At 47.2% G+C, this 140,579-nt stretch overlaps 6 protein-coding genes and 1 pseudogene across 20 annotated transcripts in view; 3 read left to right on the top strand and 4 right to left on the bottom strand.

The window, feature by feature from the left end:
• The window catches only part of SNX12 (sorting nexin 12), a 54,283-nt gene extending 18,135 nt beyond the window's left edge, over positions 1-36,148 (bottom strand). For 4 of the 5 annotated variants that reach the window (XR_012091953.1, XM_073013590.1, XM_073013591.1 and 1 more), the window contains exons 1-4: positions 35,848-36,148; positions 30,030-30,125; positions 28,983-29,107; positions 28,170-28,260 (exon numbers count right to left, since the gene is read on the bottom strand). Coding sequence is in view for 4 of the 5 variants with exons in the window: in XM_073013590.1 (XP_072869691.1) it covers positions 28,170-28,260; positions 28,983-29,107; positions 30,030-30,125; positions 35,848-36,012 (477 nt within the window). In the remaining variant the exon portion in view is untranslated. Of the gene's footprint in view, positions 1-2,904; positions 3,022-28,169; positions 28,261-28,982; positions 29,108-30,029; positions 30,126-35,847 lie in introns of those variants that run through there. The other variant, XM_037988903.2, reaches the window with a different exon arrangement.
• Positions 7,782-12,841, bottom strand: LOC103232143 (suppressor of cytokine signaling 5-like; annotated as a pseudogene).
• Positions 36,149-63,806: 27,658 nt separating the features above from the next.
• Positions 63,807-71,486, top strand: FOXO4 (forkhead box O4). Its single transcript, XM_007992006.3, has 3 exons — positions 63,807-64,937; positions 68,643-69,699; positions 70,036-71,486. The coding sequence occupies exons 1-3, from the start codon at positions 64,485-64,487 to the stop codon at positions 70,041-70,043; spliced, it is 1,518 nt and encodes a 505-aa protein (XP_007990197.1). The 5' UTR covers positions 63,807-64,484; the 3' UTR covers positions 70,044-71,486.
• On the bottom strand, positions 71,477-75,245 carry CXHXorf65 (chromosome X CXorf65 homolog). Its single transcript, XM_007992005.3, has 6 exons — positions 74,488-75,245; positions 74,296-74,382; positions 73,956-74,093; positions 72,720-72,788; positions 72,249-72,355; positions 71,477-72,064 (listed from the first exon to the last, which is right to left on the bottom strand). The coding sequence occupies exons 1-6, from the start codon at positions 74,510-74,512 to the stop codon at positions 71,939-71,941; spliced, it is 552 nt and encodes a 183-aa protein (XP_007990196.1). The 5' UTR covers positions 74,513-75,245; the 3' UTR covers positions 71,477-71,938.
• Positions 75,246-75,362: 117 nt separating this feature from the next.
• Positions 75,363-86,160, bottom strand: IL2RG (interleukin 2 receptor subunit gamma). 3 transcript variants are annotated; one of them, XM_007992017.3, is made up of 9 exons: positions 86,058-86,160; positions 79,373-79,506; positions 78,850-79,003; positions 78,457-78,641; positions 78,109-78,248; positions 77,187-77,349; positions 76,558-76,654; positions 76,236-76,305; positions 75,363-75,880 (listed from the first exon to the last, which is right to left on the bottom strand). In XM_007992017.3, the coding sequence occupies exons 2-9, from the start codon at positions 79,485-79,487 to the stop codon at positions 75,695-75,697; spliced, it is 1,110 nt and encodes a 369-aa protein (XP_007990208.1). In that variant the 5' UTR covers positions 79,488-79,506; positions 86,058-86,160; the 3' UTR covers positions 75,363-75,694. The 3 variants fall into 3 exon arrangements, with proteins under 3 accessions (XP_007990208.1, XP_072869690.1, XP_037844832.1); XM_073013589.1 differs by lacking the exon at positions 86,058-86,160 and adding an exon at positions 81,925-82,040; XM_037988904.2 differs by lacking the exon at positions 86,058-86,160 and adding an exon at positions 81,331-81,871.
• A 14-nt stretch (positions 86,161-86,174) lies between these two features.
• MED12 (mediator complex subunit 12) lies at positions 86,175-109,642 on the top strand. 6 transcript variants are annotated; one of them, XM_073013586.1, is made up of 46 exons: positions 86,219-86,433; positions 86,953-87,057; positions 87,265-87,456; positions 87,593-87,749; positions 88,564-88,745; positions 88,920-89,030; positions 89,155-89,409; positions 89,792-89,938; positions 90,100-90,199; positions 90,330-90,466; positions 90,682-90,813; positions 91,181-91,307; positions 91,720-91,949; positions 92,322-92,402; positions 92,534-92,704; positions 92,910-93,054; positions 93,222-93,272; positions 93,592-93,710; positions 93,897-94,040; positions 94,487-94,650; positions 94,854-94,985; positions 95,411-95,638; positions 95,814-95,958; positions 96,115-96,235; positions 96,630-96,731; positions 96,832-96,945; positions 97,197-97,372; positions 97,552-97,731; positions 99,070-99,141; positions 99,590-99,723; positions 99,890-100,051; positions 100,394-100,505; positions 100,672-100,761; positions 101,596-101,705; positions 101,952-102,087; positions 102,331-102,492; positions 103,535-103,909; positions 104,133-104,283; positions 104,441-104,637; positions 104,810-104,887; positions 104,978-105,032; positions 105,108-105,195; positions 107,808-108,030; positions 108,410-108,553; positions 109,075-109,156; positions 109,367-109,642. In XM_073013586.1, the coding sequence occupies exons 1-46, from the start codon at positions 86,335-86,337 to the stop codon at positions 109,408-109,410; spliced, it is 6,462 nt and encodes a 2,153-aa protein (XP_072869687.1). In that variant the 5' UTR covers positions 86,219-86,334; the 3' UTR covers positions 109,411-109,642. The 6 variants fall into 6 exon arrangements, with proteins under 6 accessions (XP_072869684.1, XP_072869687.1, XP_072869686.1 ...); XM_073013585.1 differs by having other exon boundaries at positions 104,441-104,646; XM_073013583.1 differs by having other exon boundaries at positions 86,175-86,433; positions 104,978-105,195.
• Positions 109,643-109,965: 323 nt separating this feature from the next.
• NLGN3 (neuroligin 3) lies at positions 109,966-138,314 on the top strand. Of its 4 annotated transcripts, none has more exons than XM_007992018.3 (8): positions 109,966-112,182; positions 114,741-115,397; positions 116,036-116,095; positions 120,687-120,746; positions 122,427-122,576; positions 131,380-131,565; positions 134,273-135,062; positions 136,372-138,314. In XM_007992018.3, exons 2-8 carry the CDS (start codon positions 114,941-114,943, stop codon positions 137,213-137,215), a joined length of 2,547 nt encoding a protein of 848 aa, XP_007990209.1. In that variant the 5' UTR covers positions 109,966-112,182; positions 114,741-114,940; the 3' UTR covers positions 137,216-138,314. The 4 variants fall into 4 exon arrangements, with proteins under 4 accessions (XP_007990209.1, XP_007990212.1, XP_007990213.1 ...); XM_073013587.1 differs by lacking the exon at positions 109,966-112,182 and adding an exon at positions 113,232-113,748; XM_007992021.3 differs by lacking the exon at positions 116,036-116,095.
• The last annotated feature ends 2,265 nt before the right edge of the window (positions 138,315-140,579 follow it).

Genomic DNA, 140,579 nt, shown 5'->3' with positions numbered 1-140,579 from the left:
CACTGCAGCCCGGGCCACCACAGAGTGAGACTCCATCAAACACACACACACACACCCACACACACACACACAAACTGATACATAATTTTTCACCTATGAGAATTGGCACAGAATAAAAAGACATAAAACCCAGTGTTGATGAGAGTGTAAGAAAATAGACCGAGCACAGTGACTCACGCCTGTAATCCCAGCACTTTGGAAGACCGAGGCAGGTGGATCACCTGAGGTCAGGAGTTTGAGGCCAGCCTGGCCAACATGGTGTACTAAAAATACAAAAAATTAGCTAGGCTTGGTGGCAGGCACCTGTAATCCGAGCTACTCCGGAGGCTAAGGCAGCAGAATCACTTGAACCGGGGAGGCGGAGGTTGCAGTGAGCCGAGATCGTGCCATTGCACTCCAGGCTGGGCAACAAGTGTGAAACTCCATCTCAAAAAAAAAAAAAAAAGAAAGAAAGAAAGAAAGAAAAGAAAATGTACTATTGGTGGTAAGGTAAACTGATACAACATTTCTAGAAGGCATTTGATAATATTAAGCAAAATCGATCCAGGAACTTCTACATTGAAAACTACAAAACATTGCTAAGAGGAACTTTACAAGACTGAAATAAATAGACTGGGTATGGTGGCTCATGCCTGTAATCCCAGCACTTTGGGAGGTCGAGGCAGGCAGATCACTTGAACCCAGGAGTTCAAGACCAGCCTGGGTAACATAGTGAAACCCCATCTCTACCAAAAAAATGTATTCAGGCATGGTGGCACACACCTGTGGTCCCAGCTACTTGGGAGGCTGAAGTGGGAGGATCGCTTGAGCCCGGGAGGTTGAGGCTGCAGTGAGCCATGGTTATGCCACTGCACTCCAGCCTCGGTGATAGAATGAAACTCCATCTTTAAAAAACAAATAAAAACCTGAAATAAATAGATATACCATGATCATGAGTTAGAAGACACAATATTGTTAAGATGTAAATCCTCCCAGAATTCTTCTATAGATTCAATACAATAGCAGTCATAATACTACCAGGTTTTTAAAAGAGAAATGGACAAACTGATTCTAAAATGTATATGGAAATGGAAAGGATCTAAAATATCCAAAACAATCTTGGAAAACAATAGCAAAGTTGAAAGACCTATATTCCTGACATTAAGACTTACTATAAAACTACAGTACTTAATAGACAAATAGATCAATGGCACAGAATACAGAGCCCAGAAATAAACTTGCACATATAAAGTCATTTGATTTCTGACCAAGCAGTGTTGGATTGGGGAAAGGAAAGTCTTTTCAACAAATGGTGCTAGAATAACTGGATATTCATTTGGGAAATATAAACCTCAATCCCGACCCCACATCATACCCAAAAACTAACTGAAGATGGATCATGACACTAAACATATAATATAAATGCTAAAACTCTAAAGCTTCTAGAAGAAAATCCAGAAGAGAATCTTTGAGACTTAAGGATAAACAAAGGTTTCTTAGAACACAGAAAGCTGGCCGGGCGCGGTGGCTCAAGCCTGTAATCCCAGCACTTTGGGAGGCTGAGACGGGCGGATCACGAGGTCAGGAGATCGAGACCATCCTGGCTAACACACTGAAACTCCGTCTCTACTAAAAAATACAAAAAACTAGCCGGGCGAGGTGGCGGGCGCCTGTAGTCCCAGCTACTCAGGAGGCTGAGGCAGGAGAATGGCATAAACCCGGGAGGCGGAGCTTGCAGTGAGCCGAGATCGCGCCACTGCACTCCAGCCTGGGCGACAGAGCGAGACTCCGTCTCAAAAAAAAAACAAAAAAAAAAAGAAAACAAAAAACGAAAAAAAACCACAGAAAGCTATAGTCATAAAAGAAAAAAAAAAAAAGATAAATTAGAATTCACTGAATTTTTAAATCTGCTCATGAAAAACCACTATTAAGAAAACGAATAGGCAAGCACAGACTAAGAGAAAATACTTGAAAAACATATATCTGACAAAGGACTTATAAGCAGAATATATAAAGAACTCTTACAAATCAATAATTTAAAAATGGATTTAATCCAACTTTAAAATGAACAAAAGATTTGAATAGATACTTGGCAAAGATATTTGAATGGTCAATAAGCACATGAAAAAGCACTCGACATCATTAATACTCATGGAAATGCATATTAAAACGACAGTGAGCCAGGCACAGTGGCTCACACCTGTAATCTGAGCATTTTGGGAGGCCGAGGCAGCTGGATCACTTGAGCGCAAGAGTTCCAGACCAGCCTGGGCAACATAGTGAAGCCCTGTCTCTACAAAAAACAAAGCAAAAATTAGCTGGGTGTGGTGGCATGGCCTGTAGTCCCAGCTATTTGCACCACTGCACTCCAGCCTGGGTAACAGAGTAAGACCCTGTCTTTGGGGAAAAAAAAAAAAAAACACTACAATGAGATACTACTACACACCCACCAGAATGGCTAAAATGTTAAAAGACTGACCATACCAAGTGTTGGAGAGAATAAATAACTACTAGAATTCTCATATATTGCTAGTGGGAATAAAAAATGGTACAACCTGTTTAGAGAATTACTTAGAAGTCTCTTATACATTTAAATATACATCTATCCTATAGTCTAGCAATTCCAGTTCTAGGTATTTACAAAAAAAAAAAAAAAAAGGAAGCATATGTTTACAAAAAGACTTGTACCAGAATGTTTACTTCAGCTTTATTCATAGTAGCCAAAAACTGTAAATAATCCAAATGTCCATCAATAATAGAATGGATACACCGGGTACAGTGGCTCATGCCTGTAATCCCAGCACTTTGGGAGGCCAAGGCAGGTGGATCACCTGAGGCCAGGAGTTTGAGACCAGCCTAGCCAACATGGTGAAACCCCATCTCTACTAAAAAGTACAAAATTAGCTGGGTGTGGTAGCACATACCTGTAGTCCCAGCTACTCAGGAGGCTGAGACAGGAGAATCGCTTGAATCTGGGAGGTGGAGGCTGCAGTGAGCCGAGATCACACCACTGCACTCCAGCCTGGGCGAGACACAGCAAGACTGTCTCAAAGAAAAAAAAAAAAAAAGAATAGAATGGATAAACTAACATAGTCATACAATAGAATGCTACTCAGTACTGAAAAGGAACAAACTTGATACACACAATAACATGGATAAATCTCAAAAACATTATGCTGGGCAAGGCCGGGTACAGTGGCTCATGCCTGTAATCCCAGAACTTTGGGAGGCCAAGGTGGGTGGATCATTTGAAGCCAGGAGTTCAAGACCAACCTGGCCAACATGGCAAAATCTCATCTCTACTAAAAATACAAAAATGAGCTGGGCATGGTGGCACATCCCTGTAATCCCAACTACTTGGGAGGCTGAGGCACAAGAATTTCTTGAACCTGGGAAGCAGAGTACAATGAGCTGAGATTGCACCACTGCATTCCAGCCCGGGTGACATAATGAGAGTCTGTCTCAAAAATAAATAAAATAAAATAATATTACATTATCACAAAGAAATGCTATACAGCCATTTTTTTTATTTTTTAAAAAATGAGACCTCACTACGTTGTCCAGGCTTGAATGCAGTGGCTATTCACAGACATGACCATAGAGCACTACAGCCTTAAACTCCTGGACTCAAGCGATCTTCCCACCTCAGCCTCCCAAAGAGCTGAGACTACAGGCACACCACCACTGTGCCCACCTTACAAAGCCACTTAAAACAATAGTGTAATCTATATTCACTGACACAGAAAAATGTCCAAAACGTACTGTTGAGTGAAAAAAATGGATTAAGAACAGCATGAAATAAAGAAAAATAAGTTAAACAAGATATTTTTCACCCATCATATTGATAAGGATGAAAAATGATTGATAAATGATAAAGATTGAAAAACGACCTAATTCTGGCAAGTATATGGGGAAAACACATTTTTATATACTGTTAGTGGGAGTGTAAATTGGTCGACTCTAGAAGGCTATATGACTATACTATTAAAATTGTAAATATGCTTACCATTTCACACAGCAATCCATTTCTAAAAATTTATCCCACAGTAATACTCACAGAGACACACAAAGATTTACATACAAAGAGTGTAGCTTTACAATATAATCTATGCACAAAAAAGAATGCAGTAGTATTTGCAACAGTCAAACATCAGAACAATGCCTGTACAGTGAGTCCGGCAAAATGAAATAATGATCCATGTATACAATGGAACACCATGCACCTGTTAAAATCAATGAGTTGGCCGGGCGCAGTGGCTCACACCTGTAATCCCAGCACTTTGGGATGCCGAAGCGGGCAGATCACCTGAGGTTAGGAGTTCGAGACCAGGCTGGCCAACATGGTGAAACCCCATCTCTACTAAAAATACAAAAAATTAGCTGGGCGTGGCAGCAGGCACCTGTAATCCCAGCTACTTGGGAGACTGAGGAGGAAGAATCGCTTGAACCTTGGAGGCAGAGGTTGCAGTGACCTGAGATCATGCCACTGCACTCCAGCCTGGGCTACAGAGCAAGACTCCATCTCAAAATAAATAAAATAATAAAATAAAATAAAATAAAATAAAATGAGTTGGTGCTATGTGTAGTGAAACAATAAAAATGTCAAAAATGTTGAAAAGGAAGTTGCAGCACAGTATATAAAATAAAGTTTGGGCCAGGCATAGTAGCTCATGCTTGTAATCCCAGCACTTTGGGAGGCCGATGGGGGGGATCACCTGAGGTCAGGAGTTGGAGACCAGCCTGGCCAACATGGTAAAACCCCGTCTCTACTAAAAATACAAAAATTAGCCGGGTGTGGTGGCACACACCTGTAGTCCCAGCTACACAAGAGGCTAAGGCAGAAGAATAGCTTAAACCCGGGAGGCGGAGGTTGCAGTGAGCCAAGATCATGCCACTACCCTCCAGCCTGGATGACAGAGCGAGACTCTGTCAAAAAAAAAGAAAAAAGAAAAAGAAAAAAGTTGTGGACAGAGAATGAGATATTGGAATTTTATATTTTCAGATATAGAGTAATTCTGGGAAATGACAAAACCCAGAATGAGGCTAATAAATTTTCTTGCAGAAGTAGAGTGGAGAAGAGCACTAGAAATGGTCAAGGAGCTGTGAAGGTAGAGTGTTGCTCAGCCAGTTCATCCACAGGAGCATTGTGACGGGCTGGGTGGTAGACAGCAGATGCTCGAGTCTCCATAGAATATTAGGAAATATCCAAGGCGGCAATAAATGACTACATTGAGAAGGAATAAAAGGTAATATTGCAAAAGGCATGAGCCTTAAAAGAGAGGCCTTGAATGTGAGGGTTGAAAGCAAAGGTCTAAAAGCAGTGATGCCGGGCGCGGTGGCTCAAGCCTGTAATCCCAGCACTTTGGGAGGCCGAGACGGGCGGATCACGAGGTCAGGAGATCGAGACCATCCTGGCGAACATGGTGAAACCTCGTCTCTACTAAAAATACAAAAAATTAGCCGGGCGAGGTGGCGGGCGCCTGTAGTCCCAGCTACTCGGGAGGCTGAGCCAGGAGAATGGTGTAAACCCGGGAGGCGGAGCTTGCAGTGAGCTGAGATCCGGCCACTGCACTCCAGCCTGGGAGACAGAGCGAGACTCCGTCTCAAAAAAATAAAATAAAATAAAATAAAATAAAAGCAGTGATAAGGAGTAGGAATGATGATGACTTCTGGGAAACAAAAATTACAATGATTAATAACTCTCCAGTATCAGTGAGGTATAAGAAAACAGGCATTTATGCATGCTTGGTAAGAAGGTACATTAGAAAAACTTTCTGGATAAAAATTTGGCAGTATTTATCAATTTTTTTAATGTTTGTGTCATTTGACTCAGCAGTTCCAAATCCACAAATCTATCCTACAAATACATTCACATGTACCCAAACATGCATGTATTAGCATTTCACAGTGGCATTGTTTGTAAAACTGGAAACAACCTAAATGTTCATCAGTAAGGATATTTGTTCAATCAATTATGTGAGGCTTTCACTCAAGAACCATAGCAATAAAGAGGGCATACCCTGGGAGAGAAGCCAGGTTTCAGTTAAAGCAAGCAAGTGGAGAGAGAATTCAGTGAGGAAATTTAGGGTACAGTAGAGTCTATCTGCAATGGAACCAGTTTTCCAGAAAACATAGTACAAATAATTGGCAAGAGAGGCAATAGAGGGTGGATGATTGAGGGTAAGGAAAAGTGTAGAAAAACAGAAGGAAGCCCAAAGGGGTTCAGGACAGAGTAAACAAAAAGGCAGATGACCAAAAAGACTTGCAGTATTAATTGGTTTTCAGTTAACTGGACTCTTCAGTCTAAAATGCCCTTCTTTGCCCTTGAAAATCCAGGAAACTCCTACTCATTCTTTAAATCTCAGACCAAAAACTATCTTTTCCATGAAGCCTTCCCTGATGGCCTGTGGTCGAATTATGAACAAGTGCCATAGCAGTCCTATTATAGGATTTATTACTTCTGATTAGGAGTATTTAATGTGAAGCTTATGGATAGGCATCAGGGAACATGTCCACGTTTAAAATTGATGCAAAATTCTGTGTACATGTGTGCATTTTTCTAAGGGGGAAAGTCCAAAGACTTTTTTTTTTTTTTTTTTTTTTTTGCAATTTCATGCTGGTAATTTTTCTTTTTTAAAATGTGAGCCACTAATAATTTAAGAAAAATATTTAAACCAAAAGTTGCATAATATTATACACAAATTGAAACACAAGTGACTTTTACCACAGTGTATACATGCTTACATAAACTCAAATAGTTACACATTTAAAATAATTTCCATTTAACATATGAAAGTTCTGAAATACATAAAAGCATTAATATTTTCTATAAATCTACAGAAATATAGAAATATAGAATATCAATTTGCTACAACCATATAAAAACATCAAGTGCTTTCTTGGAGTTTCCAGTTTCCTCCCTAAAACACAACCTGGTCATAACAACCTGATTGCATATAAAACTTTAAAAGTAGGCTTGGGCCAAGTGTGGTGGCTCACGCCTGTAATCCCAGCACTTTGGGAGGCCAAGGTGGGCGGATCACCTAAGGTCAGGAGTTCGAGACCAACCTGGCCAACATGGTAAAACCCTATCTCTACTAAAAATACAAAAATTAGCTGGGCATGGTGGTGCCCACCTGTAATCTCAGCTACTCCAAAGACTGAGGCAGGAGAATTGCTTAAAACCAGGAGGCAGAGGTTGCAGTGAGCTGAGATCGTGCCACTGCACTCCCAGCCTGGGCAACAGAGTGAGAGTCCATCTCAAAAAAAAAAAAAAAGTAGGTTTGAATGAAGTTCTCAAACACTTTGATATATGTTCTTCAGGGACTTCAATTATAAGCAACAGAAATTATAAGTGACTTCAATCCCCATCTTGCTTTAAAATGGACAAGTCTTTGGTTAAAGTTCTATATTTGTGGCATTTGTTTTCAATTAAGATGGCCCCCAAACCAATAAGTGATACTGATATATATTTTTTTCTTTTCTTTTCTATTTTTTTTTTTTTTTTTTTTTTTTGAGACAGAGTCTCGTTCTGTCATCCAGGCTGGAGTGCAGTGGCGCAATCTCAGCTCACTGCAAGCTCCGCCTCCCGGGTTCATGCCATTCTCCTGCCTCAGCCTCCCAAGTAGCTGGGACTACAGGCGCCCGCCACCACGCCCGGCTAACTTTTTGTATTTTTAGTAGAGATGGGGTTTCACCATGTTAGCCAGGATGGTTTCGATCTCCTGACCTCGTGATCCGCCCATCTTGGCCTCCCAAAGTGCTGGGATTACAGGCGTGAGCCACCGCGCCTGGCCGGTACTGATATATTAATAGTTCACGAGACTTGATTTCATCTGCTTCTGATGTGTGGAAGGTTACAGATACTAATTTACTATAATATGTCATTGATAATTTCGATCTTTTACCCGTAAGCAGAGAAATCAATAGATTTATTATTTCTGTCAGTTTTCTGTTATAATCTAAACTGTACAATGATTTTCAGTAACTATACATACTGCTCCATAGTATATGTGACTATGATTGATAAGATGTAGAGCATTAAACTTAGAGTTAACTTATTCTGATAAGTCAATATGAGACTGTACAGTAATTCTACATTAGCTATAGTAGGTTGTTAGATAATACTTATTTTTAAAAACCCTATACCATTCCATTTACAAGAGAAATTGTTGCAAATGTATAAAACAGCAGATATACAAGGAGAACACCAAACATACTTTATTAGCACAAAAAAGCAGCCATAACAAGGCACAGCAAGCAGAAACATACATTAGCAGTCAAAGAGTTAGTGTGGCATACAAATAAAGCTTTTCTTTTTTTGTGGCCTTGGCAATTGCCATAGGGATGTAAAATAATGTTCTGTAGCAGCAGGTAAGGAAACTATGGAGCACTCACCAGTGGTATAGAGCGCATTAACAAAAAGACACAAGAATGGATTCAGCTACTTTAGGGCAAAATGTCTAGGACAGAACGGTACATTCAATTCAGTTACTAAGAAGCAAACGCTAGAACTTGATATAACTTCCAAAAGAGCTCACTCAAGTAGTATAACATTCACGTAGTATTCAAGTAGTATTACACTCAAGTAGTATTCTAAGTGACAAAGAGGTGTTAAGTAGTTATTTACAGATATAATGGTTGTACAGTACCTTTCAAATCTGCAATTTATGCTTCAGATTTTCCATTGAGAGTAAATTACACTGAAATTCTGTAAATTATACTTAAGCAATTTAGCTATGAGTGTTTACAGAAAAGAGATAAATACTGCCATCCAAATTAGTAATTACAGTTTAACAATAATCTAACATCAGCAACCATTGTAGTTACTATTATCTGATTTGTTTGGGCATCTTCTAGTCTTATTTTCTTCATGATTCACAAAACCATTATGGGCACAGGAGAAGATCCAACTTTTATGAAACAACAATTAGACTACACATTAACTTTTTTTTTTTTTGACACCAAGTTTCGCTCTTGTTGCCCAGGCTGGAGTGCAGTGGCGCAATCTCGGCTCACTGCAACCTCCGCCTCCCAGGTTCAAGCGATTCTCCTGTCTCAGCCACCCGAGTAGCTGGGATTACAGGTGCCCACCACCACACCCGGCTAATTTTCTGTATTTTTAGTAAAAACGGGGTTTCACCATGTTGGCCAGGCTGGTCTCAAACTCCTGACCTCAGGTGATCTGCCCGCTTTGGCCTCCCAAAGTGCTTGGATTACAGGCATGAGCCACCATGCCCAGTCACATCAACTTTTTAAAAAATCATATGCAAGACTATATTGCAGCAGCTGTTTTAAGTTAAAGCACTCATTTAAAAACTAATACCTGGCTGGGTGCAGTGGCTCATGCCTGTAATCCCAGCACTTTGGGAGGCTGAGGCAGGCAGATCACGAGCTCAGGAGATCGAGATTATCCTGGCTAACATGGTAAAACCCTGTCTCTACTAAAAACACAAAAAATTAGCCAGGCATGGTGGCAAGCGCCTGTAGTCCCAGCTACTCAGGAGGCTGAGGCAGGAGAATCACTTGAACCTGGGAGGCAGAGGTTGCAGTGAGCTGAGATCGCACCACTGCACTCCAGTCTGGGCGACAGAGCGAGACTCCATCTCGGAAAAAAAAAAAAAAGAAAAACTAATACCTAGGGCCTTTAAATAAAATTCTACTACTAATTTTATAAGTCCAAACTTTTAAGAATTACTATTTAGAAAACCTGGTTTACTTAACAGTATCTTTTGCAGAAGAGAAAAGAGTCTGACTGTAAATTACATCAACACTTAGGTGAATTGCACTATGCCCTTGTGGCCAGAAAATTACATTTTTTTTTTCTAAAAGAAAGGCATTATTTTATTTGTATTGGACTTCTAAAGCTTGATTTATAGTAATTATGAACATCACTACTTTTGGAAGGTTATAGAAAAACTCCTAGAAAAAATAATTTCAAACATTAGTCACACTGTTGAAATACTCATCTGATATTAATAATTTGTTCTTCAGTAAGAAATAGAATTCTTCACAGCAAATGCCCCAGAGTTGCCTCACTCAATTACTACAGCCATTAAAAACCAAACTGTTCACTAAATAGGCAAACTTGTTTTGTAGTCTTACTCAACACCTGTAGTTTGTTTTTGTTTTTGTTTCTGTTTTGACAGAGTCTTACTCCGTCTCCCAGACTGAAGTGCAGTGGAGCAATCTCGGCTCACTGCAACCTCCACCTCCCAGGTTCCAGCACTTCTCCCACCTCAGCCTCCCCAGTAGCTAGGATTACAGGCGCCCGCCACCACACCCGGGTAATTTTTTGTATTTTCAGTAGAGATGGGGTTTCACCACGTTGGCCAGGCTGGTCTCGAACTCCTAAGCTCAAGTGATCCACCTGCCTCAGCCTCCCAAAATGCTGGGATTACAGGCGTGAGCCACTGTGCCCGGCCTGAACACCTGTACTTCTATCCTCTGTTGTTCCACTAGGAACCATGTTTATCTGGGTAAGTAACAGAAGGTTGCATCTGACAGATACTAACACTAACCTTACATACTGTATGAAAAAACCTAGCACCGTTATAGGTGTATATCTGATGCACATGAAAGCAGACCAGGTTCACACCCTTTGGGGACAGGAGAGTTTACTTTGCCTTGACCGGTTCTCGTTCTAACCAGCGAACCCAAAATTTGTGTTTATAATAATACTCTTTTTAAAAATCCTGTAACATTGATGGTAAAGGAGGCCCATTAATTCCATCATAGTGCACCTGCAGATTACTGTACAACAGATATACTACAGCTAAAAAGGAAAGTCCTATCTAGTAATATAGTAAGCAACGGTTCAAAAAACATGCAATAACTGGGATCTTTATAATGTTCTTTTTTATTATACTTTAAGTGCTGGGACACATGTATAGAAGAACGTCCAGGTTTATTACATAGGTATACATGTGCCATGGTGGTTTGCTGCACCCATCAACCCATCATCTACATTAGGTATTTCTCCTAATGCTATCCCTCCCCTCGCTCCCCACCCCCCAACAGGCTCCAGTGTGTGATGTTCCCCCACACCCCGCTCCCCGCCATGTCCATGTGTTCTCATTGTTCAACTCCCACTTATGAGTGAGAACATGAGGTGTTTGGTTTTCTGTTCCTGTGTTAGTTTGCTGAGAATGATGGTTTCCAGCTTCATCCATGTCCCTGCAAAGGACATGAACTCATCCTTTTTTTATGGCTGCTATAATGTTCTTAAAGTCCTGTTATAGTGGAGGAGTGAAATAAACAGGGGTCATGAGCATCAAAACCAAAGTTGTGATTACTGCTCAATTCAGGCCTGCAGGGATCTGTTGTAGCCCCAGAAGTTCACAGAGAAGAGGCAGTCCCTTTGCCCAGTGTCCCTGAGCAAAAATGTGTCTTCGCGTTTCCCTTCTAGAAGGGCTTCTGTTTCATAACGATCCATCACTCTCCAATAACAAGGATTCCCTGTAATCTGAAGCAATGTATGTAATCAGTCTGTGTGTGGACTTCCCAAGCTCCCTGTCTGCTAACATGGGCATGTACCTCATGCTGCTTCTGCCCTCCATGGCTGCAAACACAGAGTGGCTGTATCCTCTTTCAGGTCACAATTAGCATGTGGAACTGCAGAACTGTCCCCACTTATTTCAGTCGTTCTAGGAGCTAACTTTCATCCCAGTTTATTTAATAGATTAACCTGTGCAGTCGCTTCAAATGCATGTATTTGTGCATCGGGAGGGGGATCAACCCCTTCTTCAATACTAAGCGGTCTTCTCTCTCTAAACTATCTTCATCTTCTATAGAAACTAAATATGGGGCTGGGTGAGGTGGCTCACACCTGTAATCCCAGTACTTTGGAAGGCCGAGGTGTGCTGATCACCTGAGGTCAGGAGTTCAAGACCAACCTGGCCAACATGGCAAAAACCCATCTCTACTAAAAAATACAAAAATTAGCTGGGCGTAGTGGTGGGCATCTGTAATCCCAGCTACTCAGGAGGCTGAGGCAGGAGAATCGCTTGAACCAGGGAGGCAGAGGTTGCAGTGAGCCAAGGTTGTAGTGAGCCAAGATTACACCACTGCACTCCAGCCTGGGCAATGGATCCGTCTCAAAAAAAGAAAAAAAAAAAAAAAAAAAAAAAACCCCAAAGACGGATCAAATGCATCAAAAAATGTTGAATGTGGGCTCACAGGAGCTGTATGCTGTTTAATCAAATGCCATTTTGGGGCTAAATCTGAGCCAGCAGGAAAAGGGCATTTCTCCAGCATTAATTCAGAAAGAGATTTTTCTTTAATTGGAAAAGAGAGGCTTTGACTGCTTGTTATAAGTTCTCATGGGAAAACACAAGCCCACAGTATCCTGCAGCCTGTCTCAGAGAGCGACTTCCCTTCCCTACGGTTCTTCTGGTTCTTCTGGAAACACTGTCCGTATCCTATACAGAGCTTAGCACCTCTCTTTCCTTTGAAGTCCACTTTGAGTTCTACCAAGCTTTTTATCAGTATCCAATGAATCCTGGGTCACTGTAACAGAAATGTTTCTCTTACCACCCCATGGAGCATGTCAAAAGTAGGAATCTCTTCGTGCAAGTCTTGTTCCTGGGGTAACACAAAAATCATTATCCTTTTTGATACTTATTTCAACAATTTGAGGGATTTCAGTGGCACAATGTTGGTTTCTCCTTGAAGAATTCTTTGAAGGACCTGGCGTGCCAGGTGTAAGGCAACATTTTCTCTTAAGGGACTACTTTGTTGCTGAGCAGCTGAGTCTCCTATATTGATGCTTTTTCTTCTTGACAAATATCTGTCAGAGTTCATATCCACATTTTCACTATGGCTTACTCCCTCACGACTGAAGACATTCTGTTACCTGTATTTGAAGTTATTCCACATTTCTCCCACTTTATCCACTGATTATAAAAATCATTCAGGGTGTGTGGGGCAGCCTCATTCAAGGCATCTGCAGCAAGGCAGGATGGGCAGAGGCCGCAGTCACTGACAGGTTAAGTCCACCTGCCTTCTGGTGCCACCTGTCCCCTCCGACTGCCCAGAAAGTGCAGCCTGGCTTCCTCCTGACAGAGCTCAGGGACCCCAGCTCCACTGCTTGCTCCCGCCAGGCCCCCACCCATTCCCCAGCCACCTCCCCTTCTTCACCCATTTTCCCTCCCCCTACAACCCCCCACTCCCAAGTCCACAAGTTTTGTTTTTCTGTTTTTGTTGTTGTTTGAGACAAGGTGTTGCTCTGTTGCCTAGGCTGAAGTGCACTCAGCCTCAACCTCCTGGGCTCAAGCAATCCTCCTACATCAGCCACTTGAGTAGCAGGGACCACAGGCACATGCTGCCACACCCAGCTAATCTTTTTAATTTTTGTAGAGATGAGGTCTCTCACTATGTTGCCCAGGCTGAAGTCCACCATTTTTAATGAAATGCTGGAACACTTATTGTGGTGTAATTTGCTCATCAAACATTTCCTGAGCACTTACTATATGTCAGGCACTGCAAATATAGAGATGAAACAAAAATGTCCCTACACTCAAAAAAGTTTACAGGCCAGGCGCAGTGGCTCAGGCCAATAATCCCAGCACTTTGGGAGGCCGAAGCAGGAGAATCACTTGAGACTGACCAGGAGTTCAAGACCAGCCTGGGCAGCACAGTGAGACCTCGTCTCTCCAAAAAAAAAAAAAAAAAAGAAAGAAAAAAAAATGTTAATAGCTGCAGTGAGGTTGAGGCTGCAATAAGGCATGGTTGCGCCACTGCACTCCAGCCTGGATGACAGCAAGACCCTGTCTCAAAAAAAAACAAAAGCTGACAGATGAGAAAGAAAGAGAAGTAAACACAGGATTACAAAATAATGTAAAACATAAAAGAAGCCTAAATAAAAGGAGAGACATATCATTAATGAAAACTTTAATAAATAGAGGGATATATTATCTTGGGAAAATTTAATAATGTAAAGATATCCACTCTCCCCAAATTAAGCTGAAATTTCAACATAATCTCAACTAAAATCTCAACAAGATTTTTTTGGAGAATATTTTGGCTGATTCTAAAAATCCTTGTAGAAGGAAAAGTGAACTAGTTAGGCAAGAAATGTCTGAAAACAACAGGGAAGACTTTATCAGGTATCAAAATTATGATAAAGCTATAGCAGTAATATAAAAAGTGTAATTTTGGCGTAAGAACAAACATCAGTGAAGCAAAATAGAAGGTCCAGAAACAGATTTGTGTGTATAAGGGAATTGGGTATATAATAAAGGTGGCATTTCAAGTCGTTGGAGAAAGTAAACAGTATTGTGATGATTACCTATTAGGTTGGTGCAAAATAAATTTGCCATTTTTAATGGCAAAAACTGTAATAACTTTGCACCAACCTAATATTTGAAAAAAAAATTAAGTTACAGCAATATCTCATACCATTCACAAAAGTAACTTCTAAACAGTTTAAAGAATTAAAACCAGCCAGTCGTAGTGGTTCATACTTGTAATCCTAGGACTTCGGGAGGCTGAGGTGAGAGGATCACTAGAGCCCAAGAGTTCAAGACCAGTCTGGACAACATGGCAAAAACCCCATCTCTTCAAAAAATACAAAAAAATTAGCCGGGCGTGGTGGCCTGCGCCTGTAGTCCCAGCTACTTACGAGGCTGAGGTGGGCGGATCACCTGGGCCCAGGAGGTCGAGGCTGTGGTGAGCCATGATCATGCCACTGCACTCTAGCCTGGACAACAAAGTGAGATTCTGTCTCAATAAATAAATAAATAAATAAATAAATAAATAAATAAATAAATAAATAATAGTAAATAGGCCAGGCATGGCGGCTCACGCCTATAATTGCAACACTTTGGGAGGCCAAGGCGAGCGGATCACCTGAGGTCAGGAGTTCGAAACCAGCCTGGCCAACATGGTGAAACCCTGTCTCTACTAAAAATACAAAAATTAGCTGGACATGGTGGCGGCGCCTGTAATCCCAGCTGCTCGGGAAGCCGAAGCAGGAGAATCACTTGAACCTGGGAGTGGGGGGTTGCAGTGAGCCAAGATCACGCCACTACACTCCAGCCTGGGTGACAGAGCGAGACTGCGTCTCAAAAAACAAAATAAATAAATAAATAAAAATAATAATAATAATAAATAGGCCAGGCGCGGTGGCTCATGCCTGTAATTGCAGCATTTTGGGAGGCCGAGGCAGGTGGATCACCTGCGGTCAGGAGTTCGAGACTAGCCTGGCCAACATGGTGAAACTCCATCTCTACTGAAAATACAAAAATTAGCTGGGCATGGTACCACAGGCCTGTAATCCCAGCTACTCGGGAAGCTGAGGCGGGAGAATCACTTGAACTGGGAGGCAGAGGTTGCGGTGAGCCGAGATCACGCCACTGCACTCCAGCCTGGGCGACAGAGTGAGACTCCGTCTCAAAAATAATAATAATAATAAATAAAAATAAATAAAAGAAGCCAGTCTCAAAAGCTTATATACTGTATGATTACATGACAGGTTCGAAAAGGCAAAACTATAGTGACAGAAAACAGGCAGTGATTACTGGGAAGTAGAGGGGAGGAGTAGGCTATAAAGGAGAACTGGGAATTTTTTGAGGTGATGAAACTATTCTATATCTTCACTGTATTGGTTGTTACATGACTTTTTTTTTTTTTGAGACGGAGTTTCACTCTTGCTGCCCAGGCTGGAGTGAAATGGCACGATCTTGGCTCACCACAACCTCCGCCTCCCGGGTTCAAGCGATTCTCCTGCCTCAGCCTCCCGAGTAGCTGGGATTACAGGCATGCACTACCACGCCCGGCTAATTTTGTATTTTCAGTAGAGACGGGGTTTCTCCATGTTGGTCAGGCTGCTCTCCAACTCCTGACCTCAGGTGATCCACCTGCCTCGGCCTCTCAAAGTGCTGGGATTACAGGCATGAGCCACCATGCCCGGCCAGTTGTTATATGACTTTATGCATTTGTCAGCACCTGCAGAAACATATACTCAAGACGAATTTTACTGTATGTAAGTTTACCTTAATTAAGAAATGAAAAAGTGTATAATCCCAGCACACATCCATGCATCTATGCGTGCATGAACATACACACACATTTAGAAATGTATGAGAACGAACACACAAGGACATTTTCAGAGGTGATGGACATGTTCATTATCTCGATTGTGGTAATAGTTTCATGGGTGTGTACATATGTCCAAATTCATCAAATTATATACTTTGAGGATGTGCAGTTTAGTGTACATCAATTATACCTCAATAAAGCTGTAAGAAAAAGGGGGGAAGAAACACATGAGAAGAAAATATAAATGAACATGCTTAAAACCTTGGAGCAAGAACACTTAAGACTAAAAAAGCAAAAGCTGGGCCAGGTGCAGTGGTTCACGCCTATAATCCCAGCACTTTGGGGGCCAAGGCGGGCAGATCACTTGAAGTCAGGAGTTAGAGACCACCCTGGGCAACATAGTGAGACCCCATCTCTACAAAAATAATTTTTTTTTTTAATTAGCCAGGTATAGTGGCATGTGCCTATGGTCCCAGCTACTGGGGAAGCTGAGGTGGGAGGATTGCTTGAGCCCAGGAGTTCAAGGTTACAGTGAGCTATGATTGCACCACTATACTACAACCTGGGCAACAGAATGAGACTTGTCTCTATGAAAAAACAACAAAAAAGTAAAAGCCATAAAGAAAAGGAATAATGTATCTGACTACATCAAAATTTAAAGTTAATAAACATGAAAAAATACTTAAATTCACTAATAATCAGAAAACTGTGAATAAAGAGGAGATATTTTTTGCCTGACAGACTAACAAAAGTTTAAGAGATTGATATCAAGTGTTGGCAGGAGTGTAGGGAAATAGGTACTCTCATATACCATCTTAGTTTTCATTTTTTTGAATATCATTTCTGGCACAAAAAAAGGACTCATATACCATTGTTAGAAGTATTTGGCCTTTTTGAAGAGCAATTTTGCAGTAATAAAATGTAAAATGTACATACCCTTTGATCCAGTAACCCAGTAATTCTACTCTTCAGTACCTACCTTAGAGAAACATTGTCCATAAAAAAGAGTTAATGGCAAACAACAATCCCAAACTGGAATCCACTTCAATCAGTGCTTCTCAAACTATCTGTAGTAACCAGGTGCAGTGGTTCACTCCTGTAATCCCAGCACTTTGGGAGGCCAAGGTGGGAGGACTGCTTGAGGCCAGGAATTCGAGACCAGCCTGGGCAACACAGCAACATCCCATCTTCAGTAAAAAACTAAAATGAAAACCATGTGTGGCAAAAGATCAGGGATTTGGTTTTTTTTTTTTTGTTTGTTTGTTTTTTGAGACAGGATCTTGCTCTTTTTCCCAGGCTGGAGTGCAGTGGTATGATGATAGCTCACTGCAGCCTTGACCTCCCAGGCTCAAATAATCCTCCTGCCTCAGCTTCCTGAGTAGGTGGGACTACAGGCACATGCCACCATGCCCAGATAATTTTTAAAATTTTTTGTAGAGATGAGACCTCACTTGGTTGCCCAGGCTGGTCTCAAGTGATCCTCCTGCCTGGGCCTCCCAAAATGCTGGGATTACAGGCATGAGCCACCACGCCTGAGCCAGTTTGGGTTTTTGTTGTTGTTGTTTTGTTTGTTTGTTTTTTTTTTTGGTAAATTTGCAATCCATCACGGACTGATATCTTTGTAAAGAAAAAACAAATTACTAGAAAAGTGATCATTCACTTAGATGTCATGGCCACATGAAACTGCTATAAAAGGTTTTAAATGCCTATCCTCGGTTCCTATACTTATCTCCTTGTGTACAGGTGATAGTTCACGACTGGCACCAGCCTATGGAATACAGTTTGAGTAGCACTGATATAAATGTCCATCAGAAGGGAAGTGAGAACTACTATATGACCCAACAATTCCACTTCAGGATATATACCCAAAAGAATTGAAGGCAGAAATGTAAACAGATATCTGTATACCTATATTCATAGTAGCATTGTTCACAATAGACAAAAGGTGGAAACAACCCAAGTGTCCTTGACAGACGAATGGACACACAAAACATGGTATGTATGTATATACACACACTTTGGAATATTACTCAACCTACAACATGAATGAACCTTGAACACATTATGCTAAGTGAAACAAGCCAGTCATGGCCTGGCACAGTGGCTCCTGCCTGTAATCCCAGAATTTTGGGAGGTCAAGGCGGGCAGATCATTTGTGTTCAGCCTGGTCAACAGGTTGAAACTCCATCTCTACTAAAAATACAAAAATCAGCCAGGTGTGGTGGAGCGTGCCTATAGTCCCAGCTACTCTGGAGGCTGAGGTGGGAGAATTGCTCGAACCCAGGAGGCAGAGGCTGCAGTGAGTAGAAATCACACCACTGCACTCCAGCATGGGCAACAGAGTGAGACTCCATCTCAAAAAAAAGAAATAAGCCGGTCACGAAAATACAAATACCATATGGTTCCACTTATATAAGGTTACCTATAATAGTCAAATTCATAGAAACAGAAAATAGAAAGGTGGTTGCTAGGGCTGGGGGAGGGGACAATGGGGAGTTATTGTTTTGAGTTTCAGTTTGGAAGATGAAAAAATTCTGGAGATGGATAGTGGTAATGGTTATATAACAATGTAAATGTACTTAATGCCACTGAAATGTTTCCTTAAAAATGGTTAAAATGGTAAATTTTGTTACATATACATTTACAATAATATATGTGTGATATACTCAACCAAAACATCCCAACAGATCAACTGTAAAGGCAGATATGAGACTCCAGATGTCTGGAGTATTATTATTATTAAGCCAGACATTAATGAGACTTGTTAAAAAAAAAAATTTACTCTTCTCAATAATATTTCTTGCTTTGGAAAAGTTATTTTGCTTTTTTTTTTCTTTTTTGAGACAGAGTCTCGCTCTTGTCACCCAGGCTGGAGTGCAATGGTGCAACCTCTGAAACCTCCACCTCCCGGGTTCAAGCGATTCTCCCACCTCAGCCTCCCGAGTAGCTGGGATTACAGGTGTATGCCACCACACCCAGCTAACTTTTGTATTTTTAGTAGAGATAGGGTTTCACCATGTTGGCCAGGCTGTTCTCGAACTCCTGACCTCAGGTGATCCGCCTGTCTCAGCCTCCCAAAGTGCTGGGATTACAGGTGTAATCCCAGTTTTAATTTCTGGGATTAAAACCACCACACCCGGCCAGTTTTAATTTCATTGAATAGAGAGAGCCATAAACCTACATAAACAAATTCTGTTAGGAATGTCAAGGGGTCCTGCAATCAAAAAGTTTGCAAACCACTGTACTAGAGAAACTGTCATGTTCAGGAATGTTCATAGGAGTACCACTTGCAAAAGCAAAATATTGAAAAAATCTAGTAGTCTATCAATAAGGAAATTGTTAAATAAACTGTTTTATAGCCATACTATGGCATAATACATCACTTTTTTAAAAAAGAAGTAAATCTGCCCGGGTGCGGTGGTTCACACCTGTAATCCCAGCACTTTGGGAGGCCAAGGCAGTTGGATCACTTGAGGTCAGGAGTTTGAGACCAGCCTGGCAAACATGATGAAACCCTATCTCTACTAAAAAATAAAATAATATAAAATAAAATAAAAAGTAAACCTAGATGTACCAAAATAAAAATGTTTCCAAAACACTGAATGAAAAAACTTGTGGTGTATGTACAGTAGGGTATAATTTTTGTTAAAATAAAAATACAACACAATGTAGTTTCTATGATAACTAGAAAAAAAGACCTGGAAGGCTGCCAGGATACACACCAAACTGTTAATAGCAGTTACTCTGGGGAAGAGGGAAAGAGGACAAGGATTGTGGGTAATGGCCAAAGTGTTAGCCCCATATATGTATAGTGTTTTGATTTTTTTTTTTTTTTTTACAAGGAGAATGTACTGGTGTAATTAATTAGAAAAATAAATAAAAGCAACAAGGTCAAACCCACTGACATTGAGGAAGGGGACTTTCTGAGTACAGGCTGTAAGGGCTAATCTACTTACTGCAGTGGTCTTAGAGCTGATGAGTCTAGGAAGGAGCCACAAGGGGTGAAATCAGGCAACAGAGGCGGCGGCTGGCTGAAATGGTGGAGGCCACCTAGACGGCGGAACTTTCTGGGTCACACACTTCCTGCTCCCTTCCTGAGACTTAATACAAAAAAGGCCTTCACAGCCGCAGAGTGCAGCCTCTCCCGCTTCCGCCGCGAATCGGGTCACAATGCTCGCAATGAAGAACTTCATCCTGAGGCCCGCAAAGTATTGTCCCATTCCCTGGTCCCTGATCCCCACTCCCCAGGCCCATGACTTCAATGGCCCCATCCCAGGAAGAGCTCCGGGCTGGCGTTTGTGGAACGAAACCGACAGCCTAAGGGAGGACCTTCCTAAGGGCTGGACAAGCGGACTACGGCCTCATTCACCGCGGCACAACCAGAGACATTCTGAGACGCCAGAAGTGTGACCGTGACCGGGGTAGAGGATACCTAGGTTGCAGGAAAGCGCAGTTACCAACTCGGGCCTCTGGAGCTCCAAGGAAACTGGCTGACAGCTCCAGGGGCGCGGGCAGGCCTCACTTTCGAAAGCAGCGCCACAGCGTTTCTATTGGTCTTCCATTCCAGCCAACCAGCAGGTTTCCCTGTGTTCCACCCCTCAACTAAGAGGCCAATCAGAAGAGGGTATGTGCTTCCCACTGTGTACGACAGGTATGTACACAGGTATGTGTACGACCAATTAAAGCTTATTTCTGACTAACACGTGGACAGCCAACCAGAAGGCCTGGTAATCCTCCTCTTATTATGGTCACCATCACGGTCTTGGTCCCCATCCTTGTTCCATCCCTGCATGGAATCAAAGGTATGGATCTGGGAGAAATAACTAGACGGGGGTCCAAGCTGGAGGGATAGTGGCTCAAGAGACCAAGTTATATTTCCCCGAGTATCAAAGCAGCTTGGCCATGAGATCAGACGAGCATGTAGTTGAGCTGTCAGTACTGCTCTGGGCTTGACCTCAAGTAATGACAATCTGAAAAAGGTACTGGTTGTGAGAGCGCCTCAGATAATGTTGCTTTGTCACTAGACTAATCGCTTCATCTTCCCCCAGAGTCAGATGGGAAGAAACTTACACTCAGGGCCTTTAATTAAGTGTGATGGTTTATTTATGGTGAAGAGTGGTCAGTATCCTCAATTAGCAACAATAGATACTGCCTCTAGAACGACCAAAAGTAAATGTGTGGGGAAACTAAAACCTGACAGTGGTATCATTACAACTAAACATACCAGAAAACGCAAATTAAAACCATGAAATACGATTTTCACCAAATAGTTTGGATAATTATCAATTGTTTAAGTTTTTACCACTTTTGCAAGTAAACTTTTTGTGAACAGAATTTCCCCACTTTGGGTGGGGAAACATTCTCATTTGCTGTCACTGGAAGCCTAAACTGCATTCTTTAAGAAAACAATTTCGCTTTAGCTATCAAAATGTAAAATGAGGCCAGGCACAGTGGCTCATGCCTGTAACACCAACACTTTGGGAGGCTGAGGCAGGAGAATTGTTTGAAGCCAGGAGTTCGAGACCAACTTGGGCAACAAAGTGAGACCACCCCCTCCCCCATCTCTACACACACACACACACACACACAGTAAAAGGCACACACTTTTTGACCCAGCAATTCCTTCTCTCAAAATCTATCCTACAGAAATATTTATACGCTGGAGCAAGGTTATATGTAGCATTATTTATAATAGTGAATGATTGGAGACAAATTTGCATCAATAGGTGAATCATTAAATTGTGATACAACCATACCATGAAATATTATGCAGTCATTTTTTAAATGAGGTAAATTTCCAGGTATTAATGCAAGAGGAAGTCCAGAATACAATGCAAAGTGAAAAAAAGTTGCAAAACGGTACATATAATATCCCATTTTGTTTAAAAAAACCTATATACAAATGTGTGGGTATTCATATATGTATATATGTGTATATTAATATATAAACACACACAGAACAACATCTGGGAAGACACGCACCAAATTAAGTTATTCTTGGAGAATGGGAGTGGTGAGAGGGACTAAGGAAAAATCTTTCACTTTTTACTTTACACATTTATGTTTTGCTTGAATTTTGTTGACTGACATTAATAATTTTTGAATTTTTATCACCACAATGAAACATTTTAACAAAATAGGCACTTTTGTAATCAGATCAATAGAGTTATAATGTATGTGTTTTAAATAAAAATAGCTCCATGGGGGCTGGGTGCTATGGCTCACACCTGTAATCAATCACAGCACTTTGGGAGGTCGAGGTGGGAAGATCACAAGGTCAGGAATTCGAGACCAGCCTGGTCAATATGGTGAAACCCCGTCTGTACTAAAAATACAAAAATTAGCTGGGCGTGGTGGCGTGCCCCTGTAGTCCCAGCTACTCTGGAGGCTGAGGCAGGAGAATCGCTTGAACCTGGGAGGCAGAGGTTGCAGTGAGCCGAGATCATATCACTGCACTCTGGCCTGGGCGACAAAGCAAGACTCCGTCTCAAAATAATTAATAAATAAATAAATAAATAAATAAATAAATAGATAAATAAATAACTCCATGGGGTGACTACTTCATTTTAAAGAAGACCTAGGATACAATTAGGACAACCGTAAACCAAATCAACTCTGAGTTTCAATGGGGGTATACTCATGACTTGATATAACAGGATGTGGGCAAACAAAATCTAATCAGGATAATCGTTCATTTCTGGAAGAAAAAACTAACTACACTACAACAAACTCCATCATATGCAGGAAAAATTGTGCTTTCACTTTTTTGGTGGCATCACCTCCAATGTTTACTCAACTCCTTGGCAAGGGTGGGAAATCATAAAAAGCTAGAGATTTAAGATATCTCAGAGATCATTTAGTCAAAATCCCTCATTTAGTCGAAATCCCTCATTGTATAGTTCAGAAAACAGGCCTAAAATGGTGAAGCAATTCAACTAAGGTCCTACAGCTAGCTATATAGCCAATTTTAGAAGTCAGGTTTCTATTTCAGGCCTGGTACTCTTTCTGTTTCTTTTCAGATCTTCCTGAGTCTTCAGTATGATGAAAGTATGAAGTATTTTTAAATTTTATGATTAGACATCCCTATATTTAAATGTTACAACCAAAATGCATAACAAAATTAAAATGTATATACCTCCATTAGTACAGATGATGAAAAGTTCACTGTATCTAGACAAAAAATATTATTGGTATAACATTCTCTTGAAAAGTAATACATAAATCAGGCCAGGTGCAGTGGCTTACGCCTGTAATCCCAACACTTTGGGAGGTCGAGATGGGCAGATCACTTGAACTCAGGAGTTTGAAACCAGCCTGGTCAACGTGGTGAAACCCCGTCTCTAACAAAAATACAAAAATTAGCCGGGTATGATGGCGCCACGCCTGTAGTCCCAGCTACTCGGGAAGCTAAGGCAGGAGGATCGCTTGAACCTGAACCTGGGAGGCAGAGATTGCAGTGAGCTGAGATCACGCCACTGCACTCCAGCCCGGGCAACAGTGTGAGACTCCACCTCAAAAAAAAAAAAAAAAAAAAAAAAAAACTAACTGTATTTTACTGTTTACCTAAGAACTACTGTTTTATCCTAATTTCTAACTGTTCTTCAACTGGCACTGCCTCTTAACCCTTTATCTTCAGTTTCTTTATAAAGTAGTTGATGACCTATATAAAAACACTTAAAACCACCATAGGAAACACCTATTTAAAGGAAGCCTGCAGTGATTTGAAGAATTCTTTTTTGATGTTGACAATTATCCCTGGTTTATCTGTTTTATAAGGAACGAGTTCTCTGTTTTTAAATGCATAGACAGAGAGACAGGGTATGGAGAGAAGAAATAAAATAGGCAACAACTGGTTTTTGTACAAACAAGGTAAAAAAAGAAGATAAGAATGAGGGGTGGTGGGTGGTCAGGAAGGGAGTGGCAGAGAACCACATGCTAAATTAGTCACCAAGACTCTATATTTCAAAAGTAAACTCAAATACTAAGATATATAAATGGAATAACAACTACCTAACCTTCAGGCTGTAATTAAAGTGTTGTCCAATTTAAGACTCTACAACCTGAGGACATGTGAGGGCCTTGGAGAGATTTCAGAATAAAAAAAAGATAAAAGAGTTAAAAATGAGCCAAGTAAGGAAAAATTAGAACTTATTATATCTAAGAAGAGAATACTAAGGGTGACTCAACAGTTTTCAAGGATATGAAGAAATATCCATTTCAGTGAGCAGCTGTTCTACATTTCCACAGAAGAAAGTAATTTTACTTAAATTATTACAGCATATATTTCAACATACAAGTAGGAATATCTTCAACATAAAAGTATCTCATGTAGGATAACTATCAAACAACTCCAGAGAAGCCTGAATGTTATCCACCTCTCCCACCTTTACTGGCTTAATTCCTTGTCTCAAAGAATGGGTCAAAGGGTAGATAAGGCATCTTTGGAATGTGAAGATTTAGACTTCTTTTGGGTCTAGCTATGTTCAAAATTTTTTGTTAGCCTCTGTCCCCCAGGTTCCAGCATAAGGTTAAGCCCTTTCTGCACTATAGATAAAGGGGATTAATTAGCAGTAAACATGCAAATACCTGTGTAAATTAGAATTCCTTATCAAAGAAAAGTATGCTTCTCCTCAGTGTTAATGGGTAACAGGGTTTGGATTTAGGGTTCTTGCCCGGCCCAGTTCATGTGCCAAAATGGCCAATTTGACATCCAAGAGAGATTTACCTGGCCTGATATTTTTAAAAAAGAAACAGACTGGACAACTAACCAGATGTCCCTGAATCTCTTACTTTGTCTCTAGCATTTTCCTGTCTTGTATAGACCTCTCTTCATTTTGTTTTGAGGCTGGAGTGCAGTGGTACAATCATGGCTCACTCCTCAACCTCCTGGGCTCAAGCAATCCTCCGGCTTCAGCTTCCCAAGTAGCTGGGACTATAGGCATGTGCCACCATACCTGGCCAGATTTTTAATTTTTTTTTTTTTTTTTGTAGAGATGAGATCTCACTCAGTTGCCCAGGCTCGTCTCCAACTCCTGGACTCAAGCAATCCTCCCAAAGTGCTGGTATTACAGGCATAGGCCACCACACCCAGCTGAACATCTCTTCAACTGAACTCTTAAGGTCTACGAAAAAAGAGAATGTAATATCATATTTTACTTGTACCACAACCACTCCACCCTATCCCCAGCCCTGCTGTTAGCATAGGACCAGACACAGAAGACTATTAGCACTTGTTAAATGAGTTGTCATCTGTCCAAATTTTTGTTAACACTTTATTTTATAGCTGCTTTTCTATTTATTCTGCAGTTCATTCTCAATACTGCTGCCTACGAAGGTTGCATCTCTCTTTACCCTTACTTTCCTTTATTTCACAGAAATACCCATTCTTCCCTATCCCCTCAGATATTTTCAGTCATCTCATTCATGAACTACCAGAAACCTCAACTTCCTCACAGCCCCCACTCTTCTGCTTAGAACCAAATACTGCTAAGTAATGTTAATTTCCTTTTTTTTTTTTTCTTTTGAAATTTTTTGTAGAGACAGTGTTTCACTCTGTTGCCCAGGCTGGTTTCAAGCTCCTGGGCTCAAGCAATCCTCCTGCCTCAGCCTCCCAAAATGCTGGGATTACAGGCATGCATAAGCCAACTACATTCAGCCTTAATTTGCTAATGTTTTAAACACATCACTTTCTATACCTTCTTTCCATGTTGAACTACATTAGAACTAGCTTTGATTTTCTAAATGACAAGACTGCTACCTCCCCTTATTCCAACCCTTGCCAAAACCCCCTCTGTGTAGGGAAACCATTTCAGAGCTCAATGGTCAGATGAATATCCACCCGCCAAAAGTTCTGAGAGTTCACCCACCTTTCTGCCTGTGTCAAACTTATTTGGGGAAAAAAAAAAAAAAAAACAGTGTCAATTGAGGTAAAAAGCCTACAGAAGAAATGTTTGTTGGTGTTGTGTGGGTGTGTCAGAGGATGAACACATTCATGTGTTTATGTACATGTATTACATATGCAGACACACACACACACACATATATAAATATATATAATAAATATATTCTGCCCAAATTAGCACAAACCCACAAGCTTAAAAACCAAATCTGCTAAATGTGACTCAAACCACAGGTACTGAGCCTACAGCTACTTCCTGCAAGCAGATGCATTACCTCTGTGACAAAGTCAGTCGTGAGTTGCAAAAAGGATAGGTAAATATCATTAAGATAAGTTAAGATTCTGCTTTTTAAAAAAATTTAAATGCAAAACATTACCTCAGGACACTGGCCACATTGTATGATTTCTGCATAATACCCAGCATATCCTAGACACTAAAAAATACTAAATTTACAACTTAAGCAGGAAAACAGAGGCTTGCTTCACAGTGGTTTAATATGAACAGAGTTGAATATGACATTGTCTGACAGAAGAATGAACAGTTTGCTGAATAAAAGCCCCGAGTCAGGATATATATACACAGCAGAAATGGGGCCTCAGACTCTCAGCACTTGTGCACAATGAAAGAAGAAATCGTTTTTAAAAAATGTCTATAACAGAGGATACAAATCAAAAAGGCAGCAACAACATTGGCGAGGTGGGAAAGGGAGCAGAGCCTCTCATTTGGGGCTGCTTAGCCCCTGGCACAGGCTCAGCAGCTGGAGAGCTGTCTCAAGGAACTTCAACATTTAGATGGGCTCCAAATCCTATGTCAAAATACAATCCTAATCTCTCTGATCAGGGTCAGTCAGAATCAGCAATCCTTTTCCCCAACGCCCTGCATAGAAAACTCCAATCTTTCCATGATAAGGAGTCTAAGCAAAGAGCCCCCACCTCTCACCTGGCACAAAGTTAACTTGCTCTCACCCCACCACTTGGGACAGACATTGGGCCCCAGCAAACAAACCACCCCCTCCCAGACAGAAACCAGGATAATTGCCAGCCTCAAGAAGCTGCTTCAGATGTTAAGATTTAGGAAATCCATACCAAGCTGCTATCCATAGTTCAACTTCTGGAGAAAATGCTGGAGTTGCATGAGAAACAAGTGCAGGCAGTTCAATAACCCTGTGACCACGCTGGGGAGGGCAGCAAAAATTCTTGCCCCTGAGCCCCATTCAACAGCTCAAAGTGCTTAGGAGAAGTCAGAGACTGTGTGGTTGGTTTGTGTGCTTCTGCCCTGTGGCAGCACTAAATGGGATGGGGGAAAGGAAAATGGAAGGAAGACAGTGTTGATGCCCTTCCCTACCGCCGGGAAGAGCCTAGAAGATAATCCACTCCCACCCTTCAGGGAGTTACCTGGCAGTGGTGAGTTGCCCCCACCCCTCAAGCCACCAAACCTGCAAAGCTAACCCATAAAGTAGCAAGGGCTTAGGGAGGGAGAACTGCTGGCCCATACTGACTCACCAGCTGATGAGCAAAAATAGGCAGCTAGAGTGGGAGCCACAAAGGGAGAAGGGCTAGGCAATAGGAGCTCCCCTATTGCCCTATGGCTTTCTTCTGTCTCTGCAGCAGCCATAATGATGGGCCCAGAAAACCCACACACCCTGCTCCATACAACAGACTGCTTGGACTCTAGGAGGATTACTGCCATGGAAAGCAACAAAGGAGAGAGAAAGCAACAAAAGAAACTGTTAAGAAAACTGGGAGCAGGCCTAGAGAAAACAAGGAAAGCTTCTGAGTCTCTACCACCTTTCCAAAAAGGAAAAAATACATGCAGTTAGGAAAGGCAGGGTTTTTCCCTGCTCAGTGTTCTTGGTTAAACCTAAGAGTAAGAAAAATCCCCTGGACTTGCAGCATCAGTATGTATCCAAGTGCCTCACCAGCACAAGCGCCCCCCTCCCCCCAGGTTAGCCTTCTGGCATGGGTAAATGCCCAAGAAATTGCCTTCCAGTCTAATCCCCCCACCCACCCACCCCAACCCCAAGCAAAGGGCATCTGCCTGTGGGTTCCCACCTCTCCTCAGAGAAGAGGATCCTAGCAGAGTGCCCACATGGTGTAGTCAGGTACCAGGGAGCACAATGCCAGACAGTCTATCAGGCCAGGAGATGGGCAGCCAACTTCAGATCAAAGACAGAGAGAGGCTTAGTGTAAAAACCAATGTCATTTCAGCAGGAAAGTAGAGGGCAGGTGGTGAGAGGGGCTCCTACTGGCGCACCTTCCCCGGGACGTAGTTCCTGTCAATTGCCTCCTCCTGCAGGAACATGTGTAGGCAGCGTTCATTCTGAGCCAGTGGGTGCCCAGCAATTCTATAAAGAAACCAGGATGGTTATCAGTAGTATTCAGAATCAGAGAGAATTAGCAGAGGGATGGGGATGTGGACAGGGGAAGAAGGGCAAGGTCAGCCTTAAGGTTCAAGCCAGTAGAGGACAGCAGTAGGGTACCACCTCAACCCTAATATTGTAGAGGGGACGGGGAATAGAGGGGCAAGACAGGGAAATCCCTAGATACAACCAACATACTGTGCTTTCTCAGGCTCTGACATACAGGATCAGAATTCTACTCAAAGGAATGGAGTTTTACTGTCCAGTCAGCCCACCACATAATTGGCATCACATCATAGTACCCATTATAAAAGGTGAGCTGGGTGCGGTGGCTCATGGCTGTAATCCCAACACTTTGGGAGGCCAAGGTGGGTGGATCACTTAAAGTCAGGAGTTCGAGACCAGTCTGGCCAATATGGTGAAACCCCATCCCTACTAAAAATATGAAAATTAGTAGGGCATGGTGGCTGGTGCTTGTAATCCCTGCTACTCAGAGGCTGAGGCAAAAGAATCGCTTGAACCCAGGAGGCAGAGGTTGCAGTGAGCCAGGATCGCACCACTGCACTCCAGCCTAGGTGACAGAGTGAGACTCTGTCTCAAATAAATAAATAAGTAAATAAATAAAAATAAAAGGTGAGGTAAACAAAACATAAAGAAAGACTACGATGGCAAAAGTAGCAAGTGGAGCCCCCAGGAACTTGGCTTACTTGTTAATAAACTGCTCGAGGCCCTGCCTCCTTTCTTCGATGAAAGACTCTTCAAAGATCCCTTCATCTCCTCGGAAAGGGAGCTGCCGCTTCAAGGCTTTCCCAGGCAGTGGTGGTACTACAATCTGCAGGCACACACAAAATTCCAGCCACATGGGAGAGAGACAGAGTGGGAATGAGATGGTAAAGCACTGTGTACCTCATTTCTTATTAGGCATAGGGTCTATCCTGTCCCACAGCCAGCAACTTGCAAGAACTAATACCATAAGAACAGTCAGGATGGCTCAGGTCAAAAATTAATCCGTTTCTGTGGGAGGACAGGTTTACCACCTCAAAAGAAGGAAATAAACTCCAAATAATCCTCACTTTCCTTAACAAGCCACTACCATTCAAGAATTTAGCTAGGATTTCCCTGACACTAGACTTTCCATTTTTAGCACCTACAGGAATTAAGTTGTACAACTTTACTACCGACTAAGTGAAGTAATAACTTTAAAAAAAACAAACAAACAAACAAAAAAAACTTGTCCTGAACTTACCACTTTCTTTCTTTTTCTTTTTTTTTTTTTTTTTTTTTTTTTTTGAGACAGAGTCTTGCTCTGTCACCCAGGCTGGAGTGCAAGGGCACGATCTCGGCTCACTGCAACCTCTGACTCCCAGGTTCAAGCAATTCCCATGCCTTAGCTTCCCAAGTAGCTGGGATTATAGGCATCCACTACCACGCCCGGCTAATTTTTTGTATTTTCTGTAGAGACGGGGTTTCACCATGTTGGCCAGGCTGGTCTTGAACTCCTGACCTCAGGTGATCCGCCCGCCTCTGCCTCCCAAAGTGTTGGGATTACAGGCGTGAGCCACAGCGCCCAGCCAGAACTTACCACTTTCAAGTTTCAAAAGGTTATCCCCCCATCTAAAATACTGAGATTTGATGGATAAGAATGTGTTCACCCTCTTCATTCCCTTCAAGACTTTATAGACTGTGGTTGTATGCCCCCTCAGCCTATGTAGATCTCCTCCTCCAAAGATGCCACACAGAGAACAAGGCCATACCTTGCTATCTCGCTCCAGCTCATTTTTCAGCCACTCAAAGTCACTGTAGCGCCGCCGTACGCAGGACTCCTTCAGCTTGAAGATAGGTAGGTTTGTCTACATAGAAGGAAAAATGAAAGAAGAAAGATGGAAAGTAATGTTCAGCCTGTGGTAGCCACCTGTCTGAGTAACTTGGACAGGTCCCAATGAAGAAATAGCTTCTATGGATCATGCTCCTATAACCTTTCAAATCACCACCAGGTAAAGACCAACCCTTACCACATCCAACCTTGTCACAGCTGATGATCAGAAGTCCCTTGCTGCTTAGAATTTATCCTACACGTAGACTTGCAGTAGTATGTAAATATGTACGTATAAGAGTTTTGACTGGGCTTGGTGGCTCATGCCTATAATCCCAGCACTTTCAGAGGTCCAGGTGGGCAGATCACTTGAGGTCAAGAGTTCAAGACCAGCCTGGCCAACATGTTGAAACCCCGTCTCTACTAAAAACACAAAAATTAGCCAGGCATGGTGGCACACACTTGTAATCTCAGCAACTTGTGAGGCTGAGGCAGAAGGATCACTTGAACCCGGGAGGCAGAGGTTGTAGTGAGCCGAGATCACACCACTGTACTCCAGCCTGGGAGGCAGAGTGAGATTCTGTCTCAAAAAAAAAAAAAAAAAAAAAAGAGTTTCATTGCATTTTATTATTTATAATAATAATAAATGTCTACGAATAGACAATAGGTTACAATGAATTATGGTATACCTGTATAGTAGAATATTAAATAACTATGAAAAGAATGTGAAAGCCAGGTGCAGTAGCTCACACCTATAATCCCAGCACTTCGGGAGGCCGAGGCAGGAGGATCACCTGAGCCCAGAAGTTTTGAGACTAGCCTGGGAAACCATAGCAAGATTCCATCTCTACAAAAAGTAAAAAAGCCAGGTGTAGTGGCAGTGCTTGCCTGTGGTCCCAGCTACTCAGGGGGATCACCTGAGCCCAGGAGGTCAAGGCTATGGTGAACTGTGATCATGCTACTGTAATCTGGCACAGAGACTCTGTCTCTCGAAATAAAAATGAAAGATCTCTATGTGCCAGTATGGAAAGATATTAAGTAGTAAAATAAAGATATAGAATAGTGTGTGTGTGTGTGTGTGCGCGCGCGCGCGCGCGTGTGTGTGTGTATATATATATAGCTTGCCTCTATTTGTGTTTTAAAAAAGGATATGTATGTATATATTTACACTGATGAATAAAGTATTTATGAAAAGATACTGGTAATGGTGATTGACTTTCGAGAGTAAGAGAAGACAACTGGAATGGGTGGAATAGTCACGTTTTTCATTGTAAAATCTGAATTTATCATGTGTACATACTACATTTTCCTTTAAAAAGTGAATTTAAATTCCCTGTAAAGAGAAAAACACATCCAAGGTATGCCTACCTCTGCTCTTCCTGTCCAAATCCTCTCCATTCTACCACTGCTTACTCAACTCTCACTTCATACAAAAAAATTTCCTGACAACACCAACTGGATTTATTGGTTTTCCTCCTCTCTGAACTCTTCTGACATTCATACTTTAGCATTGCCTGATATACTGTTGTTTTATGCATCATGTTTGCCTTGTCTAACTAACTAATCTCATTAAGATTAGAAACTATGACTACTTCTGCATCTTCTAAAATGCAGAATATGCAAGTTACTCAATAAATGCTCAATCAATTAATAGAGACTCTATGTGTCTGTTTATCCTCTCCTCACCTAGAAAATGCAGAAGAAATCGCCATTACAAAAGTTGGCTTACCAAAGCTTGCTCCCTGATATAAATCAGCTCATTCCTACATTTTAAACACTGAGATTCCCAAGGCTCTAGTGGCAACACGAATCCCCTGACAGACAGAAAGCCCTGATCTTCATTCCTGCCTACAAGTTCTAAATAGAAATGGCCAACCACATGTATTAATACTGACCATATTTACTGCCAGTCAATTCAGGTGAGAGGATGAATAAAATAAACTAGTTATCTCCTTTCTCCACAACTGCCTCTTGGCAGGAAAAGAACATCTCAAAACTCTATTAGAGCTTCACACAGACCCCACACTACATCATGCTTTGTACTCCTTGACACTGGAAATTGTTTTTTCAGGATCCAGTTCTTAAATAGGCCATCAAAAGCCAAATAACTGGCCAACTTACATTAGTTAAACTCCATCCAGGATCGTCAAGGTTCAAGGAATGTCAATAGGTTGAAATGGAGTGAGATTCATATAAAGTAATATTACTAAACCATTATTTATTTAAAAGAATAAATAAGCGCTGGATGTGATGGCTCACATCTGTAATCCCAGCACTTTGGGAGGCTGAGCGGGCGGATCACTTGAGGTCAGTTCAAGACCACCCTGGCCAACATGGTGAAATCCTGTCTCTACTAAAAATACAAAAATTAGCCAGGTGCTTGTAATCCCAACTACTCAGGAAGGTGAGGCAGGAGAATCGCTTGAACCTGGGAGGTGGAGGCTGCAGTGAGCCAAGATCATACCACTGCCCTCCAGCCTGGGTGACAGAGCAAGACTCTGTCTTAAAAAAAAAAAAAAAATGAATAAACAAGGCGAAGCACGGTGGCTCACGCCTGTAATCCCAGCACTTTGGGAGGCTGAGGCAGGCGGATCACCTGAGGCCAGGAGTTCGAGACCAGTCTGGCTAACATGGTGAAACCTTGTCTCTACTAAAAATATAAAAATTAGCCAGGCATGATGGTGTGCACCTATAATCCCAGCTACTGGGGAGACTGAGGCAGAATTACTTGAACCTAGGAGGCAGAGGTTGCAGTGAGCTGAGATCGTGCCACTGAACTCCAGCCTGAGTGACAGAGTGAGACTCCATCTCAAAAAATAAAAATAAATAAGTGGCCAGGCATGGTGGCTCATGCCTGTAATACCAGCACTTTAGGAGGTCAAGGCAGGAGGATCACTTGAGACCAGCCTGGACAACACAGGCTGTCTCTATAAAACCTTATCTCTACAAAAAAAATTTTTTTAATAAATCCAGGTGTGATGGGATATGCCTTTAGTCCCAGCTACTCAGGAGGCTAAGGTGGGAGGATCACTTGAGCCCAGAAGGTCAAGGCTGCAGTGAGCCATTATTGTGCCATTGTACTCCAGCCTGGGGAATACAGCAAGACCTAGTCTCAAAGAATTAATTAACAAGCTGGGCACGGTGGCTCACACCTGTAATCCCAGCACTTTGGGAGGCTGAGGCGGATGGATCACTTGAGGTCAGGAGTTCGAGACCAGCCTGGCCAACATGGCGAAACCCTGTCTCTACTAAAAATACAAAAATTAGCCAGCCGTGGTGGTGCATGCCTGTAATCCCAGCTACTTGGGAGGCTGAGGCAGGAGAATCACTTGAACCCAGGAGGCAGAGGTTGCAGTGAGCCGAGATCACGCCACTGCACTATAGCCTGGGCTACAAGAGCGAAACTCTATCTCAAAAAAATATATATATATTAGCCAGGTGTGGTGGCACCACGCCTGTATGCCTGTAGTCCCAGCTACTCTGGAGGCTGAGGCAGGAGAATCGCTTGAACCTGGGAGGTATAGGTTGCAGTGAGCTGAGATCATGCCACTGCACTCCAGCCTGGGTGAGAGAGCGAGACTCCATCTCGAAAAAAAAAAAAAAAAAAAAATTGTGGAAGGGACCAATTAAAAGTTTAGTGAGTAGAAAAATTTTACATGCTAAAGTTTTGCTACTAAGTGTTGTCAAGGAGACTGAAGTGTAGTAGAAAGAATATGGAGTCAGACATATTTGTGTTAAAATCCCAGCCCTGTCAGTTATAGTTATGTGTACTTGGGCAAGTTACTTAAACGGCATTCCTCCTCAGTTTCCCACGTGTAAAACGAAGTTTTGTAAGGATTAAGACAAATTAAAACCTAGTTCAGCGCCTAGCACACAGCAGGCACTAGATGAACAGTCCCTGTTGTTACTAGAATACCTGGAGTAGGGCCAGGCGTGGTGGCTCATGCCTGTAATCCCAGCCCTTTGGGAGGCTGAAGCAGGAGGATCACTTGAGGTCAGGAATTCAAGACCAGCCTGGCCAACATGGCAAAACCCCATCTCTACTAAAAATACAAAAATTAGCCGGGCATGGTGCATGTGCCTGTAATACCAGCTATTCGGGAGGCTGAGGCAGAATTGCTTGAACCCAGGAGGTGGAGGTTGCAGTGAGCCGAGATCGCACCACTGCACTGCAGCCTGGGCAACAGAACGAGACTCCATCTCTAAAAAAACAAAAGAATACCTGGAGTAAAGAGCGACTTCATTCAGAATCCCTAAGACTCTTGGCTAATGCATCGAATGTCTCCAAAACCCCACAGCAGACAGCCCTTATGCTGTACTAGTTATGCCCAAGCTCCCTCAGGTAACTAAGTTCTCCAGCACTGACAATTTCCCGCTTTTATCATATTCTAAAGGACCTAAATTCCATTCTCCCCCAAAGACATGATTTCAAATAGTTCTTATATAGACACGTGTTTCTCATGTTTTGCTATTCACTTTTCTTTCCTTAGGTTGGACTTTGCCAAGCTTGGAATCTGGAAATCATCATTTCTCAGTAAGATTTCAAAGCCCGAGTAGGAAACCACAATTTCTCATTCAATTCACTCCTTCAACAATGAAAGCACATACACTCTTCTAGTTCTTCAATGCTGTTTGAGCAGGATGCTGTCCACAGAGAATATTCTGGCCTTTTAGTCTGAGAAGAAAACATATGGAAAACTGGAAAATGATTCTCAACCTGTTTTGCCTATAACCACTTCAAGTGGGCAAAAGATCCTGTAAACCAAATACTCTATCTGGACATTCCATCCTTGCATTATGGGCTAAGCACTAGAGTAAAGTCCTCTGTCATGCAAGCTGGAAGAAGCCACTCCTGGGCGGTTCTGAAATGTCATGTATTAAAGTAACTACAGACCAGGGTCAGAATCCAGAAGGGTAATCTAGGACAGAAAGGGCAAAAAGCCATTCATATAATGGCTTTTTGAGAGTCAATAAATACTGAAAGAGAGTCAATAAATACTGAAATAAACATTCTGGATACTTCAAATCTAAAGGATCAGCATAGAATGAAAGCAGTGACTGACAAGGCACCAATCCCAGGGCAAGGCCAGGTTTCAAGGCGAGACAGAATGTAGTACCTGCGAAAACTTAAGCATAAAACATTTATCTCCTTCAAATGCTGATCCCACACAAGTCAGGAAAGCGCTCGGTCTCAAGGAGACTCCCTTTCTTATTTCTGCTCTCACAAGCCTGCTGTCTGCCTTTTCTGGAATCTACCTTCCCTTTAATTCAAGGCTTTGCTTAACTCCATTATCCCAGGAAGACCTCATTAGAAAGCAGCCGTCCTTCCTGCCCTCCCTCTTCAGACTTCCCGCAACCTAGTTTAGTTATGGAGCTCAGCGATATATCGCCTTGGCTTTCCATCCCCCAGCCCTCTTCCATCCTCCCTCCCTTCCTTCTGTCGCTACAGCCGTGATTCCTATCTCCTTGAATTCCTCACTCGAATCTTTTTCCATCCACCCCACCCTATCCAGCCATGCTTCACTTCCTCATGGGTAGTTTTCCTGCATCCCCGTCCGATGTCTCCCTCAGGAGTTTTCTGCATCCTCCGGTCACAACTGAATCAGCAGACCTCTCTCCAAGCCTATTATGCCCCTAACCCCCAAATGACCCCTAAGGCGTCTTCCCCGCCGTTAGTTGTCCCCGCGGTAGCCTCCCTCCCCCCTCCCGCCCGCGCCGCCCGGTCCTCCCTCAGCTGTCTCCCTCACCCCGTGACTCACCCGCATGCGAACCTCATAGGTGGTGAAGCGCGCGCGTCCCACGCCCACCGTCTGAGGATTAAAGATGTCGATCTCCAGGAAGTTACTTGGCGGCCCGTAAGCGTCGGTCAGGTCCTGCGGCTTCGAGTTAAGGCGCCGGGTGTCAGCTACTGCCGTGTCCGACATCTTTCCGAAGGAGAGCCTGGGACCGGGGAAGGGGGGTGGGGGATAGAGGCCTGAGGCAGGAGCGCGCACGGCCCCTCCCGCTTGCAAAATAACCAGCCAACCCACAGGCGGCGGCGGCGCGCACGCGCGCCCACGCACGCGCGCACGCGCACGCCGCTCGGGCCCGGGCCCTGCGCCCTGAATAGCGGCCGTGCTGCATGCTGCGCGCCCTGTAGAGTGGAGGCCATATTCAGACTTCCGGGTGATGTTTGTGGCCACCCGGGAACCTGCATCCCCGATACACAGTACCCAATACCCTGCTTAGCACCACTGGCTGGCTCCGCCAATCGCGGCTCCTCAACCCAAGAAATTGTCTCATACCGTGTATCAATCAACAGTGGGTACTGCCCCGCGAGCCAGGCTCCTACAGTGATAGGTCGAAGCCCTGTGACCTGAATAAGTCCTGGTTTTCCGCGAAAATAGAAGGGTGGTCTATGGAGGGTGGGGTTCCAATAATAGTACTGAGAACCTATAACGTAGCCGTCCCACCTGTGCCACTGATGCTTTCAGTTCATGCCACACACAATGGCGCACTCAGCACTACGTATGGTGCCAAGAAAGCAGCAAGCAACTAGAATGGGGTAAAGAAAGACATTTCTCTCTCACTTTTCAGGAAAATTGGGCATATCTTACTCCTTGTTGCCACACTCCAGGTGTACTCAATCTTATATTTCTCAGCAAATTGAGGGTACTTACTTCATACCTTCTATTTCTACTCCGCAGAACTCCATACTTGGCACTGCTCTGAGGTTGCCTGCAACCCATAACGGAGATAGAATAAATGTTTACATGAGAATATCTATAGAAATACTAATATTTATATGACTAATTTACATATGCTCTACATTAAAGGGTAGACAGGGTGATGATTTCAGGTCATCCTTTCTCCACCTTTCCCTTGCCCTCCTCTGCTCAAAAAATATTTCCCGTATCACTGATGCCAGAAATTCTTTCAACAGAGTATGAGGCCCTACAATTTCACAATTGCTATTTAATTCAATTTAACCAATATCCACTAAGCAACTACTTACGTGCCAAGCACCATGCTAAACACTAAAGTCCTGGAGTTAAATAAGAGAGTCCCTGCCCTCAAGGAGTTAACATTCTAGCAAGGGAGACAAGTAAACAAAACTAATATAATGTGACAAATACAAAATAAGTAAATGTTCAAAGCAGCACATAGGAAATGTATAATTGGAAAAATTAGGGGAGGCTCCCCTGGAGGAGGAAACATATGAGTTTAACAGACATGAAAAGACATAAAGGACAAATAGGAGTGGAAATAGGGAAAGGTAATTTCTGGAATAAGAAACAGCATATGCAGGCCGGGCGTGGTGGCTCACACCTGTAATCCCAGCACTTTGGGAGGCCGAGGCAGGCAGATCACTTGAGGTCAAGAGTTCGAGACCAGCCTGGCCAACATAGTGAAACTCCGTCTCTACTAAAAATACAAAAATTAGCTGGGCGGGGTGGCACACGCCTGTAATCCCAGCTACTCGGGAGGCTGAGGCAGGAGAATCGCTTGAACCTCGCTTGAATCGCAGAGATTGCAGTGAGCTGAGATCATGCCACTGCACTCCATCCTGGACAACAGAGCAAGACTCCATCAAAGAAAGAAAAGGAAAAAAAAAAAGAGAGAGAGAACTATGCAAAGTCCTTGCGATAAGAAACAGTAGGGCATTTTTAGGCATTTATTGCCAATTCAGACTGTGTGATGGAAGTGTTTAGAAAGGTAGACTGGCTAAGGATGGGCAGACAAAGGATGATCTGCTTATATTAAGCAAAGGATCTCTGACTTTATGATAGGTGATACAACGCTTTATGGTAGGTGATAGGGAGTCCCTGAAGGATCCTAAGCAGGAAAAATACATGATCAGATGTATGTGTTAGAAGAATTGTTTTGTAGACAACATGGAAGATGTATTTAAGTTGAATTGTGAAGGTATTGACAATAAGACTCAGAATCAAGTGGTGATGGTGAGAATGGAGAAGAGATAGGACAGAGATTGAAGAAATAAAATAGGACTTGTATGTGATTAGATATGGTGGTAGTATAGTGTAGGGCTTAAATGTGTGACCCATGGACTTAGGCTGCCTGGGTTTAAATCCTTGCTTTCTAGCTGTATAACCATGAGCAAATTATACAAACAGTTTTCCTCATCTGTAAAAAATGAGTTCAGTTTAGATAAATATGGGGTGTCTGTAGAACATCCAGGTGGAGATGTCCAGCGAGTAGCTGGAAATACTGGCCTGGAGCTCGAGGGCGAGGTCAGGGTTAGAGAGATAGAGAGATGAGAGTCATCAGCATACCATGTAGAAAGAAAAACATGAAGAGGCAAGGACAGAAGATTTAAAAGTTGGTGAGGGCATGCAGTTTTGGTAGGAATGTGAATCGGTACAATCTTTCTGGGAAATAGATTGGCAGTATGTGTTTTTCTTAAAAACTTTGACTTGAAGAAACTTGTAATACTGGTTGTCTCTGGAGAGCAGAACTGGAGAAAAGGAGGCACAGATGGCAGGGAGGGTTGTTTTTCATTAACTATGTTTAAGTATAGTGCCTTTGTATTTTTTTTATTTTAAATGTTATTTACCAAAATCTTTGACTCAAAAGTTTTACTTCCAATAATTTATCCTCAGAAAATAATCAGATAATCACATAAAGATACCAGTGTAAGGATCCTGTTTTTAAGAGCAAATAATTGTGCATTTTCTGCAATATTTTTGTAGTCTTTTTTTTCTAATTTGTGAATTTGCTTATATAACAAATCTTATAAAGGGGTAGTAGATTTTATATTTTACAAGGCTTTTTATCTTAGTCACTTCCATCATAAATTTCACTATCTTGTGCAAATGGCCTAATTTACAGTTCCCCTATCTATCCATTTAAAATAATGTCCTATGCTTGTTGATACAGAATGATGTCCATAAAAAAGTGAAAAAAGCTGGTAAAAAATATTGTAGTATGATATCATTTGTATTAATGTATATTTTATATATAATTAATATAAATAGTTATAATTATAAATAATATATAATATAATATAAATAATTATATATAAATATTTATATATAAATAACTATATAATTTTTAAAGTCTGGAAAGACATACAGCAAAATGTTAGCAGTGGTTACCTCTGTGTGGTGGGGTTTCAGTTGGATTTTATATTTTTATAATTTTCTAAAGGATCTGATTTTTTAACAATAAACTTACATTTCTTTTTTAACCAGAAAAAGTAAAACTATTTCCATTTGGGAAAAACATTAAAGGGCAGGCACAGAAAAGAACAGCTTGTGGGCCAGGCACGGTGGCTGGCGCCTGTAATCCCAGTACTTTGGGAGGCAGAGGCGGGCAGATTGCCTGAGTGCAGGAGTTCGCGACCAGCCTGGGCAACACGGTGAAAACTGGTCTCTACTAAAATACAAAAAAGTAGATGGGCGTGGAGGCGTGCACCTGTAGTCCCAGCTACTCGGGAGGCTGAGGCAGGAGAATTGTTTAAACCTGGGAGGCGGAGGTTGCAGTTAGCTGAGATCGAGCCACTGCCCTCCAGCCTGGGCAACAGAGCAAGACTCCATCTTGGAAAGAAAAAAAAAAAAAAAAAAAAAAGCCTGTAAAGGATATCAGGAAGGAGTGGTCAGAGAGGTAGGAAGAGAGCCAGAAGACAATAATGATCTGAAGGCAATGAATGAAAATGTTTCTAAAAGGAGCAAATAGGTGGTTAATAGTGTTTAATACAGTAGAAAGGTCAAATAAGATAAGCCCTGATAAATGTCCACTAGATTTAATAATTACTTAAATGAGAACAGTTTCAGTAGAGTCCTGGGAGTAGAATCCAGATCATAGTGAATTGAGAATTGAATCGGAGGTGAAGAAGTGGAAACATTTAATAGAGAATCTTTTGAGAAACTTGCCTAAGAAAGAAATGTAGCCAGAGAGCAATGCATAGTCAAAGAAGGATTTGTTTTTTAGGATAGGAGAGATTTAAATGTGTTTAGTGCTAGAGGGACCAATTCCATAAAAAGTGAAAAGTTAAATATATAGATGAGTGACGAGATAAGGCCCTAGGAGAATTGTGCGAGTTAAATTCACAATGAGGTGTAAATAAACGATAAATGATCTTTGAGAGAAAATTTTGATAGGGTGAAAAGAAGAGGAGAGTAGAGGGTACTGGGCTAATTAAGTCCTTTGCATTAATAAGGCAGTAACAGCTAGCTGGCTCCCATACACACACACACACACACACACACACACACACACACACAGAGCACCCTTTTTATTTTTCATGGCAGGCACAGAAGTTCAGAGCTACTAAGTGATGTTGGGTGAAGCACAGTTATCTTCTGTACCTCAGCGCGCGCGCGCGCGCGCGCGCGCACACACACACACACACACACACAGAGTGGCTGAGTCAAATCTCTTGACAAACAGGTGACATCAGAACTTGATGTGCACTTTCCTCTCTACTGCGTTTCCTTGACCACAGTGATTCTTGGCCAAAAGGAGTCAAGAATAGGGGCGGTGAGAAATGAAGATTTAGGACCTTTAAATTGTATGGAATCCCATTAGTTCATCATCCTGCCCACAGGCAGTACTGTACCTTAATCAAACAGACACCTATTCATCTTCCTGCCCGTACATTTTTCTCAAAGGACATTTCACAATCTCCGACTCAGTGTGTTATGCAACCATCCTGACAAGAACTTCTTTCGATTCTCCCTTCAGGCTGTCCCAAGGAAATGGCAAATCAAAAGACCCTGTAATTTGGGGTGTTTGTGTTCCTGAAAGCAGGAGGCTGGAACTGCAGGGAGGGAGTACGAGGGGAGGGTCTGGTTGTAAAAACAGGTAGTAGAGTGGTGAAAACAAAAGAGTAGAGCTCATATCCATACAATCTGTATTCCAGGGGATCTGGATTTAGAGCTTAACTGCCTTTCTATGGAGCACCCTACTCCTTTCCACACACACCCATCCAGCTGCCTATTACCATTAGTGACTTGTTCCCTTCTTGACGTTCATTTCACCTGAGGCCTCCCTGGGGATAGTCTACTTTAAACTAAATCCCTTCTGAAAGTTGTCAGTTGTCTCCCTATGTTGATGAAGTGCCCTTTAAATACTCAACTTGCCTACTTAAGTTGGTGATTGTATTTATTTCACAAAAGTATCTCTAAGTCGCCTAGGGGTGAGGGCAATCTGGGAAAAAGTGGCGGCAGCCTAAGTGGGCTGTTATGCATGTTAATGGGGTTGCTAAAGACCTAACCCATCAGCTGACAAGAGTCTGACCTCCAGCTTCCATAGAGGTGTTCGTTAGTTATATACTTAGTTATCTAGAAACAATAAGACCTGGAAAGACAATAATGTTGAATTAGCCAGCCTTCTTCCCTTAATAAAAGCTAACATTTATTGAACACTTACTATCTGCCAGGCACAATTTTAAGTGCTTTATATATTTCAACTCAGTTAATCCTCAAAACAATCCTATGACATAGGTGCTATTTTTACATCTGTAGTGTAATGATGAGGAATAGACGGATTAAGCAACTTGCCCCAAATCACACAGCTAATAGTGATAAAATCAGGATTTGAACCCGGTCTGGTTTTTGAGCTCAGGCTTTTAACATGCCTCTCAGAGGAGAATATTTTAGCCCTGTATGTCACCATAAAGAGAAGGGGGGGGGGGAAATATTTTAAAAAGGAAAAAGGAAGAAAAAGAACAAAAAATGTGATTATGGTGGGAGGAAAATAGAATGACTCTAACAAATGCTGATATAAGCTGCAAATTCCTGCCTAGATGTTGTTCTTCATCTGTTTAGTCTTTAGTCTAATGCTTCATGGGTTGAATTGTATCTTAACTATGACAACTTGAAGCCTATTTAATTTCTGCCCATCCTTCAAAGCCCAGTGCAGGTCCCACCTCCTCCATAAAGCCTCCATATCCACCCAGTCTACAGTAACCTGTACTTTAAAAATTGTGTTTACACTTATTGTCTATAGCGTTCATTTGGCTCTGGCTCACATTCTTAGTTGGCCTCCTGTGCATATATGTCTCATCTTACCAACCACATTGTAAACTCCCTAAGGGAGGGTCTAAGACATATTTTTCTTGCATCTTGCATCCCTATAATTTCTAGCATTGTGTTTTGTAAATAATAGGCACTCAGTAAATATTCATTGGTTGACTGGTTAAAAAAAGAGACTGCATCTTGGTTAACATCTACATCATTTAGTGAAGAACTGTGCACTCAATGTGTACTCAATAAACATTAATAATATTACAAACTCATTCAAAAAGCCTTTATGGAGTTTCTACAGTGTGCAGAGAATGGTGCTGTGGGACTATGAATGAAATAAAAGACACAGCTTCTACCTTTGAAGAGATTGGCTTGGTTCTCTTCTTCATAAAATCTTCTCTTACTACTTCAGTGCACGTTATCTCCTTTCTCTGAATTTCTGCTGCATTCGAAGTCAAGACCAGTTATCACTCAATTGGTTTGTCTCCCTCGGTTCAATTGCAAGCCCCTTGAAGGAAATGGACAGCTCTGTCCTGGGAACATAATAGAATCACAGAATTGGAAGGGACTTCACAGCTTTCCCTATCATCAAACTTCCTACCCAATGCAAGAATCCCTTTTGCAACACCCCTAATGTAGCTCTTATTTAACTCTATGCTTCCAGTATCAGGAATTAGCTGAAATAGGAAACACAGCAGGAAGAGCGGGTTCAGAGGCAAGATAATGAGTTGGATTTTGACTACTTGCAATTTAATGTGATTGTTAGACAATCAGGCAGAGACAAACAGCTGAAATTCAAGTCTCAACCTCAGGAGAGAGGTCAAGGCTGAAGAGAGAGATTTGAGAGTCTTGGGCACGGAAGTGGTAGTTGAAGCTTTAAGATCAAGTAAGACTGCCAAGGACAAGAGAAGAAAAGAGCCAAGGACAAAGTCTCTGAGAATTCCCCTACTTGGAAAGTGACAGGAAAAATCAACAAGGTGGGAGAAGACCTGGAAGGCAAAGGAAAAATTTTAAGGAGAGGCTGGTCACCAGAGTTAATGGAGGATGATGCAATGAAGTTAGAGAGGATGAGACTGAGAAAAAGTTATTTTATCTGGTGATTAAGAAGCCAGACTTGCCAGGCGCGGTGGCTCACGCCTGTAATCCCAGCACTTCGGGAGGCCAAGGCGGGCTGTTCACCTGAGGTCAGGAGTTCAAGACCAGCCTGGCCAACATGGAGAAACCCTGTTTCTGCTAAAAATTTAAAAAAAAAAAAAAAAAAAAAAAAAAAAAAAAAAAGCCAGTTGTGGTGGTGGGCGCCTATAATCCCAGCTACTCGGGCAGCTGAGGCAGGAGAATCGCTTGAATCCAGGGGGTGGAGGTTGCAGTGAGTTGAGATCACACCACTTCACTCCAGCCTGGGCAAAAGAGTGAAACTCCGTCTCAAAAAAAGAAAAAAAAAAAGAAAGAAAAGAAAAAGAAAAGAAAAGAAACCAGACTTTTGACAACCTATGACCTAGAAGAGAGCCATTTCAGTGAAATGGGGTCTATTTTTGCTTGCTCTTGTTACCCCTAACACCTAGCAGAGCGCCTGGCTTGATACATACTTGTTGAGTAAATGAATGGATTGGTGAAGTGTAGATCCTGCCACAAATATGAGGTGGTGGAAAAAGGGGAAAAAGTGGACAAATCGGCCTTTTTCTCTGAAGCAAGAGGAGAATATGGGTGATGATATACAGAAATATTAAGGTGAAAAAGAAAGAAGTTGAGGTCTATGATTTTACCCCTAAAATATGAAGTAAGCTCATCTGAGAATCTCTTACAATTTCCATTCTCAGTATGATGGAGTAAATTCTCAATAGATAACATTTGTAAACTCTGGACAAGATACACACACACGCACAGACAGATACACACACGCACGTGTGTGTGTGCACAAACACACACACACACACGCACGCACAACTTGAGGGCTCCAGAGAGTGAACAAAAGCAGGCAGATTTCAGAGGGCAATTGGAGCTTGGAATAAGAGGTCAGCATGGGGTGAGTTTCTCATTTTTGTGGCCTCAGCCTGAGGTCAGGCTGCAATCACTGGCCACATCACTGAAAGTCCATTAGGAAATCCTTATCTTTCTAGCCTGAAGAACCAAAGGACAGAGCCTGGGACAACCACAGCCTCTGGAAAGTGAGGAGATGGCTAAGAAAGGAGAGATTCTGAGAAAAGGAACCCTAAATTATCTGTATAAATTCTTCCCCAAGGCATATTCTGAACTATGCATGCATAGGGCAGTTTCCATCTAAAACTGAAAGAATGGAACTAAGATTTGAGCTGCCACTAACCACAGGCAAGGCAAAGTACAGTTTGAATCTAAACAAGTTAATTACCTGCTAAAAGAAACACATCTACCCTCTCAGAGAATATAACAGAATCCAGAATCTCCACAACATAACATACACAATGTCCAGGAGCCCCTCTAAAAGTAATACAGTTATCCATATCCATGAGTTCTGCATCTGTGGATTCAACCAACTGCAGATCAAAAATGTTCAAAAAACAAGCCAGGCGCAGGGGCTCACGCCTGTAACCCCAGCACTCTGGGAGGCCAAGGTGGGCAGATCACTTGAGGCCAGGAGTTTGAGATCAGCCTGGGAAATATGAAGAAACCCCGTCTCCACCAAAAAATACAAAAAATTAGCCAGGCAGGTGGCACGTGCCTGTAGTCCCCAGCTACTTGGAAGGCTGAGGCAGGAGAATTGCTTGAACCTGGGAGGCGGAGGTTGCAGTGAGCTGAGATCGTGCCACTGCACTCCAGCCTGGGCGATAGAGTGAGACTCCATCTCTCTCAATCAATCAATCAATCAATAAAATAAAATATATGAGAGAATATGTGTAGATTATATGCAAAAATTACACCATTTTATAAAATGGACTTGAGCATCCTCAGATTTTGGTATCCATAAGAGGGTTCCTGGAATCAATTCCCCATGGATACCAAGGGACGACTGTATGTGAAGAATTAGGAAAATGTAACCCACACTAAAGGAAAAAGACAATTAATGGAGGCTAACTCAAAGATGATATTGCTTAACGAGGAGAGAAAAATACCCTGGTAACAAATGAAAAAATTGAAAACCTCAGCAGAGAAAAACAAAATATAGAAAATAACTAAATGAGAATTCCAGAACTAAAAAATACAGTATCTGAAATGAAAATTTAAGTGTGTGGAATTAATAGCAGAATGAAATATAACAGAGGAGTCAGTGAACTTGAAGATATCATAATCAAAAGTATTCAATCTCAAGAAGAGAGAGAGTGGATTTTTAAAAAATGAACAGAGTCTCAGACAATATCAGAGGTCTAAAATATGTGTGAAGGAGGCTGGCCGTGGTGGCTCATGCCTGTAATCCCAGCACTTTGGGAGGCCAAAGCAGGCAGATCACTTGAGGCCAGGAGTTCAAGACCAGCCTGGCCAACATGGTGAAACCCCATCTCAACTAAAAATACAAAAAATTAGCCGGGCATGGTGGTGCACACCTGTAATCCCAGGTACTCAGGTGGCTGAGGCACAAGAATCACTTGAACCCAGGAGGCGGATGTTGCAGTGAACTGAGATTGTGCCACTGCACTCCAGCCTGGGCGACAGAGTGAGACTCTGTCTCAAATAAAATAAAATATGTGTGAAGGAGGAGAAAGAGAGAATAGAGCAGAAGGATTATTTGAAGAAATAATGGTTGAACACGTCCCAAACTTGGCAAAGTTATACATTTACAGATTCAAGCTCAGCAAAGCTCAAAAAGAATAAATACTTGAATCATAGTTAAAACTGCTGAGAGCGGGCCAGGCGCGGTGGCTGATGCCTGTAATCCCAGCACTTTGGGAGGCTGAGGCGGGCATATTACCTGAGGTCAGGAGTTCGAGACCAGCCTGACCAACAAGGAGAAACCCCGTCTCTACAAAAAATACTAAATTAGCTGGGCGTGGTGGTGCGTGTTTGTAATCCCAGTTACTCAGGAGGCTGAGGCAGGAGAATCGCTTGAACCTGGGAGGTGGAGGTTGCAGTGAGCCAAGATTGCACTCCAGCCTGGGCAACAAGAACAAAACTCCATCTCAAAAAAAAAAAAAAAAAAAAAAAAAAAACACTGCTGAGAGCCAAAAAATAAACAGAAAATCTTGAAAGCAGCCAGAGAAGAACAACACTGCATACAATGATTCAAACTACCATGGACTTCTCCTCAGGAACTATGGAGACTAGACGGCAGTGGGAAAACATCTTTAAACTGGCGGGAAGAAAATGACTGTCAGTCTAGTATATTATATTCTGTAAAAATATCCTTTAAGAATGAAGGCAAAATAATGGCATCTTCAGATAAAAGAGAGTCTTTCACATACTTATAAGACTTTATACTTGCTATTCCCTCTGTCTGGAACACATAGTCTCTTCCCCAGTCCCCTCTGTATCTTTAGCTTGCTAACTCCTACTCATCCTTCACATCTAAGCTTACATGTCACTTTCTCCGGGAAGCCTTCCTGATCCCCCAACTTCAAATTAGGTTTCTTCTTTTATACATGTGTATTCCCCCATATTTCCCCATCTTAGCATTCTATGTGTAATTGCTTGTTTGATTGCTTGTGAACTCCACTAAACTATATGCTCCATGAGGGGAAGCACTTGAATTTTTTCTTGCTGGTTTTGTTTTTGTTTTTGTTTTTAGATGGAGTCTCACTCTGTAGCCCAGGCTGGAGTGCAGTGGCACGATCTTGGCTCACTGCAACCTTTGCCTCCTGAATTCAAGCAATCCTCCCACCTCAGCCTCTAGAGTAGCTGGGACTATAGGTGCACACCACCATGCCCGGCTAACTTTTGTATTTTTGGTAGACATGGTGTTTCTCCATGTTGCCCAGGCTTGTCTTGAACTCCCGGACTCAAGCAATCCACCTGCCTCGACCTCCCAAAGTGCTGGAATTACAGGCATAAGCCATTGCGCCCAGCCTGGTTTTTCTTATTAGTGCATTTATAGTCCCTGGCACACAATAGATGCTCAATCAATATTTTTTGAATAAAGGAAAGAATGGCTGATTCCAAAGTATTTTTTTCTTTCTACTACACCAGGATGCCATAATAGAGAGGGAGGTCCTGACACTACTATAAAATTCACTACTCTTGGCCAGGTGTGGTGGATTATGCCTGTAATCCCAGCACTTTGGGAGGCTGAGGTGGGAGGATCATTTGAGCTCAGGAGTTCAAGACTAGCCTGGTCAATATAGTGAGACCCCCGTAGCATTTTTAAAAATTTAAAACAGGCCGGGCGCAGTGGCTCATGCCTGTAATCTCAGCACTTTGAGAGGCCGAAGTGGGCAGATCATTTGAGGTCAGGAGTTTGAGACCAGCCTTACCAACGTGGTGAAACCCTGTCTCTACTAAAAATCAAAAAAAAAAAAAAAAAAAAATTAGCCAGGTGTGGTGGCGCATGCCTATAGTCCCAGCTACTTCGGAGGCTGAGGGAGAAGAATCACTTGAACCCAGGAGGTGGAGGTTGCAGTGAGCCGAAACTGCACCTCTGCACTCCAGCCTGGGCAACAGGGTGAGACTCTGTCTCAAAAAATAATAATAAATTAAAAATAAATAAAAAAAATTCACTACTCTTAAACTTTATGGAGAAAACTACCATTCACTGAAAACCTGCTGCTTTCATTGAACTATCATTTTCCAGTGATTACATAGGCAATTACTGTTTTGGGACCATCTATATGTGCTTAACATAGATCCCTGGTAATTAATGCTTGTATAAATCCTCATTTTAATACCACTTCAAGATAAATGGGCTGGGTATGGTGGCTCACCACCTGTAATCCCAGCACTCTGGGAGGCCAAGGTAGGAGGATCCCTTGAAGCCAGAAGTTCGAGACCGGCCTGAGCAACAGAGCGAGACCCCATCTCTATTTTTTCAAAAAAGAAAAAAGATAAATGGCTAAAAATTCAGAAATGATTAACCAATGGTACATCCAACTGATAGAATATTACACAGGCATGAAAATTATATTTATGAACCTGTGTAATCATTTGAATACATGCTTATACGTTGAGGAAAAAACAAGAATACAAAATTGTATGTACAATGTGATTACAATTTTTAAAAATCCATGTAGGAAAAAATAATACTGGAAAGATATATACCAAAATATTAACTGTGGTTTTCATTGGGTGATAAGACTATAAGTACTTTGTAACTTTTTTTCTGTATTTTACCATTTTTCTTTAATAAACATGTATTGCTCCTATAGTGGGAGAGGGGTTTTTTTTGTTTTGTCTTCTTTTGTTTTGAGGTGGAGTCTCACTCTGTTGCCCAGGCTGGAGTGCAGTGGCGCGATCTCTGCTCACTGCAAGCTCCGCCTCCCAGGTTCACACCATTCTCCTGCCTTAGCCTCCCGAGTAGCTGGGACTACAGGCGCCCGCCACCATGCCCGGCTAATTTTTTTTGTATTTTTAGTAGAGATGGGGTTTCACCATGTTTGCCGGTATGGTCTCGATCTCCTGACCTTGTGATCCACCTGCCTCGGCCTCCCAAAGTGCTGGGATTACAGGCGTGAGCCACCACGCCTGACTGAGGGTCTTTCCTTTTTTTTTTTTTTTTTTTTTTTGAGACAAGAGTCTCGCTCTGTCACCCAGGCCGGAGTGCAGTGGCACGATCTTGGCTCACTGCAAGCTCCGCCTCCCGGGTTCATTCCATTCTCCTGCCTCAGCCTCCCAAGTAGCTGGGACTACAGGCGCCCACCACCACGCCCAGCTAATTTTTGTATTTTTAGTAGAGACGGGGTTTCATCGTGTTAGCCAGGATTGTCTGGATCTCCTGACCTTGTGATCCGCCCGCCTCGGCCTCCCAAAGTGCTGGGATTACAGACGTGAGCCACTGTGCCCGGCCTGGGTCTTTCTTTTTTAAAAGTTGAAGATAGAAAGTCTCAGGGTAGGAAGAAGTCTCTGAGTACACCAAAGCACAAGCACAAGTAAAGCAGGATAGTGTTTATGCCTCCTTTCTCTTAACTTATATCTTAATAGCCTGATACCATTTATAGATTAACTGAGTGCATAACCTTGTTGAAGGATGCTAAAAGACTGGCCTCAGAAAAAGAAGAAAGGGGATCAGCAGTGGAAACTGCCAGAGGCAGAAGGAGAAAGAGACTAAGCAAAGAGTTCAGAAAAAGTAAACATAAAAGAAGAGGAAATGGGAGGGGGAGGGAAAGACCAGAGGATAGGTATAGTTTTATGCATCAGGGCCCATATGAAAAAGAGGAGCTAGTAATGGATTTTTTTTTTTTTTTTTTTTTTTTTTTTTTTTTTTTTTTCTGAGACAGTCTTACTCTGTCGCCCAGGCTGGAGTGCAGTGGCCGGATCTCAGCTCACTGCAAGCTCCGCCTCCCGGGTTTAGGCCATTCTCCTGCCTCAGCCTCCCGAGTAGCTGGGACCACAGGCGCCCACCACCTCACCCGGCTAGTTTTTTTGTATTTTTCAGTAGAGACAGGGTTTCACCGTGTTAGCCAGGATGGTCTCGATCTCTTGACCTCGTGATCCGTCCATCTTGGCCTCCCAAAGTGCTGGGATTACAGGCTTGAGCCACCGCGCCTGGCCTAGTAATGGATTTTTATAACAGGCATAGCTAGCATGTTTTTCATGTTATTTTACTGTTGTCTGTATTTGTGCCTTTGAGCCTCTCGCTAGTCCTCCTTCCAGCCCACATGTACTGTCATATCTGCCTGATACTGCCAGGGAAGATCAACTGGACACTAGACCTGAACATTCTGGTGCCTGTTCTAGGAGCAAATTACATAACCACTTGCCTATCTATGTGAGCTATAGATTTAGCAGGCTATACGGGGCAGTCAGGAACCTTCTGGATGACAAAGGAGATCTGCATGGGGATTCAGAGAGCCCCACAGGCATTTATGGAAAACAAGAAAGTAGAGCACTTCTGAGTCTAAACCCCATTTATGACACATAACCCGACTAACTGAACAATGCTGGCTCTTAGCCAAGACCATTTTTGTAAGATGGTTATACTCTTCTGTTGATTTTGTGTAATACTTCTGTCATCCTTGAAGCTTTTAGTGGGCTAGTGGGATGATTGATGGGGGATTTTAGTTTATTAAATGTCAAGTGAGGGTGTTGGAATTAGAAATTAATTTCTACATGGTTTGGTTTCAGTATAGTTATTTCCCAGAAAGACAGACATTTTAGCAACCTTGTCCTTTCTGTATGATAATGAATCTCTTAACCCATCTTGAGGCCAGGAACAAGGAGACTTAACCTTAAAAGAAAGGCATGTAAGAGGGCCAAGACAAGATCTCAGCATCATCGTTTGACCTTTAGAGAGTGGACACAATTGTCTTGGAGCTTCTGATTATGTAACTTGTAATATTAAAAAAATTGTGGCTTTAATGACCATTTGCTAGATTATTGCATCATCCAATTTGATAGCCAGTAGCCACAAGTGGCCAAATTTAGGTTAAAAATTAAATCTCAGTTGCACTGCCCATATTTCAATAGCCACGTATGAAAAAAATGGCTATTTTCTTTTTTGGATTTTTTTTTTTTTCTTGAGACAGAGTCTTACTCTGTCGCCCAGGCTGGAGTGCAGTGGCACGATCTCGGCTCACTGCAACCTCCGCCTCCCGGGTTCAAGCCATACTTCTGCCTCAGCCTCCTGAGTAGCTGAGACTACACATGTGTGCCACCGCGCCCAGTTAATTTTTTGTATTTTTAGTAGAGATGGGGTTTCACCGTGTTAGCCAGGATGGTCTTGATCTCCTGACCTCGTGATCCGCCCACCTCAGCCTCCCAAAGTACTGAGATTGCAGGTGTGAGCCACCACACCCAGCCCAAAAAGTGGCTACTTTCTAGACAGTGTAGATATAGAACATTTCCACCATTGCAGAAAGTTCAACTTAACAGCACTGTGAATCTAGACTCACAGGATTGTGATCTAGGGGCCAGTCATCTCTGCACCTGTATGCAGAGATGCAAAGTGACTTATTTTGTCTTACTTCACATTGTTTCTTTGCACTGGTGTGCTGAGTGACACCAGGGAAATTGAGGCAGTTTAGCAGACTTATTAGCATTATTGCTCTTGCCACAATTTTTTTTAAAGGTAAGAATTATTTTTCTTGTGGAAGGGGGACGTGGAGTCTCCCTTTGTCACCCAGGATGGAGTGCAGTGGCATGCAATCTCAACTCACTGCAACCTCCAGGTTCAAGTGATTCTAGTACCTCAGCCTCCCGAGTAGCTGAGACTACAGGTGTGCACCACCACGCCTGGCTAATTTTTTGTATTTATATTTACATTTCTTTCTTTTTTTTTTTTTTTTAAGATGGAGTATTGCTCTGTCGCTTAAGCTGGAGTGCAGTGGCACAATCACGGCTCACTGTAACCTCTGTCTCCCAGGTTCAAGTGATTCCCCTGCCTCAGCCTCCCAAGTAGCTGGGACCACAGGGGTGCACTGCCATGCCTAGCTAATTTTTATATTTTTAGTAGAGATGGGGTTTCACCATGTTGGCCAGACTGGTCTCAAACTCCTGACCTCAGGCAATCTGCCCACCCCAGTCTCCCACAGTTCTGGGATTACAGGCGTGGCCACCGAGCCCAGACAATTTTTGTATTTTTAGTAGAGTTGGGGTTTCACCATGTTGCCCAGGTTGACCTTGAACTCCTGAGCTCAAGCAATCCACCTGCCTCAGCCTCCCAAAGTGCTGAGACTACAGGCGTGAGCCACTGCACCCAGCCAAAGATGAGAATTCTTTAGGGAATGGCTAAATCAAATGTGTCCTATTCACTAAACTGAATACAATACAGCAGTTAAAGGGAATGAACTAGATGTTTCAATAAGGATAGACCTCAAAAACATTTTTGTGCGAAAAAAGCGAGTTGCCGCCGGGCGCGGTGGCTCACGCCTGTAATCCCAGCACTTTGGGAGACCGAGGCAGGTGGATCACAAGGTCAGGAGATGAGACCATCCTGGCTAACACGGTGAAACCCCGTCTCTACTAAAAATCAAAAAAAAAAAAAAAAAAAAAAAAAGAAAAAAAGAAATTAGTCAAGTGTGGTGGCGGGCACCTGTAGTTCTAGCTACTCGGGAGGCTGAGGCAGGAGAATGGCATGAACCGGGGTGGCGGAGCTTGCAGTGAGCCAAGATTGCACAACTGCGCTCCAGCCTGGGCGACAGAGTGAGACTCCGTCTCAAAAAAAAGAAAAAAGAAAAAAGAAAAAAGCAAGTTGCCAAATGTAATCATTTATGCAAAGAAAAAAACCCACAAAACAATACTATGTATTTCCCATTCAAGAGTTTTTTTGTTTGTTTGTTTGTTTTTTAAGAGACAGGGTCTCAGCCCAGCACGGTGGTTCACACCTGCAATCCCAGCAGTTTGGGAGGCCAAGGCGGGTGGATCACTTGAGGCCAGGAGTTCAAGACCAGCCTGGCTAACATGGTGAAACCCCGTCTCTACTTAAAAAAAATACAAAATTCAGCCAGGTGTGGTGGCACACACCTGTAATCCTAGCTACTTGGGAGGCTAAGGCACGAGAATCGCTTGAACCTGGGAGGCGGAGGATCCCCTGAGCTCAGGTGCTCAAGGATGCAGTGAGCTATGATGGTACCACTATACTCCAGCCTGGGCGACAGAGTGAGAATCTATCTCAAAAAAAAAAAAAAAAAGAGAGAGAGAAAGAGAGAGAGACAGTCTCACTCTGTCACCCAGGCTGGAGTGCAGTGGTACAGTGGTACCATCATAGTTCACTGCAGCCTTGGGCACCTGAACTCAAGGGATCCTCCTGCCTCAGCCTCCCAAGTGGCTGGCACAGGCGTATGACCCTGCACCCAGCTAATTTTTATTTTTTTTGTAGAGACAAGGTCTTGAGATGTTGTACAGGCTGGTCTCATTCTCGAACTCCTGTCCTCAAGGGATCCTCCTGCCTCAGCTGCCTAAAGTGCTGGGACTACAGGTGTGAGCCACCATGCCGGCCATTTTTTTAAAGGATAGGAAGAATGCATATCAAACTCATGACAGTGGTTACTTCAGGGATGGAGTAAAGGTGTGTAGGATAAGGGTCCAAAGGTACTTTTAGTTTTTTCTTTAATGTTCTAAATTTTTAAAGGAAAATATACTTATGTATTACATGTGTAATTATAATTATTAAAACAGGATATAAATGTGTATATATATAATATGAATGTAAATATATAAAATATGGTGGTGAAAAAATAAGGGAAGTACACAAAACCCTTTGATAGTTGTGTTAGGATGATAGGATTGTGGCTAATTATTTTCTTCTTTTTCTCTATTTTAAAAAAGGTTTTTTGTTGTATGGCTATAATGTTTATATACTAAAAATCTTAAAATAGGTCCAGGCACAGTGGCTCATGACTATAATCCCAACACTTTGGGAGACTGAGGTGGGAGGATCACTTGAGCCTGGGAATTTAAGACCAGCCTGGGCAACATAGTGAGACTCCCTCTCTAAAAGAAATAAATTCTTAAAATAAAGCGAAGCTGGCTTTGTGTTGCTGACATAGTTTTATTATTGCATATTAGGTATAGTTCTTAAGAGGCAATAGGCTCTGCTACATAATTAGTGCCAGAAATAACAGCTTGATATCATTCATGTAAAAAATTTTAATTGTCCTTAGTGACAGTATCCAAAAATCAATTGGTCACTATAATGCCCCATTCTGCAGCTAATTCATACTGTAAGGCACACTGGGACCCTATAATTCCTAAAACCCAAGGTTCCATTGGAATATTTTGAGACTCTCTTCTTATGCCCAGGCCACCTGACTGGTAATGGGCTTTGAAAATTGTTCACATCAAAAATCCTTCCTCTGTGGCATAGAACTCAGATCCAAAAGCTGCTTCCTAAGAAAAATCTGACTTCACCTGCACCCTACCTCCATGAGAACATGAGGTAAACCTCTATGCAGACAACTCTGGCCAGGCTTTCCAACTTTCAAGCCAGAACGGTAACCCTGTCACCGGTCCACCTGTTTATCTGGCTTCCAAAACATATGGATCCTGCCCCAGTCAACAACAGAGCATACCAATACTTCTGACCTTCATCAGAGAATCAATGTACTCTGCCTCTGAGGTCGTGTCAGAAGCCTGCCTATGAGAAGAGATATTTATGGAATATATTGTAAGGGACATTCTATCCATCCACTCCTTTACGTGGCATTTTAAGTTGTGTCCTCAGATCAAGTTGGAGCCCCAGAAGGTTACAGGCCTGACCCATCTGAGCTCAGTTCTGCAGAAGTGCCTCAATGTTACGTCCTTGGCTTTTAGCCAGGGTAGTTACAAGAAAGTAATGTGAAAATCTCTCCTGTGTGTATTATAAAACCGTTACTGAGGACATTGTCCCTTATGTTAATCCCACATAAGAAATTTCTTATGGAATTTAGTGCCAGCAATAGACAATTATGTAGCTGTTAAAAAATATAATTATGGAAAACTAAATATGAAAACTGGTTTATGATATGTTCATTGAAAAAAGCAGAACACAAGATGGTATACAGACTCTAATTGCAACCACGTAAAATTATATGTGTCTGTGGATAAGGACTAAAAGCTGACAGGCAATGATGAAAGTTGTATGAGGGCAATGGGATTATAAGTGTTTTGTTTTTTCAAAAAATTTTGTTTGCTATAATCCTGTCTTTTCAATTGGGGGGTGGGGGAAAGAATTTAGTGACAAGAAAATCTCTGTCTCTCTTGAGGAATTGGTATGCTTCTTTCTTTCTGATAACAAAACTTGTGTAATTGATTGTGTTTCCCCCTTTCTCCACCCACTGACTACCCAAAAAGGTGAATTTAGTGTTCAGTCATCACACATGAGCTTCCTCTTCCTTTAGAGAAAGGAAGAGGAAGGCCAGGCGCGGTGGCTCAAGCCTATAATCCCAGCACTTTGGGAGGCCAAGGTGGGTGGATCATGAGGTCAGGAGTTCGAGACTCAGCTTGGCCAACATGGTGAAACCCTATCTCTACTAAAAATAAAAAAAAAATTAGCCGGGCATGTTTGCGCACGCCTGTAATCCCAGCTACTTAGGAGGCTGAGGCAGGCCAGGAGGCGGCGGTTGCGGTGAGCCGAGATCACCCCACTGTACTCCAGAGCTTGGGTGACAGAGTGAGACTCCATCTTAAAAAAAAAAAATAGAGAGAGAGAAAGGAAGAAATAAATTTCTATTTTCTATTTCTATAATCTTATGACATTTGTATTCTTTTGGTAAGGTGCTTCAAATCCTTTGTAGAAAGAGGCAAAATAGACCAGGCACGGTGGCTCACGCCTGTAATCTCAGCACTTTGGGAGGCCCAGGTGGGCGGATCACGAGGTCAGGAGATTGAGACCATCCTGGCTAATACAGTGAAACCCCATCTCTACTGAAAATACAAAAAATTAGCCGGGCGTGTTGGTGGGCGTCTGTAGTCCCAGCTACTCGGGAGGCTGAGGCAGGAGAATGCATGAACCCAGGAGGTGGAGCTTGCAGTGAGCCAAGATTGCACCACTGCACTCCAGCCTGGGCGACAGAGCAAGACTCGGTCTCAACAACAACAACAACAAAAGAGGCAAAATATAAAGCATTTCTCTCAGTTTAAAAGGTATACATGGTCATAGTAAATTGGAAAAATATAAGAAAGGAAAACAGATAACCACTGTTAACACTTTTTGGCAAATCTCCCTATCTTTTCTCAATGTACCTTACTAAACAAAATTATGAACATATAGTATATAAAGTATCATATCCTGCTCTTTTCAGGTAACTTAAAATATAAGCATGTTGACCAGGCACTGTGGCTCATGCCTGTAATCCCAGCACTTTGTGAGGCCGAGGCAGGTGGATGGCTTCAGGTTGGGAGTTTGAGACCAGCCTGGCCAACATGGCGAAAACTCATCTCTACCAAAAATACAAAAATTAGCCAGGTGTGGTGGTGCAAGCCTGTAATCCCAGCTATTCGGGAGGCTGAGGCACGAGAATCACTTGAACCTGTGAGGCAGAGGTTGCAGTGAGCCAAGATCGTGCCACTGCACTCCAGCCTGGTGACAGAGTAAGACCTGTCTCAAAAAAAAAAAAAAAAAATATATATATATATATATATATACACACACACACACACACACATATATATAGACATAGACACACACACACACACACACACACATATATATGCATGTTTTTGTGTATTGAAAACTCTGGCAAAAACCTCTGGGAAAAAAAAAACTCTTCTGTAAATAACTCTGGTAAATATCATGCCAGTAGGATTGTTTCATTTTTTTTCAGGCTGAAGTACAGTGATGTGATCTCAGCTCACTGCAACCTCCACCTCCCAGGTTCAAGCAATTCTCGTGTCTCAGCCACCTGAGTAGCTGGGACTACAGGCATGCACGATCATGCCTGGCTAATGTTTGGTACTTTTAGTAGAGACGGGGTTTCACCACGTTGGCCAGGCTGGTCTTGAACTTCTGGCCTCAAGTGATCCACCCACCTTGGCCTCCCAAAGTGTTGGGATTACCGGCATGAGGCATGAGCCACTGTACCCGGCTTTTTTTTTTTTTTTTTTTTTTTTTAAAGACAGGGTTTTACTCTGTTGCCCAGGCTGGAGTGCAGTGGCACAAACACAGCTCACTGCAGCCTCAACCTCCTGGGCTCAAGCAATTCTGCCACCTCAGCCTCCGAAGTAGCTGGGACCACAGCTGCTCACTATCATGCCCAGCTGATTAAAAAGATTTTTTTTGGTAGAAATGGAGGTCTCATCATGTTGCCCAGGCTGAGGACTTTCAAAGGTTGGAACCATAGAGCTCTACAGGAAGAGTTAAAGAGGAAACTCTAAGGTTCCTTGAAACCTGAGGGATTGGCTGGACACAGTGGCTGAAGCCTGTAATCCCAGCACTTTGGGAAGCCGAGGCAGGCAGATCACGAGGTCAGGAGTTCGAGACCAGGCTGGCCAACACGGTGAAACCCCGTCTCCACTAAAAATACAAAAATTAGTCAGGCGTGTTGGCGCGTGCCTGTAATCTCAGCTACTCAGGAGGCTGAGGCAGGAGAATTGCTTGAACCTGGGAGGCGGAGGTTGCAGTGAGCCGAGATCACACCACTGCACTTCAGCCTGGGCAACAGAACGAGACTCCATCTCAAAAACAAAAACAAACAAAACAAATAAAAAACCTGAGGGATGAAGCATTGTGGATGTTATTTATGCAGGAGGCTAGGACCAAATTCATGTGGGTGTGAAGTGTAAGCTCGGGGCGGCCTAAGATATAAAGGGCAACCTGGGGTCTTGAACCCAGATTGGAGATCACAAGAAATAGGATTTTAGAGCTAGAAGAGACTTTAGAGATCTTCTCATATATCACTCTCATTTTACAAATGAGTAAACCAAAGCCAAAAGAGTGAAACTGTCTTGTTTAGGCTCTGGAGTCGGACTGCCTGGATTTGTACCTCTGCTCTACCACTTAGTAATTCTGGACCTTAAGCATGTCTCCTTATCCTAACTCTCATTTTCCTCTGTAAAATGAAAACAGTAACACCATTGAGTTTATGCATTTGTTGTGAGACTAAATGAGATAATCCACATAAAGCACTTAGCATGGTACCTAACACACAATAAAAACCCAATAAACGTTACTTATCAGTATTAGTGTAATTAGCATCATTATTCAACTAGTTAGTGACAGAAATATGACAAGGACTCAGATCTCCTGACTCAATCTAGTGCTTTTTTCACTGCACCAGAGTTATGTCTATGGTCCAAAAAGTGGTGCCAACTCAAGTCTATGTGGGGCTGGGCATGTTGGTGGCTCATGCCTATAATCCCAGCATTTTGGGAGAGGCTGAGGCTAGTGGATCACTTGAGGTCAGGGGTTCGAGACCGGCCTGGCCAACATGGTGAAACCCCATCTCTACTAAAAATACGCGGAGGTTGCAGTGAGCCGAGATCGCGCCACTGCACTCCAGCTTGGTGACAGAGAGAGACTCCGTCTCAAAAAAAAAAAAATACAAAAATTAGCTGGGCGTGGTGGCAGGTGCCTGTAATCCCAGCTACTCAGAAGGCTGAGGCAGGAGAATTGCTTGAACCCGGGAGGTGGAGGTTGCAGTGAGCCAAGATCACACTATTGCACTCCAGCCTGAGCGACAGAGGGAAACTCCATCTCAAATTTAAAAAAAAAAAAAAAAACTATTTGGGACTAAAATCTGAGTACTTCACTCTAGGGTGCACTTTATGAGCAAGTACCAACCCTGATGTCTGGAAAATAGTAGACCCTTAAGAAATATTCATTGGCCAGGTGCAGTGGCTCACACCTGTAATCCCAGAACTGGGAGGCTGAGACAGACAGATCGCTTGAGCTCAGGAGTTTGAGACTAGCATGGGCAAAATGGTGAAAATCCATCTCTATAAAATATACAAAAATTAGCCAAGAATGGTGGCACGCACCTGCAGTCCCAGCTACTCAGGAGGCTGAGGCAGGAGAATCACTTGAACCCGGGAGGCAGAGGTTGCAATGAGCTGAGAGCGCACCACTGCACTCCAGCCTGGACAACAGACTCTGTCTCAAAAAAAAAAAAAAAAAAAAAAAAGGTCATTAACTGAAAATATTTTTATTTATTTACGTATTTATTTGAGACAGGGCCTCACTCTGTCTCCCAGGCTGGAATGCAGTGGCACCATCACGCTCACTGTAGCATCAATCTCCCAGGCTCAAGCAATTCTCCCATGTCAGCCTCCCGAGTAGCTGGGACTACAGGCATGAGCCACCACGCCCAGCTAATTTTTTATTTTTTGCAGTGATGGGGTCTCACTATGTTGCCTAGGCTGTGAAAAGATTTTTTAAAACAATAACAGACAGGGTTGGGAGGGTGGCTTCTAAAACAAGGACTAGGCTGGGCATGGCGGCTCACACCTGCAATCCCGGCACTTTCGGAGTCTAAGGTGGGTGGATCGCCTGAGCTCAGTAGTTTAAGACCAGCCTAGGCAAAATGACAAAACCCTCTCTCTACCAAAAAATACAAAAAATTAGCCAGGCGTTGTGGTACACGCCTGTGGTCCCAGCTACTTGGGAGGCTGAGATGGGAGGATTGCTTGAGTCTGGAAGGTGGAGGTTGCAGTGAGCCAAGATCGCACCACTGCACTCCAGCCTGGCAATAGAGTGAGACTCTGTCAAAAAAAAAAAAAAAAAAAAAAAGAAAGAAAGAAGACAAAAACTAGAAATCTTTCACAGAAACACATAAGAAAAGACTTAGGGAAGAGAAAAAGCAAATATATGGACGTTCTATATACGTTTGTGAAGATCGGGGATGAATAGAGGTGATACCTTCTGAGAGTCCTTGAATTTTTTTCATTATTATTTTTGTTAACTCCTGCATTTTCCATGTGTTTATTAGCAAAAATCCTATAAAAATGCTACATGTGAATTGTGTGTTTCTTCAGAGCTGGGTAGTAAGAAAGAAGTGGGGAAATGTCAACCTCAAATCAAATTCATAGAGCCAGTTTGGCAAAAGACCTGTGGTGGGGGCATGGCACCCAAGTAGAAGAGTGGACAGTGGCAGAGAAAGAGTCAAGAGAGCCAAACCCCTATGACCTTGAAGAGGAAAAAAACAAATTGTGAATGGGGGGCCATTTGAGAAAATAAACTCTGGGGTTTCAAACTGGGAGAAAAGCCTGTGTCCTCTAAATCCTGCCATTATCTGTTTGTAGCTTACAGCTACACTGGTTTCTGGGGGCCTCCTATTAATCTTGTTTCCTGCCCAATGTCTTTTTATTTTCCAAGACCATCTTGCTAATTCTGTCTCTTGACTAATGTTATTTTGCAACATTTTCACAGCTGAACAACCCTGACCTCTCTATCTGCGTGCTTTAAAGTCACGATGGTGTTTTTACCATCCCACCAATCCTTTAGCTCGTCCTCCTAAATTATCTGGTCCTATGACGTGTGGTCATTTTTATCTGTCCAGGATTTCAAGGTATACTCTCAACAGCAAAGGCTCCACAAACATCTGTTGATTGATGGTAGAGTTTATAATCTAGTTGGGGAGACAATATGCCCTCATGAAATGAAAAGTCATGTAAGCAGAAGCACAAAGTTAAAGAATACAAGCCGGGCGCGGTGGCTCACGCCTGTAATCCCAGCACTTTGGGAGGCCGAGGCAGGTGGATCACTGAGGTCAGGAGTTCAAGAGCAGCCTGGCCAACATGGTGAAACCCTGTCTCTACTAAAAATACAAAAATTAACCAGGTGTGGTGGCCCTCGCCTGTAATCCTAGCTACTAGGGAGGAAGAGGCAGAAGAATTGCTTGAACCCGAGAAGCGGAAGTTGCAGTGAGCTGAGATCGCACCATTGCACTCCAGCCTGGGTGATAGAGTGAGACTCTGTCTCAAAAAGAATAATCATAATAAAAAATAAAAATGCAAACTGAGTTCATAGAGGTTCAGGAGATGCAAATTGGAGAAGTGACCTGTCAAGTTGAGCTAGTCAGGGAAAGTTTCCAAGGGCAGGTTAGTTTTGAGCTTTGAATTGGAAATTTAAGGAGGTGATGGACATGAGTTGGTGGAGAGGTGGACCTTTTCAAACAAATGTACAAAGGGAGACAATGCAAGATACAACTCAGGCCAGGACAGGTGCCTGCCCCACCCTGCCATTTCCCTGTCTCAGTAACTCTGCATGATCTGCAACCATACCTGTTTCACTTAGAAGAGAGCTCCTTGTGACCTAGTGCCACAAGGCGCTCTCCTCTGCCAAATTCACCACTCATGCAGCACTTACCAAGTACCCTTAGCTGGGGTGAAGGAAAAGGGGGCATGTGCAGGGAATGTTTGTAGGCATTGTGAGCAACTATGTCTCATCTCTCTAGTCTGGACCTCAGATGGGAATATATGGCCTTCTGTATACACCTAGGTGACAGGTGGAGGATAAATGCATGTTGGAGCAGAAGGCAGGAATATGGAGAACCAAAATGGCTATTTTACAAGGATCAGGCTAATATCACTTTGAAGGCCCAATGTGCTGCCACCGCTGAAAAATCCTGGGTTGCATGGAGATCCTTCTGCACAGGAGGAAGACCTTGTCATCACAGAACATAATAGCAACACTGCAAGTGGCAGACAAGTCAAATTACAGTCTCTGCCCCTCAGAGGTTGCTGTCTAACAATTGGAACAGGGCCAGACAAAAAAGGCATAGGACATGTTTATTTAAAAGTTAAATGTCCAAGTGCTATTTGTGATATTTCATTTAATAAATGATATTTGTCAAGCACTGTGGCTCATGCCTATAATCCCAACACTTTGGGAGGCCAAGGTGGGTGGATGGCCAGAGGCCAGGAGTTCAAGACCAGTCTGCCAACATGGTGAAACCCCGTCTCTACTAAAAATACAAATATTAGCTGGGCACAGTGGCAGGCGCCTGTAATCCCAGCTACTCGGGAGGCTGAGGCAGGAGAATCGCTCGAACCTGGGAGGTGGAGGTTGCAGTGAACCGAGATCGTGCCATTGCACTCCAGCCTGGGTGACAGAGCAAGACTCTATCACAGCTTATTGGGAGAGACAGATAAGTAAACAAATAATTACAATACAATATAGTTTGTGCTATATAACATAAGACTGCACAAAGTGCTTAGGAATGTAGGAAAAGAAAGGAGAACTAATCACACCTAAGGGAGACAGGGAAGGCTGAATAGGAGTTTTCAAAAATAAGAGACATGGAAAGGAATGACAAGAGGGATGACATCTCAGGATGCAGAGAGAAAGGTATAAAAGGGCATGGTATTTCCAGGAAATAGTGTGAAACTCTGCTTGTAACTTAGTGTGCAGGAAAGGTGTGAAGTGGCCTGAATCTGAGGAGCCTGGCATGCCTTGCTAGGGAATTTGAACTTTGCCACACAGGCAATGGGGAAAATCAGAGGAAGATTTAACCAGGGAAATTACATGATCAAAAACACAAAATTTATAGCTGGGCGCGGTGGCTCATGCCTGTAATTCCAGCACTTTGGGAGGCCAAAGCAGGTAGATCACTTGAAGTCAGGAGTTCTAGACCAGCCTGAGCAACATGGTGAAACCCCGTCTCTACAGAAAAAAAAAATTTGCTGGGCATGGTGGCACATGCCTGTAGTCCCAGCTACTCTGGAGGTTGAGGTGGGAGGATTGCTTGAGTGCAGGAGGTCAAGGCAGCAGTGAGCCAAGATCACGCCACTGCATTCCAGTCTGAGTGACAGAGCAAGACCCTGTCTCAAAAAAGAAGGAAAGAAAGAAGGAAGGAAGGATGGATGGAAGGAAGGAAGGAAGGAAGGAAGGAAGGAAGGAAGGAAGGAAGGAAGGGATTATACGATCACATATAAGTAATATAATCCCAGTTCTGCCTCCTTGGGCAAGTCAATCTCTGAGCATCGTTAGTGTCTGCATCTATAAAATGGGGATAATAGTTGCACCTACCTCATGGGGTTGAATTGAGGAGTAAATGAACTAATGTTCGTAAAGCAATTTGCACAAAGACTGGCACATAATAAGGGCTCCATAAATTTTAGCCATAATTACCAGACATGTTTCTTAGAACGGTAACCTTGTTGGCAGCTCTGAACATAAACTGTAGTGAGGAAAAGACTGATGGAAGGAGATCCAATACTGCATCTTTTTTTTTTTTTTTTTTTTTTTTTTTTTTGACAGGGTGTTATTCTGTCACCCAGGCTGGAGCACAGTGGCATGATCTTGGCTCACTGTAACCTCCACCTCTTGGGCGACTCTCCCACCTCAGCCTCCTAAGTAGCTGGGACTACAGGTGCACGCCCCACACCAGGCTAATTTTTCTATTTTTAGCAGAGATGGGTTTCACCATGTTGGCCAGGCTGGTCTTGAACTCCGGACCTCAAGTGATCCGCCTGCCTCGACCTCCCAAAGTGCTGGTATTACAGGCGTGAGCCACTGCACCCAGCTGATCCTACAATTTAAATGCAGTTATAAATAGGTCTTGAACTGGGATTTGGATGTAGAAAGTTACGGAGATGAAGAGGTAACGGGTAAGTCTAGCTTGGGAGACTGGGTAGATCAGGACTACCATAAGCCAAATTCAGAGATAAGGGTAGCCAGAGGATAGGGGTATGGGTGCAGGAATAGATAATGAGTTTGGGACCTGTTGAATGAAAGTGAAGCCGTTGGAGATGTGAACCTGGAGAATATCAGTGTTGAAGGGAAGGCCAGAAGAGCCAGTGGAGGAAACTGATTGGTAAGTAAGACCTCACTGTCAGTGGGAACTGCATATGGGGGGATGAAGGCGGGTGGAGAGAGGAGGAAGGGGGTGAGGGGGAACACCACCGTGGGCTAACCATTTGTTTATGTTACACAAGCCCCTCCATCCAACTCTCCAACGTGCATACATCCTATGTTCTAGTCAGTTCCTTGCTTCTTGCTTCTTGGCCTCTTGCTTCTTGAAGAGAAGATTTTTTTCCCTTTTGCCCTCTCCTAAATGAAGGAGGGAAAGGGCTAGCACCTCTCAATCTGGTCACCTAGGCGACTCCGAGTGACAAGGGAGACGATGGAAAGGGGGAAAGGGCGAAAAACGATTCTTAAGAAAAGAAAGAGTCCGCGACGACTTCTAATAATTAAAGTTCCACCTCGTTATATCCTGCCACGCCGCTCTCCTGCCGCCGTATCTGGCTCCTGGCCGCGAAGCAGGACGGGAGATGTAGTCCTCAAGAGTGACCAGGGTGGCACGACTGAAGAACTCGGTTTCCCGACTGGCTTTCGAGGCGCGTGCGCAGATGGCTGCCCCGGCGAGTGGTAAACAGAGACGTCAGGAGGGGGCTGCTGCTTGGAGCAAAACAAAAGGGAAACCCGGGGGGCGGGGGGTGGGGGGGGTTGATAGGGGAATCGGTGCGGGAATTAGGGAGGCCGCAGCCGCGGGGACCCGGACCCGATTAAGAGTGGCGAGAAGGGAAGAGGCGGGGGAAGGGGGAGTCAGGGGAGGGGCAAGTGACGCGGGGGAGCGGGGCGTGGGGGAGGGCAGCAATCCGGGTGGAGGAAATTTGGGAGGAGTGTCCGGGGGGCAGCAACTTAAAAGGGGGAGGGAACTGCGGCTAAGGAGACGTTCGGTGATGGGAGCGCAATGTATGAGGGGATACCGTGCCTCAGGTTTAAAAGAGCAGGAAGCTGAGTGAGAGGTTGCAGAAAAAGTGTTTTCGCTCGGCAGAGGTTACAGGTGGCATCTCGGAAAGAGCTCTGAGGCTGCAGGCTGTAGTCGCGAAGGGGATCGGAGAACTGTGTGAAGGGACAGCTTAGGGACTAGCGTCCTGGGACTAGGGGGAAGTTCGCGACTTTCTGAGGACTGGCAGGAATGTGCCTCCTGGCCCTTGATGCTTCCCCCCTGAGGGGAGGCATCGTGAGGGACTGTGGCAGGCTTCACTGAACGCTGAGCCAGGGAGGTCCAACTCCACGTATGGATCCGGGGAATGAGAATTCAGCCACAGAGGCTGCCGCGGTCATAGACCTCGATCCCGACTTCGAACCCCAGAGCCGTCCCCGCTCCTGCACCTGGCCCCTTCCCCGACCAGAGATCGCTAACCAGCCGTCCGAGACGCCCGAGGTGGAGCCAGGTCTGGGGGAAAAGGTACACACGGAGGGACGCTCAGAGCCGATCCTGTTGCCCTCCCGGCTCCCAGAGCCGGCCGGGGGCCCCCAGCCCGGAATCCTGGGGGCTGTAACAGGTCCTCGGAAGGGAGGCTCCCGCCGGAATGCCTGGGGAAATCAGTCATATGCAGAACTCATCAGCCAGGCCATTGAAAGCGCCCCGGAGAAGCGACTGACACTTGCCCAGATCTACGAGTGGATGGTCCGTACTGTACCCTACTTCAAGGACAAGGGTGACAGCAACAGTTCAGCAGGATGGAAGGTAATTATGACCCTCTTACCTTCTTCCCAACACCATCTAGCCCCTGGATTCCCTAGCCTCCCTTACTTCTACTCTGGGGCCCCTTTTACTACCTCCCACCCCCACCCCCTTTGGGAAGCCCAGAGATCCACCTTCAATCTCCAGTTAGACAAACATTTACTTAGTACATAGTATATGCCACACTCGGTGCTTGATGCTGAAGGATCACAGATGAATAAGACACTGTCCCTGCCCTGGAGAAAATCGAATTCTCTGCTCACTGCTCAACACTCGCAGCACTTTGGCTTGGGCTGCCCCAAACACTTATTCCCACAGAGAAGTCTTTATCCTATGTACAGCAGGAACTGTGTGGATTCTCCACATGAACCTACCCTTCCCTCCTCCCCCACCTCCCACCCCAACACCTTTTCTCCCATTCCTGTGGGATTACTTGGATTCCCTGCTTGCCTCCCAATACCTCAGTGTAGTGGTACTGTTCTAGCACTGCTCTACCCGGGAGGAGGGAGTGCAGTGGCAAAGGGTGAAAACAATAATATTCATGGGGAAAGGTAGCTGATCTTATGCACTAAGAAGAAAAAGGGCTGTGAACTGCCACCTGTCTCAGTTTACCCTGTGCTGCCAAGAAACTGTCCCTTGTAAGGGGCTATCCAAGTTTTGGGGGGAAGTCATCCTTTACTGTTAAGGAGTATTAGTCATAAAGAGGAGGTAGGGCTCTGACTTTATAGCATGAAGTTGGGAGTTCCCTTGGCCTTCCGTGAAGAAACTGTGAGGGAAGATCTCAAAAGATACTCTGAAAAACTTGTCCTGAGAAATATGGGGCTCTAATCACAAAACTGGGGAGCCTCAAGCCCTATTGCTGGCTTGTACCTCTGTAGGTGGTGAGGTCAGCATATAACCAAGTACAGAGGGTTGGATGAGCAGAGGAACTTCCCCTAGGTATAGGAGACTGAGGGATCAGGTCTGTGCCGTCCCTAGGGGCTGGGCAGAACAGAAGACAGGACAGCTGACTGAGACCCTTGGCACTATTTCTGGGTAGACGGCCACGCCACAGTCTCAGCTCATAAAAAGCTCAACTCCTTGGACCCAGCCTACACAGCTGTTTTTCTTTTCCCTTAGGTTCATTTTCCAGTGTAGAGGAAATAACAAGTTGTTAGTTATATTGTGGGAGTATCATCCTTCCTTATAATCTACACTTATGTGGGGCTTTAGAGTTTACAAAGTAGTTTTTAAATTTTTTATTTTATTAATCTTTACAGCAATTCTGAGATTCCACATTTTACGCATTAGGAAACTACGTACCGAAAGGTTAGGAAACTCACCTAATAACAGCAGGGTGAGGACTTGAACTCAGGTCTAACTATAAATCATATTCTCTAAGAAGAGCCTGGCTTGCTCTAATTGGAATGATGGCAAAATCAAATCAGGCTGAGCCTGGGACTTCAAGGCCCCCCCCCCCCCCCCGCCCCCCTCTGAGGGAAGTCTCCTGCCTGAACTGGCCTCTCTGATGATATGCCAAGGTTACTCCCACCCCACCAGGGGGCGGCACTCACTTAGAACAAGAAAGTTTAGATTAGGTGGTTTGGGGAGCAATTAGCAGTCACCCCTACCACCCTGCCCTCCAACATGTAAGAGTTATGGGCTTTTGGGAAACTGACCTCTCCAATTAAGAGGCTGTGTACCACTTGCTAGTTCCAAGGCCCAAACAAGAGGAGACAAATGGGCCTTGTGGCTATTAAGTAGTAGAGAAAGGAATGGACCTTCTCAAGTAGATCCAGAATTAGAGGATAAAAAGAGGAGAAATCATAGTGCCAGGTCATGGTCATTGTGGTCCTTAGTTACTATGAGGTGAGGTCGGATGGACAAGTTTCCACTCCTTGAAGGAACGTCAGCACAGTTGAAATGCCATTACCTCAGGGTCCCAGGAACACAAGGCGTTCTTTGGCTAAAGAGCCGTGGAACAAGAAGCATCATTCGCCAGGCAAAGGGTCTCCTTATCTTAAGAGCACCAGTCAGAGAAACAAGTAGTTTCTGACCGTCCCATGGCCTCAGCCTCCTAGTTGCTCCAAGCACTTCTGGGCTCCTCCTGAATTTCTAAACTAAAGAGCTCCAGGTGGGAGGTCAAATGCCCCCAAGGTTGAAGAGTTTATGCACAAATTCCTGAGAAATAGGGGAAAGGCACTGGAAAGGAGGTAGGGAAAAGAAGGCAGGTTTCGGGAAAGGGGGGTGGCCAGGGGAGGGCCAAACCCCTTGTGCAACTAGCCTGCCCCGCGGCAATCAGTAAATATAAGCTGCGCTGGGGGCTGAAGAAGCTGCCAATCTCAGCTCCCTGGCCACTGGAAAGCATCGTCTCTCTAGTAGAATGTCACCAGTAAGGGAGGAAGGGAAAACATACAGCTTCTAATACCCAAGACACTGAAGAGCTGGCAGAGCCTCAAGGGGAACCTCACCATTGTCAAACCAGGGGCAACCCACCAATCAGGTATAAATATTGATTATGTACTGTGAGCTTGAGTAGGTATTGAGTATGTGCTGTGAGCTTGGTGCTCTGGGAGAGCTCTGTTGGGGGATGTGGGACTGGAGGACATTACACTTGGCACTTACACTCGATGAGACGAATTACATGAAACCGTAAACCACACAATATAAATTGGGTAAAATTGTGTGGTGCAGATTTTTTAAATACTATGCTAGAAATTTGGCTGCCAAAGTCAAGCAGCCGCTTTATAAAAGAGGTGGAACTGAAGCTTGGTCTTGACGAAACTAGTAAAACTTAGAGAGGGGAGATCCCTCTTCAGAAAAGAGGGGAAGGGAAGATTGCACCTCACGTATTTGAGGCACAGCAAGAAGCCTGAACCTGAACTGAATGTAGTTGAGGGTGTGTGTTGTGGATTGGAAGAAATAAGGCTGGGATTCAGGGAGGGAAGAAAAAGGAATCTTTAAATTCTATAGAGAGCTGGGTGGCCCAAATGCTCTGTGGGGAATGGAGCACCTGCTGTGCTGAGATTCCTGCCCTTCAGCCTATTCAGAGAACTGGCTCTGGGCAGGGCGGGTCCATCCTGGGCTGGTGCTGTACCACTGTCCGGTAAACTCCACCCAAACCCGCACGCAAGGAAAGGGGTTGAATGCTCTTTCCCACCTGAACCTAGTTCTTGCTGGGCGAGGAGCACGTCTCCCCAATGCCCACCAGCCCCAGGTACCCCCCACCCCCGGCAAAACACACATAGAGCCCTGGGAGGAGCACGGTACTAGGAGCTTTTACAGGGTAGTCACCCCTGTGCCCTTTGCAGTGGGTTATTACATGTTATCTCCCACCCGCTGTACAGAGAAGTCTGGAGCAGAGGCTGAGCAGCTTGTCTGCGAGCGGGAAATGTGTGTGGTCTCCCCTCACACCCCACCCCCATCCCTACTTCTACCAGTTTTCCCCCCTGGATTCAACTTTCTTTGAGTCTCCAGGAATACCCCTGCTGTGTTCCAGCATCCTTTTATCTTTTATCTTTTTTCTCTTTTTTTGTAAATTATTTAAAGTTTTTCTTAAGCTTTAATGACCTGGGAAATGAACCCCCGAAATGAACCCCGCTGTGGTGGTGGCACCAAATCCTAACCCCTAGATCTTTGTGGACCAGCATCCTCTTAGACTTGACCGCTGGCCACTGGCCTCCCCTACACACACCTCACGCCCCTTTCCTGCCATCTCTGCCCCTCCAGAACTCGATCCGCCACAACCTGTCCCTGCACAGCAAGTTCATCAAGGTTCACAACGAGGCCACTGGCAAAAGCTCTTGGTGGATGCTGAACCCTGAGGGAGGCAAGAGCGGCAAAGCCCCTCGCCGCCGGGCTGCCTCTATGGATAGCAGCAGCAAGCTGCTCCGGGGCCGCAGTAAAGCCCCCAAGAAGAAGCCACCTGTGCTGCCAGCTCCACCCGAAGGTGCCACTCCGACGAGCCCTGCCGGCCACTTTGCCAAGTGGTCAGGCAGCCCTTGCTCTCGAAACCGTGAAGAAGCCGATATGTGGACCACCTTCCGTCCACGAAGCAGTTCAAATGCCAGCACTGTCAGCACCCGGCTGTCCCCCTTGAGGCCAGAGTCTGAGGTGCTGGCGGAGGAAATACCAGCTTCAGTCAGCAGCTATGCAGGGGGTGTCCCTCCCACCCTCAATGAAGGTCTAGAGCTGTTAGATGGGCTCAATCTCACCTCATCCCATTCCCTGCTATCTCGGAGTGGTCTCTCTGGCTTCTCTTTGCAGCATCCTGGGGTTACCGGCCCCTTACACACCTACAGCAGCTCCCTTTTCAACCCAGCAGAGGGGCCCCTGTCAGCAGGAGAAGGGTGCTTCTCCAGCTCCCAGGCTCTGGAGGCCCTGCTCACCTCTGATACGCCACCACCCCCTGCTGATGTCCTCATGACCCAGGTAGATCCCATTCTGTCCCAGGCTCCTACTCTTCTGTTGCTGGGGGGGCTTCCTTCCTCCAGTAAGCTGGCCACGGGTGTCGGCCTGTGTCCCAAGCCCCTAGAGGCTCCAGGCCCCAGCAGTCTGGTTCCCACCCTTTCTATGATAGCACCACCTCCAGTCATGGCAAGTGCCCCCATCCCCAAGGCTCTGGGGACTCCTGTGCTCACACCCCCTACTGAAGCTGCAAGCCAAGACAGAATGCCTCAGGATCTAGATCTTGATATGTATATGGAAAACCTGGAGTGTGACATGGATAACATCATCAGTGACCTCATGGATGAGGGCGAGGGACTGGACTTCAACTTTGAGCCAGGTACAGTATCCCCTAATCACCACAGCACCTCATAGCCTGTGACCACTCCTAGGTGCCCAGTTAGTCCCATGATCTGGGCGAAGGGGAGATTTAAGACAAGTGGTAGCCAGATCTCCTGGGGAACCGGAGGGAAGATGTCATATTAGAGTAGCATGGTTTCCGGATGGGACCTCCAGGCCCCTCAGCTGTGCCCACCCCTGCAAGGTAGCACAGAAAAGGTATGTGTGTGGAAGCGGGGTAGGTGCCACCATCTTCTTTGGTGGGAATCTGGATGATAGAATGTTGGCAAGCCCCAGATAAGCCTCTTACCTTGTTCTCCGTTTCTTCTTCCCACAGATCCCTGAGCCATGGCCGGAAGCTTTGTCCCCTGCTTCAGAGGTGCAGCCAGGCGTGTCCATATCTGCTCTTTGCCCTTGAGCCCTCCCCAGGAATTTGGGACCCTGCTTTAGAGCTAGGGTGGGTCTGCTCACACACAGGTGTTGAAGAAATTATTATAAAGATAAAGCTGCCGCATCTGGGGACGATATGGGGAGGGAGATGGGAGGGGAAAGGGGAGAGGGTTTTTCTCACTGTGCCAATTAGGGGGTAAGGCCCCCTCTCAGGAGCCATCCTCGGCTTTCCCTATTCCTACCCTCTAGGCTTTGTAGCGAGATGAGCAACGCTGTTGGAAATGCGAAGTCACCAGTGGCCTTACCCCTGCCTTTGGGAGCAGGATTTTTTGTAGAGAGTCTTAGCTGAGCCAGGCTAGCTGGAGCCTGGGATTTCTATGCAGTGGCCCCTTAGGCCAGTGATGTGGGGTGGGTGGGCAGTTTAGGGGATCTGGAAGGGCCAAGGTCTGAGCACCGGAGTGGCTCGCCAGGCCAAATCACCCTTAGAAGGCTGCAGATAACAGAAAGGCTTTTTATAAACTTTTAAAGAAATACAAACACAAATATAGAGATTTTTTTAACCATGGCAGGGTGCTAGTGGTGGGCAGAATGCTTTTTTTTCTTTCTGAAGGCTTTGTGATAGTGACATGATACAAACACTACAGACAATAAATGCTAGGAGAGACACAGGGAAGTGGGGAGAGGAGGGGAGTAATAGTAAACACAGGGAAGAGCTCCCCTATGGACCAGGTGTAGAGAAAGGTCTATGCAGAAATAAGTTGGAGTTTCCCTAAGGAAAAAGCTAACCCAGGTCCCCTCATTCCTTCAACTTGTGCCTGGAAGTGTGTGTTGTTGGGGTGCAGCCACACTCTTCTATGACCCAGCTGGGTTAGTGCTACAGTGGGAGAGTAAATTGAAGGCCGGGAATTAGCTTGGGGCCAGGGAAGGGACTGGGAGGGGAGAGAAGAGGAGGGAAGGATTTAGGATGGTAAAGTTAGGTACAGAGACCTCCCTGTTCAAGGCCCCTGACAGCTGTCCCTGCCCTTCTTCCCCTTCCCTGACTGCAGGGGTTATGTGGAAGTGTGTGTGGCAGCAGGCAGCAGGGAGGGGAGCAACGGGGAAGGGGGAGCTGGGGAGCTTGGCTGAGGGTCTGGGAAATGAGCAGGGATGGGGGGAATGTGGATCAGGTTTACTAGCACCTGCCAGGGAGGCCATCTGGGGCTCCTTCTCCACCCCAGCCCCCAAAGCAGCCCTTCCCCCAGTGCCCTTTGCATTGTCCCCTCCCCCACCCCTGCTGTGGGTTCCCATCATTTCCTGTGTCAGCGCCTGGCCTACCCAGATTGTATCATGTGCTAGATTGGAGTGGGGAAGTGTGTCAAATCAATAAATGAATGAATTCAATAAATGCCTATAACCAGCTCTGGTTTCTGCTGCCTTGCTTCTCCCCTTGGATAAGGGGGAGGGAGGGTGAAAGGCAAAGGGCGGGAGGAAGAAACTGCCCAGAGGCAGAGACATGGAGGAGGGTGGGGGAATTTCAGCCTGGGGAGGTGGTGGAGTGTGGGGGTGGAGGGACACCTAACCCCTGCAGGAGTAGGCGGGCTGTGAGATAGGCCTCCCAAGGGGAGGTAGTCTGGTTTGAGAAGACCCCACCCCCTACTCCGTCCCTCAAAGGCTCATTGTACTAGACTTCACAGCCTTCCTCACTCCCACCCATGCGCTTGCCCCAGCGTTCTCCTGCCGTTCCCATCCACCCTCAGCGCCTCCTCGGTGCCTGGGGCGTACGTACTCAAGCCATAGTGCAGATACTGGGAGAAGGAGTCTTTCTAGAAAAAGAAATCTCACGTTCAATTCCAGTAATTTCACACCTAGTATTACTTCTTTTGCTTGGTGGTTTTATTGAGTGGGCGACGTTTATCCTTCTTGAAGTCAGGTCTGTTCCTAAAGGTCGGAGACTTGCGAGTAGACTTCTTTTTCTCTGATCGTCCTGATAGCTTGGACTAGAAAAAGAAAGTAAGTAAACAAAGAGGCCCCTGCAGGGAAGGTTTCTACAACCCAGGGCCAAAGGAAGGAAAAAAGAAATTGGAGGCAGGAAATTCATCTCAGAGGGCTGGGATGGAGGAACATTCAGTCGGCTGGTGGGAGAGGTGGGTGCTGGGGCAGACCACATTTGGCGAGTCTTACCGGGACGCTCACAGTAGGTTCAATTATAACGACCTTCTTGGCTTCTTGCATTTTAAGCATCTGAATTCGTCTCCTCTCCAGAGCGTCATATTGTATGCGCAGTGCAACTAAGAACAAAGAAAAGGCACCTGCACTTCTGAGAACTAGAGACCTTACCCTTCCCGATGCTCCCATTCGTTGTTCAAACCATCAGCTGGAACCCCACCTGGCCTAAGATGGAAATGCTGGAATGGTGATAGGGAGCTATACGGAGAAGATGGCCAAGAAATAGGGGAAGCAGGGAGTAACGCATGCACATTCCACCTGGTGTGAGCTAAACATCCCTCCTAAAGTGGACCTGGACCCTGCCCCCTTTTTCCTAGGCTCCTATCATCTGACCTACAATATCTCGCTAGTCCCACCCTACATTCTCCATCACACAGCTATGTACTGTACCCTTCATGTTCTTCCCTCCCCCATTTCACTTCTTACCGAGCAGCCGAGGCTCCGGATTCTTGAGGAGAGGCACAAAAGCTCTGTAACCATTCTCCAGCCTGGTTCCTGTGAACATAGCCGTGTGCTATCTCCACCCGTCAACCAGTCTCCACCCTTCAGAAGCCCAAGATTCCAGGACCCAACACTAAAGACTACCCACTGGGCGCGGTGGCTCACGCCTGTAAACCCAGCATTTTGAGAGGCCGAGAGTTCCAGACTAGCCTGGCCAATTTGGTGAAATCTGAGACTAGCCTGGCCAATTTGGTGAAACCCAGTCTCTACTAAAAATACAAACAAACAAACAAAAAAATAGCCAGGCATGGTGGTGGGCGCCTGTAATACCAGCTACTCCGGAGGCTGAGGCAGGAGAATCTCTTGAATCCAGGAGGCGGAGGTTGCAGTGAGCCAAGATCATGCCACTGTTTCAGCCTGGGTGACAGAGCAAGACTTCATCACAATAAATAAATAAATAGATAGATAGATAGATAGATAGATAGATAGATAGATAGATAAAATATAAAGACTACCTTGCCGGGTACAGTGGCTCACGCCTGTAATCCCGGCACTTTGGGAGGCTGAGGCGGGTGGATCAACTGAGGTCAGGAGTTCAAGACCAATTTGGCCAACATGGTGAAACCCCGTCTCTACTAAAAAATTAGTTGGACCTGGTGGCGGGCGCCTGTAGTCCCAGCTACTAGGGAGGCTCATAGGAGAATCACTTGAACCCGGGAGGTGGAGGTTGCAATGAGCTGAGATCGCCCACTGCACTCCAGCCTGAACAACTGGACAAGAGCGAAACTCCGTCTCCAAAAAACAAAACAAAACAAAACAAAACAAACAAACAAACTACCTTGAGCTAGTGGATCTTACTTCTTCCCCTTAGGTATGGACCAGATAACCTATTATTATAGAGGTAGTGCCCTTCCTTAGGCTGACTAGAGATAGTCAATTTGGATCTAGTTGAGAGCATTCAGTTTTTTGAGGGTGTTCTGTTTTTTTAATTTGGTTTTGGTTGTTTTTGGTTTTGTTTTTGGAGGCAGGGTCTTGTTATGTTGCCCAGGCTAGTCTCAAACTCCTGCCCTCTATCAATTCTCCCGCCTTGGCCTCTCAAAGTGCTGAGATTACAAGCATGAACCACTGTGCCCAGCCTTGGATGCCTTGTTTTAAAGATAAGGTTCATAATCTATCTTAAAGGCATTGTTCTATTTCTGGGGAACATTCCTGAGCCTCTACCTGGTGGCCCACGCTCCACCTTACAAACGTAGTAGGTGCTTCGAGCTGTAAGGTATTTGCTGGCATACTCTGCATGGGTGGGCTTCATCAGGAAAAGCATCTTCATTTTCCCCGTTTGTTCACACAAATCGATGGTGCCTGGAGGGAGATCACAGGGTAATTGGGGCAGCTAAGGAAAGAGAGTGGGAGCAAAAGGAGCCAGTGATCCTATACAGAATGGGTTGGAGGAAGCTGTAAGGATATGAGGAACTCCCTTCTTGCCAGGAGGAGGGCTTGGGGGTTAGAGATGACCCAACTCCTTCTGACCTTTGGCCATTAGTCCCCTCCCCAAGCTCCTCACTTGTTTTAGGCAGCTTTACTTTACTGCGGATGTAATACAGCAACACGACGACAGCACAGTTGGTATTGACCAGAAACTGCTGATTATCTGAGAAGAGACAGGATGGGACACATGGGCCTGTTTCTGTGATCTCCACTGCCCTCAGATCCCTCCACCCCCATCCACAGACTCTAGTTCTATGCTGCCCCTCACCTCCATGTTTGATGAAGATGAACATGCCCTCAGGATCGCCTCACTCTTCACAAAATGCCCCGATGAGTCATGCAGAAGGAGGGTGTTCTAGAAGCCTTGTGTGGGGCAAATAGGCCTATAGGGTTGGTGGACTGGAGAGGCAGATGGATTTCATAGGCTGAGGATGCCCAGGCTGGACAGGCAGGAGAGAGCTGTTGGTAGTTGTGGATAACCAGTATCCCCAGGGGTGGGGCCTGAGGCTGCAGTTGAGGGATTATGAGGTCAGAAGTGGCAGGTGTGGCCAAAAAGTAGAGTAATGATAAGGAGAGAAAAACTTGGGTACTTGGGTGGGGTATGTTAAAGATTAGTTGGAAAGGGGGGGCAACATGGTAAGTCTAACTCTTTTTTTTTGTTGTTTAGATGGATTCTACCTCTGTTGTCCAGGCTGGAGTGCAGTGGCACAGTCTTAGCTCACTGCAACCTCTGCCTCCTGGATTCAAGCGATTCTCCCGCCTCAGCCTCCTGAGTAGCTGGGATTACAGGAGCGCACCACCATGCCTGCTAATTTTTGTATTTTTAGTAGAGACAGGGTTTCACCATGTTGGCCAGGCTGATCTCGATCTCCTGACCTTGTGATCCACCCACCTCAGCCTCCCAAAGTGCTGGGATTACAGGCGTAAGCCACCATGCCCAGCCCATGCTAAGTCTAACTCTAAACTAAACCCTGGAATGAGTGCAGGGCACCTGGAAAAAAGTCAGTTTCCAGAACAGTACTCTTTTTCTAGCGAATTGGTAATACTCCTGCCTCCACAGCATAAATGTACTACTCCTTTTTCTTCCCCTCCCACCCTCCTTGTATCCCATGTTTCCCCTACTCCTCACTCCCATGACAGACATTTTTGATGATTATCAACAGAAACTTTATTTCTCATCGGTTCAGGAACAATCAGAGGGTAGATGGAAAGAGGAAGGGAGAGAAAGAGGGAGGGAGGAAGAATCCTGTGGAAAGGAAGGGCCAGACTGAGGGAGATGAAAAACATGTACAGGGCAAAAGGGTAATTCTCAAGTGGGGAATGCCAAATGAAGAGGCGCTTACATGGGGACACAAAATTCCAAATCAGCCACAGTGGGGTGAGGTGAGTATGAGATGCCGATGGGTTGAATGAAGGAAAGTTAGTACCGCTTAGGGCTACAGGACCCTGGGGTTCTTCTGTCAGAGGATTGGGGTTCAGGTTTCAGGCTTCAGGGTGTAACATGGGGGGGCCCAGTAGGGGCTATGCTGGTTGCATGGGGAGGGCCCAGGCCCCTCCCCGAGGGCCCCTCCTTTTGGGGGAATCTCACTGACGAGGCAGAGTCGTTCACTGTAGTCTGGCTGCAGACTCTCAGCCAGTCCCTTAGACACACCACTCCAGGCCTAAAGACAGATATGTCCAGGTCAGGGGTCAATTAGGGGCAGGAAGTAAAATACTGAGCTCTGTGCCAAAGGTGTACTCATGATGTCTGCAACTACTGTAATTGATTACAGAAGGGATACACAGACTCCTGGGCCCCCAATACCAGTTTCCATCTGCCTCACTCAATCTATAATCTGCGCTTCTGTGTGTGTCTGTCTCTGCATAGTCCATCCCCCATTTGGTCGGCCACATCCTGACAGTTAGCACAGGGCCTCCTTCTCTCTCCTCTCTGCCCCCACCCCCACACTCTGTCTGTCTTGCTGGCAGGCAGTTGGCAGTTGATAGACTGCAGCATGCTTATGACAGTGTTCTCACCGAAAAGTTCCCGTGGTATTCAGTAACAAGATCCTCTAGGTTCTTCAGGGTGGGAATTCGGGGCATCGTCCTGACAGAGGAGAAAGAGGGAGCAGAAGCACATAGGTTAAAGCTTTTTAATCACCCTTCTCCCAGTTGTCCCATATGAAATAAAGTGATTCTGTGTTCTCTGTGCCTGTGGCTTCCTTCCATCACCAAACTCTCTTGGGTAATCTCTCATTTCTTACTGTCTCATCCTTTACTCCTAAAGACCCTGCAAAACCCTCCTCTGCTATTCTCAGCTACTGTTCCCCTTATTTTTCTGGGCTTTTCCAAATCTCACCGTTCCAGCCAGAAATACACACAGAGAAGGCTGATAATCAATCCCATGGAGCCAACGGAGATAACCACGGCTTCCAATGCAAACAGGAAAGGATTCTCTACAGAAAAAAGAAAAGCAAAGTGGACCTTATATTTGTTGTGCGCCTACTACATGCCAGGCACTGGTGCCAGGCACTGTGCTGAAGATATACTCTCTGTTTAATCCTCACAACAGCTCCTGTGAGGCAGGAACAATTATCTCCATCTTATATCTCAGGAAACAGAATCCAAGAGTTTAGTGATGTACCCAAGGCCAAAGAGGTAGTAGTATGTGGCAGAGCCTAGATCCAGCTGGTTCCAAAGCCATCTTCACTTTGCAGGCTCTCTAGGAATGCTTCAGGGAAATCCTATACACTCTATAGCCCCCTTGAGTACCCCTAAGCCTCCTTCTTAATCCACCCCCTCTAACAACACACTAACCCAACCCTACACAGAAAAACCTTGATTTCTAGAGGTTGGGGTTGGACAGTGTGGGGAGATGGGGCACCATGTTTGGGGGCTTTAGTGATAGGGGAGTGGAGCAAAACACAATGGTGTTAGAAAGGCTGGGGTGTTGGGCTTATGGATTGGGGTCATGTGGGCCCATTTTACCTTTGGAAGTATTGCTCCCCCAGTGGATTGGGTGGCTCCATTCACTCCAATGCTGAGCACTTCCACAGAGTGGGTTAAAGCGGCTCCGAACACGAAACGTGTAGCGTTTCTGCCCATCCACACTAGGCAGGGAGAACTTATGTCTATAATCTACTGATTGTTCCTTGAGGAAAAAGAGGATGAGGGAAAGTAGGTGTCTATGAGAGAAGAGAGAATTAAAACATACCCCTGAACACCCACCAGTATCATCTCTGCTACTTCCCAGTTTCTCTCTCCTGAGTACTCAAGCCACACTGCTCCCTTCACTGACTTGAATCTAATGCCTCCCCTCTGGATCCCCTTAATGGCTTCCTTTTATTTACTTGTTTATCTGGTATCAGGAAGAGTATGGGTAGGGAATCCTTAATGAAAACTCACTGGTGTCAGGCATGGTGGCTCACACCTGTAATCCCATCACTTTGGGAGGCCAAGGTGGGCAGATCACCTGAGGTCAGGAGTTCAAGACCAGCCTGGCCAACATGGCAAAACACTGCCTTTAGTAAAAATACAAAAATTAGTCAGGCATGGCTGTGCATGCTCCCAGCTACTCGGGAGGCTAAAGCAGGAGAATCACTTGAACTCGGGAGACAGAGGTTGCAGTGGGCCCAAGATCGCCCCACTACACTCAAGCCTGGGTAACAGAGTGAGGCCGTCTCAAAAAAAAAAAAAAAGAAAGAAAGAAAAAAAAGAAAAGAAAAGAAAAAAAGAAAACTCACTGGGGACTACAGGGAAAGGAGTTGGAGGAGGGAGGGTAGGGAGTGAGCAGAGAAGCTGGGAGGCAGAGAACAGGAGCTTGATATTAGGTCCTCCTATCTGTCTGGTTGAATCCTTTAGCCCCACTTGCTTGGCCTTAGCTGCTACATTCACATCCCTAGTCACTCACAGTCCAGCTGTGGTCCCAGTCAGTCCGGTACTGCACCAAGTGCTCCAAACAGTGGTTCAAGAATCTGTTGTTCCAGTTCAGTTCTAGCTGGGATTCACTCAGTTTGCGAAGTGTTAGGTTCTCCGGAGCCCAGGGGATCACTGGAGATATGTGTGTGTATGTGGTCATTCCCCTGGCCTAGACAAGTCAGGATCCTGAAGATAGTGCCCCTAATACCTCCTCCCTTCCCATCCTGATCCCCTACCTCCTTTTTTCTGCCCATCTACCCTTATGATAAAATAACACTACTCCGTAGACTCCAATGTCCCACAGTATCCCTGGTCTCTTGACCCTTTCTTTCCAAATTACCCAGATTCTGCAGTTTTAGCATCTGTGTGGCCTGTCTCCTGGGTTCCCGTGGGTCCTGGAGCTGAACAACAAATGTTTGGTAGAGGTGGATCTCCTTTTTTTGCAACTGACAGCCAGAAGTGATTTCTTCAGAGAATAGATAGTGGCTGCACTTCTGGACTTTATCATTATCCGAATTCTTGTACCTAGAGGAGAAAGGTTGGAAGGAAGAGGAACAGTGGGGCCAATCTGGGTACCACAGCTATCCAGAGCCTAGCCTCATCTCCCCTCAACCGACTTATGACTTACCCCAGGAGAAAACAGTGGGGCACCTGGGAGACTTGCTACCCTCTTTCTTGGTCTCTGATCCAACCCACCTCTTGTTCTTCCCCTCCCCATCTTCCCTTCTCATACCAATAATGCAGAGTGAGGTTGGTAGGCTGGGGCTCAGAGCTGCTGTTCCAAGTGCAATTCATGTACTCGACATTGAACACAAAACACTGAACCTCTGGGAGGGGCGGAGTGGAAACACTGAGGGAGTCAGTGGGCATAGAGGTCAGGAAGAAATCTAGATTGGGAAGAAAATGAAGGCAGGGAGGGAAAGAGAAGAAATGATGGTCAGAAGGAAGAGGCTGAGCATGGTGGCTAATGTCTGTAATCCTGGTGCTTTGAAAGGTTGAGGCAGGAGGATCACTAGAGGCCAGGAGTTTGAGACCAGCCTGGGCAACATAGCGAGACCCTGCCTCAAAAGAAAGAAACAAACAAAAAAGAAAGAAGAAGTAGCATGAGGCAGGGAACCCTCCCCCTTCCCCTTCCCATTCTACTTTTCAATTCTGCCCACATGATTGTAATGGCCAGTGGCAGGTTCCAGATTTCTGTACAGCCCCTTCCCACAGCCACCCTTCTCACCAACCCCCTCCAGTCCCAGATTTCCCACCAGTTGTGGCGTCTTCATTCCCATTGGGCGTCAGAATTGTCGTGTTCAGCGCCACTCCCAGCAGGGGCAGCTGCAGGACTAAGAGGGATCTGAATGGTAATGATGGCTTCAACATGGCGCTTGCTCTTCATTCCCTGGGTGTAGTTTGTCTGTGTCAGGAACCTGGGTCCCTCACCCACCACCCCTCCCCACCCACACATTTCCTCTGTCATAGCTTCCGGTGGAAAGAACCTTATAAACCAGGGCTTTACAGAGGGTGTGGCAAATGTGTGCTGTGTGACAAAGGCCAAGTCCTCTCAGAGATTAGGTGCTGCTGTAAGGTGGTAAACATAAACTAAGGCTGGATATACAATAGTGTCAGAGACTCAAAAATCCTCAGTCCACCTAGATCCTGGGAAGGATCTGTTCACTACCACTAGCACCATTCTCAACCACCTTTTCCTCTAAATCACTACCTTCTATAATGGAAGTTCTGAACCCCACCCCCGACATCACCATCCTATGCCATGCCTCTTCCTTGACTCGGTCACCCTTAAATCTCTGTCAAAGCTCTACTGTTTTGGGAGGATGGAAAATACCGTCTTGGCTCCTGTGGGCACATATACAGCTGTCTTTCCTCTGATCTAATCCAAACCAGAATACCCACCCTTAGCTGCTGCCTGAGCTGGGTCCCTGTTAAGACTGGTGAGGAAGTGTGACTTATAATAGAAAAAGATTCTAGAAATGGAGGAACAACAATACTAGCTTCAAGCTTCCCATCTTCCCCCAACTCTGCTTCTCTTCCTGCCTTCCCCACCTCAGTCGATGGTATCGTCACCCTTTCGGTCACCCAAACTTGAAACCTCAGAATCAGCTTCAATTTCTCCTCCTCTCTCACCCGGAGAATATAACCCACTCTGCTTCTCTGGTGTTTCTCCCAACAGTTTCCTCCTTTCCATTACCACAGCCACTCTGCTAAATCAGTCTTTCATTAGCTCTAGTCATGATTCTTTCTAGACTCCACCAACTGGCCTCCCTTTCAAAAGGTCCTCTGCTCTCTAATCCATTCTTCAAGTTGTTGCCAGTTTTACCTTCCCGCAAAACACAGAGCTGATTGGAGAATCAGAAACTATTTATTCAGCAAACATTTATTAAGTCTTTAATATGTGCCAGGCACTGTGCTTATGTTCTGGAAATAGACCAATAAGACATCCTCATATTTCCAGATGCTCACAAAAAAGTGGGGAAGACATAAACAAGTAATACAATATAGTGTAACAAGTCCTATAGCATAAATGTAGAGATACTACAAAGTATGTGAGCACAGAAGAGGAAGTAACTAAATTTACCAAGATGGAGAGAGGAGTAGTTTAGTGAAGGCTGTGCTGAAGAGGTGCTATTTCAGTGGCATCTAAAAGAATGAGTGTAATTTTACCAGACAGAAAGTGAGGTAGGATACCAAGCAAAGAAAAAGAGCACTTGCCTGGGAGTCTCAGGAAAACTGGACTATATGGCCCAGTTTAGTATTTAGTATGTATCTTTAGTATGTATTAGTTTGCTAGGGCTGCCATAGTTATCCCCAAATTGAGTGACTTAAACCAACAGAAATTTATTCTCTCAGCCGGGTGCAGTGGCTCATGCCTGTAATCCCAGCACTTTGGGAGGCCAAGGCAGGTGGACTGCTTGAGGAGTTTGAGACCAGCCTGGCCAACCTGGTGAAACCCCGTCTCTACTAAAAATACAAAAATCAGCCAGACATGGTGGCGCACACCTGTAATACCAGCTACTCAGGAGGCTGAAACACGAGAATCGCTTGAATCTGGGAGGCAGAGGTTGCAGTGAGCTAAAATTGTGCTACTGCACTCCAGCCTGGGCAACAGAGTGAGACTCCATCTTAAATAAATAAATAAATAAATAAATAAATAAATAAATAAATATTTTTTTTAAAAGGGGGGAAAAAAAGACATGTATTCTCTCACAGTTCTGGAGCCCAGAAGTCTGAAATCAGTGTGGCCAGGGTTGGTTCCTTCTGGAGGCACTGAGGAAGAAGTTGTTCCATGCCTCTCTTCTAGTTTCTAGTGGCTGCCATCAATCCTTGGTGCTCCTTGGCTTGCAGACACATCATTCCAATCTCTACCCCCATCTTTGCATCACCTCTTCTTCTCTACATCTCCTTTATCCTTCTCTTCTCTTACAGGGACACCTGTCATTGGATTTATGGCCCATCCTAATCAAGGGTGTTGTCTCCTAGGAGCTTTGCCTTAATTATAGCTGCTAAAAGCCTTTTGTCAAAGAAGGTGACATCCACAGGTTCCAAGTGAACATATCTTTTTGGAGGCCACATTCAACCCACTACAGAGGGCATTCTCCAACTTAAAAGTCTTCAAAAGCTACTCATGGCCTTCAGAATAAAGTCCAAGCTCCAGTGATCAATTCCAGCCACACAGGATATGTCAAACGCATTGACTCTCTCTGGAATTAGTCTCTTCCTTTCCGTAGGCTAAAATCCTTCAGAGGGCAAAACTCCGTCTCTACCAAAAATACAAAAATTAGCCACGTTTGGTAGCACTCACCTGTAGTCCCAGTTACTCAGGTGGCTGAGGCACAAGAATCACTTGAACCCAGGAGGCAGAGGTTGCAGTGAACTGAGATCGCACACTGCACTCCAGCCAGAGTGACAGAGCAAGACTCTGCCTAAAAACTAAAAAATAAAAAATAAATCCTTCAGGGTTACATGCCTATTAGAATAGCCAAAATCAACTGGGCAAGGTGGCTCATGCCTTGCCTGAAATCCCAGCACTTTGGGAGGCTGAGGTGAGTGGATTGCTGTGGCAACACAGCAAGATCCCATCTCTTGTTTGAAAAAAAAAAAGAGGCCGGGCACAGTGGCTCACACCTGTAATCCCAGCACTTTGGAAGGCCAAGGTGAGTGGATCATTTGAGGTCAGGAGTTCAAGACCAGCCTGGCCTACATGGTGAAACCCCATCTACTAAAAATACAAAAATTAGCCAGGCAGTAATGGCGCATTCCTGTAATCCCAGCTACTTGAGAGGCTGAGACAGGAGAATTGCTTGAGCCTGGGAGGTGAAGGTTGTGGTGAGCCGAGATTGCACCACTGCACTCCAGTCTGGGTGACAAAGTGAGACCCTGTATCAAAAAAAAAAAAAAAAAAAAAAGCCCAAATCCAGAACACTGACAACACCAAATACTGGCAAGGATGTGGAGCAACAGGAAAAACTCTCATTTGTTGCTGGTGGAATTGCAAAAATGATACAGCCACTTTGGAAGACAGTTTGGTAGTTTCTTATAAAACTAAACATATTCTTTCAGCAATCATGTTCCTTGGTATTAACAAAGGAGAAGACTTGTGTTCACATAAAAACCTGCAGACGGATGTTTATAGCAGTTTTATTCATAATTGCCCAAACTTGGAAGCAACCAAATTGTCTTTCAGTAGGGGAGTGCATAAACTGTGGTACATCCTGAAAGTGAAATATTATTCGGTGCAAAAAGAAATGAGCTATTAAGGCCGTGAAGAGACATGGGAGAAAACTTCAATGCATATGACTAAGTGAAAGAAGTCATGCAGAAAAGGCCACATACTATAGGATTCCAACTATAAGACATTCTGGAAAAGGGCGAAACTATGGAGGACAGTAAAAAGATCAGTGGTTGCCAGGGGTTGTCGGAGAGGGAAGGATGAATAGATGGAGCAGAAAAAGATTTTAGGTCAGTGAAAATATTCCGTAAGATACTACAAAGGTGGACACATGTTACTCTTTTATCCAAACTCACAGACTGTATAAGATAACATCAAGAGTGAACTCTAATGTAAACCATGAACTTTGGGTAATGATGTTCAAGGTAGGTCCATCAACTGTAACAAATATACCATCTATGTGTGAGGGCAGACAGTATATAGGAATTCTCCGTACCTTCCTCTCAATTTTGCTGTGAACCTAAAACTGCTCTAAAAAATTCTTTTATGGTCAGGCGCGGTGGCTCACGCCTCTAATCCCAGCACTTTGGGAGGCCAAGGCAGGCGGATCACGAGGTCAGGAGATCGAGACCATCCTGGCAAACACGGTGAAACTCCGTCTCTACTAAAAAATGCAAAAAAAACTAGCCGGGCGTGGTGGCAGGCGCCAGTAGTCCCAGCTTCTCGGGAGGCTGAGGCAGGAGAATGGCGTGAACCCGGGAGGCGGCGGAGCTTGCAGTGAGCGGAGATCGCGCCACTGCACTCCAGCCTGGGCAACGGAGCGAGACTCCGTCTCAAAAAAAAAAAAAAAAATTATTTTAGTCCGGGTGCTGTGGCTCACGCCTGTAATCCCAGCACTTTAGGAGGCCAAGGTGGGTGGATCGCTGGAAACCAGGAGTTTGAGACCAGCCTGAGCAACACAGCAAAACCCCGTCACCACCAAAAAAAAAAAAAAAAAAGCAAAAATTAACCAAGTGTGGTGGCCGGCGCCTGTGGTCCTAGGTACTTGGGAGGCTGAGGTGGGAGATTTGCTTGAGCCTGGGAGGTGGAGGTTGCAGTGAAGTGAGATTGCACCACTGCACTCTAGCCTGGGCCACTGAGTGAGACCCTGAAGAAGGAAGGAAGGAAGAAGGAAGGAAGGAAGGGGGGAAGGAGGGAAGGGGGGAAGGAGGGAGGGAGGGAGGGAGGGAAGGAGAAAAGAAAAGAAAAGAAAAGAAAAATTATCTTTTAAAAATATCCTTCAGGTCGGTGGCTCACGCCTGTAATCCCAACACTTTGAGAGGCCGAGGCAGGTGGATCGCCTGACCAGCCTGACCAACATGGAGAAACCCCATCTCTACTAAAAATACAAAAAAAAAAAAAAAAAAAGAAAAAGAAAAAATTAGCCAGGCATGGCAGCGCATGCCTATAATCCCAGCTACTCAGGAGGCTGAGGCAGGAGAATCGCTTGAACCAGGGAGGCAGAGGTTGCAGTGAGCTGAGATCGCGCCATTGCACTCCAGTCTGGTCAACAGGAATGAAACTTCGTCTCAAAATAAATAAATAAATAAATAAACAAATAAATAAATAAAATATCTTTCAGGCTGAGCGTGGTGGCTCACACCTGTAATCCCAGCACTTTGGGAGACCGAGGTGGGAGGATCACTTGAGGTCACGAGTTCGAGACCAGCCTGGCCAACATGGAGAAACCCCGTCTCTACTAAAAATACAAAAATTAGCCAGGCGTGATGGCGTGAGCCTGTAATCCCAGCTACTGGGGAGGCTGAGGCAGGAGAATCACTTGACCCTGGGAGGCGGAGGTTGCAGTGAGCCAAGATCATGCCACTGCACTCCAGCCTGGGCAACAAGAGCGAAGCAATAAATAAATAAAAGCAATAAATAAAATAATAAAGAAATAAAACAAAATAAACAAAAATAAAAATATCCTTCAGAGTTAGTTCAAATGTTACCTCAGCCTCCCGAGCAGCTGGCATTACAGGCGCCCACTACCACACCAGCTAATTTTTGTATTTTTAGTAGAGATGGGGTTTCACCACGTTGGCCAGGCTGGTCTTGAACTCCTGACCTCAAGTGATCCACCCGCCTTGGCCTCCCAAAGTGCTGGAATTACAGACCTGAGCCATCGCTCCCGCCTTGAATTACTTTTTCTTTCCATTGTGATTCAATAGCATTTTATTTTTGTTACTGGTGTTATTTTTGTTTATTGTTATTTGCTACTTTTGTTATAGCACACTGGCTGTCTTTTCTCTAGAAGGCAATACAAGGCCCGCACAGTGGCGCACGCCTGTAGTCCCAGCTACTGGGAGGCTGAGGCAGGAGGATCGCTGGAGTCCAGGAGGTTGAGGCTGCAGTGAGCCGTGATCGCGCCACTGCACTCCAGCCTGGGCGACAGAGGGAGAACCTGCCTCAAAATAAACAAACAAATAGCAATACGACAATAGGATATTGGCTCTGCAATTGAGAATCTTAGTGCCAGCTCTGTTATTCAGTAGCTGTATAATACTGGGTAAGTGAATTTTCACACTTTGAAAACCAGCTTCCTCATCTGCAAAATCGAGCCAATAATAATCCCTAACTCATGAGGCTGTGAGCAGATTAAAGGAGATAGTGTCTGAAAAGCATTTGACACAGTAGGTGCCTCTTTCGCTAGACCAAGGGTTCTTAACCTGGAGTTCATGGACCCTTAGGGGATACATGGATGAGCTTCAGGGGATCTAAGAATCTAAAGTAACATTTTGCATGTCAATATATGCATATTATTATTATTTCTGGGAAGAAGGTCCATAGCTTTCATTAGCAGCTTTAAGGGTTTGTGAATCAAAAAAGTTACTCTGCAGTACCCTTGGGCAGAAAAAACAAACAAAAAAGGTTAGACAACTCGATGGTAGACCTTGAGGGATTAGAGCCAGCCTTTCAGGGTTTAATAGGTTCTTTCTCATGCATACGTAGTTTCTAATGTTCACAATAGCCCCTTGAAGGAGGTGTTAGCGCACCTATTTTTCAGATACCAGAACTAAGAAACGAACTGATTTGTAATAGACGGAGTTCCTAACCAATGCAAATATTATTTAAGACTTTTCTAGGCCAAAATCGAGCTAGGCTCTGGGAACCGAATTCCAGTCAGAACTCAGCACCACAGAGGCCTCCCTCTTCCCTGGTTTGCATCCCCAGCTCACTCTGCGCCTCCGGAACGTTTCATAGATTTTTGCTGAGTGAAATCAACTTACCGCCGCCGCCGCCGAAAAACTCCCGGGGCACAGAGCTCCGCCCCCACCGGGCCAGGCCCCACCCCCTCTGCGGTCGGTATTGTCCGATGGTTCCCGGCGTCCCTCGGCTTCCCTCGGTAGTTTCCGGCAATGGTCGAGAGTTTCTAACGTGCCCCCTTGTTGTCTCTCGGCCGCCGTCCTCTCAACCACCGCCCCCCTTTTCGGCTCCCTCTCCCCCTTCCCGTTCCCCTAGTCAGCCTGGCCCTGCTGGCGCCTCCGGCGCTACGGGCTGGGCAAGATGGCGGCCTTCGGGATCTTGAGCTACGAACACCGGCCCCTGAAGCGGCCGCGGCTGGGGCCTCCCGATGTTTACCCTCAGGACCCCAAACAGAAGGAGGTGCGTTCGAAAATCGGGGCTCTGGAGGGGCCGGGGGCACGCGGTCAGCCTAGGAGGAGGCATTGACGGCTGGGAATGGGGGGCGGGGCGGTTCGGTGAGAGCGAAAGTCCCGAAAGGGGGAAGAGTAAAGTGGGCTGGCGTGGGAGGGCAGGACGGGGCGCGGTGGGGGGTTCCAAGGTATGAATAGGGGGTGGTGTAGGGGCCGCACCAGAAGCGCCCTCCTCCACACACATCTCAGAAAGTTGTCTGAGACAGCTTGGTGGGGTACGGCTGTTCGGATGTTCGCAAGAGAAGAGTGATGTTTGAGGGCGCCCTGGGTGACTGGGAATCGTAGTGACCATGGGGGTGAGGGTGGGGTCCAAGTGAATATAAGGGCCCAGCTTTAAGTAACGATCTGTTCTACACGGAACCCTCCTCCTGCCCTTTCACCTTGTTCCTTCGCTTCTCCTGCCCTACTCTCCCATCCCCTCCCCCTCCCCCTAAGGAAAAAACAACTAAACGCCGCTTTCCTGCCTCAGGATGAACTGACGGCCTTGAATGTAAAACAAGGTTTCAATAACCAGCCTGCTGTCTCTGGGGATGAACATGGCAGTGCCAAGAACGTCAGCTTCAATCCTGCCAAGGTGAGACAACTCTGCCAGGCTGAAGGAAAAGGCTGGAAGAATCTGAGAAGGAGCAAAGGCCCTGGGTAGGGAAGACTTATAGGGACAACCTAAGTGGCTGAGTTTGCCTTCATGACCTAATGCTGTCTCATTGGCATTTGCCCAGCAAAAGGCAGGCCACCTGTCTGCCCCTTCTTCCCACCCTGAGGTACAGTTTTCTTCCCTCAGATCAGTTCCAACTTCAGCAGCATTATTGCAGAGAAGTTACGTTGTAATACCCTCCCTGACACTGGTCGCAGGAAGCCCCAAGTGAACCAGAAGGACAACTTCTGGCTGGTGACTGCACGATCCCAGAGTGCCATTAATACTTGGTTCACTGACTTGGCTGGCACCAAGCCACTCACGCAACTAGCCAAAAAGGTAAGGTACTGTTTCCTGTCCTTCAGGCCAAGGAGGGAGCATAGGGTACCAAGTACCCTCCTATTCCCATATTAAGCTACATGGGTGTCAGCTCATGGGGATAATAGAGACCTCACTATTTGCAATGTCCATCCAGGTCCCCATTTTCAGTAAGAAGGAAGAAGTGTTTGGGTACTTAGCCAAATACACAGTGCCTGTGATGCGGGCTGCCTGGCTCATTAAGATGACCTGTGCCTACTATGCAGCAATCTCCGAGACCAAGGTTAAGAAGAGACATGTTGACCCTTTCATGGGTGAGTAACTCCTAACACCAGGTGTACGGCTGATGGCTTCAAGGAGGGATAGAGACACCCTTGCAAACATCCTCCTTCTTAATCTAGATTCCTTGTTTCTGCTTGTTTCTTGCATTTGCTTGATCAGTAAACACTGAGAAATTTGAGTGTCTACTGTGCGCATATACTGGGCTACAAAGACGTCCAGTGCATAATCTCTGCCCCTAGGATACTAGTAGTCTAACAGGGCTGCTAAGGTATATGTACAAATAACATAATTAAATATAGAAAGTGGTGAATGTCAAGCTAGGAGCAGAAGGTTCTTTGAGTGGACAAAAGATTACTTTCTTATGAGGATCCCCGGAAAGGCTTTAAGAAGGTGGGATTTGACTAGAGACAAAGGATGAACTGAATTTACAAATATGGTGGGTGATTGGGAGTGGGGGTAAGGTATTCTAAGTAGAAAGTAGAAGGATATTCTTTTTTTTTTTTTTTTTGAGACAGAGTCTTGCCCTGTCACCCAGGCTAGAGTGCAGTGGCAGGATCTTGGCTCACTGCAACCTCCACCTCCCGAGTTCAAGTGATTCTCCTGTCTCAGCCTCCCAAGTAGCTGGGATTACAGGTGCCCACCCCTGCGCCCGGCTAGTTTTTGTATTTTTAGTAGAGACGGGGTTTCACCATCTTGTCCAGGCTGGTCTCGAACTCCTGGCCTCGTGATCCACCTCGGCCTCCCAAAGTGCTGGGATTACAGGCGTGAGCCACTGCACCGGCCAGTAGAAGGAAATTTTAAGCAGAAGGATAGTATCAAATAGCCCTTTTTCCCTGTTTCCTCCAGAGTGGACTCAGATCATCACCAAGTACTTATGGGAGCAGTTACAGAAGATGGCTGAATACTACCGGCCAGGGCCTGCAGGAAGTGGGGGCTGTGGTTCCACGATAGGGCCCTTGCCCCATGATGTAGAGGTGGCAATCCGGCAGTGGGATTACACTGAGAAGCTGGCCATGTTCATGTTTCAGGTAGGGAGTAGGGCATGCTGTGTGGGGCATTGGGTTGAGCCTGAACTTGTACTCTGCCAGTGGAGAACAGAATCTGCTTGCCACCTTGCCCCAGTTGTGGTTCTCTTCATCTTTTCATTTACTTTATCTGCTTCATCTCTAATAGTCCCCTCTTCCCTCCCCTGGTACCCGTAGGATGGAATGCTGGACAGACATGAGTTCCTGACCTGGGTGCTTGAGTGTTTTGAGAAGATCCGCCCTGGAGAAGATGAATTGCTTAAACTGCTCCTGCCCCTGCTTCTCCGAGTAAGGCTTGGAATTTTGGTGGTGGTGGGGCAGGGGGAGTCTAAGAAGGATTTAAGGAAGAATAAAATGTCAGAGCAGGGTCCCCTGGAGAGAACTAGGGGCTCTGATGGTCATGTCTTCACAGTACTCTGGGGAATTTGTTCAGTCTGCGTACCTGTCCCGCCGCCTTGCCTACTTTTGTACACGGAGACTGGCCCTGCAGCTAGATGGTGTGAGCAGTCACTCATCTCATGTTATATCTGCTCAGTCAACAAGCTCGCTACCCACCACCCCTGCTCCTCAGCCCCCAACTAGCAGCACCCCCTCGACTCCCTTTAGTGACCTGCTTATGTGCCCTCAGCACCGGCCCCTGGTTTTTGGCCTCAGCTGTATCCTACAGGTAGGTACTAGGCGGGCCCAAGGAAGCATTGAGAGATAATCTGAGAAGAATCGGGTGCCCATCCCAGAGAATAGGGGTAATTCCAAATTGGATGTGGGAGTAGGTGCTGAGTACTTGCTTGGAGGTGGTTGTTTCTTGGTAATGGGGTGTTAGTCCCCTTTAGGGGTTTTGACCAGCCTCTCTCTCCCTTCCAGCGCTAAATAGTAGGCCCAGAGCCTTTTAGGAAAGTGAGTGAAGGGAGGGGATCGGGGTGGAGTGATGCCTGTCTTGGGGGCCCAGTCAGAATAACTTTGGATCTGGAATCTACGGGTTTGGTCTTAGAATGGGATTCTAGAGGGGTAGCCATGTGAACGAGTTGGACTTAGCTGTTTCTATCTGGCAGACCATCCTCCTGTGTTGTCCTAGTGCCTTGGTTTGGCACTACTCACTGACTGATAGCAGAATTAAGACCGGCTCACCACTTGACCACTTGCCTATTGCCCCCTCCAACCTGCCCATGCCAGAGGGTAACAGTGCCTTCACTCAGCAGGTATGTCTGACCACTCGCCTGGTACTCTCAGATTGGGCTATGAGGCTAAAGTACTCTCTCAGAAATAGTGATTTGGAGTCTGGTACTATTCTTCTAGCCTGGGGTTCTGGCCTTTTGTATGCCTTGGTACATCCTTATAGCCTTCCTTTTTAACATTGCAGGTCCGTGCAAAGTTGCGGGAGATCGAGCAGCAGATCAAGGAGCGGGGACAGGCAGTTGAAGTTCGCTGGTCTTTCGATAAATGCCAGGAAGCTACTGCAGGTATGTGTCGGAGAACAGATAATAGGAAGTATGTTTGAGGAAAGGATGGAGATAGTAAGGACATGTAGATCTGAGAGCCAGAATGCACTGGGCCTCTAGTTCAGTCCCCTTTACCACTTTTCCTCCTTAGGCTTCACCATTGGACGGGTGCTTCATACTTTGGAAGTGCTGGACAGCCATAGTTTTGAGCGCTCTGACTTCAGCAACTCTCTTGACTCACTTTGTAACCGAATCTTTGGATTGGGGCCTAGCAAGGATGGGCATGAGGTAAGCGAAAAGGGGAATAGAAGGAGCAAAAAACATTGCAAGAGCAATAATATGTCTGAGGGGAAGTCATGGTGAGGCATTGAAAGCAGAGCATATCTGCAGAAATGATCTTACTGGGCCCAGAATGTTTTATGATGGAGTGCAGTCTTCAGGAAATTGGAACTCATTTCTTTGTCCCCACCCCTAACTCCTCCCTCTCTTCCTTTGGTCTCCAGATCTCCTCAGATGATGATGCTGTGGTGTCATTGCTATGTGAATGGGCTGTCAGCTGCAAGCGTTCTGGTCGGCATCGTGCTATGGTGGTAGCCAAGCTCCTGGAGAAGAGACAGGCGGAGATTGAGGCTGAGGTTAGAGGGCAGAGATAAGAGAATGAGATTGGCCAATGGGAAGGAATTTACTGGGGTTGGAGACCAAGAGATGGAGGTGGTGAAGGGACCAGAGTTGAAGGTGTGAGAACAGAGTAAAGAAGTGGAAGAGAACCTAAAGGCAAAGTTACGGACATGAGGTGAAAGTAGAGAAGAGTGGATTGTTATCAGAATTAGAGATAACATCAAGGCTTCAGTTGGGAGGTGGTAAAGAAGATGGAGGTCAGCAGGGGAATGAAAATGAAAAGCATGGGGTAGAGGTCAAGCAGGTAGTAGTTTAAGGCCTACACATTGAGGAGTGAAGAAGCAGGTAAAAGTCAGTTCTACAATTTGTTCTGTCATCTTGCAGCGTTGTGGAGAATCAGAAGCCGCAGATGAGAAGGGTTCCATCGCCTCTGGCTCCCTTTCTGCTCCTAGTGCTCCCATTTTCCAGGATGTCCTCCTGCAGTTTCTGGATACACAGGCTCCCATGCTGAGTACGGACCCCTACCACTCTCTAGTTGCATCTGCCTAGACTCAGTTACCCGCCACTGTCATCAAAAAGTATATTTCTCTCTTGGGTTCTATGCAGAATGACTTTTAGGTGTAGTTCTAGTGATCCTCTTTAACTGATCATCTTACAGTTAAAGTAGAGAAATACAGAGAAGGATTAAAACAAGAGCTTGTGATTGAAGCATTTTCACTGCGTAAATTGCAACAAAGATGTTACATTCCTTTCTGAGATGGTGTGTGGGGCAGCATGTGGGGTAACCAACCACACTTTGTCCCTCGACAGTTTCTGGGATTTTTATTTTATCACTCCTATTATTGCCTTAGGTGTGTCCCTCTCTCTTTTGGCCCACCTTTTTGTGTTCTCCTAACTCATGTTTCCTCATTCCCTTCCTCCAGCGGACCCCCGAAGTGAGAGTGAGCGGGTGGAATTCTTTAACTTAGTACTGCTGTTCTGTGAACTGATTCGACATGATGTTTTCTCCCACAACATGTATACTTGCACTCTCATCTCCCGAGGGGACCTTGCCTTTGGAGCCCCTGGTCCCCGGCCTCCCTCTCCCTTTGATGATCCTGCTGATGACCCAGAGCACAAGGAGGCTGAAGGCAGCAGCAGCAGCAAGCTGGAAGTGAGTGTGCTTTTCCTTGCCCTAGATCGTTTCTTCTGACATTTCTATCTTCATGGCTCCCAGAGGCCTCTAAGAGCGTCTTTTGCGTGGGGCAGGGGGGTAGTATTTTCTTAGCACTTGGTGATTGACCAAGCACTATCACATCAATTGTTTCATTGGTTCCTCCCATCAGCCTTGTGAGGTACTCTTATCCCCATTTTCAAGCTGAAGGAAGCAGAGGCCTATACTGGTTAAGTGATTGGATGACTTGACTCCAGATCCTGTGCTTTCCACAATCTGATCTTCTCTCTCCAATTCCCCCATGAAGTTTTCTAGATGGTGGGAGCCGCTCCCTAGGGCTAAAGCAACTTTGCTTATGTTCTATGCCCTCAGGATCCAGGGCTTTCAGAATCTATGGACATTGACCCTAGTTCCAGTGTGCTCTTTGAGGACATGGAGAAGCCTGATTTCTCAGTAAGTTCAATCCTGAGCGTGGCAGAATCTGGCTCCTTTGATCTTCCCATTATGCCTACTTTTGGCATTTCTTTATCCCCGCTCATCCCCTTTCCTTCTTCTCATGTTCTGCCTTCTCACCTTTCTCTCAGTTGTTCTCCCCTACTATGCCCTGTGAGGGGAAGGGCAGTCCATCCCCTGAGAAGCCAGATGTCGAGAAGGAGGTGAAGCCCCCACCCAAGGAGAAGATCGAAGGGACCCTTGGGGTTCTTTACGACCAGCCACGACACGTGCAGTATGCCACCCACTTTCCCATCCCCCAGGTACTGTTCCCCAGCACCTTGTGATGATCTGTTTTGAACCTAGATTGCTGTCCAAGGAATTTGCTGAGGGGTTGGAGCTGTTCCTGAGGATGTGGGTTGGGAAAAGGAAGGGCTTTAGCATGTGGATGCTGAGGGGTGTGGAGCATGATTTCAAGAGGAGGGAAGGAGATCAGTGCTGGAGTCTGATAGTGCTGCTGGGATGCAGGAGGAGTCATGCAGCCATGAGTGCAACCAGCGGTTGGTCGTACTGTTTGGGGTGGGAAAGCAGCGAGATGATGCCCGCCATGCCATCAAGAAAATCACCAAGGATATCCTGAAGGTTCTCAACCGCAAGGGGACAGCAGAAACTGGTGGGTTTGAGGCTCCTTAAACAGATCTCCCCCAAAGAGTGCCCTAGTCAGTCTTCCCTTCCCCAGCATAGGGAACTCCCCAGTCATGTCCCAATGTCCTGTCTCTTGGAGTCTCCTGAGAGCTCTAGTCCTTTTGAAACTTCCCCCCTCATTCCCCCCCTCTACAGACCAGCTTGCTCCTATTGTGCCTCTGAATCCTGGAGACCTGACATTCTTAGGTACCTCACAGTAAGCCCCATACTGCCCTCCCTCCCTCTCCCTTCCCTCCCTCAACCTAGCACCTCCCTGTACATATTCCTTTAAGGTCCACATAGTCTGTGGTCCTCTAAACCTTTGCTTCACTGTCCCCTTCCCTTCATTCCTCCCCCATCCCTTCCTTGACCCTCCCTTCCCTGTTTCCCTCTTCCTTCCTTCCCTCCCTCCCTCCCCTCTCTCCCTCCCTCCCTCCCATAGCCTTCTCTCCATACCCCACTCCCCACCCCTGGTCAACTAGTTATCTTCCCTATCTTGACTGGTCCCTTTCAACTGTCCCCTCAGGTGGGGAGGATGGGCAGAAGCGGCGACGCAACCGGCCTGAAGCCTTCCCCACTGCTGAAGATATCTTTGCTAAGTTCCAGCACCTTTCACATTATGACCAACACCAGGTCACGGCTCAGGTGTGGGCCTAAGCCCAGCCCCTTTCCCACATTCTGGCCTCCTCTCCTGTTTTCCTTTTCTTCCCTATCTTTTCCCCGCTAGGCAGGCTAAGCCTCCTGGTCTCATCCCCTTCCACTGTCATCCTTTCCTTCTTCCCTGGTTCTTTCCTCTCTCCACTCCCGTCTCACTCCCACTGCCCTTATCAGGTCTCCCGGAATGTTCTGGAACAGATCACGAGCTTTGCCCTTGGCATGTCATACCACTTGCCTCTGGTGCAGCATGTGCAGTTCATCTTCGACCTCATGGAATATTCACTCAGCATCAGTGGCCTCATCGACTTTGCCATTCAGGTGGGGAAGTTGGGAAGATGAGGGTGGAGGAAGGAGTTCGTGCCATTATAGGGGCTATGGAGGGTCATAAGGACAGGGGTAAATGCTCCAGCCAGTTTCCCAGGCTATTTGAAGGGGCAGAAAGACTAGCACGGGGGAAGTGGAACATAAGCTGAGACTGTAGGAATAGAGACAAGTGCTTCCTGGGGAGGCCAAGAGGCAGATTAGAGCATTGGACACAGACCGTCCTCCCACTGTGGAGTTCATAGAACTGTATCCTGGATACTGGTTAGAGGTGTTGTTGATAGACTAAAGGACCGTGGCATAGGGTAACGAGCCCTTCTATCCTGAGGTGGCTCCAGCAGGAAGGGGCTCAGGCCCAGCCTTGCCAGCGTCCGCACAGGAAAGTGGGTTCTATGTAACATGAGGGGCCTCTTTGCATTTCTCACCCCCGTTCACTCTGCTAGCTGCTGAATGAACTGAGTGTAGTTGAGGCTGAGCTGCTTCTCAAATCCTCGGATCTGGTGGGCAGCTACACTACTAGCCTGTGCCTGTGCATCGTGGCTGTCCTGCGGCACTATCATGCCTGCCTCATCCTCAACCAGGACCAGATGGCACAGGTCTTTGAGGGGTAAGCAGGACGTTGGAATAACTGAAACAAAGCTCTGGCGAATGCTGGTGGAAGTGGCCTGGGAAGAGCATGCGCTTCCTCACACTCTGGGGAAGTGCCTGCCACTCAGATGGGAAAGGAATGGTATTTCCCAGAGGCTTGAATCCATTTGGAGGAGCCCGCATACCATCTGCTGACCCTCCCAACCTTGCTTCTTCATGCAGGCTGTGTGGTGTTGTGAAGCATGGGATGAACCGGTCCGATGGCTCCTCTGCAGAGCGCTGTATCCTTGCTTATCTCTATGATCTGTACACCTCCTGTAGCCATTTAAAGAACAAATTTGGGGAGCTCTTCAGGTAAGAGAGGTGGAAGGTAAGGGGTAGCAAGTGGGACCTACTCCCTTCTTCCCATAACCACCCAACTCAGGAGGAGAGCATGGCCCGGGACCCTGCTGCCTGTCTAGGGTCATTTGTGGACTGTGTCCTCCACATACTGTTGTGTTACCAAGAGTGGGCCCTCTTTCTCAGCAGGCTTGCCCCCTGCCTATATCTGTGGGGCCCAAACTCTTCCCCCTCTTCCTCGCTGCCTTCAGAGGCCCCAGTTCCTTATTCCCATGTGGTTCCTTTCCTGCCCAGTCCGTTTTGTCCCATCTCCCTTTTCTTGTCCCAAGATCCTTCATCCCTCACTTTTTCCTTTTTTTCTTTTCTCCCATTTCCTGACCATCCCTCGACCTCAGCAGACCTTCTTCAACACTACTATCTCCTTTCCTCCATCCCTGCAGCGACTTTTGCTCAAAGGTGAAGAACACCATCTACTGCAACGTGGAGCCATCGGAATCAAATATGCGCTGGGCACCTGAGTTCATGATTGACACTCTAGAGAACCCTGCAGCTCACACCTTCACCTACACAGGGCTAGGCAAGAGTCTTAGTGAGAACCCTGCTAACCGCTACAGCTTTGTCTGCAATGCCCTTATGCACGTCTGTGTGGGGCACCATGATCCCGATAGGTATGGGGTGTACTGAGTGAGGAAGGGCACCATGCCCCCACCTGAGATAGGGAGGGCTGAGGTATCTGGGAGGTACTGCAACCTTGATTATATACTGGGGCAGAGATGAGAAGTTAATGGGTCTGAGGTTTTGTGGAGCAAGGTTTTTCCTGAGGGCATTTGTACTTTTCCCTAGGGTGAATGACATCGCAATCCTGTGTGCAGAGCTGACCGGCTATTGCAAGTCACTGAGTGCAGAATGGCTAGGAGTGCTTAAGGCCTTGTGCTGCTCCTCTAACAATGGCACTTGTGGTTTCAACGACCTCCTCTGCAATGTAGATGTGAGACTTGGGGTGGGGTCTTGCTAGTGGAGCAGTGACCAGGGCAGGGGCTGGTCATGATCCTCTGACCAGCGACAGAGTTCCATAGAGTGGAGGCACACTGCTTTGAGTGGGCCTCCACTCTGAGTTGTGGTGTCTGTCTGTTTTTTCCTCCAGGTCAGTGACCTGTCTTTTCATGACTCGTTGGCTACTTTTGTTGCCATCCTCATCGCTCGGCAGTGTTTGCTTCTGGAAGATCTGATTCGCTGTGCTGCCATCCCTTCACTCCTTAATGCTGGTGAACTACCAATCTGTAACCCCTAGCATTTCTAGACCTCAAATTTCAATACACACTGGACGGCCATCCTCTCATTGTTCACTGTGGGAGACCTTGCTGCGGCTCCCTGGCCTTCCCCAGAAGGCCAGTCCTTTGGTATGCTGAAGGCTAGAAGGAACCTGTTTTTTAGCCCTGGATTTGCAGCCCTGACCTTTCCAATTTCTGACCCTTCGACTGCATAACAGTTCTCTGCTCTACCTCGCTTTCAATATTATCTTGCTTTTTCTCCTTTCACTTTACCTCATCTTCTTTCCCATGCCCCTGCCATACACTTGCATGCATGCAGGCACGCACACATACAAACCACATGCAGTTCAGCTTCATCCTTCCCAGATCTGTTTTGTCTTCCTTTTAGCTTGTAGTGAACAGGACTCTGAGCCAGGGGCCCGGCTTACCTGCCGCATCCTCCTTCACCTTTTCAAGACACCGCAGCTCAATCCTTGCCAGTCTGATGGAAGTAAGTGACCCTGATCTGAACCAGCCAACAGTAGAAAGTGTGGTTCCCCTGCCTCCATGGATTCTACTTTTGCTTCCCCTGACTTCATCGCCTTCCCCAGACAAGCCTACAGTAGGAATCCGCTCCTCCTGTGACCGCCACCTGCTGGCTGCCTCCCAGAACCGCATCGTGGATGGAGCTGTGTTTGCTGTTCTCAAGGCTGTGTTTGTACTTGGTACGGGGGTAGGAAGGGAGTGGTGCCAGAAGTGTGTATAGGGTGGAGTGCCAGCTAAACTACAAGGGACAGTCTTTCTCCCTTCTGAAGGTGGTCTCTCTGACCTTTCGGGAGGAGGGGAGGGAGAGAAGTATATTTCTGTCCCATAGGGCAGGATTTGGGGTGTTTCTGCCTCTGTGGGCCCAGGGTGGGTCTCCACACAGTGTTCCAATCTCACTCTGCCCTCCCTATCTCCCACCCGTGAACCACAGGGGATGCGGAACTGAAAGGTTCAGGCTTCACTGTGACAGGAGGAACAGAAGAACTTCCAGAGGAGGAGGGAGGAGGTGGCAGTGGTGGTCGGAGGCAGGGTGGCCGCAACATCTCTGTGGAGACAGCCAGTCTGGATGTCTATGCCAAGTACGTGCTGCGCAGCATCTGCCAACAGGTCAGTCTCACCTTCCTCTCACACCTCCTAAATGCCTCTGTGTAATATAGTCCTGTTTCCAGCCCATGATCACACCACCTCCCTACTATACATTGTGTTCCTTACCAACTCCAGCCGATCCCCCATATTCCTAACCCCCTCACTGGTTGCTCCCAGTCCCTGATTGTCAGCTTCCTCAGGAATGGGTAGGAGAACGTTGCCTTAAGTCGCTGTGTGAGGACAGCAATGACCTGCAAGACCCAGTGTTGAGTAGTGCCCAGGCTCAGCGCCTCATGCAGCTCATCTGCTACCCACATCGACTGCTGGACAATGAGGATGGGGAAAACCCCCAGCGGCAGCGCATAAAGCGCATTCTCCAGGTAGGCCAAGACTGTGGGGGCCGCAGAGGAAGCAGTGGGCCCAATCTGGGGAGAAACAATAGGAACCTTGAGAAAAGGAGAGGGGGAGTTAAGTAGAGAGGAAGACAAACGAGGATATAGTGGAGGGGAGAGGTAGCGAGAGAAACAGCTCCAGCGTGGGCTGAGGAGTAAGTCCAATATGGTCTAGACTCCAGTGTAAGAGTATTAGGTGAGGGCATAGCTATCTGGAATGAATCTAGCTTATCAATGGGAAGCATAGCATCTGGGAGGCCTAGGCGTGGGCCTTGTATATTTGGCATTTTGGCCATGGCTCAGAACTGAGTAGTAATGGCTACTACTTGCTGAGCATGTGTTTTGTGCCAGGTACTGTGCTAGGTACTCCGCACACATTTCCTCATTTAATCTTTATGACCCTATGAAGTAGATGAGCCTCCCTGTTTGACCGATGAGGAAACTGAGGCTTGAAGAGGTTAAGTAACTTGTCTAAGGTCACATAGCTGATAAGTTTAGAGTCAATATGTGAACCCAGACATGTCTGTGCACTTTCCACTTCACATTGCCTCACACCTTCAGATGACCAGAGAGTGGAAAAATAAAGCCGTTGAGGAATAGCTAAAGGAATAAAGTCTCTTCAGCCCAGAAGAGACAGTGTCGAAGAGAGATTAGCTAACAGTAGCCTTCTGGTCTCTACAGGACTTTGAGAGATTGTCTTATAAAGGTCCTGTCAGGGACTTTGAGCAGTTGGTCTAAAACGAGAGAAGCAGGCTTCGACTTTAACACCAAGGATTTCAAGGTTAAGCATTAAGCAGAACTTCCTGATACGAAGGGATGGGAAAGATGTGAAATCTTTCTGAACTGTTTTAAAAATTGGAAAGATTTTCAACTAGTTTGGACTATTTAAATGTAGTCTTTTTTTTTTTTTTTTTTTTTTTTGAGACGGAGTCTTGCTCTTGTCACCCAGGCTGGAGTGCAGTGGCATGATCTCAGCTCACTGCAACCTCTGCCTCCTAAGTTCAAGCGATTGTCCTGCCTCAGCCTCCTGAGTAACTGGGATTACAGGCGCCCACCACCACGCCCGGCTAATTTTTGTATTTTTAGTAGAGATGGGGTTTTGCCATGTTGGCCAGGCTGATCTCGAACTCCTAACCTCAGGTGATCCGCCTGCCTCAGCCTCCCTAAATGTAGTCTTTCTTAAAGATGGAGACATAGAGGTCCCTTTCAGACCTCCAGGAGTCTGTGATTCAATGTTGCAGGAGAACAGGAATTGGCCTCAGATTGGTGGGTAGCTGGGGGGTAACACGATGATTACTAGCCTGGGTGTGGGGCCTCTTATCACAGAACTTGGACCAGTGGACCATGCGCCAGTCTTCCCTGGAGCTGCAGCTCATGATCAAGCAGACCCCTAACAATGTGAGTAGTGCCTGGACCCTCCCTTTCCTGTGTTCACGTTCAGCTCCATGTGTCAGGGAGGCGGTCCACCACAGAAGAACCTAGATCCTACCCTTGGGCTCTTGAGCTGAGAGATAAGAGGGGATGGGAAAATGGTGAACAAGTGGAGCTGATGATAAGGGAAATGGGTTGAGAGTGTTGGAGCTGTGAGCTGTGGGGAAGCTTGGTGGTGGTGGTGGAGCCTGTTTATCTGGCCATAGATGTAAGGAGGTATGTAAAGGAGAAGACAATGAGGAATTGGAGAAATACAGAGGTACTAGAGGACATGATTCCCAACAGAGTTGGGTTCCTATCTCCCCATCAACCTCCGCCAGTGCTGTCCTCCCTCATCTCCCATCTCTCCTACCATCTGCTTTCCTTCACCCTTAGCTACCTATTTTAGCACTTCTGTGCCTTTCATCCTCCCCAGGAGATGAACTCCCTCTTGGAGAACATTGCCAAGGCCACAATCGAGGTTTTCCAACAGTCAGCAGAGACAGGGTCATCTTCTGGAAGTACTGCAAGCAACATGCCCAGCAGCAGCAAGACCAAGCCTGTGCTCAGGTCGGATAGAAACATGTTAGGACCCATCCCCTTAGGAATTTCTCTGCTGGTAGCATGAGTGATGTCAGATGCGTGGAGATACCAGCATGTCCATCAGGGAAAGGAGAGGATGGATTGTTCCAGCCTTGCCTGGCTCCCCTGTGACCCTGTGTCCTCTGTTCTCCAGCTCTCTAGAGCGCTCTGGTGTATGGCTGGTGGCCCCCCTCATTGCTAAACTGCCCACCTCAGTCCAGGGACATGTGTTAAAGGCTGCTGGGGAGGAATTGGAGAAGGGTCAGCACCTGGGTTCCTCTTCACGCAAAGAACGTGATCGACAAAAGCAGAAGAGGTAAAGGGGCTTAGGGAGTGGACCAAGATTGAGAGGTAGAAAGGAGAAAAGGCAGGCCTGGGGAAGAATAAAATTGGGGCTAAGGAGAAGCATCATAGGAAAGTGGAAAATCAGAGGATAAGAGTGGGCATGACTGAGCAAGAGGCTAGGTCTTAGGAGAGTAGAGTCTGGAGAATGAGGTTGGAAGTTGACTCCCAACCCACAGTCTCCCTTTTCTCCTCTTCTCTCCTCTCCTCTCCTCTCCTCCTCTTCTCTTCTCTTCTCTTCTCTTCTCTTCTCTTCTCTTCTCTTCTCTTCTCTTCTCTTCTCTCTCTTCTCTTCTCTTTTCTCTCTTGTCTCTAGCATGTCCCTGTTGAGCCAACAGCCCTTCTTATCACTGGTGCTAACATGTCTGAAAGGGCAGGATGAACAACGCGAGGGACTCCTTACCTCCCTCTACAGCCAGGTGCACCAGGTACAGATCTCTGGGCCATGGAGGTGGGCAGGAGGGCAGGGAAGGATGCACCTAAGGGGTTACTCTGTACTTGGAAACTTCAGTACTTTCTGATAAACATATTGGCTGTTGTGAGATGGAAACACGAAGATCCCTGAACTGCATATTTTATTTGTTTCTATTCTAGATTGTGAATAATTGGCGAGATGACCAGTACTTAGATGATTGCAAACCAAAGCAGCTTATGCATGAGGCACTCAAACTGCGGCTCAACCTGGTGAGAAGGCCAGCTAGGGAAAGAAGGAAGAGGGTAGGGCTGGAAATGCAGAGTGCAAAAGCCTCAGGTTGGGGAGAATGGGGGTAAGGATAGAGGCCCCAGGTTATTCTGAGTCTTGAAGGTTTTTTTTTGTTTTTTTTTTGGAGTCGGAGTCTCGCTCTGTCACCCAAGCTGGAGTGCAGTGGCACCATCTCAGCTCACTGCAACCTCCACCTCCCGGGTTCAAGTGATTCTCAAGCCTCAACTTCCTGAGTAGCTGGGATTACAGGCGTGCACCACCACACCTGGCTCATTTTTGTATTTTTCATAGAGATGGGGTTTCACCATGCTGGCCAGGCTGGTCTTGAACTCCTGACTTCAAATGATCCGTCCATCTCAGCCTCCCAAAGTGCTGAGATTATAGGCATGAGCCACCGTGCCCGGCCTGAGTCTTGAAGTATTAACCGTGTTCTCTGAAAGGATGCAGGGACTGAAAGTGGTTAAGGGGGCTGTATCACTGTGGTCATGGTCCAATAGATTATGTACCCTGGATCCTTGCAGGGACTCTGCCTCAGTATCCTAGATTCTGACTGGGCCCTAGAAGCACTGGAAACCCATTGTGGAATGTTGAATGGAATCCTGGAAATCATTCAGTCCAACTCCCATCACTTTCTAAGTATGGAAACAGAGGCCCAGAGATGTCAAGAATTCCCTCATTGTCTTGAGATCATATAGTAAATCATAGGTTCAACTCAAGCATGAACTCAGGCGTCCCAACTCAGATTTGAACTAAGCTTTCCTTAAACTCTGGCCTTGTCCCTGAGCCGTCTGACTGACTTGTTGTGGCCCTGGCAGGTTGGGGGCATGTTTGACACGGTGCAGCGCAGCACCCAGCAGACCACGGAGTGGGCCATGCTCCTCCTGGAGATCATCATCAGCGGCACTGTCGACATGCAGTCCAACAAGTAAAGCATCCCCACCTGCTCCCTGCAGTTTCATACCCAAGAGGCTCCCCCTACTCCCACGTCAGGTGCACCCACTGAGATTGGTGTGGCTGTTACTGTGGACTCCGTGGCCCTGGGCTCCCCATACGGTTTTGGTGCCCTCGGGATGACATATTAAGCACCTCTCCCTGTTTGTGTCCTCTGCTGAGGCCTTTTTCTATCTTCACCTCTTTCTTCTCTGGTTTTCTCTCTGGCTTCCTGTCTCAGTGAGCTCTTCACTACTGTGTTGGACATGCTGAGCGTGCTCATCAATGGGACATTGGCTGCAGACATGTCTAGCATCTCCCAAGGTAGCATGGAGGAAAACAAGCGTGCATACATGAACCTGGCAAAGAAGCTACAGGTGAGCAGAGGAGGCAGGGACAAGGTTTGCGGGAACCGGAATCTGCTGTCCAGCCTCAGGAACTTGCTTCTGGCTTGAGCCCTCTACCTTTCCTTCTCACGTCTGTCTTTTCTTTGTTACTCATGCCATGAGCATTTACTGAGTGGGGGTCTTCTCTGTGCCAAGTTCCGTGCTGTCCCCTGAGACTTCCCATCCCTGTTTTCTGTATCTGTGAACTCTTGTCCCATCTTCCTGTGCCTGCAGAAGGAGTTGGGGGAACGCCAGTCAGACAGTCTGGAAAAGGTTCGCCAGCTGCTGCCACTGCCCAAGCAGACCCGAGATGTCATCACGTGTGAGCCACAGGGCTCCCTTATTGATACCAAGGGCAACAAGATTGCTGGCTTCGATTCCATCTTCAAGAAGGAGGCATGTTCCATTGTCTGCCCATGTCCCTTGCCTTTTTTCCCCTTTGGGCAAGAACTTTCCCTGCATCAGCTTTGTAGCTCCAACAGACTCATCAGATTCAGGAGCCCATCCAGTCTCTGCCAGTGAACACCATCTCTGGGGTTTTCAGCAAATCACTTAACTTTCCTTACATTTCATCTCCATCTCTGGAGTCCCACCCTCTTTCCTTCACCCTGCCCTCACCTTTTAACATACCACCCATTTCTCAATACCCTAACCTCCTCTTTCCTCTGCTCCACCTGCCTCATGTCCTACCCCACCCATCTATCTGGCCGACAGCCTGTATCTCTTTTATTTCTGTGTTTCTCTCCCTACACCCACCCATCTCGGCACAGTTTTATCTTTTCCCTCTCTGTCAGTTGCGTATTTGTTGAGTAACCATAATTATTGTGTATAGTTTAAAACCCAAAGTCTAACTCCTTCATATATACATTCTCTTCATCTGTCTTCCTAGTCCATCTGTCTCTTTTCCTCTGTCTCTGTCTCTCTCCGTGTCTGACTCGTTTGCCTTTCTTTGTCTCTCCACCTTTTTGTCTCTCTTCCTGTTTCTCTCTGTCTCTCTGACTCTGTCTTTCTCTGCCTGCCTAAAGGCAGAATCTCTCCCTGCCTTCCTCTCTCTCTTTCTCTGCCTTCCTTTTTCTGTCTGCCTCTGAATGTCAATCCCTCTCCCTCCCCACTTCCTCTCTGGCTTTCTCCCCAACCCCTTTCTCTCCCGGTCTCGGCTTCTCTCCCTACACGCCCGCCGCCCGCCCCCCGTTCATTCGTCTCCTCTCCTGGTCCTGGCTGGCTTCATCTTGCGCCTCCACACCTCTCCCTGTCCCCCACCCTTCACTCTCTCCCCGCATAACTCTCTTCTGCATGTATGTGTGTATCCGTGTCTGTCTGTTTCTTACCATCTCTCTTGAATCTACCTATGACTTTCTACCCACTCCTACAAATGCTTGCGGTCTCTCTTGTGTTTTCTAAGTCCCAACAGCTTATTGTTTTTCATTTTCTGGAGCAGGGTCTACAGGTTTCCACCAAACAGAAGATCTCGCCCTGGGATCTTTTTGAGGGGTTGAAGCCGTCAGCACCGCTGTCTTGGGGCTGGTTTGGAACAGTGCGGGTGGACCGGCGAGTGGCCCGAGGAGAGGAGCAGCAGCGGTTGCTGCTCTACCACACACACCTGAGGCCCCGGCCCCGCGCCTATTACCTGGAGCCACTGCCACTGCCCCCAGAAGATGAGGAGCCCCCTGCTCCTACCCTGCTAGAGCCTGAGAAAAAGGCTCCAGAGCCCCCCAAAACTGACAAACCGGGGGCTGCTCCACCCAGTACTGAGGAACGCAAGAAGAAGTCCACCAAGGGCAAGAAACGCAGCCAGCCAGCTGCCAAGACAGAGGTGAGCGTCTCCCCCATGACAGTTCTCCCACAGCCTCTTTCTTCATGACGCTCCAGTTTCTGGTTTGTGGGAGGGGTGGGGGCGCATAAGGAAGGGGTGCCATTAGAATCATAATAAAAATTAACCATGTACGAATCCAGCTCCTCTTTACCTCATTCTCCCCCAGCTCCCCGACCCCACTCAGCTACAACCCACTCACCCTCTTCTTCTGTCACTCACACAGGACTATGGAATGGGCCCGGGTCGGAGCGGCCCTTATGGTGTGACAGTGCCTCCAGACCTCCTGCACCACCCAAACCCTGGTTCCATAACCCACCTTAATTACAGGCAAGGCTCCATAGGCCTGTACACCCAGAACCAGCCACTACCTGCAGGTGAGTGCCAGCCACTAGGAATGCTGGAGGGACCTAGGTGTATACTCCCCCTGCCCAAAGGGTGATGCCATTCCCCTGAGGAGCTATGGATGTCAAGGACACTGAGCAAGAGACAGAGGGATGAGGAGCCTAGAGGTCAGCCCACTCTCCTTTCCAGGTGGCCCTCGTGTGGACCCATACCGCCCTGTGCGCTTACCAATGCAGAAGCTGCCCACCCGACCGACTTACCCTGGAGTGCTGCCCACAACCATGACTGGCGTCATGGGCCTAGAACCCTCCTCTTATAAGACCTCTGTGTACCGGCAGCAGCAACCTGCGGTGCCCCAAGGACAGCGCCTTCGCCAACAGCTCCAGGCAAAGATAGTGAGAGGGGCAGTAGGGAGGGCTGTCAGGGAGAGGGGCTTTTGAGGGTCACAGGACTGAGGAGACACGGGATCTTCACAAGGACACTCAGAGCAGGAGACACAAGAGATGAGATGGCAGCAAGCATTTCCTGAGTTTGAGTTGTTCTCTTCTCTCCCTTTAGCAGAGTCAGGGCATGTTGGGACAGTCATCTGTCCATCAGATGACTCCCAGCTCTTCCTACGGTTTGCAGACTTCCCAGGTAAGAGCCTGGGATTGTGAGACTCGGGGGATGAGGCAAGCTGCTTTGCATACTCTCAGCCCTGATTCCCTCTCTCCTCCTTCCCTCCAGGGCTATACTCCTTATGTTTCTCATGTGGGATTGCAGCAACACACAGGCCCTGCAGGTACCATGGTGCCCCCCAGCTACTCCAGCCAGCCTTACCAGAGCACCCACCCTTCTACCAATCCTACTCTTGTAGATCCTACCCGCCACCTGCAACAGCGGCCCAGTGGCTATGTGCACCAGCAGGCCCCCACCTATGGACATGGACTGACCTCCACTCAAAGGTACCCAAAGTAGTGGTGAGCTAGGAAGAGATGCAGAGGTATAAGGGAGCATTTGACTTGGGAAAGCCCGTGCCTGAAGGTGATGGGACTGGTCAGAACTTTCGGAGACATCAAGAATACTTATCTGGCCACATAGCTCATAACCACAGAAGTCTCGAGCTGGAAGGGACCCTGGAGACCAATAGTTTCACGTGTACTTCCTTAACAGTTCTTTGAGGCCCAGAGAGGGGAAATTGTTTATCTGACTCATAGAAAAATCTGGGCTGTGTGGTAGCTCACACTGGTAGTCCCAGCACTTGGGGGCCCAAGGTGGGAGAATCAGTTGAGTCCAGGAATTCGAGGCCAGCCTGGGCAACATAGGGAGATCCCATCTCTAAAAAAAGAAAAATACATATTTTTTTGAAACAGAGTCTCACTCCAGTTGCCCAGGCTGGAGTGTCGTGGCATGATCATGGCTCACTGCAGCCTCGACCTCCCAGGCTCAGGTGATCCTCCTACCTTGGCCTTCCAAGTAGCTGGAACTGCAGGTACACACCACCACGCCCAGCTAATTTTTTGGATTTTTAGTTGAGATGGGGTTTCGCCATGTTGCCCAGGCTGGTCTTGAACTGAGCCACCACACCTGGTCAAAAAAAATTTTTTTTTAATTAGCCGGGCATGGTGGTGCATGCCTGTAGTCCCAGCTACTCAGGAGGCTGAGGTGGGAGGATTGCTTGAGCCTGGGAGTTTGAGGCTGCCGTGAGCTGTAATCGCACAGTGAGCCAAGATTGATTGCGCCATTGCACTGCAGTGGTGACAGAGTGAGACACTGTCTCAAAAAAAAAAAAAAAGAAAGAAAAAGAAAAAAAATATCTGGAGTTCATAGATGAACTACATGATAAGGAGTCCTAAAGCTGGTACCGGCTTTAAATACCAGGTTGAATACCAGGATGGATTAATGAATGAATCCTCCCACCATGGTTAATGTTAGTCAAGCCTTAGTTCAGGCCTTGTAACCGTGTTTAGAGACTCCAAAGCTTGGGAATAAGAACACTGGGGAGTGGACTAACTGCCCATTGTGTGGCCAGCACTATACCAGGACTGGGTGAGGTGAAGAAAGATAGGAAAAAAACCCCAAAATGCATAGTTCCTCACTACAGAGAATCTTTACTATAGCTGGGGAGATGAGTCTTACAGAAGAACATTGAGAGAACACTCTGAGCAAAGATATAATCAGGTATACAGTTGTATGCTATGAGGTAAAATGCGGATTGAGAAAAAGTACGGGGTAATATCTGTGGGCCTGACTCATCAGAGAATGTTTCATGAAGGAGGTCAGACTTGAGTTGGCCTTTGAAGAATAGCTGTGATTGGGATTTGTGGAGAAGAGGAAAGGGCATTCCAGGTAGAGGATGTAACATGAACAAAGACATGGGGACAAGAATGAGGATGGTGTCTGGGGAGAAGGGCCTGGATGGAGTGTAAAATCTGTGCTGGGGAAGTCACTGGGGCTAGGCTAGGAGGGGGCAGGCTGAGAGATGGCCTTGAATGCTCAGCTGAAGAATTGAGACACTGTCCCAGAAAGGGCTCTTTTGATCAGACGAGTGATAGGAGGAGTTGGGTATGTTGCAAGACTCCTTGGAATGAATGGATAGCATGTGTACTGGAAGGTGCAAGAAGACGACTTCAGGCTGGGCGCGGTGGCTCATGCCTGTAGTAATCCCAGGACTTTGGGAGGCCCAGGTGGGCAGATGACCTAAGGTCAGGAGTTTGAGATCAGCCTGGTCAACGTGGTGAAATCCCATCTCTACTAAAAATACAAAAATTATCTGGGTGTGGTGGCATGCGCCTGTAATTCCAGCTACTCGGGAGGCTGAGGCAGGAGAATTGCTTGAACCTGAGAGGTGGAGGTTGCAGTGAGCCGAGATTGCATCATTGCACTCCTGCCTGGGCGACAGAGTGAGACTCTGTCTCAAAAAGAAAAAAGAAGACTTGAGACGGGGAGCCTGGCCAGTAGACTCTTGCAGTGATATACAGGTGTAGTAGAACAACTTGAAATGTTATTGGGGAACAACAACAGCAACAGCAAAAAACCTCAATGAGTGTTTATAGAATGCCTAGCTGTTTTTTTTTTTTTTTGAGATAGAGTCTCGCTCTGTCGTCCAGGCTGGAGTTCAAGCAATTCTCCTGCCTCAGCCTCCCGAGTAGCTGGGATTACAGGCGCCCACTACCACGCTCAGCTAATTTTTTTGTATTTTTGCTAGAGATGGGGTTTCACCATGTTGGCCAGGCTGGTCTGAAATTCCTGACCTCAAGTGATCCGCCCGCTTCAGCCTCCCAAAGTGCTGGGATTACAGGTGTGAGCCACCGTACCCAGCCCTATTTTTCATTTTTGTAAGAGAAAAAATAGCTAATGCAGAATTGAAAAATTCCTAACCATTAAGGTTATGAGACACTAAAATAGAGTATCATCTTATGCAACTTATTCCCCAGACTGGAAGTCTGGTTAGTGACAAGAGGAATGAATGAAATAACCTGCTAACGTTTCTTTCAGGTCAGGAACCCGAGGTTTATACTGACCCCCTCTCCCCACCTCCCTCCCGCCTTGACCTCTGGTCCTCTTGTCTTTGGAGGTTTTCACACCAGACACTGCAGCAGACACCCATGATAAGTACCATGACTCCAATGAGTGCCCAGGGCGTCCAGGCAGGCGTCCGCTCAACAGCCATCCTACCTGAGCAGCAACAGCAGCAGCAACAGCAGCAACAGCAACAGCAGCAGCAGCAACAACAGCAACAGCAACAGCAGCAGCAGCAGTACCACATCCGGCAGCAGCAGCAGCAGCAGATCCTGCGGGTAAGGCACTGGGGAAATTTCCCCTGGGACCTGGGAGCCCAGGGAAGAGGAGAGGCACAAGTTCTTCCCACACAGTTACCAAGACTAAACGAGGCAGTGTATCAAAACACCTAGCAGAGCAGCTGGCCTCTAGTGGTGCTGGAGAAGTTTGTTTCCTACCCTCCCCCTTTTTGTTTTCTGGGAATCATAGTAGGAGAGAGTTGGACATTGTCCACTGGGTACCCTAGATTTGGTTTCTTTCTGGGCAGCTGTCTAAAAAGGGAAGGCAGTAGACCCCGAGCTCCCACCCTGCTTCCTCATCCCCTGCCCTCAGCCCTCCAGTTCTGAGTCTTAGCTTCCTCCCTCTGCTCCTTCTGAAGTATCTTTTATGTTCTTATAGCAGCAGCAGCAGCAGCAACAGCAGCAGCAGCAGCAGCAACAGCAACAGCAACAGCAGCAGCAGCAACAGCAACAACAGCAACACCAGCAGCAACAGCAGCAACAGGCGGCTCCTCCCCAACCCCAGCCCCAGTCCCAGCCCCAGGTAGCTACTGGACTAGAGCCCCAGGCTCAGGGACAACTGCCCAGGTTGGGCATGCAGCCAGTGAACTGGGTTGGGGACAGTATGGAATAGGGTAGAGGTGGGAGGCAGGGCATGGCACCCTAAAGAGGGATTGGGAGGCCAGGCGCAAGGCTCACACCCGTAATCCCAACACTTTGAGAGGCCGAGGCGGGTGGATCACTTGAGGTCAGGAGTTTGAGACCAGCCTGGCCAAGATGGTGAAACCCTGTCTCTACTAAAAATCAAAAAAAAAAAAAAAAAAAAAAAGCCAGGCATGGTGGTGGGCACCTGTAATCCTAGCTACTTGGGAGGCTGAGGCAGAGAATTGCTTGAACTTGGGAGGCAGAGGTTGCAGTGAGCCGAGATCACACCACTGCACTCCAGCCTGGGGGATGGAGCGCGACTCCATCACAAAAACAAAAACAAAAACAAACGGATTGGGAAAGGAAGTTGAAGAAGGAGAAAAGTTAGACTTCAGTCTTCCACTTCCTATTTCCACCCAGTTCCAGCGCCAGGGGCTTCAGCAGACCCAGCAGCAGCAACAGACAGCAGCTTTGGTCCGGCAACTTCAACAACAGCTCTCCAGTAAGCCTGCCTGCCTTCCCAAGGAGAACCCCATGGAATAAATTTAGGGGGCGGGGTGGGCCAAAGTAGCTGAAAAGATGGCTTCAGGCCCAGGTTATGAGAGGAGGCATTCCATTCCATCCCCTTCCCTTGATACCTGAACAGCTTTCCTCGTGCATACCCACACCCCTGCCTGGTCTTCCATCCCTGATAATCTCTGGTTTTTCACAGATACCCAGCCACAGCCCAGTACCAACATATTTGGACGCTACTGAGCCACCTGGAGGAACTGCTTGTGCACTGGATGTGGCCCCACCCTTTCCTCTTAATTCCCAATCCCGTTCCTGGGCTAGCACCAGTAGTGGTTGGGGCCCTTCCCTCAGGCTCCGTTTTTAATAAGTTTTTAGTATTTTTGTTAATGTGAGGCATTGAGCTGTTGGGTTTTGTATATTATTTATATAGAGACCCCAGAGCTGTTGCACCCAATACACAGAGCTTCTTTGCAAAGGGAGTGTGTGAGTTCTGCATGTCTGGGAAGGGTGGTCTCTTGGGAAAATGCTGGGGGCTGGATCAACAAGTCAGAGTCTTCATTCTATTCCAATCATCTCCCCTGTTTACCTTACACTCTAAATTTCTTTTTTTCTTTCTTTCTTTTTTTTTTTTTTTTTTTTTTTTTTTTAAGATGGAGTCTCGCTTTGTCGCCCAGGCTAGAGTGCAGTGGTGCAACATCGGCTCACTGCAACCTCCGCCTCCCAGGTTCCAGCGATTCTCCTCCCTCAGCCTCCTGAGTAGCTGGGATTACAGGTGTGTGCCATCACGCCCGGCTAATTTTTGTATTTTTTTTTTAGTAGAGACAGAGTTCCACCATATTGGCCAGGCTGGTCTCAAACTCCTGATCTTGTAATCTGCCTGCCTCAGCCTCCCAAAGTGCTGGGACTACAGGCGTGAGTCACCGTGCCTGGCCTAAATTTCTTAATTCTAATTGGATTGCTACCCTCTCTTCCTCTTCTTCAGCATGGCAACACGTTAAAGTACAGGCCCTTAGTCTCTTTTTATTTATTTTTGAAACGGAGTTTTGTTCTTGTTGCCCAGACTAGAGTTCAGTGGCACAATCTTGGCTCACTGCAACCTCCGCCTCCCAGGTTCAAGTGATTATCCTGCCTCAGCCTCCCGAGTAGCTGGGATTACAGGCATATGCCACCACGCCTGGCTAATTTTTGTATTTTTAGTAGAGACAGGGTTTCACCATGTTGGCCAGGCTGGTCTTGAACTCCTGACCGCAGGTGATCCGCCCACCTCAGCCTCCCAAAGTGCTGGGATTACAGGCATGAGCCACCACACCTGGCCCCTTAGTCTTTTAAGAAGCGGCAGTGAACCTTCTCAACTAAATGTTGCAGCCATAAGCTTTCCTCCATGGGGGATATACCATTGGGATTGAGGAGGGGCCATTAGGCCAGGGGAAACATCAATGGAACCTGATTCTTCCACAACACCCCAGATGTTGGGCCTCAAACAAGCTGGGGAGGGTGGAGCTGACAGACACTGCCTACGCTTCTTGTCATCTTGTGTGGTCCCCATCATGCACCAAGTGGCATACCTTTCATAGGACAGAGAACTTCCCTGAGAGTCACATGCCTGGATGAAAAATTGCCTTCCATTGGCATGTGCCATCATAGAATAGGTCATGCAAGGACCGGTTGGTTCTAGGAGGAGGAAAGACCAGTAAAAATAAGCACCCTTTCTCTCTCTGCCCTGCCACCAGAACTGCCTGTTCTCACATGACCCACCTTGGCAGTTACCCAGGATGACTGTTGCTCGCTCCCATTTTACAGTAGAGAAAACTCAAAACTGTTACCCCAGAGTCACATTTAGAGCTGTGGCAGGGCCATTCTCGCCCTCTTGCTTTCCAGTTTGAGTTCTAGATCCAAGGCTGTCCAGGAGAGCCAACTTATTTACTACAATGGAGTCTTGGAGTCTTGGAGTCTTCTGCCCTGCCTAGCTAGGGCTGGAAGAGGATCAGCCTCAGCTTTGTGAGTGGGTGGTACAGGATGATTTGACAACTTAAGGATAACATGCAAGCCATCGTTGCACCCTATTACTGGGAAGTGTCTAGTGTGCTGGCAAAACCAGGAGCGCCAATCAATACCCAAGTTATAAAAAATAAAATAGCCCTCTTGGAGGCCCACGAAGCCCTTGCTTATATGGGACTTACCAAGTTTAAGAGTCGCATGCACAAGGAATGGAACTCCTTGACAGCGTAAAGGCAAACGTGACCGAAACTTTCTTCTCCCTTACTCTATCCTGACAAACATTCTGGGGAGTCACAGGAGTACAGGCTTGGCTGGGATGAGGGACACTCAGCGGAACTTGGGGGTTGCTAAACAAACGGCAGGTGCGCCACATACAAAAACACAAGACACAAAGACACTGAACCTGGAGGGGAGAGACTGAAATGGTCAGACAACTGGCATGCTGACAGTCTGAGTCTGACATGCCCCAGCAGAAGCAGCAGAAGGGAACAGCACTGACCTTTGGGAGAGTGACAGGATGAGAGCAGAGTGGCCCCACTGGTTGCTGCTTGGGTAGGTGCTGGCGCTGAGAAGGGATGCTGACTGAGGTGGAGGTATGTTTTCGTGTAGTATGACTGAGGGTTCCTGCAGGCAGTGCCTCAGTTTCTCCCTTTGGGTCAAGGTCTCAAGCTTTGCAGGTAAAGTTTGGGCTAGCTGCCCTGGAAGATCACCTGTCTGATAGCTTGCAATCTGAGGTGTGTGTGTGCCCGTGCATGAGAGGGAGCGGAACGTGCCTGAGCATGGGGGGAATTGGGCCATGCCCCAGGACTTGAGCCATCTCTGGCACAAAAGGAGTTAATGGCAGGGACCGCGCCCCCCCGTGTCCGGGCACGCGCAGCGCGCCCCCTCGGTGCGCGGGCACAGCAGCCAGGCTGCCGGAGAGCTGATCTCGGGGATTCGGGTGCGGAGCCCTTGGCCTGGAGGCGATATGGGTGGTCCGTGGCCCGGTTCAGTCGCTTGCAGCAGCCCGGGGAACAGGTGAGGCCGCCTGCCCCGGTCTCTCATCCTCTAGCTGCCCATACCTTGCCCCCATCCTAACCCCTCCCAATCCCAGGCTCCTCCACTCCCCAGCCAGTGGCCCCCATCCCTCTCAACCCCATGTTCTCCATCGGCACCCCTGACCCCCGATCCTCCCCCGCTTCTGTTCTCTCCTCTACCTCCTCCCTAAATCCCGCATCCCTATCATCCTCCCGCCCATGGTTCCTCTATTTCCACAGCCCATCCCGCATGTTCATCAAAATACCCCTCTTGAGGGCCCCCAGCCCCATCCCGGGATTGCACATTGCCAGTCCCCCCTCCCCTGCAGTGCAGCTCCATCCCCCTTCCATCATAGCATCTCATAGCCAGGCTCCCTCCCCCACTCTCTGCAGCCCCCCCACCCAATGGAGGCCTTTATCCTATCCTCCCCCATTCCAGTGCAACTCCATCCCCCAATCCATTCCAAGCCCTCATAGCCCCCAATACTGCAGTTCTCAATATTGGTCCATTCCTGCACAATGCCCCGCGCCCAACACCTCTGCAGCCCCAAAAGTACCCCCAGATGCCATTCTCATCCCCGGCATTGCTGCCTCCCCTTGTCTTCTCCCAAATTGCAAGTTGGGCAAGGATGGAGATCTTGGCCTTGGGGATTCACAGTGGGTCCTAGGGTACAGAGGGCGTTTGGGGGTCGGTCCGATTGTCTAGGTGTTCACGGGGGAGGGGCTGCAGGGAATTGACTCAAAGGAGAATTTGGCATTTGGCGCCGAAGGGTTACTGGAGAGGGGGTCATCCCGAAAGGGTTAATGGAATTTGTGGGGTGGGGGCAGCACCGAGGGGGTTAATGTGGGGGGGTTGCTGGCGGGGAAGCTGTGTGAATGAGCGGTCTGTGCCCTGGAGTTGCCATGGAGACGGTGAATGGGGGGATTGTGTGAACTCAGCTGCGGACTATCCCCCCCCATACACACACCCACCCACTCCCTCCTGCCCCACCTCCCTACTCCTACCCCTTCCTTCCCCTTCCCCTCCTCCCCCGACCCGGGTGCATTCTGGGCAGTGTCTGGGATCTTCCCCCCTAATACTTTGCTCCCCATTTCCTCATTTCCTCTGAGCCCCCACCCCTTAAGCCACTTTACCCGCCCTCCCTCCTCTTCCTTTTTCTTCTTTCTCTCTCTCTCTCTCTCTCTCTCTCACACACACACACACACACACACACACACACACACACACACATTCTCATTCCCCTCTCGTGGTGGCTGATTGCCGGGCGTTCCCAATCTCCCTCCCCCACCCCTTCAGCCAGTTCTTAAAGGAGCAGGCCTGCAATCTGGGAAGGCGGGAGAAATGGAGGAAAACTAAATGTGCATGTGGCGTGCGTGTGCATGTGTGTGCGTGTGTGTGCGTGTGTGTGCGGGAGCATGCGGGAGTATCTGTGTGTGCCTGTGTCTATGTGTTGACTGTGTAACTGTGTCAGAAGGCCTGTGTGTCTGAGTGTGTTGCTATTTCTGTTTCTGTCTCCACCTATGTGTCACCATTATGCTGCATGTGTCTGGATATTTACCTATGCGGGTATGTGTGATTATATTTCAGTAAGTCTCTGTGTGTGTCTCTGAATGTATCACTCTGTGAGGCTCTGGCTGTGTGAGACGCTCTGTCTCAGAATGTGGGACTATATGAGGGGATCTCTGTGGGTTTGGAATGTATGTCTCTGTGAGTGAATATCGCAGTGTCTGTGATCCTAGCTTGGTCTCTCTCATTCCCTCTTTGAGTCTTTGTGAGTTTATTTCTATGAGTCTCTGAATATGTGTTCCCCACGCTCCGTTGTTTATTTTATAATACACCGGAAAAGCATCCACAATGCCTAGGGTGCTAGGCAGAACTCTTTCTACCTCACTTCTGGAATTCGGTGTGAATTAAGAGAGAGCCAACTGAAAGGACCAAGGCTTAAGGATTTGGGAGCAGTGAGGGCTGAGGAGAAATGTACAGAAGGGGCGCAGGAGGGTCCAGGGACTCCGGTGAATGGCTGTCCTGCCCTCTGCCCTGCCTGAGGGTGAGGGAGTCTCTCTGTGGGACTCTGCCGATTCGCTGCTTTCTGTTCTTGTGTCTTAGTGTCCCGGAGTGAGGTTGACAATCCCACCCTGTCCTGAAGTGGAGGTCCCTGTGTGGGCTTACCAGGTCCCAAGGGCTACACAGCTCTGTTCAAGCAGCATGCCCAGGGACCTGAGCTCCATCTTTGTTTCTCCCCACCCCCTGGCTGTCACACGCTACTCTGGCTCCAGCCGACCCTGATGAACCTCTTTGGCTGTGGGGTTGAAGTTGGGCACCGGGAACTTGCAGTGGCAACAACTGTCACTGTCAAACCCCTTGGATTTTCCAGCCATGGCCAGACACATAGAATAGTTCTGATTGGCAGTGGATCATCTGTGAGTCCCTGGGCCCCTGGCCATGTGAAACCTCTCCTGCCTATAAGAGAATAGCCCAAGCCCAGCGGGGCCCCCAAAGACCAACTCTGTCGCCCTCCCAGACCATCTTGGATGACACATACTTCCCTCTTTCCACAGGCCTGTCTGGCCCTGAGGGAGTCCCCTTTCTGAAGCTGTGGTGCTTGGACGACCTGCTCTCTACGTTGCTGGGCACCTGTAGGTGTCCCTCGAGAGCTCAGTTTTGAGGTTCAAGTCAGTGTGGCCATGAAGGGGCTGCCTATTGGGCTGATGCTGTGACCCTGGAGTCTGCCTCTCCTGCCAGTCCCCCTGCCCGGAACATGTGGCTGCGGCTTGGCCCGCCCTCGCTGTCCCTGAGCCCCAAGCCCACGGTTGGCAGGAGCCTGTGCCTCACCCTGTGGTTCCTCAGTTTGGCGCTGAGAGCCAGTACCCAGGCCCCAGCACCCACAGTCAACACTCACTTTGGGAAGCTAAGGGGTGCCCGGGTACCACTGCCCAGTGAGATCCTGGGGCCTGTGGACCAATACCTGGGGGTGCCCTACGCAGCTCCCCCGATCGGCGAGAAACGTTTCCTGCCCCCTGAACCACCCCCATCCTGGTCGGGCATCCGGAACGCCACACACTTTCCCCCAGTGTGCCCCCAGAACATCCACACAGCTGTGCCCGAAGTCATGCTGCCAGTCTGGTTCACTGCCAACTTGGATATCGTCGCTACTTACATCCAGGAGCCCAACGAAGACTGTCTCTACCTGAACGTCTATGTGCCGACGGAGGATGGTGAGTACTGCGGCCAGGCACTGTGCCCTCCCTGCCTCCCGCCTGCCCTGTTGTGTTTGTGGCTTGCATGTGGTTGTGTGCCCTGCAGCATGCGTCTGTCTGTCTGTGAAAATGCTTCTAACCATCACTCTGCTTGGCCTCCCACCCCCCTCCCCGTTCTTCCCTCTCCCAGCATTGTCCGAGCTCCCATGTGTGAGTGACACTGTTGCCAGGAGGGGCCTGGCCCGGCCTGAGAGCTCTGATGGGTCTAGGTCCAGTGCTGGATGGGGGTCCCCTGGGGGAGTATGGGTCACGACTGGCAGCTGCCCGCGGGAGGATGCTGGCTCCACCAGGCCCCCCTGTTGCCATTCCACCTGCTTCGAAAGGTGGTAGGTGTGTGTGGCCAAGGACGCTGGGTGTGTGGGGGGCGGGGGGCAAGCCTGGTGGGCAACGCTTAGGTGCCTCCTCTTTCACTAGCTGATGCCTCCTCCCGCGGGGGTCACACTAAGGTAAGTGACAGAAACAAGGAGATGGTGGGACAGGCTCTCTGCCATGTGCCGCCTGCAGAGCAGCTCAGCTCTTGGGGCCTGGGGGGTGGGGGGTGCATGCCCCTGGGCAGAGGCCTCCTGTTATTTTTTAGTTTTTTATTCATTTTACAGTAAAGCGGATTTCCAAGGAATGCGCCCGAAAGCCCAACAAGAAAATTTGTAGGAAAGGAGGTAGGTAGCGAGCCGGCGGGGAGGGAGAGAGAGAGAGAGGGAGGGCTGCCTGCCCACCTGCCCTTGCCCCCAGGACCCAGCCTTCCTCTAAGTAGCCCAGGCTCAGGGGGCAGTGAGCAGGCATAAGCGCCACCTCATCCAAGGGCCCTGGCTGCCTTGCAGGGAGGATTTGGTGGCCTAAGGCAGCCTCAGAGCAGAAGCAGCAACCCTATTTCTTCCAATATTCCCAGCCCCAAATTCCACCCTAAAGTGTGTGCCAAAGGCAGAGCCAGTGGCTCTCTCGGTGACACCTCAGGAGAAACTCTAGGAAGCCAAGATGGAGCCAGAGGCTCCACCCTTTTCCTAGTGGGTGGAGCCAGAAGACCATCCCTTCTGTGTTCTTTCTCCTGGATTGAAAGTCTAGACTCAATTGTCCCACCCTGAAGCTTAGACCAAACACGTGTACACAGGTTTAATAACTCCTGCCATACACACCTCTGCCTCCCACCCCACCACCTCTGGCCAGAGTGTAGCTGATAGACCCAGGCTGCTCTGGTGGCAGAACTTGGGGGTCTGTGGGAACTATGGACTTTAAAGGAGGCACAAGATCCTGAATTTTAAATTTACCCTCATGCTGAGAGGAGTTTCTCCCCCTGTATAATAATTCTTCCTGTTGGAATATCACTTTATGTTTTCTGTAAAGTGCTTTGGCATTTACCTTGTAGAATCCTCCCTATATCTCTGGAAGCATCTAAGGCAGGAATCAGTATCCCAATTTTACAGATGAGGAAACAGGCCCAGGGGAGTGACTTGTTGCTGCTCAAGGCCCCCGTCGCTGGTCTGTGGCAGAGCTGGGACCAAAACCTGGGTCTCTTGACCCTCAGGACATGTTCTTTCCACTGTAGCACACGGAAGCAACTCCCATCTGCTCATTCCCATCTCCCCAACTCAAAAAAATGGTGAGATGTGACTGGACTGGGGAGAATTGGAACAGTAACAGCCTAAGGAACAGGTGGAAAAATCACAGCTTGATCCCTACAACCCTCTGGCAAGCTGGGAGTTTGTTTTCCTTTGATGTCCTAGGGCAGGGTTTCTCAGAATGGGGTTGTCAGGATTCCTGGGATGGGGTGCTCCTTACTGAATAAGAATTTCTGGGGGCAGAGCCTGGGAATCTATATGTCGAACATGAGCCCTGAGTGCTTCTAATGCACACCTGAGCATGGAGTAAGACCTGCTGCTCTAGGGATAGTATTTCACCACAGCCCCATATCCCACCCAGGACCTCACACACTATAGGCAATTGATGTTTTTCGTGTAATTCAGAAGCATCATGGTGCTGCAGAAAGAGTACAGGTCTGGGAAGCACAAGGCCTGAGTCCCAGCTCTGCTGCCAACTCACAGCGAGACCTTAGCTAAGTCTTTTCATTCAAGAACCTCTGTTTCCACATCTGAGGTTGGTAGGGGCAGTTCTGGCCTTAGCATTCCATTAGTCTATAACTGAATTCAGGAAGAAGGTCTCTTAAACCTGCAGGAGTGGCTGGGCACAGTGGCTCACGCCTGTAATCTCAGAACTTTGGGAGGCTGAGGTGGGCGGATCACGAGGTCAGGAGATCAAGACCATCCTGGCTAACACGGCGAAACCCCATCTCTACTAAAAATACAAAAAATTAGCCGGGCGTCGTGGCAGGTGCCTGTAGTCCCAGCTACTTGGGAGGTTGAGGCAGGAGAATGGTGTGAACCCGGGAGGCGGAGCTTGCAGTGAGCCAAGATCGTGCCACTGCACTCCAGCCTGGGCGACAGAGCAAAACTCCGTCTCAAAAAAAAAAAAGGAAAGAAAAAGAAAAGAAAAGAAAAGAAAAGAAACCTGCAGGAGAGGAGATGGCATTCACATTAACCATTTCTTAGGAAGAATGATCTCCCAGTAAGAGCCTTGGGCTGTCCAGTCCAGCCCTGAGAGTGTGGCCAGAGAGCAGACTGGAAGCCCCGGCTCAAACATGCACATTTACCGATTGTGATTGTTGACTGTGGGCAAGGCCATGTGCTAGGTGTTGTTGGGATGTGGAGGGATGTGAGGTAGAGGAAAGATCTAGAAATGACTAAAGGCCTAATCACTGCTCTGAAGAAGCTCTTAGCCTTGTATTAAAACTCAGCTGGTTTGGCCGGGCGCAGTGGCTTATGCCTATAATTCCAGCACTTTGGGAGGCCAAGGTGGGTGGAACTCAAGTGTGAGTTCAGGAATTCGAGACCAGCCTGGCCAATATGGTGAAACCCCATCCCTACTAAAAATACAGGTGCATGGTGGCACGCACCTGTAGTCCCAGCTCCTCGGGAGGCTGGGGCAGGAGAATCGCTTGAACCCAGGAGGTGGAGGTTGCAGTGAGCTGAGGTGGTGCCATTGCACTCCAGTCTGGGCAACAAGGGTGAAACTCCATCTACAAAAAAAAAAAAACAACTCAGCTGGTTTCCCTGAGTCCCATGGGCCAATCAGGAAGTGGGTTCCAGACAGTGCAAGGGAAGGCATTTGGTCATTTCGCTGTTCAATTAGTTCCCTACCCAGGACCTGGTGGCCATTTGGAAGAGTGACAAATCCCACCTCCTGAGGGAGACCCATCCCCAGAGGTCGTTAGGGTTGTGGTGTGCAGAGGTCTGGGGGCTGGCCTGGCTGGGATCCCTCAGCGGCACAGGGTCTGGGAATGGTGGTCGGCAGTCAGGCTGGCCTGGGTAAGAGGCATGGCAGCTAGGAGCTGCTCAGCAAGTGCCAGGCTGGAGGAGCAGAGGCATCTGTGTGAAGGAGGCTGGGACAATGCAGCAACCCAGGGACACTCTCAGAGGGGTTCACAAGGGATGTATCTTCTAAGTCAGGGATGATGGGAAATGAAGGGTTTCCTGGGGAAGACCTGCCCCATCTCCCCAACACCTCACCCCATCAAGTTGGAAGGAATTCGTGTCTGGGGATAAGTGACTCCTTTCCGTTTGGTAGGCTGTCCACAGTGTGAGGGATGATACCCATGTCCCATTAGGTTTCTGAGGACAGCAGTGGCAGGTGTTGAGCTAATGTATTAAGACGGTAGGTGCCACCGGAAGTTCAGGGAGCCAGAGGCAATTTCTCCCCTAGAGCTGTGCTCTTGTCCTAGTTGAAAAGCCATTTTGTAGGATGAGGGCAGTTCCTGTTTTGATGAATGGCTGTAAGGAAATCTAGTCATCAGAGTCCAGACCGGCTGGGAAAGAGGGCTCTTTGCTCCTTCCAGGCTGAGGGTATCTGATGTCATAGATGCAAGAGAGCAAGCCCTGGGGTGGCAGCACAGCCCCCTCTGTTTCCACACACTGACCAGCATCCAGACAGCCGGTCCTCTCCCTCCTTGGCCATCACCAGGATGCACTTCTAGCCTCCTTAGAACAGGAAGGAGAATTTGTGCCAGCTTAGCCCCAGATCCTAAATGTTTCCCTTCTCACCTCTAGTCTCTTCTTTTTTCTCTACCCTCCTTTCCCCTTCTCTCCCCTCCCCTCCATGCCCCACTGCTTTCCTCATCTAATTCTTCCCTCCCCTCCCCTTTCCCCCACCCCAGAAAGGTGGCATGATGCAGTGGAAAGACCATGGGCTTTGGAGTCAAGCAGACCTGGGTGTGAATTGCACCTCTAGCACTTCCTAGCTGTGTGATCTTGAGCAAGTCACTTTACCCCTCTGAACCTCAGTTTCCCCATCAGTGAAACAGGAATAAGGATAGGACCTATCTCATTGGGGTATAAGGATCAAACAATATGGCAGAAGTAGAGTGTCTGGCACATGGTAAATATTCAGTACATGGTTGGAGCTGTGACCATTATTCCTATCTCTTTGTTTCTCTTCTATTTTTTTTCTCTCTCTCACCATCCCTTTCTCCTCTTCCCCTTTCTTCTCTCCCTCTGTCCCTCTCTGGCTCTCTCTACATCTCAGAGCAATGCTTGCTGCTCTCAACACTGGTTCCTGTGGGCAGGAACCCCATTTGCCATTAACCAGAGCAGGGGCTCCAACAAGGAAGACCAGAGGGAAAGCTTCATCTCCCATTTTCTCCTGTGGGGATCAGGGTCAGCTGAGGCCCAGCTTGAACCTGCCCACTGGGCCCCAGGAGCTCAGGCCTGGGGTCCCTGTACACATCTCTGCCCTAAGTACCTCGTATCCACAACCTCCACACTTGCTGGCAATGTCGCCCCTCACCCTTGGTACCTGACCCTGCTCTCCAGCTCAACCTGCCTGTGTACACACGAGCAGCCCCTTCCACCCAGAATGAATCCTTCCCCTGAGTGGGTCTCTGGCTCTGTGCCCTGGCCCACTTGCTGCTACCTCCTTCCTCACTGGAAAGGTAGTTGGTTGAGATGGGCTGTTGGGGACAGGGAGGCGGGGCAGGGCGGTGCAGAGAGGCCAGCACAGCAGGGACCCGCAACACCATCATCCTGGTGAAGGTCTGGGCCTCAGCCCACCCATTCCCTCAGTTCTTGCCATCCCTCCTGCCTGTCCTGGGCCCAGGCCCGGAGCTGGCTTGCTGGGCCACACTGCAGTCATGCTGTTTTTGAATTCTCTCTCTGTTTTGTTCTCTGTTCTGTGCTGTTGTGTCTCCCCGTGTCTGGTCCCCAGGATCCGGCGCTAAGAAACAGGGCGAGGACTTAGCGGATAATGACGGGGATGAAGATGAAGGTATTTGGGGGCTGCAGGGCGCGGCGGCTGGTGCATGGCACAGAGCCCCTCCCCTTCTCGATGGGGAGAAGCCCCGTCTGTCTGTCTGTCTGTCCGTTGGTGTGTTTCTGTTCCTGTACAAGGCCGTTGGGCTGTTCATCTGTCTTTGGCCCTGTTGGCCACTGGGAGTTCCGGGGTGATGGATATGGCTGGCAGGAGCAGGGGACCACAAGCAGAGCCATGGGGAGGACATCCTCCTTGCCTGGGTCTCCCGCCCCTTCCCCATCTTCTGTGGTTCAGAGGCACCTGCCCCTACTGAGCAGCAGGGAGAGTGGAGAGAAAGCAAGACCACTGAGGGTGGGGAGAGGACAAAGGCAACGGAACGGCAAGGAGATTACCTGTGTTTCAGTGAAGAGACCCCTGTGTCTCACAGGGAGCCTGGCTTCTGGGAAAGGGACCCCGCAGGACGGCGAACTGGGGAGTGAGGCAGTGACAACCAAAGGGTCTGGAAAAGCAGCACCAGAACCTCCCCAGCCTTATCCTAGAAAAGAGAGTGATGGTCTCGGGGCCAGGGGCTGCAGTAGGTACAAGGCAAGGCCAGAAAGAGTGGGCTAAAATGCCAGGCTAAGGCCAGGACACCACAGCCATCAATAAATGGCATAAGATCCTTGGGCAATGATCGGACCAGCCTTCCTCCTTGGAGAAACAAGTTCTGTTTGCTCTGCAGCAGAGAGCATCCCTTCCTCCTCCATGCCCTGGCCCCGCCCCTCTGTCCCGAAGGGGCCAGGCAGCTCAGGGGGGCCCAGTGGTGATGGGTAGGGCTGTGCTGGCATGGCAGAGAGTACTGGTCCAGTTCACAGACTGACAGGCTACAGGCAGAGGTGATCAGGCCTGGAGCCTTCTCTTGACTGCCCCAGCCCTGATGCTGTGCTGCCTGGGCTTGGGAGCAGCTGCTTGATGGTCCCTTGTTGAATGGCCTCTGGGGAGGCTCCATCTTCATCTTGGTGCTGACTGGGAGCAGGCTCTGTCATTCTCAGTTCTGCCCCATCCCCAATGCTTCTGGTTAAGTCTGCCCGGGGAGAATGGGGAAATGGGCACATGGCTAAGAAACCATGTCAACAAGGTTCCCCCCACCCTATCTCTGCCATTCACTCCCCTTTCCCCACATCCTTCCTTGTTCTCTCCCTGTGCCACCCCTTATTCCCACACCTCTTGTCTCTGTCTGCACTGGGGGTCCAGCTGCTGCCAATGGCCGTTTTTCCATGTAACTGGTCTAGTCTTGGGGGTTTCAGGGCTCCCCAGCTCCTGCTCTCTAAAGCCATGTCAGGTCCCAGGACTCCTGGGTGCCCAGGGCAGCGACTCACCTGATGTGGCTAAAGGACCAGCCCTTCCTCTTTCTGCTGCCCCCCTCCCCCAGGGCCCAGCCATGGCCCACTGAGGCCTGGCTATATCACATGTCTGGCTGCCTTCAGCTGGGAGACACTTGAATCCAGAGCCTTCAAAAACATCACTGAAGTCCCACTGTCTCAGGCTGATGCTTGAGCTCCAGGTTGAGCAGCCTCACGAGTCCTGCCCTCAGGGATGGCGGTGGTGTCCTGGCACCTGGGATAGCTTTGCTGCCCGCACCCACCCCCCAGGCTGGCGGGGGTTGGGGAGGAAGGGCATCCCACCCAGCCTGTGTCTCACCCCTTCTCCTTGCAGACATCCGGGACAGTGGTGCTAAACCCGTCATGGTCTACATCCATGGAGGCTCTTACATGGAAGGGACAGGCAACATGATTGATGGCAGCGTCCTCGCCAGTTATGGCAATGTCATCGTCATCACCCTCAACTATCGGGTTGGAGTGCTAGGTATGGTTCCCTGTCTGGTGCCTAGAAGGAAGACTGGCTTCTCAAGGAGGGGAGGAAAGAATGCTGGAGAATTTAAAAACAGAGAGCCTTGCTTCTCTAGCTGGTGCTAATAACCACAGTCAAAATGGTGTTATCCTCTGGCCCCTACCCAAATGCTAGGGGCTTCCCCATATCCCCAGGCCCTTTCTTGGAAGGTTTAGATGCCACTGGAAATTCATTCAAACTTCACACCTTCTCTCAGGTCCCAAGCCAGGTCTCTGCTTCCAGACTTTCACTTGGCTGGGTTTTGTAGGATGCTTCAATTTTCCACTGTCCTGTCTTCACCTCTACCCACCCGCCCCATATCCCTAAACACCCCACACATGCACAGATATTCCTTCCAGTCCACTCCATGACCACACACCTATTTACCTTCACGTGTTTACACATCCACCCCGCCATGCACCTGCAGGCAGACGGTGATTTCTCACTCACCCCCACAAAGTACACACACCTAGCCCCACATTCACATCTCCAGGCCCCTCACACAGAAACACATTCTCCCAGCACTCCAGGTAACTCCACTCACATAGTCTCTCCAGAACACATATCCACATACCCACACACCCGCACACCCGCACACGCGCACACTCACACACCCGCACACCCACACACCCGCACGGTCTGTGTACTCCACATCTGCATCCCGCAGATGGCTCTCACCCTCTGCATGTGCACACACATGCTCATGTGCTTCTCCCCGTGTCTCTGTAGCCACATCTACACCCATACCCACGACGCATACACACCCACACCCACACTTTACCCCCGTATTTACAGCCCACACCAAAACCTACACCCTGCACATCCACGTCCACACCCAAACTCCACACATATACACCTTAAACGTATATAAATATTCCTTCCACCCACCCCGCACACATACCTGTACATGCCCGCATCCCCCTGCACACCCCACTTCCACATCCACTTTACACATCCACCTGCTACCACACACACCTGTCCCTATCTCCTCAGAAACACAAACCAACATTCCCCTTCCCTACACACATATACTCTTACCTGTTTGTCCACACTGTCCCACCCTACACATACACAGATACTACACACACACCATATCCACATCTACATACATCCCACATACTGCCCTTATGTCATTCCCCTACACATACACGCCCCCCACACACACACATCGCGCATGCGTGCCTATACATGTGCACACTCTTCCATACACAGCCTGCATATGTACACCCAGCACGCACCCATGCACTTCTCCCCTCACCCCACCCCACAAATGCATACACATCCATGTACATGGGGCAGCACCTGTATCCATACATGCACACACGCCTCTACCCACGCCCAACCGCATCCCCCCAAGTCCCCCCACACTTCCTTACCCTGTATATGCACACATACACACTCCTTGTACTCTGTCTATGCATGTCCCCTGCACGCTCCCACCCATCGCACACATACTCCCATTCATACGCGCTCATTGCCCCAGTGCCTCCTCCTATGCACCTATACACCTCCTCACCCGCGCATTCTCTGCTGTGCACAAGCTTGTGTCAGGCATTTAGGCTGCCCCTGAACCCTGTACCTTCCTTGGTGACCACCCATGCCTATCTATGGTGAAGGTCTTGAGGTAAATGAGTGCCTCAGAGAGGGTGACTAAGCACACAGGGCCCTGCTCATGCTTCCCCAAGCCTCGCATCCATCCCTGTAGTGGCATGAAGAAGCCAACTTCTTCCTGGAGGAAGTTTCAGCGGGAGTATAGGCTCTTGGTCAGGTCTGTAGGCATATAGGTGCTAAACCAGCAGTTAGGCATGGCTTATTCCATGGCTAGTTAGGGGACATGACCGTATTTTATTTCATTTCATTTTTATTTAATTTTTGAGACAGGGTATCACTCTTGCCCAGGCCAGTTTTGAACTCCTGAGCTCAAGTGATCATCCTCCCACCTCAAGGGCCTTATTTTAATTTTTTTTTGAGACGGAGTCTCGCTCTGTCGCCCAGGCTGGAGTGCAGTGGCCGGATCTCAGCTCACTGCAAGCTCCGCCTCCCAGGTTTACACCATTCTCCTGCCTCAGCCTCCCGAGTAGCTGGGACTACAGGCGCCCACCACCTCGCCCGGCTAGTTTTTTGTATTTTTTAGTAGAGACGGGGTTTCACTGTGTTTGCCAGGATGGTTTCGATCTCCTGACCTCGTGATCCACCCATCTCGGCCTCCCAAAGTGCTGGGATTACAGGCTTGAGCCACCGCGCCCGGCTGGCCTTATTTTAATTTGCTTTTTCTCTCTTTTTTTTTTTTTTTTGGAGACAGAGTCTTGCTCTGTTGCCCAGGCTAGAGTTCAATGGCACTATCTTGGCTCACTGCAACCTCCACCTCCTGGGTTCGAGTGATTCTCCTACCTCAGCCTCCTGAGTACCTGGGATTACAGGCACCTACCACCATGCCCGGCTAATTTTTGTATTTTTAGTAGAGACAGGGTTTCACCATGTTGGTCAGGCTGGTCTCAAACTCCTGACCTTAGGTGATCTGCCCGCCTCAGCCTCCCAAAGTGCTGGGATTACAGGCATGAGCCACCACGCCTGGCTTTTAATTTTCTCTTGACTATATTGCTTTGTCAGTTCCAATCCCAGAGGCCCCGGGGCTGCATTTCACTTCTGGGTGCAGTTGTATGCGCAGAATGGCAATCTTCTCTTGGCTTACAATTAATACTATGTGAGATAGGAAGGTACCTTTTTGGGGTTCAAACTGCAGAAATGATATTCCTTGAAAAAAGCAAAGTCTGTGTCCCCTTCATTGGCACCTGGGACACTGAATATGGAGCATGCAGGCCATTCACGCTGGTCTCCCCAGGGTCTGGTAGGCTTGGGATGTTGGGATGTCATGGTTCTGTCCCTGCCCCTCTGTCTTTCTGCATGACCTCAGACACCATGGTGAGGCTCTTGTAAGCTGTTCTGTCCTGTTGAATCTCATGGTACCATGAAGGTGGCTGGAAACCCGCACACTAGGGCTGCACACTTTCTTTTTTAATTAATTAACTAATTAATTAATTAATTTTTTTGAGACAGAGTCTCACTCTGTCACCCAGGCTGGAGTGCAGTGGTGCAATCATGGCTCACTGCAGCCTTGACCTCCCAGGCTCAAGTGATCCTCCCACCTCAGCCTCCTGAGCAATTTGGGATTATGGATTACAGATGTGCACCAACACACCCAGCTAATTTTTGTATTTTTAGTAGAGACAAGGTCTCACTATGTTGACCAGGCTGGTCTGGAACTCCTGACCTCAAGTGATCCACTTGCCTTGGCCTCCCAAAGTGCTGGGATTACAGGCATGAGCCACCACGCCCAGCTGGGCTCCATAGTTTCTAGAGAGGAATGAACGTGCAAATGTAATCACAAACAGATATACAGACACATGTACACGGTAGTTCAAAGCCAAAAGTAATTTTGCTACTTTCTTTTCTTAGAGTGACAGGAAACACTCAACTCAGCTGCTTAAAAAAATATAAACACAATGCTCCATTCTATAAGGTTTACTGGAAAATACAAAGAATATTAAAAATATGCTTCAGAGCAGCTAGGGATGAAGAAAGAGAGCACGGAAAAGAGGGCGAGAGACAGGAGAAAGCAGAGAAGAGAAGAAAAGGAGAGGACGAGAGAGTCAGGGAAAGGAAGCAGAGAGGAGACAGAAGGAGAGACTTAGGACTTGGAGAGAGGCTCGGCATTTCACGTAGGATGTGAACTCTCCACAGTGTCAGTTGGGAACTGCGGGCCGCACAGAAGGCTGTCGCTGGTGAGCATTCCGTATGATATCCTGATTTGCTGATTACTTCAGAGTCCTTCAGCTGCCGTAATCCTTAAGCTTCTACACCAGAAGTTCTTAACCTTTTGGGGGGTCTTGGACCCTTTTGAGATTCTGATGAAAGCTCTGGACTCTCCCCTGGAACGATGCACACATGCACGCGCACACACACACAGACACACACATGCTTAAGAAAACAATTTTACAGGGCCGGGTGCAGTGGCTCATGCCTGTAATCCCAACACTTTGGGAGGATGAGGTGGGTGGATCACCTGAGGTCAGGAGTTCAAGACCAGGCTGGTCAACATGGTGAAACCCTGTCTCTACTAAAAATACAAAAATGAGCTGGGCGTGGTGGCGGGCACCTGTAGTCCCAGCTACTCAAGAGGCTGAGGCAGGAGAATCGCTTGAACCTGGGAGGCGGAAGTTGCAATGAGCCAAGATCATGCCACTGCACTCCAGCCTGGGCAACGGAGTGAGACTCCATCTCAAAAGAAAAAGAAAGAAAGAAAGAAAAAACAATTTTACAGATCCCCCTTAAGTTCATCCATGAAAATCAGGTTAAGAACTCGCACTTGACAGCCCCCTGTCATTTGAATAACCAGAACAGCACATCTGGTGGGCAGGAACATTCTTCTTTGGGCTTAAGCAGTTGATGATCAAATATTACTGAAAACTCAGAAGGAGTCCTATACTGAGATTTGCTCAGAAGTTCCTCACCACTTCCTACATACCCTTCAGTTCCTGTTTTGGAACACAAATATAATCAATAAGCCCATATTGGATCCTGGGTACATATAAGATGTTTTTGTCTCTTGACACCAGATGTAGAACATGGGTTTGTCCCTGATGCTTGGGAATTTTCCTGTGTAGTGGAGCCTTTGTTGTTTTGTTGCCCAAAGCATCCCAGAACAGGTGGCTTGTTTTGGACCCCAGTCACAGGCATTCATTCACTCTCCTTCCCATCAGCTTTCCTGAGCACTGAACTCATCAGGCGGATCACTCTAAGGTGCTTTTCTTTTTTCTTCTCTTTTCTTTTTCTTTCTTTCTTTCTTTTTTTTTTTTTCTTTTTGAGACAGAGTCTCGCTCTGTCACTCAGGCTGGAGTACAATGGCGCAATCTTGGCTCACTGCAACCTCCGCCTTCCGGGTTAAAGCAATTCTCCTGCCTTAGCCTCCCAAGTAGCTGGGATTACAGGCACCTGCCACCACGCCCGGCTAATTTTTGTATTTTTAGTAGAGACGGGGTTTCACCATGTTGGCCAGGCTGGTGTCGAACTCCTGACCTCAGGTGATCTACCTGCCTCGGCCTCCCAAAGTGCTGGGATTATAGGCATGAGCCATCACACCCGGCCTCTAAGGTGCTTTTCTAGATATCTTGGGTGATTCATGCATGTTGAGAATGTCACAGGCTAATCCATGAATCCTCTCCAAGGCAGGGGGTAGCTATTATTTGAGAAGGCCCCACTGGGCTTGAGGCCAACAAAGAAAGGGACTCCAGCAGGATATAGGATGTGGATATCCCTGAGGCTGAGCAAGCAGGAACTTGCCAAGTTTTTACTCCAGGTTCCAGAATTGAATCCTACGTGCTTGCTCAGGTACCCTCCAGGCAAACCGAAAACCCAGTAAACATCAAGTCTTGAGTGACACAAATATCTGGTTTTGTTGCAATCTGCCAGATTCCCCCATCTTCTGTTGACGAGCAGTTTACCATGAACTACAGTATAAACTTGGGCCCAGGGAGACTGGCTCCGATTTATTCTGACAGTTTATGGAGTTGGGTATTTCAGCCTTCATTCTCACACGGTTTCTGTGGATGGCTGAGTTACTGGGAACTAGCAGTGAGTGACCTCTCCCAGAATGCCAGATTTTGTGTGCTTGCGGTTGGTCAGGTTTGCTGTCATCTTCCTGAGCCTGTTGGAGATAGTATTTCTTTTTCTTTCTCTCTCTCTCTCTCTCTTCTTTTTTTTTTTTTTTTTAAGATGGAGATTCATTCTTGTTGCCCAGGCTGGAATGCAATGGCACGATCTCAGCTCACTGCAACCTCCGCCTCCCAGGTTCAAGCGATTCTCCTACCTCAGCCTCCCTAGTAGCTGGGATTACAGGCATGTGCCACAGGCGTGCCTGGCTAATTTTGTATTTTTAGTAGAGACGGGGTTTCTCCATGTTGGTCACGCTGGTCTCGAACTCCCGACCTCAGGTGATCCGCCGGCCTCGGTCTCCCAAAGTGCTGGGATTACAGGCATGAGCCATCGCGCCTGGCCTGGAGATGGTATTTCAAGTAGGACTCTTCGTGGAGTAGGGATCATTGACATGGCATCATCCACATGCTTCAGGGCCCCTTATCCAGAGGCTCATAGGATCTGAGGGAGCAGAGAGTGATGGTCAAAGCCTCTATCCAATCACCTGAGGTCAGGAGTTCATGACCAACCTGGCCAACATGGCGAAACCCCATCTCTACTAAAAATACAAAAATTAGCCAGGTGTGGTGGCGTGCACCTGTAATCCCAGTTACTTGTGAGGCTCAGACAGGAGAATCACTTGAACCTGGGAGGCGGAGGTTGCAGTGAGCCAAGATCGTGCCATTGCACTCCAGCCTGGGCGACAAGAGTGAAACTCCTAAAAAAATTAAAAAAAAAAAAAAAAAAAAATCCTCCATCCAGCCCTTTCAGGCCTTTGTTCCTAACCCAGGAAATTGATAGATGTTGGAGAAGTCTGCTCTACTACATCCAAATGCAGGCTTTGCCTGCTGATCAGGGCAGACATATTTGACACATTTCAGTAAATGATGCCTTGGAAAAGGCTGAAGCCAAGACCACTATTGCCTAAATGAAAGAAAAGGAAAGGAGAATACAGGGGAAGGAGAGGGGAGGGAGGGTGGACTGAAAGAAGGACAGTGATTTCTGCCAGAGGGTCCCAAGGCTTGGGCAGCTGGGTTGGATCATGGTCAACAGAGTTGGGGTTTTGAGGGATTTTTTTGTTTGTTTGCTTTTTTAGAGATGGAGTCTCATTCTGTCCCCCAAGCTGGAGTGCAGTGGGGTAATAACAGCTCACTGCAGCCTTGACACCTAGGCTCAAATCATCCTCCAGCCCCAGCCTCCTGAGTGGCTGGGACCACAGGCATGCACCACCACAACTGGCTAATTTATTTTGTTTTAAAAATAAAAGGAGACAGGGTCTTGCTACATTGGTCAGGTTGGTCTCAAATTTCTGACCTCAAGTGATCCTCCCACCTCAGCCTCCTAAAGTGCTGGGATTACAGGCGTGAGCCACTGTGCCCGGCCAAGTTTTTAAGACTCAAAGGAGCAGTTTCAATTTCTGAATGGGCCACACAAAGGAAAAGCTGGTTTCCTTGTCTGGAAGAGCAAGGGTTCCTTTGTTCATCCTCATGCAGGCTTTCTCTAATTCATTCTCATTTCCTCCTCTGGAACCTGGGGCTAAAGAGGACTTGTGACTAGGGCCCGGGAGAAATAACTAAGTACTTTACATACTTAATTGTACCAGAGGTAAATTAATAACACACTTGAAGAGGATGAGATGAGCTCTTTTGCAGAAGCTAGGTACAGAAGGACTTGAGAAAGACAGTGGTGAGGTCTTGTGACTGCTTGAGTCTATTTGAATTCAGCCTCTGCCTATGGACTGCAAGGACCACCAGAGAACTCCCCATGAGCTCTGGGAGCCTTCTCCAACATGGCCTCTCACAAAGTTGATTCCAGGTGCTGTGAATGAGCTTTTAACTGGGGAGTAAAAATACTGATCCAAGTGTGGGTTTCCAATGTGTAGGAGCTCCACAATTATCCACCTCCAAAGACTTCTTCCAAAAGCCTATGGCAGGAGAAGACAGAGCCTTCCAACGGACCCAAGGATTCAGGGAAGAGAGATGAAATAAGGCCGCAGGATCAGTCTAAAATGGAAGCAGAGTAGGGGGGAATATAGGACATCTCTGTGGGATAGCCAGCAGGTGGGCAGGAAGGTAGTCTCCATGGCAACAAGTCTCCACAGCAGCAAATCCCAGCAGGTGGGTGGGAAGGTAGTCTCCATGGTGACATGTCTCCTCAGCAGCAAATTCCAGTGGGGGGGCGGGAAGACCTGTTTCTGTGGTAACGCACTGCACTACTTCCCTATTTCTCCACCAGATGAAAAAGATGGTCTGATCCAGTGGTTTCTCAACTTTAGCAGGTGTCAGCATCACCTGGAGAGCTTGTTGACACAGATTGCTGGGCCTCACCCCCAGAGTTTCTGATTCGTTAGGCCTCCAAGGGAGGGAAATGAGGACCTGCCCTGAAAATGAGGGGAAGGGGGCCATCGAGGCCCCAGAAAGAAGTGGAGAGGGACTGATTTGAACAGGAAGGGCAAGGAGAGTTTAGGGATTGTTGCCTCTTGGGATCATCTACACTTCCTTTGGAGAGAGAAGAACGGGCAAAGAGGAGTAACTATAGAGCTACAATGTGCTGAGCATGTTCTAGATGATTATATTCGTTTTCTCCTTGTTACAACCCTGTGAGGTATTTGTATCCCCATTTTACAGAAGAGGACACTATGGCTCAGAGATTTTAAACTAAGTGCCCAAGGCTACATGGCTGAGATGTGATAGAGCCAGGATTCAAATCAAGGACTGTCTGACTCCAGGGTTTCCATTCTATCTTGCCAGATGTTAGGGTAAGGTCCTCAATAGTAGCTCAGAATGCTGAGTTCTAGACATTTGCGGTTTCTGCAGTTTGTCTCCTACCTGGAGGCATCCACTTCAAATGGTCTGCAGACCCCTCCTTCCAAGCTGGATAACAGGTGGGAGGCAGGGAGCCGACCCCTCCTCTGTTGACGATGCTGGACATTGCAGAAAGGAGCACTGGTTTAAGTTAGCTAGGTGGGAAGAACTACACTGCGTGCTCATTCTCTATCCCCACCTCCCCTGTTGACCCTGCCTGCCGTCATCACCCAAATCCTCCATCCCTCTGCCTTCATTGTCCTCATGCCCTTTGTCGAATCCAGGTTTCCTGAGTACTGGAGATCAGGCTGCCAAGGGCAACTATGGGCTCCTTGACCAGATCCAGGCCCTCCGCTGGGTGAGCGAGAATATTGCCTTCTTCGGGGGAGACCCCCGCCGGATCACCGTCTTTGGCTCGGGCATTGGTGCATCCTGCGTCAGCCTCCTCACGTTGTCACATCACTCAGAGGGTGAGTAACTCATGGGGCAAAACATGAACTAGCCAAGTGCTGGCTGCCCAGCGTGCTCCATCCATGCCCCAGGGCATCCAAGGGAATCGGCCAGCTCTCTTCTACCAGCTTGGTATCCCTTTGGCAAGAAGTGGAAGAGAAATGTTCCTCTGGGAGAAGTACTTCTCCCAAAGCTGGAGAGGGAAGGAAGAGAATCCCATTTATGTCCCGGGAAAGCAAGATTCTCCTTCTGATGTGGGAGTCTTATCTGGGGGAGTGGGAATAGAACAACTGCCCCCTCAGAGGACAATAGTTTGACAGGGGTTGGGGGAGATCTTTCAGTACGGGAAGGACATGTTACTTCACAGTAGAGATATAGGGTGGAAATTGGTTTCTAGGTCTAGGAAACACCTGTTCTCTGCCTTTCTCTCTGAAGAACAAGTCTGTACAAGAGGGGAAACGTCCTAGAGGGGAAAGTGGATCTGAAATGAGAGTCCCTAACCCGTGAGGTGGGCTCCTTCCATAGGACGATGGTCTATTATCGGACTCCAGACCTCTTCCCGGACTGTGCAAGCTGCCGGGGAGATTTTCATTTTTGGCCTCCCTCCTTGTGGTGGGTCCCTTTGCCAGTGACCCTTCCAAGAGAGCAGAATAGGTCCTTTTTGCTCGGCAGGAAATGTTTTTTCCACCTCTGGACTACAGGGAACATTCTATCTCTAAGAGGCAAAGCTGAGCTTCTCAAGAAGGAAAGATCTTCCTGAAATAGGTGCCCTTTTCTGAAGTAAGGAAATCTGTGAGCGAGGATGCTTTCTTTCTTTTTTAATTGAACACTAACCCCCTGAGTTAGGGACATTCTCACAGGAAGACCTTCTGTCTCTCGGAAGAAGTTGTCTCTCTGAGAGAGAAGCAGCACCTTCTTTGACCTAGAAATTCTGTCTTTGCCCCTCCAGGGACTACCCTGGTGAGGGAGGACTCAGGTGGGATCTGCATCTCTAAAGAGAGAGACTGTGTTCCTAGGTGACCATAGTGGGAAGAGGAATCTCCCCTTTTTCCCCAAAGGAGGGTGAAATGACAGGCTGCAAGGGTGCCTTGGTCTGAAAAAACGTTCTGTGCCTCCTCCGACTGGGGACTCCTCCCCCAGGAGAAGAAAGCCTTTCCTGGAGTGGTGCTATGCTTTGTCTCACAGGGGGCCTGTGTCTCTGAAGGTTTGACTTTTTTTTTTTTTTTTTTTTTTGGAGACAAGATCTCGCTTTGTCCCCCAGGCTCTGTCTCCCAGTGCAGTGGTGCGATCACAGCTCACTGCAACCTCCGCCTCCCAGGCTCAAGTAATCCTCTTGCCTCAGCCTCCAGAGTAGCTGGGGACTACAGGTGCATGCCACCATTGCCCGGCTAATTTTGGGGAGAATTTTTTTTTGTAGAGACAGGTTTTTGCCATGTTGCCCAGGCTGGTCTCGAACTCCTGAGCTCAGGCGATCCGCCTACCTCGGCCTCCCAAAGTGCTGAGATTAACAGGCGTGAGCCACTGTGCCTGGCCAAGGTTTGACTTCTTTAAAGACCTGTTCTCTCTGTTTTTCTGTAATTGATGCATGGAGAATAATTTTTGGGAAAATGAGGCTGTCTTTTAAGTAGTAATCTATCATTTCTTTCCCTCTCTTTCCACTCATGCAAACTGGCTTTCTCTTAAAGGAATGAAATTGTGTGCCTAAGGGGAAAATTCTCCCTTGGGAATGTTGGGGCCAGGGAGGGAATGATATCCTTTTTTTTTTTTTTGTTCCTAGAGGGGGAAAATTATCTTCTTTTTGAGTTTGGGGGACTGGTTCCCTCTCTGCTGGGGGAAAATCTGAATTTGAAGTATCAGTAGCTTCAGATAAAAGGAAAGTCTCTGCCAGGTGCGGTGGCTCATGCCTGTAACCCCAGCACTTTGGGAGGCCAAGACAGGCGGATCACCTGAAGTCAGGAGTTCAAGACCAGCCTGACCAACATGGTGAAACCCTGTCTCTACTAAAAGTACAAAATTAGCCTGGCGTGGTGGCGCATGCCTGTAGTCCCAGCTACTCGGGAGGCTGAGGCAAGAGAAATGCTTGAACCTTGGAGGCAGAGGTTGCATTGAGCCAAGACCCCGCCATTGCACTCCAGCCTGGTCAACAAGAGTGAAACTCCATCTCTAAAAAAAAAAAAAAAAAAAAAAAGCAAAGTCTCAGTGGAGACCACAGACGGGGAGCACAGGTTCCCTGGAGACTTTCAGACCCCAAGGCCTTTGCCCTTGGGCTCCTTCCCCAAACCCTCAGAATGTGGGGCTCTTGCCTGCCTGCATTTCTCATCTCTCATGAAAAAGACTCCTTTGTGGTGCAAGTGCCAGCTCCCTGGTGGTGCGCTGGCACAGAGCTGGGCCCAGCTGGGCAGGAAGCAAGAGGGGAAGACAAGGAGAGATAAAGAGAGGCGGCATAAGGGGGCTGACGTCTGGGATCCAAGGGGTTAATTCTTCCTGACATTGCCTTAACCCCTAAGTTACCAGTCATTGCACCAGGACAGGGAAGGGATGGAGGAAGCTGTCAAGGAAGGGGTTCAGCAACCCCTCCTTTGGCCCTACATCATCCCCTGCCAAAAGAGTTGTTCCCCCTTCCTAGCCCATTTAAACCATGGGGCAGCCTCAGTGACAAAGGAATGAGGGGATTTATGGCTATGTATGACACGACAGATCTGACCTAGTGCTACCTGTCTTCTGTAGGACTTTTCCAGAGAGCCATCATCCAAAGTGGCTCTGCTCTGTCCAGCTGGGCTGTGAACTACCAACCAGTGAAGTACACCAGCCTGCTGGCAGACAAAGTGGGATGCAATGTGCTGGACACCGTGGATATGGTGGACTGTCTTCGGCAAAAGAGTGCCAAGGAGCTGGTAGAGCAGGACATCCAGCCAGCCCGCTATCACGTGGCCTTTGGCCCTGTGATTGATGGTGATGTCATTCCTGATGACCCTGAGATCCTCATGGAGCAGGGCGAGTTCCTCAACTATGACATCATGCTAGGTGTCAATCAGGGCGAGGGTCTCAAGTTTGTGGAAGGGGTGGTGGACCCTGAGGATGGTGTCTCTGGCACTGACTTTGACTATTCTGTCTCCAATTTTGTGGACAATCTGTATGGCTATCCTGAGGGTAAGGACACCCTGCGAGAGACCATCAAGTTCATGTATACAGACTGGGCAGACCGTGACAACCCTGAGACCCGCCGTAAAACACTGGTGGCACTCTTCACTGACCACCAGTGGGTAGAGCCCTCAGTGGTGACAGCCGATCTGCACGCCCGCTACGGCTCACCTACCTACTTCTACGCCTTCTATCATCACTGCCAGAGCCTCATGAAGCCTGCTTGGTCAGATGCAGCTCATGGGGATGAAGTACCCTATGTTTTTGGGGTTCCTATGGTAGGCCCCACTGACCTTTTCCCCTGCAACTTCTCCAAGAATGATGTTATGCTCAGTGCTGTCGTCATGACCTATTGGACCAACTTTGCCAAGACTGGGTAAGGAGAAAATAGGGTTTTTTTCTTCTTTGAGACCCCAGCATGCCCTCCCCTCCGCTCCTCTAGCTAAATCTCTTCCATCATATCCCTTCCTAAGATGTTCCCAAAATCTTGCTTGGTACCCCTTCACTCATCTTCCTACCTCCCCTTCCTGAGTCTTTCATGCCATTTTTCCTTCCTTCAAAAATGTTGTTGAGGCTCAGAACTCAGTTAGCATCGGGACTAGGAAGGAATGAGAGTTACTGGAAGAACTATGAGATTGAGCCAGGCCCAGTGGCTCACGGCTGTAATCCCAGCACTTTGGGAGGCCAAGGCAGGCAGATCACTTGAGCCCAGGAGTTCAAGACCAGCCACGGCAACACAGAAAGACCCTGTCTCTAAAAGGAAAAGCATTAGCTGGGCATGGTAGTGTGCACCTGTAGTCCCAGGTACTTGGGAGGCTGAGGTGGGAGGATCGCTTGAGCCCCAGAGGTTGTGGCTACACTGAGCTGTGATCATGCCACTGTACTCTAGCCTGGGTGACAGAGCGAGACCTAATCTCAAACACACACACACATACACACACACACACACAAACACACAAACTACGGGATTCAAGGTTTGCTGGTCAGAGGTCACGCGAAATAGGAACGCAGTACTTCAGAAAGAGCCTTCAGGGCCAGGCGCAGAGGCTCACACCTATAATCCCAGAAGTTTGGGAGGGTGAGGCAGGCGGATTGCCTGAGCTCAGGAGTTCGAGACTAGCCTGGCCAACATGGCGAAACCCTGTCTCTACTATAATACAAAAAATTTGCCAGGTGTGGTGGCAGGCGCCTGTAATCCTGGCTACTTAGGCAAGAGCATTGCTTGAACCCAGGAGGCAGAGGTTGCAGTGAGCCAAGGTTGCACCACTGCACTCCAGCCTGGGTGACTCTGTCTCAAAAAAAAAAAAAAAAAAAAAAAAAAGAAAAGAAAGAAAGAGACTTCAGGTTCAGCAATTTCTGCTTGCTTAATGAAAGAAAGAAAGAGCCTTTATTAGGGGGCTCCTGGCAAAACTGGGCAGCTGAAAAGATTGATAAATGCTTAGTAGCATGTGCAAAGAAAAAGCATCTATAGCCTTAATATTAAAGGATGAGTGCCGGGAAGGAGGAGATAGGAGTTCAGGCTCTGGGGAAGAAGCAGGTGTGGGCAGAGCAGGGGGACCCTGAAAAAGATGGAAACGGTGGGAAGTTCTGAACTGGGAAAGAGGTTTGGCTGTCACAGGAAAAATGCTGGGCCTTTTCCTCAACCAGATAGAGTGGTGACCCCAGATTTCCATGTGGTATTTCAGGGATCCCAACAAGCCGGTCCCCCAGGACACCAAGTTCATTCACACCAAGGCCAACCGCTTTGAGGAAGTGGCCTGGTCCAAATACAATCCCCGAGACCAGCTCTACCTTCACATCGGGCTGAAACCAAGGGTCCGAGATCATTACCGGGCCACTAAAGTGGCCTTTTGGAAACATCTGGTGCCCCACCTATACAACCTGCATGACATGTTCCACTACACGTCCACCACCACCAAAGTGCCGCCTCCGGATACCACCCACAGCTCCCACATCACCCGCAGGCCCAATGGCAAGACCTGGAGCACCAAGCGGCCAGCCATCTCACCTGCCTACAGCAACGAGAATGCCCAGGGGTCCTGGAACGGGGACCAGGATGCAGGGCCACTCCTGGTGGAGAACCCTCGTGACTACTCCACTGAATTAAGTGTCACCATCGCCGTGGGGGCCTCCCTCCTGTTCCTTAACGTTCTGGCCTTCGCTGCCCTCTACTACCGTAAGGACAAACGGCGCCAGGAACCCCTGCGGCAGCCTAGCCCTCAGCGGGGAGCCGGGGCCCCGGAATTGGGAGCTGCTCCAGAGGAGGAGCTGGCAGCGTTACAACTGGGCCCCACCCACCACGAGTGTGAGGCCGGTCCCCCCCATGACACGCTGCGCCTCACTGCGTTGCCCGACTACACCCTGACCCTGCGGCGCTCCCCAGATGACATCCCACTCATGACCCCCAACACCATCACTATGATCCCCAACTCCCTGGTAGGGCTGCAGACATTGCACCCCTATAACACCTTTGCTGCAGGGTTCAACAGTACCGGGCTACCCCATTCACACTCCACTACCCGGGTATAGCTCCAGCTCAGAGCACAGCCAATGTCCCAGCTCCCTCCCTCCCAGATCCAGGAACACATGCACACACACACACACACACGCAGACACACGCACACACATATATGTATACGCACGCACCCACACCCTACAGCAGACCCACCCGCACAAACATAGACAGATGTGGACATGCACCCGCATGTACAAAAACACAAATACAGAAGTAAACCTGAACAAACCCTTTAAATGGGGACGCAGATGAGTCCTTGGGAAACCGAGGATCCATGAAACAGCAGCTGAAGCCAGCTCCCTGAGCCTGACCACAGACACTCCTGGGGGGCCTGAAAGCAACAGCTGGACACCCCCTTGGTGCTCGCCTTCGGCCTCTCTTGGAACTGCACCACCGACCAACTCCAGACTTGGGAGCTTTAAAGAGCAGAATAGCTCTTCCTCCCCAGGACTTGGTCTCTTTTCTGGGTCTTGTTTTGTTGATTTTTCTTTTTTAATTTTGGAACAAATGCTTTTCCAACCCGTGAGTGCTAAGAGGCTCTGGAAGGGTGGGCTCCAGGCCCGAAGGTCTCTCTGGCTCTAGGACCCCCAGTGCTCACACAATCAGACCAAGGAACAGGACCCCCAGGAAGGAAACAGATTCAAGCAAGACCATGGGGTGGAAGGAGAAAGGGGCTAGCGCTGGATGGGGCTGGAGGGCCGTCGGGGAGAGATCTCCAACGCTCTCTGTGTCCATGTGGAGGGCTGCAGAGCCTTCAGGGTGACCTGCTTCCCCAGAAGCCAACAGCGTTGGCCTGGCCAGACCAGGGGACCTTAGATTTGGGGAACAAGGTACTACGGAAGCCACATCACTATTGGGCCCCCGGGTCTGATCTGGGTTTTGCCTCTGCCCTTGGGGAAATGCTATCAGAAATTCACCCCATTTTCTTTACGGTCTCTTTTGTGTCTGTCATTTCTCTTTCAAAAAGGCGGTGTTTTTGTTGTTGTTGGCTTTTTTTTTTTTTTAAAGAAAAGTTCTTAAAACACTAACGGAAACCCATGGAGTTTGTCCTTTGTAAAAATTTTAAACACAGTGTCTTGATATAAAAATAAAAAATCCAGTTAGCACTCCCAACCTGCCTCCCTTGCACAGGCCTTGCCCCAACAGACCTCTGAACAGGGTGCCCCTGTGGGCTGGGAATCAGGCAGTCTCCCCCTGCCTCCTGTATCTCTAAGCTGATATGAGTCTGGGCTGCACTGTGCGGGGTTGGGCGGGGGTTGGCGGCCCCTGCGTGAAGGCCTCTCCAATCTTAATCAGGTTGCTCTTCCCATCCCCCTGCCCCCAGCGCGCTGGGTTCCTGCGGCTGAAGCCTCCTCTCAGCACTTCAGGCCTCCTAATGAAATGGCAAAAATACTTCCTTCCTCCTCTGCCATCGCTGCGGCCTCCTCCTCCTTTTTCTTCTCCTCCTCCTCCTCTGCTGCAACCACCCTGCCCTCACCTTGGACTGGGGGCTGGGAGGAGGTTTGACCTCTAACATGCTGAAATTCTTTCTCCTATCTGAATCCAGTGCAGCGTCAGACGTGGACTCCCTGGCCTTGAATGACTGACAGAGCAGGGGCCCTCTCCTTCCCCAGGAATACTTGTTTGCTGCTCTGTGAATTAGAACTGGAGAAGTCCTTGGGGCCCTGGGAGCGATTTTTCTACAGGATTGTGATCAGTGACTCCCTGTCAACCCTGGGGCATGGATTCAGTGGGGCCCCACAGGGTTAGCATTATGGGATTTCATATTATTCTCAGTGACTTGAAAGACAACTGGGAGTGTGCTCGGCAAGTATGATAGTTGGGTGGGGTTGCTGATACCTCAGAAAGCAGGAATAGAATTCTTCAAATGACCCTGACAAAATGAGGGAGATGAACCATCACAAGCAGGACCATGTTCAGAGAGGACGAACACAGGGAGTGTGCACAAAGACCAAAACCCAGAACTAATACACTGATATGGTACACTGGACAAGGGAGATGGGCAGTGATTGACTTGACACAAGTATAGTTAAAAAGAAGAACTGGGGAGATGGTGTCAGGGTACATCACAAGTGAGTCCATGATATAAAACTGGTTTTCTCCCTCCTTTCCTCCCACCCTTCTTTCCTTTCTTTTTTCTAATGTGGATCCTGCATATAGTAACAAAAACACAGCATGGAGGAGCTGAGAAGCCATCCAAGTGTGAGATTTAGAACCAGAAGTCACCTGAGAGTCATCTAGTCCAACCCATTTATTTTATAGTTGGGGAAATGGGCCCAGAAAAGCCCGTCACAGTTAGTATTAGAAACAGACCTAGGATGCCACCCAGCACTACATGACCCTTGCCACAGTCCCACTCGACTTGTTCCATTCTACCTGCCATTGGTCATACCTTTCAAAGCATGATGGGTCTACCTTTGACCAACACATTTTTAGCATAAGTGGAAAGCTAGAGAGGATCTGGAGAAGAGCATAAATAATGCCACAGGACTGGGTGCTGTGTGTGCGTGTGTGTGTGTGTATGTGTGAGTGTGTGTGTGTGATCTAGAAAGGAAAAAGCTGATGAGGTAACATTCAATGGTTGTAGAGCACCTACCATGTGAAAAGTGTGCTATACCCATCTTCAAAATTTAACTCCTAAATAAGGACAGAGCTGATGACCTGTTCTCCATTTCTTTTGGGAATGATAGAGGGGAAAATGAGATCAAGTGACATACAAGGAATAACTTTGCTATGAATAGGAAATGATCACAAGCACCTAGTGAGTCCTCAATAACAGTTGCCAAATTGAGTGAATGGCTACTAAGGGAAGCACTGGTATTTCTCATCTTCCTGAAAGCAGAGGGCTAGATTATATGCCGTTTTTTTTTGTTTTTGTTTTTGTTTTTTTTTTTTAACAGAGATGGGGTTTCACCATGTTGCCCAGGCTGGTCTCGAACTCCTGGGCTCAAGCAATCCTCCCACCTCGACCTCCCAATTGACCTTTTGAAGTCAATCCAGAGTCTTTGTTCTTATGTTCCATCCTTTGATTGGTCCATTTGAGATATTACGTGGCCTCCTATTTGAGACCATACCTGGCCTCCCGCTCTGGAGTGGGGAGTGTACCTCCAAGTTAGGAGGGCTCTCTATTTTGGGATGATTTAGACACTGCCTCTCCTCTAAGAACTCAAGGCGCCATAGCAAAACCAGCTCCAATCCTATTAGGGACCCATCAGTGAGAGATTACAATTGGTCTTCACACTTTTGAAAGGTCTAGGTGGAAGAGGTGATCTCCAAGACAGGCAGGATTTCAATCTAATTGACAGTCAATTCCATGCCCATGTAGCTTCAGGTTCTCAGCCCTGTTGCTGACAGCTGGCCCTGGGCCCAGCTAAAAAG

The sequence above is a fragment of the Chlorocebus sabaeus genome, chromosome X, assembly GCF_047675955.1.
Source record: "Chlorocebus sabaeus isolate Y175 chromosome X, mChlSab1.0.hap1, whole genome shotgun sequence".
In the NCBI taxonomy this organism is placed as follows: domain Eukaryota; kingdom Metazoa; phylum Chordata; class Mammalia; order Primates; family Cercopithecidae; genus Chlorocebus; species Chlorocebus sabaeus.
The sequence above is the reverse complement of the archived record's forward strand: the minus strand, read 5'-3'. Positions and strand labels throughout refer to the sequence as shown.

Coding starts and splice junctions, on each gene's coding strand:
- FOXO4 (XM_007992006.3), top strand. CDS start 64,485: ATGGATCCGGGGAATGAGAATTCAGCCACAGAGGCTGCCGCGGTCATA. Junction 64,938..68,642: donor ACAGTTCAGCAGGATGGAAG/GTAATTATGACC, acceptor CTGCCCCTCCAG/AACTCGATCCGCCACAACCT.
- CXHXorf65 (XM_007992005.3), bottom strand. CDS start 74,512: ATGTTCATCTTCATCAAACATGGAG. Junction 74,094..74,295: donor AGTAAAGCTGCCTAAAACAA/GTGAGGAGCTTG, acceptor ATCTCCCTCCAG/GCACCATCGATTTGTGTGAA. Junction 72,356..72,719: donor TCCGGAGCCTCGGCTGCTCG/GTAAGAAGTGAA, acceptor CTTTGTTCTTAG/TTGCACTGCGCATACAATAT.
- IL2RG (XM_007992017.3), bottom strand. CDS start 79,487: ATGTTGAAGCCATCATTACCATTCAGATCCCTCTTAGTCCTGCAGCTG. Junction 79,004..79,372: donor GAATGAAGACGCCACAACTG/GTGGGAAATCTG, acceptor TTCCCAATCTAG/ATTTCTTCCTGACCTCTATG. Junction 78,642..78,849: donor AACCTCACTCTGCATTATTG/GTATGAGAAGGG, acceptor TTTCTCCTCTAG/GTACAAGAATTCGGATAATG.
- MED12 (XM_073013581.1), top strand. CDS start 86,335: ATGGCGGCCTTCGGGATCTTGAGCTACGAACACCGGCCCCTGAAGCGG. Junction 93,273..93,591: donor TGGAGACCTGACATTCTTAG/GTACCTCACAGT, acceptor CTGTCCCCTCAG/GTGGGGAGGATGGGCAGAAG. Junction 94,041..94,486: donor TCATCGACTTTGCCATTCAG/GTGGGGAAGTTG, acceptor TCACTCTGCTAG/CTGCTGAATGAACTGAGTGT.
- NLGN3 (XM_007992018.3), top strand. CDS start 114,941: ATGTGGCTGCGGCTTGGCCCGCCCTCGCTGTCCCTGAGCCCCAAGCCC. Junction 115,398..116,035: donor CTATGTGCCGACGGAGGATG/GTGAGTACTGCG, acceptor TTCATTTTACAG/TAAAGCGGATTTCCAAGGAA. Junction 116,096..120,686: donor GAAAATTTGTAGGAAAGGAG/GTAGGTAGCGAG, acceptor TCTGGTCCCCAG/GATCCGGCGCTAAGAAACAG.